At 40.1% G+C, this 144179-nt stretch overlaps 1 protein-coding gene across 2 annotated transcripts; it reads right to left on the bottom strand.

Annotated features, from left to right (window-relative positions):
* Nucleotides 1-40534: 40534 nt before the first annotated feature.
* On the bottom strand, nucleotides 40535-111023 carry LOC126281554 (integrator complex subunit 3). 2 transcript variants are annotated; one of them, XM_049980622.1, is made up of 16 exons: nucleotides 110479-111023; nucleotides 108979-109409; nucleotides 106115-106386; nucleotides 104322-104467; nucleotides 96557-96788; nucleotides 95582-95661; nucleotides 88456-88648; nucleotides 84573-84845; nucleotides 83607-83733; nucleotides 81736-81882; nucleotides 81369-81533; nucleotides 72348-72438; nucleotides 59945-60312; nucleotides 54926-55262; nucleotides 49812-49991; nucleotides 40535-43923 (listed from the first exon to the last, which is right to left on the bottom strand). In XM_049980622.1, the coding sequence occupies exons 1-16, from the start codon at nucleotides 110551-110553 to the stop codon at nucleotides 43849-43851; spliced, it is 3192 nt and encodes a 1063-aa protein (XP_049836579.1). In that variant the 5' UTR covers nucleotides 110554-111023; the 3' UTR covers nucleotides 40535-43848. The 2 variants fall into 2 exon arrangements, with proteins under 2 accessions (XP_049836579.1, XP_049836578.1); XM_049980621.1 differs by having other exon boundaries at nucleotides 88399-88648; nucleotides 110479-110675.
* Nucleotides 111024-144179: the final 33156 nt, after the last annotated feature.

Below are 144179 nucleotides of genomic sequence, written 5' to 3'. Positions count from 1 at the left end.
TTGGATCTAATAGCTTTAAAAGACGACCATACGTTTCTGGTGTTTGTTCCGCAGCAAAAGTGTAGACAGCTGGAATAGTTTTGTTTTGGGAGGGAGTCCAGCTCAAGAAAAAAACAGTTTTATATTTTCTTATATTTGCCAGATATGCTACGCTGAAGTTTCAGTATTGTCAGTGGGCTTTTATTTTCTTTCTGTCAAATAAGAAAAATGTTCTTTACTTCTTGTACACATACAAATTTCAATTTTTAAGACAGCGTATGCACTTTTTAACAACAGTCAAAGTTTTGTATATCTACCTTTTTAATACATGCTGTGGTTTTCCTGGGTTTCCATGTTTTTTATTGCACTTGTTTTCTTTCACAGTTTGTCATCTCCAACCACAAAGAACTTAATGTAAAGAAGTTATTTATTTCGAAATAACTGGGATTCATGTCAGGCGCTATGGGTGGCCAGATCACTCATTCAAATTTTCCAGAATTTTCTTCAAACCAATCGCAATTAATTGTAGCCCTGTGGCCAGGGGACATGGCCATTGTCATCCATGAAAGTTCCTCTTTGTTTCGGAACGTGAAGTCCATCAATGGCTGCAAATGGTTTCCACACAGTCAAAAATAACAATTTACAGTCAATGATCGGTTCTGTTGGACAGAGAGCCCAGTCCATTTCATGTAAGAAGAGCTCACACCATTATGGAGCCAAGACCAGCCTGTACAGTGCGTTTTTGAAAACTTGGGTGCATGGCTTTGTGGGTCTGCGCCACGTTCGGACCCTACCATTAGTCTTTATCGACTGAAATCTGGACTCATCCGGCCAGGCAACAGTTGTTCATAAAGATGTCGGGCTTGCATCCAGTCGTCGTAAACTTCATTGCATGATATTTCGGCCAGCTTCAGGTGAGAGGAACGAGGACTGACTTAGACGTTCTGCGCTCCATCTTATATAGTGCGCTGATGGTACTGCCGCGCATGCGTTGCAGTCGCGGAGACACAAGGACCACACCGCCCAGCAACAGCGCCCTCGCTGGTGGAACTGAAGATTCAGCTGTCGTCGGTATTGTCGCTGGCCGCAGCCATCGAAGTCTTATGGCGTCTTCGTCTCGAGCAAATTTCGGAGATGACGGGATTCTAGCGTTATTCAATTGGTAACCTCTGTCACGGTTCATCAGATTTCCCGAGATGCCTGTTTCAACGAAATCTTTAATAATGGCGTCCCAAAAAGTTGTTGCTGTGGCCAAAATGGAAGTTTTGTATTTTGTAAATACCTGCCTTCCGCAGTAACAAATCAGCCGTCACCGATCCCAACAAATCCGAAATCTTAGAAGATGACCGAAATCTTTTTGAACAGTTGATTTGCCGGGAAAATTTCAGATTTTACAGTCAATCGTTTTCCAGTTTGTAGGGTCCAAACGATATGGTCACAAGCCCAGGATAGCCGCTCCATGCGATGTCGTGCTGTAAAGGCACTCACGTCGGTCGGCTGCTGCCGTAGCCCATTAACGCCAAATTTCGCCGTACTGTCCTAACGGATACGTTCGTCGTACGTCCCACATTGATTTCTGCGATTATTTGACTCAATGTTGCCTCACTCGTAGCTCTGAGAACTCACTAAATTGTAGTTATTATCATTTCCATAAAAAGCATGAGAAGAAAAGAGAAAGTAAAATTCCAAATGGCAAATAAATTTCCAGGAAGAGATGTACAGCATACAGCAGAACTTCGGATATAAAATTAAATACTTCTATTATTTTACAGTTGCTGATTTATGTGGTATAAATGGAAATGTCGTGTGACGAAGGCCTCCCGTCGGGTAGACGGTTCGCCTGGTGCAAGTCTTTCGATTTGACGCCACTTCGGCGACTTGCGCGGCGATGGGGATGAAATGATGATGATTAGGACAACACAACATCCAGTCCCTGAGCGGAGAAAACCTCCGACCCAGCCGGGAATCGAACCGGGGCCCTTTGGATTGACAGTCTGTCGCGCTGACCACTTTTTTTTTTTTTTCGTGCTCGTGTTCGTTGTTGATCGATTACCTCAGTTTTTTTATTACAGAGGGCTGCTAACCCTCTGACCGAACACGCTGAGCTACCGTGCCGGCTTATCACTCAGCTACCGGGGGCGGACATGTGGTGTCACCGCCAGACACCACACTTGCTAGGAGGCAGCCTTTAAATCGGCCGCGGTCCGGTAGTATACGTCGGACCCACGTGTCGCCACACGGCAGGTCTAGTCTAGAGAGACACCCTAGCACTCGCCCGGTTGTACAGCCGACTTTGCTAGCGATGGTTCACTCTCTACATACGCTCTCAATTGCAGAGACGATAGTTTAGCATAGCCTTCAGCTACGTCATTTGCTACGACCTAGCAAGGCGCCATGTTCAGTAATTAGAATGAATTTTGAACAGACTATATTGTGAATCATGTACCATCAAGAGCGACGCTCATCATTAATGGATTAAAGTTAAGTATGAAACTAAATCCGTCCGCTTTCTGAATTCTAATTTCTTGTCATGTTCCAGACCTCACCTCAGTACAGTTCTTCCCTCCTCACGCCAGCCTGCGTGAGCTAAAACACGTGCATTTCGGCCTCCATTAGTTACACGGTGTTGGCTCTTCAGCCAACACAACAATTTACACGCGCTGTGGCGATATTTATCGCAAAAGCAGGAAAAAGCAGTAACTGTCTTGGCACTTTGCAACAGAGCAGTTTGCGCAATAACATCGTTGTTTTTAATTTCCTATAGAAAAGTAAACTCGGTCTATGCTCATAGAAGGTTCTCTCTCATCGTAATGTTGGTAGCAAACCACGAGTCACGCATTACTTCCTTAAATGTTGGCGAGGACAGCTGGTGGTGTACAACGGAATATATACACTCCTGGAAATTGAAATAAGAACACCGTGAATTCATTGTCCCAGGAAGGGGAAACTTTATTGACACATTCCTGGGGTCAGATACATCACATGATCACACTGACAGAACCACAGGCACATAGACACAGGCAACAGAGCATGCACAATGTCGGCACTAGTACAGTGTATATCCACCTTTCGCAGCAATGCAGGCTGCTATTCTCCCATGGAGACGATCGTAGAGATGCTGGATGTAGTCCTGTGGAACGGCTTGCCATGCCATTTCCACCTGGCGCCTCAGTTGGACCAGCGTTCGTGCTGGACGTGCAGACCGCGTGAGACGACGCTTCATCCAGTCCCAAACATGCTCAATGGGGGACAGATCCGGAGATCTTGCTGGCCAGGGTAGTTGACTTACACCTTCTAGAGCACGTTGGGTGGCACGGGATACATGCGGACATGCATTGTCCTGTTGGAACAGCAAGTTCCCTTGCCGGTCTAGGAATGCTAGAACGATGGGTTCGATGACGGTTTGGATGTACCGTGCACTATTCAGTGTCCCCTCGACGATCACCAGAGGTGTACGGCCAGTGTAGGAGATCGCTCCCCACACCATGATGCCGGGTGTTGGCCCTGTGTGCTTCGGTCGTATGCAGTCCTGATTGTGGCGCTCACCTGCACGGCGCCAAACACGCATACGACCATCATTGGCACCAAGGTAGAAGCGACTCTGATCGCTGAAGACGACACGTCTCCATTCGTCCCTCCATTCACGCCTGTCGCGACACCACTGGAGGCGGGCTGCACGATGTTGGGGCGTGAGCGGAAGACGGCCTAACGGTGTGCGGGACCGTAGCCCAGCTTCATGGAGACGGTTGCGAATGGTCCTCGCCGATACCCCAGGAGCAACAGTGTCCCTAATTTGCTGGGAAGTGGCGGTGCGGTCCCCTACGGCACTGCGTAGGATCCCACGGTCTTGGCGTGCATCCGTGCGTCGCTGCGGTCCGGTCCCAGGTCGACGGGCACGTGCACCTTCCGTCGACCACTGGCGACAACATCGATGTACTGTGGAGACCTCACGCCCCACGTGTTGAGCAATTCGGCGGTACGTCCACCCGGCCTCCCGCATGCCCAGTATACGCCCTCGCTCAAAGTCCGTCAACTGCACATACGGTTCACGTCCACGCTGTCGCGGCATGCTACCAGTGTTAAAAACTGCGATGGAGCTCCGTATGCCACGGCAAACTGGCTGACACTGACGGTGGCGGTGCACAAATGCTGCGCAGCTAGCGCCATTCGACGGCCAACACCGCGGTTCTTGGTGTGTCCGCTGTGCCGTGCGTGTGATCATTGCTTGTGCAGCCCTCTCGCAGTGTCCGGAGCAAGTATGGTGGGTCTGACACACCGGTGTCAATGTGTTCTTTTTTCCATTTCCAGGAGTGTATTTTGATGCAGTCTCATCGGGATGTGGCTGAATTTTCTCTCTCGATGGGCCGTATTCAGCCACTCCATGAACCGATGGTTCGCGTACATGTGCCGTGCGCTGACGGATTACGAAGCCCTGTAAGCTTCAATTACAACCCTTTCGTGGGAAGTTATTTGTAGATTCCTCGTGATGCGGCAACCACAATTTATTTTCTGGAAAATTTATTTGCAATCTAAGATGCAGCATTCAGTAAGTTACTTGGTCTGACATAATAATGTGTAACTTACAGGAGCGGTCAAAAAACATAAAACATTACCATGCATAATACTGTGCAAAAAAACAGTTACATTCAAAACGGCTCCCAGTTGTCTCGGGATGGCCCCTGTATGGTTTTCAAGGGAATCTTACAATAATCTCCCTGTAAAATAGGGTAAAGTTCTGGTAAGATGATGGAGGTGGACAGCAATCTCACACCATTATCTGTAAAGAAGACCGCAAAAGTTCAGTAACGTTAAGATCTGGTGACTGTGGTGATCACGATACTTCATACTCGCAAACCAGTGCTGGACTATGCGAGCCGTGTGAACAGAGGAGCCTGTCGTCTCGGAACACAGCATCATTTCATTGGAAAACAAACACTGTACCATGAGAGGCACCTAATCAGTAAAAATGGTCACATAACCCTTGGCAGTAATGCGAACTTGCAGTGTAACCACGGAGCCAATGGAGTACCACGATAGACTGCCCAAATCATCATCAAGTCCCCGCCATGTATCACTCTTGGGACATAAAAAACCGGTGGGGAAGTTGGAAACCATGTAAAACAAGAAGGGTCGTAGCACAGGTGCACATAATTGTAGGCCTATATTATCGCCGTCAATCTGTCGTAAAATTATGTAGCATGTTTTATGCTCAAGAATTATGACGCGCCGGCCAGAGTGCCGAGCGGTTCTAGGCGCTACAGTCTGGAACCGCGCGACCGCTACGGTCGCAGGTTCGAATCCTGCCTCGGGCATGGATGTGTGTGATGTCCTTAGGTTAGTTAGGTTTAAGTCGTTCTAAGTTCTAGGGGTCTGACGACCTCAGAAGTTAAGTCCCATAGTGCTCAGAGTCATTTGAACCATTTTTGAATTATGACGCTTTTGGGGGACGAAAATTTCCTCTATGAACATCAACATAGATTCCGCAAACAGAAATATTCCGAAACTCAACTTGTCCTGCTCCCCCATGAGATCCACAGGACGGTAGCCAATGGCGCTTAGGTTGATGTCGAGTTCCTTGACTTCAGGAAGGAATTTGAAACGTCCTGCTCTGCCATTTAGTGAAAATAATACTAGCTTACAGAGCATCGGACTAGATTCACGACTGGAATCAAGACTCCCACGTAGATAAAACACAACACTCATTCTTAACGGAACAAAGTCGAGGGGTGTATAGATAATTTCCGGAGTACCAAAACAAAGTGTGACAGAACCGTTTCTGTTTAGATGGTACATAAATGATCTTGTAGAAAGCATCGGAAGCTCTTTGAGGTTGTCCGCAAGATGGTGCGGTTATCTATAAGAAAGTAGCAACGCCTCAGGACAATATCGATTTGCAGAATGACCTGCAGAGAGTTGACGAATGGTACAGGCTCTGGCAGTTGACTCAGAAAGTAAATAAATGCAACATACTGCGCATACATAGGAAAAGAAATCCACCGCCGTAAAACTACACTACTGATGAGAAAGTGCTGGGAACAGTATCCACCGTAACATATCTAGCAATAAATATCCAGAGCGGGCTTAAGTGGAATGAGCACATCGAACAAATAATAGAAAAAGCAGATGCCAGATAAATTCATAGAAAGAATGTTAAGGAAATGTAGCTCATCTAGGAAAGAAATGGCTGACGAGGTACTTGTTCGATGGATTCTAGAGTATTGGCCATCAGTTTGCGATCCTTACCTGTTAGGAGTGACAGAAGAAACAGAGAAGATCAAACGAAGATCGTTCAGCCCGCGCGAGAGCGCTGCAGAGATGTTCAACAAACCCCAGTGGCAGACACTACAGGACAGGCGTTGTGCATCGCGGAGAGGTTTACTATTGAAATTTCTAGAGTTCTTTCCAGGAAGAGTGGACAACAATACTGTTTCCTTCCAGATACATCTCGCGAAATGGCCACTAGAGAAAATTAGAGAAATTAGAGCTAATACAGAGGATTACCATCTGATGATCAAGATGTATGAGACAGAAGAAATACCCTCAGACTTCAAGAAGAATATAATAATTCCAATCCCAAAGAAAGCAGGTGCTGACAGATGTGAAAACTATCGAACTATCACTTTAATAAGTCACGGCTGCAAAATACTAACGCAAATTCTTTTCAGACTAATGGAAAAACTGGTACATGAAGACCTCGGGGAACATCAATTTGGATTCCGTAGAAATGCTGGAACATGTGAGGCAGTACTGACCCTACGACTTGTCTTATAAGATAGATTAAGGAATGGCAAACCAACGTTTCTACCATTTGTAGACGTAGAGAAAGCTTTTGTCAATGTTGACTGGAATACTCTCTTTCAAATTTTGAAGGTGTCAGGTGTCAAATACAGGGAGCGAAGGGATATTTACAATTTTTACAGAAACCAGACGGCAGTTATAAGAGTCGAGGGGCATGAAACAGAAGCAGTGTTTGGGAAGGGAGTGAGACAGGATTGTAGCCTGTCTCTCATGTTATACAATCTGTATATTGAGCAAGCATTAAAGGAAACAGAAGAAAAATTTGGAGTAGGAATTAAAATCCATGGATAAGAAATAATAAGTTTTAGGTTCGCCGATGACATTGTAATTCTGTCAGAGACAGCAAAGAACTTGGAAGAGCAGTTGAGCTGAATGGATAGATTTAAATGTCAGGAAGTCATTTCTGAAAGTATTTGTGTGGAGTGTAGCCATGTATGGAAGTGAATCATGGACGATAAATAGTTTGGACAAGAAGAGAATAGAAGCTTTCGAAATGTGGTGCTACAGAAGAATGCTGAAGATTAAAGCGCAGCGTGGATGGTAAAAATTGTAGAGGGAGACCAAGAGATGACTACAATAAGCAGATCCAGAAAGATGTAGGTTACAGTAGATACTGGGAGGTGAAGAAGCTTGCAAAGGATGGAGTAGCATGGAGAGCTGCATCAAACCAGTCTCAGGACTGAAGACCACAACAACAACAACAACAACAACATTTTAAAGTAAATTCTCAGTTATTTTTCTACATAACCGCCATCCAAATTGAGGCACTTATCATACCGCGGAACAAGTTTTTCAGTACACTCCGTAGAAAACTGCCCCCTTCGATTGCAACCACGGGTTTAGACCGCTGTTCAGTGGCAGTAGCAAAGCTCGTGTAGCGAGCCATGTCTTCAATTCTGCGAAGGGATGGTAGTTACGAAAGTTCCATAATCGTCATTTTCACGAATTTTGTCGCTGATTTTCATCATCATTTCGTCAGTTACAAGCCTTGGCCTACCACTGCGGTCTTCATTATGAATATTGGTGGGGCCATTTTTAAAATCAATGCCCCGTTCCCAACCTCTGTTTTCATTCATTATTCCTTTTCCGTACACATCACAAAGGTCGCGATAAATTTCAATTGGGTTGCAGTTTTTTGCCAACAAAAACCTAAATGGCTTTGAGCACTATCAGTCTTAACATCTGTGGTCATCAGTCCCATAGAACTTAGAACTACTTAAATCTAACTAACCTAAGGACATCACACACATCCATGCCCGAGGCAGGATTCGAACCTGCGACCGTTGCGGTCACGCGGTTCCAGACTGAAGCGCCACACCGGCCGGCACCTAAACACAGAACTTACCTCAAAAGTGATGGGATTTCCTATTGCAGCGCACATTTTAACACGTTAGTGGAAGGAAAGTTCCTGATCCACGGACCACATGCAGCCACTGAGTGTTGGAACGTTACAGCACAGAGATGGTGGCCGCCAGATAGACGAAAACTTCTGTTACTTTCTGAATAGCCCTCGTAAGCTGGTAACACTTTGCTATCGCCTTGGACTTTGACCCCTTGCATTTCATTTTCTGTAAAAAAATAAAATAAAGGGTGTCCCATTTATCTTCATCACTACAATAATTTTTGTCCGGAAACAAAATAAAAAATGCCTCAAGTAAATTTTGTTTAGCTACCAGTGGAACGTTACACCAGTGTCGCGTGTTTCTTCACTCATAATGTATAAAATATTCTGCGACGAACCAGTGGAATTCCCAGTTAACGCCACGAGGGCATTAAGCAGCAAGACGCCCTTTCTTTTATCTTTGCTCACTATGAAGATATGAAAAGCAGTACATTTTTAAGAGCATTCTGTATCTTTTTATTCGGTAACCCACATCCTCCTCTCAAGGCATGTTCAACACGTATCATATACTTATATAAACACAACATTCAACGTAAAGAGAAGCACAAACAGGAACATAATTTTGTAGTACTGTAATCAATCATGGGCATAAAATGGGGTAAAACATAAAAAGGTATTCAAAGGGGTGCCAATGGGCAGTGATACACTAGCTTACGCTTTGGGTGACAGAATTCATCGTTGCTTCCATTGTTGCCTCTTGAAACGGATTACAAGCAGGCAAGATACGTTTCTGCATATTATCTGGGTATATTGAAATAACTAGACAGAAAACGTTTTTTTAGAAATCCCCAAAGAAAGAAGTCCACAGGAGTTAAGTCAGGAGACTGGGCAGATCAAGTCACTGTTCCTCCATGTTCAATCCATCCGGCGGGATATGTTCGGTTGACACAACATTCACGCAAGACATTATGAGCTGGATATTCATCGTGTTGGTATCACAAAAGCATTGTGGTTCAGTGGTGCTTCATTCAGAAGATGAGGATGAATTGGTCTGAGTTAGTTGGCATATGACCTGCCGTTTAGGTTACCATTAATGTAATAAGGACCAATAACCGTTCATACCACACCAGACTGACACTGGCCTGTCAAAGCCATTGTTGGTTTTTGCTTGATCAATGAAGCATGTTATTTGTATTTATTTATTTAGTTTACGTATTTATTTACCTAACTAATCTGATCTCTTACATCGGAGCAGCGTTTCACACATACGAGGGTTGCCCAGAGAGTAATGCACCGCATTTTTTTCTTCAACGATTCTTTATTGAAAATAATAAGAATTACACACGAAAGAATGGTGTTCCTATACACACGCTGTTTTTCCACGTAATCTCCATCCCATTCGTTGGCCTTTCTCCAGCGCGAAACAACGGTGTGTATGCCCTGTCGGTACCAATCCTTGTCCTGGTGGCGGAGTCAGTGCTTCATCGTCCTCAAAATATCTCCCACTAATGGCTTCCTTAATGGCCCAAACATCAGCTCGCTGCATGTCAAGTGTGACAGCCGTGGATGGTCTCCCCGACCTCTGCAAATCGTGGAGCTCTCCTGAACCGCCTTCTGATGACCTCACTCTACGTGCCCAGCGACCAACTGTACTTCTGTCGACAGCAAATGCTCCATAGGCTTTGCACAAGCGTTTGTCAATATTCCCCACAGTCTCTTTCTCTGCAGTGAGAAATACAATGACGCCATGTTGCTTGTAACGTACGTCACATACAAATGCCATTTTGAAACTGTCCTGCAGCTACGCTCTCTGTCGGAAGTGACGGAAACTTGGCGCGCTCACTCAAGTAATACATACATACGTAACGTTTCGCATTCGTAGCATTGTTTTCGGCTAAAATATGCGGTGCATTACTTTCAGGGCAACGCTCGTACAATACCTGTTTTACATCATAGTTACCTAAGACACAACAATTTTAATACGAGGAATTGTATTAAAATGATACGAGTGTCTGAAGTGGCAGAGTGAGTAAATGGTACTTACTATGAACTAATAAAGTTTATATTGGCAATTGTACTACTGCAGCTGTCACCAATACTGATAATAATCTACATCTACATTCATATTCCGCAAGTCACCTGACGGTGTGTGGCGGAGGGTATTTTGAGTACCTTTATCGGTTCCCCCTTCAATAATAATAATAACAGTAATAATTGGCAGATATGACACCTCTAATTAGTGGTAAAAGTAATTACAGATATATATGCTTAATTAGTGCATTGAAACTTTAGATCTCTCGGTGACATAAAGATTCCATGGACTAATATGTAAAAGTAAGACGCTATGGTGTCTCTCTCTGATCGCTTGTCTCTTTGATCTTGTTGCTTAGCTCCTGTCTTGGACTCATGCCTCTGCAGGCAAATCGATGTATAGACGCTTGCTGCCTATTCATGTAAGTTGGATTACCGTTAAGTAATACTTATCAGTGATGAATTTTAAAAATTTGTTCTTGGTCTGAAACGGAATCCTTTTCCTGTACTTAAAATTTACGCTTTCATCTCGCGCTCTACGTTCTGAACAACCTATATTTTAAAGTTATTTACGAAGTCCGGTTGTCAGGTAACACAACTTCGATTGTTGAAAATTTATCTTTACGTAAAACCACACTAGCTGAACGTAGCATTAACTGTGACTTACTCCTGATAAAGTAATTAAAAGAATTTTCAATTTATTTTGACTCAGAAATAAAAATATGTAAGAGCCATATCAGAGATAATTTTTCATAGCAGTAAAATATATCTATGATCTCAGATTAATAATTTCTAACATCACGATATTTTCACTTTATGTAAAGGATATATTTTAAGTGCAGTTTCCATTATTAAAGGTAGGGTGAGAAGTTCAGAAAAATAAAAGTTATTTATTTTCGCTTTTCCAAAAATTGTTTGGGGGATGCTTTCTCAATTTCTCGCAATAGAATCAGGTGGGGCCTAGATTACAGATATCAAAAGAATTTATGTGTGAATAAAATAGACGTTTTCTTATATAACGAGTGCTGAGGAAAGGAAATTCGAGGGACAGCGGCTTCTACGGTGACTGCGTTGGCTTGGGCTACAACTTCCCGTTTCCTGAAGCGTCACAAGACAAGGAAATAGGTGTCGGTAAGATGTGTTCTCGTCAGGGTATCGCCCATTGTGTAGATCGCCTGCCTCAGTAGCATTACGCTCACCTTCCATCACAATAAAAGAAAAGTAACGACGATATAGTTTTTAATTAAGGATGACCTTTACTGTACATAACAAATAGTTTAAAACTATTACCTTACTTGTACTCAGATGGTAAATAGGAATACATTATTGCAATTGATTTTCTGCTAACCCTCATTCTTCATATATGAGTAGCATTCCTACCTTCCATTCGTTTGTACTCATTGTACTCACAGACCATACAACTGCGTCATCCTACCCAGCGTACAACTTTGTTGACACAGGACTTCAAATTCACAGCACCCAATGAAAAAAAAAAATTATCTGCTCCCTAAAAAGCACCAACTCTTTTGGGTGCAACAAAATATCAGCCAGGACGCTAAAAATATGTGGTTACTTTATCAGCAACATATTTTGCTATTTAAGTAAGCAGTCTACGAAAACTGGAGTGCTTCTTTTATAGATTAAAATATTCTACAGTGATTTCAATACACAAAGGAGGTGAAAAACATGTAATATCTATCAGCCTATTTTCAACTGCCAAACCTTTCAAGCTGTATTAACACTAACACTAAAAGGCTTTCTGATACCATCACGGTTTGGCTTCTGCAAAAGCTATCCTGAGCAGTCTCACAAAAGAAAGCCGAGGTTAACTGAACTGTTGAAGGTCTCCTGTGGCTGATATTCTTAGTGTACAGTAACGACCTACCAGCATCAGTAAACAACAATGCAAATGCAGTAAGATTTGTTGATGATAGAAGCATCTTGATCAAGGGAGTGAAATCCTCAATGCACATTACAACTGAATCAGTATTGCAACAAGTATATAAGTGGTTCACAGCAATTAGTCTATCATTAAATCTTTCAAAAACAAATTTAATGCCGTTTCAAACAGCAAATAACAAGCTCCAAGCTTTTGAAATATAGACATCAATGGTCAGATAATAAATTGAACTTCACATATAAGATTTCTAAGTGTGTGAATGGATAATAAATTGTTATGGAATGAATTTATTTATCACCTGCTAAAGGAATTAACTTCAGCATGCTCTGGACTAAGAGCTATTTCGCCCTATGTTGACTGATCGCATATGGTGTAATATTCTGAGGCAATGGTGCAAAAGGGGAAAAGTTTTTTAAGTACAAAAACTGTGAAGTCGATCTGTGTTATTACATATTCGACATCCTGTAGGCACCTGCTCAAGCTCTTTGGAACAGTGAGATGCGAAAGTGAGTACATCAGTTCACCGATGATATTTTTAAACAACAACAAAAACTTTTCCAAACTAGCCACGACACAAGACGTAAGCAAAGCCTTCACAAAGACTCAGTAACTTTCTGTATAATACAAACAAGAGTTATCCAGTAGAAAATAAAAATTTACAATAATGCCCCAGTGAATGTAAAAAAAATATTGACAGCTCTCGTGTATTTAGGAAAACCATACTGTGTATATCTTAAATGACTTTCTAGAGCTATAAGTTTTTTAAAATATATATAATATCATAAACGATGCTATAATATTGTTGCTAATGTATGTAATAATGTGTACCTTGTATGTATATTGTCTATAATATTGTTGTTTTTCATGAAACTTTGAATGTAATATTGTATACTTGATACATATATTGTTTACAATATTGTTTGTTTTTATACATGTAATAAAATTCTTTGACTTGTCTTACATAACATTACAACCTCTGCACAGAATGTAATTTAAAAGGACCAAATAAAAATCAAATCAGATCAACTCAAGACGGTTGACTGAATGACAACTGTTCATTTCCATTGTTTCCATTTGTTTACAGTCAACTCCAGCAAGTGGACGAGTTGAAGTACCCTGAGTAGTTACGCTGTGTGCTAGTATGGGAGAGCAAAGTCAGTTTTGTGTTACTTCTTAATAACATTATCAGAAGTACACTGTGATACGTTTTTAGAAGAGGAACTGAATCGCTGAAAAATACATATATATTCACAAAATACGTGCTACTGTCCATATCTTCATAGTTAACAAATGAAGAAACGCAATGTAGCTGACTAATGTCCTCCTGCTAGCTAAACAGCATTCGGCAGATACACCTTAAGGGAAAAAAAACCGACGCCCAAGGAAGGAATTATCCGAGTATAATGGAAATCTGTTGATGTGATGTACATGTACAAACAAAGGATTTGGCCTACAATTTCAGAAAAATTGAATGATGTATTCAAGATAAAGAGCTTCATAATTTGAGCAGGTCAATAAAGAGTTGTCCACCAAAGCGGTCCTGCTACGAAAAGAAATGACACCCCAGACCATCACTCCTGGTAATAATAATGCCGTGTGGCTAGGACCTCCGGTCGGGTAGACCGTTCGCCTTATGCAAGTCTTTCGCGTTGACGCCACTTCGGCGACTTGCGTGTCGACGGGGATGAAATGATGACGTAAGGACAACACAACACCCAGTCCCTGAGCGGAGAAAATCTCCGACCCAGCCGGGAATCGAAACTGGGCCGTTAGGTATGACATGTCGTCGCTCTGACCGCCAGTTACCAGGGGCGGACAGCACTCCTGGTTGCCGGGCCATATAGCGGGTGACAGTTTGGTATCGCACCACTTCTACAGCCAAACCTTCGGCCTGGAATCTCATTGACTGTAGTAGAACTGTCTTAATTGATGAGTCCCGCTTCAAATTTAGACCTGATGGCCAGCGGTACCTTTATCACAAAGCAGTTCCTACGCCCCATTTTATTGCCCTTCATAGCAAGCCATCCTGGCTTACGTTTCAGCAAAATAATGCCCTCCCACACATAACGAGTTTCTACGGATTGTCTTCGTGCTTGCCAAACCCTTCCTTGGCCAAATCTCTCCCCAACCGAGAACGTCTGGAGCAATATGGGCAGGTCCCTCCAACAAAGCTCAGTATTTTGACGATGTAACACATCAGATGGTCAAAATGTGTCACGATGTCCCTCAGGAGGACGTCCAACAACTCTGTCAATCAACGCCAATTCAAAAACTCCTTCGATTAGGACCTGAAGTGGACAATGCGTTGTTGAGTTGCTCAGTTTGTTAAGCTCTTTCTCTTGAATAAATCATCCAATTTTTTCTGAAACTGTAATAATTTGTTTGTTTGTACATGTACATCATATCTGCCAATTTCGTCCTATTCGGATGATTCCTTCGGGGTGAATCGTTTTTTGTCTCAGACCACTACGGTAGCAGGTTCGAATCCTGCCTCGGGCATGGATGTGTGTGATGTTCTTAGGTTAGTTAGGTTTAAGTAGTTCTAAGTTCTAGGGGACTGATGACCTCAGATGTTAAGTCCTATAGTGCTCAGAGCCATTTGAGCCAGCCAGTGTTTAATTTTTTTTTATTTTGCTTCTGAACAAAAAGGTATTTTGATTGGTGATGAAACACTGGACACCTTGTAGCCTATATCATTGTTGCGTCTATGTCAGTGGTTCCCAACCTGGGGGTATTTACCCCTTAGGAGTAAACTGAAATTTTCTAAAGGGTAAAAAACTGAAGAATTCGATTCTGTTTCAGTCGCGAAATTAAATTATTTTAAAAAGATCATTACTATTATCACACTTTGTAGGACTCTAATAGCCTGCAGGTGTGGCCGAGCGGTTCTAGGCGCTACAGTCCGGAGCCGCGGGACCGCTGCAGTCGCAGGTTGAATCCTGCCTCGGTCATGGATGTGTGTGATGTCTTTAGGTTAGTTAGGTTTAAGTAGTTCTAAGTTCTAGGGGTCTGATGACCTCAGAAGTTAAGTCCCATGGTACTCAGAGCCATCTGAACCATTTTTTAAGACTCTAATATTAATTATATAAGTTATCAGTCATTACTTTTTCCAGTTAGTTGCATTAATGCGGCGGATATTACGTGTTCCCCATATAGTCCACCCACTACAAACATACGTTGCGCTTTGTAGTGGACATCGCCGATGATAAAAGTGAGACATATGCGGAACAAATGCGTAATATCTCAAGAAAATATCCTCGCCAAGTTGTACAAATGTATCTGCAGTGTCGAGAAATTGCTTTATTATTCACTTCGAAACAGATAAATTAATTAATTGACAGCACGGCACAGCAGTAGCTACATAAGGCGTACTACAGCGCAGGACACAGTTTTATTATTATTAGAGTGGTTAGTCACAAAGCATTAACAGTCTGAAGTCGTCCAATTTCTGCCAGTTCAGAACTAACGAGTGCAGCAATGAAGCGATTTACAAACACACCTGCACTTGTTTGATTTTAGATCGGGTTGCCGCATGCAGATCAAGCAAGTGCAGCAATGGAGAGGAATAATGCAGAGCAAGCATATTTTGTAACGACTGTGTACCTTCACTGTAGGTAGTTAGCTTTCTTTTCCGGGAAGGATTGGTGGGTAGCACCTGAGATGTACTCCAAATTCCTTCGTAATTCATTCAAAGTATCTTTCGTCATTCTAAAAATAAAAGTGTTCGAAGAAAAGTCTTTCATTCTACATTTTAGTTAGGTGCTAATGTTGGAGAGTGCAGGCAACAGATGGCCGGGGGGGGGGGGGGATGGGGGCGTGAGGGTAGGGATAATAGCTAATGTCTGATTGCACTCAGGAGTAGAGGCCTAAGAAAGATTGGGAAATACTGGTCTATACAGTACTTCCACCAGCTCCGCTCTTGGAACCGGAGTTCCACGTTGGCAGTATTAAATCTATTGTCATTGCTTCAGGTGCATTAGCCAAGTTGCGGCTATTGACCTATGACTCTGGCTGGTCTAGCCTGTGTCTTGTCGCTCAGGTAGATGTCGAAGTGGCATCCACTTGGCTGCAGGCGCAGAGCACGTAAGTAAATACAGTGGCCTTCATGCCACGGAAGGTGTGTCAAGCTTACTGCTCCCTTCAAGTGGTTCAAATGGCTTTGATCACTATGGGACTTAACATCTATGGTCATCAGTCCCCTAGAACTTAGAACTACTTAAACCTAACTAACCTAAGGACAACACACAACACCCAGCCATCACGAAGCAGAGAAAATCCCTGAGCCCGCCGGGAATCGAACCGGGGAACCCGGGCGCGGGAAGCGAGAACGCTACCGCACGACCACGAGATGCGGGCTACTGCTCCCTCTGGGTACCCAGAACCACAGAGATGGTCGTTGCTCCAACTCGTATCGCATGACAAACGGGGAGTGAAATTTCAATTCATTCGATTTTCCTTAAAAAAATTGTATTATGTAGATGAAGCGAAGCTACGTCCATCTCTGTGGTTGGTTTCACAGTAAAACTTTTCATGTAAAAAAATAAAAGCCACTGTTTTGCTGTTCACGCATGTTCTCCACTATACAGTCTTTCTGAACCGATTTTGAGGAAATTATTCGGTAAGAAAACGTTTCTGCGCTCCTTATACCAACATTGCCGCTTCAAAATGAACTTTTTTCTTTTAGTTATGGTCCATAGTTATTGTTATATTTCAAAGTAAAGTACAAAACGGTGCATAATTTGATAAGTTTGCAGTGAAAAATGTAGTTGCACCTCAGTTTACATTTCATGCATTTTAACGGGTTCGAAAAATTGTTTTTTTTTTTAATTGCATTTCTGGATCCATAAAAGTGTTTAGAATCCACCCCTGAAACGGTTTTTCCGACTACGGAACGGAAATGTTTGTTATTCGCGCTTGAACAAAAAAATGCACCTTCCTGAAATCGGTCTTTTTCACGTACCAGTTTTTTTCTTTCGGGGGACGAGTTATACCTATAGTACCGGTGCTTGGGGCGAAACACACAAAATTCAAATAAAAGTTTGAACGCGTGTGTTTGGAAGATAGCCCTCAAGCATTTGCACTCTGGTGCGAAGAGTGTGGAGATTGCTACTTTCCTGGCAGTGATCAGCTTCAACGAAGGGTATTCAGCAATTTTGAAGACCGTTCCAGCGATGGACGTCACCCTGGGACTCTATTCGACGCGGTTCGCCAAGCATTCGGACGAGCACCGGATTCAAGCGGCCGAAAACCGCTTTTCACCGGCCGTACGAGCGGCTCTGGAGCAGCGCAGGATGGCCCAGATCGAGCACAACGCTCTCTATGAGGAAGACGAAGGACTACTTTATAGTCCCGGAATAGCAGACTGAACGTACGTTGCATAATATTGCATTTATATGTAGTCAAAACTTCAGACGCGTTTTTCTCGAAATGACTTTTTTTTATCGCGCGGTATGGTTAACTTCAAATCTACTAAACCGATTGGTATGATTATTTGTTTCCGACGAAGCTAACTAAATTGTCAGGTGTTGTACCACTATTATTCCGATCCATCAATTATAAATATTTTTACTTGGCCGACGAAGTCGAAAAATCGATGAAAAAGACCTTTTTTTTCAAATGGCCCCCATTTTGTTTTCTATGGTCCAAATAGTAAGCGAGGTACAACTCCTAAAGAATCTTATATACTTCACTAACGTCAACTCAATTTTGATTTTTGACGAGCCGGCTGACCTGTGACATACCGCGTTTGGAGGTCTACATGGATATTTTGTTTCGTTCCGACGGCACTTCCGCCTTTACTCTTCGACATTTGCGGTCGAAAAAAATCCAGTTTGTAGAGGAAATATCAATAAATATTTTGACCAAATTTGACATTGACATCTATAACAAATCCCGGGAAAAAAACTGTCAAAGAACATGCTTTTTTCGGGCCAAAGATAGTGAACCTCCCCTTAAGGGTCATAGTTACTGTGAGATTTACGTGAAAGTAGGACACTGCGTGAAATTCGGAAAAGTGTACAATGGAAAGCAGAGGTAACTATGATTTTGCGTTTGGTGCATATTACATATGTTGTTGCATATGAAATTTAGCTAACATATTGAAGTTTTCTTTAGACTTGGGTAGAGGTATGTATCTGTCACCAATCTCGAGAAAACTGATCTGATGTAGTACATTCATTTGCGTTCGTGCCGCGCCAGCCACAAAGTCAGAGTCAAATATCCACAACATTCCTCACATTTCATAAAAGATTTCAGATATCGAAATGAGGTTTTGGCAAATGCAAAGAGGAGAGAATTTTTCCATATAATTATTGTGTAAAACTTCAATGCTTACCATGTTATTCCAATAACTACAGGCGTTTTCGGTGAAAGAATGTAATTTTTAAGGGCCATCGATAGCTGGCGAAACGAGAAATGCTATGGGTTTTGGAACCGTGAAGACATTACGCGTGGTTCTTTTTTTTTTTTTTTTTTTTTTTTTGTACCGAGGATGTTCTTTTTCGTAAGTTACTGACTTTACTTTTCATCAGTTCCTCACTTAATAAACTTCATAAACAACTATTCCAGAATTCTCTCACAGCTGTGTCTGCACATGTTAGTGGAGCAAGACAGTGTAATCTCCGCTGTGTTTTGGCAAAAGAAGCAAATTTTGACATGGCAACCAGAGAAATGCGTAGGTTTTATTCAAAATTCGCCACCCATGATGTTTCTCTGGAAGTTCGAAACGATTAACAAGCCGGAACATAATAGATCGCTGCATTTTCGGCGGAATTGTTTTAAGATACTAACGAAAGTAGAGGTGACCGTAGATATTCTTGAATGCTCAGCATGTAAGTGTAGGCGTGAAGGGGCACCACTTAATATTTTACAAAAAAATGTGAACATAGACTTCAGTTTAGAACGGCACTTTCCCCTCCAGCGCTCAGCATTTTCCCTATAGCGCTCCTTGCGAATCCGCACTACTGCCACTCTCCTCATGCTCGCCCCATGCTTCCCCAGCTGACTTCGCATTTTGTGCGTTATATTGTAAAATAAATCTCGTCTGACTAGAGCCTCCCGTCGGCTAGACCATTCGCCAGGTGCAAGTCTTTCGATTTGACGCCACTTCGGCGGATTGCGCGTCGATGGGGACGAGATGATGATGATTAGGACATCACAACACCCAGTCCTTGAGCAGAGAAAATCTCCGACCCAGCCGGGAATCGAGCCCGGGCCTTTCGGATTGACATTATGTCACGCTGACCACTTTTTTTTTTTTTTTTTCGTTTGGTCTGCCCGGACGTCACAAGACATCCATTCACATTGATCGTTGATTCCTTTCCTCAGTTTTTTACTACAGAGAGCGAGCAGCCCTCTGACTGAACACGCTGAGCTACTGTGCTGGCATTCAGCTACCGGGGGTGGACCGCACAATACTGACGAGCTATGACTGTATCATGGTTGTACAGTGCCGACCCACGTACGTCAGTCGTGAACTGTCGAGTATTATCGTACGCCTTCGGTTCCCTCTATACCATAAACAAAGTTGTGTCTCGTGTGCTGCCATCAGCGATTGTAAAATGAAGATGCTATTGTTAATTTGAAATCTAACAAATCTGAAGCAAGCCCGATAGACAGGTGAGGTGAGGCAGTGAATAAACAAAAAGACAGGGATAAAAGCAGCAGTGAGACTGGTGCTGAGCTAAGTGCGGTCGGTACCAATGGGGAGAAGGGGAGTGGGGGAAGTCCGTGCACAAACTACGCCCTACGGCCCTTCGTCACACAAATTTCATGACTTTTGGAGCTTCCACCCCCTCCTTGTCACAAGTGGTTTCATTTGTGTGACTATCCCCCCTGGTGCGTGTAATATGCTTCGCAGTTTTAAGTGTAGAAATTATTAAATTACATCAGCACTCGATACATTATTTATATATTTCTATATAAGTCTTTTTTTCATAAAATCAAGAACAAGTCAAATGCTTTAAAAAATTTACAAAAAGTAATAAATCAAATGAATGATCAAAAATTTAATCTTCTTGTGTCCATGGACTTTGAACCCATTCCTCTATATTATTTATGATTGGTTTTGGATAATGTTAGGAACATCCTTTGTATCCACATCATCTTCCCTGACACGTCTAGCAGCTATTCATTGAAGATGAATCTTCATGCTGGGCTTATGTGATTAGATGTGTTGGTTAGTGGTTTTGTATGGTGAAAAATATAGGGCACAGATGCTAAAAAATGCCCGAGCGAGGACTCGAACCTCCGCCGGGACCAGCCGCACAATCCAAGACTGCAGCGCCTTAGACAGCTTTTTTCCCCCTTTATTAAAACAATCAGATAAGCACATAAGCACAAAAATAAAATAATGAAGTACTGGAGCAGTTTCAACACGAATTGTATCCTACTATAGACTGAAGAACACATTTAAATATAGTGCTATATAGTGCCATTCGTAAGCTTACGAAACAGAACAAAACGACAATTACATCTTCACTCCAGACAAACACATAGAACCAAAACGCAAACATATTGACCGCTCGGCTAATCCCGCGTGGTCACAGATGCCACAAGGTCTTTTAACTAAGTATGCTTTGCCAGTGGGGCAACAGCCATCGTACGGATCTTGCTCCAAACGGGATGACGCGTGTGGATCCAAAGATGTTCATTTTATGATTGCCAACGGCAGAATGTGGAACTAAGCTTTGTTTACATACAGACGGAACCGAAGTTGTCCGACAAAACTCGACAGTAGACGAATGACGCACGTGGCTCGGCATTGTACACTCACGTTATTGTCACTGTGTTACTACTGATGTGTATTTTTAGCATTTGCTCAAACGGACAGTGATCGCGCACATATGCTTTACCGATGAGTACGCTCAGACGGAAAAGTCTACGATAATTCAGTTCTGTCGAGCAGAAAAACGAAAAGGTTTGCTACAACCGTTAGAAAGAGCTCTGGAAAGAGCAGCTGCTGCATTAGGAAAGAGTGTAAGGACAGTGCGTAATGTTGTGCACGAAACTGAGGAAGCCAGACGGAGTGGTCAGAACATTGTGACACCAAGGAAGAAGATACTGAGGAAGAAAACGAAGTGTCTCGATGAGTGTTTGCTGAAGAGAAAGCTCTTGGAATATTATGACGTTAAAAATCATATCGAAAGCTTTACAGGTGGATGAAGGAGGATGCAGTCATTAACTTCACGGTGAAATGAACCACTTTGTAAAAACAGACTAACATTTTTGGTTGAGAGAGTGTACATTGTAACATGGCGTGCATGCTTCCTTAGAACTTTGAGAGAAAACGAGAAAGTTGCGAAGAAGCCCGTCGTGTATACCGATGAAACATGGGCACATACACACTATACTGTCAATACATGTTGGCAGAATAGCGACGCACCGCAGGCCGATGTTGCCGAGCGGTTCTAGGCGCTTCCGTCCGGAACCGCCGGTTCGAATCCTGCCTCGGGCGTGCAGTTGGAATGATATGGGACTCCCAGCCATGAACATTATTGAACATACCTGGGATGCCTTGCAACGTGCTGTTCAGAAGATATCTCCACCCCGTCTTACTCTTACGGATTCATGGACAGCCCTGCAGGATTCATGATGTCAGTTCCCTCCAGCACTACTTCAGACATTAGTCGAATCGATGCCACGTCGTGTTGCGACACTTCAGCGAGCTCGCAGGGATCCTGCACGATATTAGGCAGGTGTGCCAGTCTCTTTGCCTCTTCAGTGTATAATAACTGCATAAACGTAGCGAGTAAGCTTATGTTTTTCAGCGACCACGAAATCTTGATCCATTAATTTTACACGGTAATCAAAGCGCATTAAACTCTTCAGGCTTTCCCGGCGAGATCTTGAAATGTGGAATAATCGGGTCTACTGCCGAATGTTTGTGTCGCTCTGGCACCGCAGGTAGCACCTGAAGAAGGCAACGAGTTACGTGGCCGAAATATTGTGCCAAAGCGACACTAACATCCGGCAGTAGACCCGATTATTGCACATGCATTAATATTGTTGTTTAAGCATTTGCAACTGTAATGCCTAATGGCATGTTTTGTCATACATATATAAAAAAATAGTTGACCAGAGCCCAAAATTGAAAGGGTCAAGGTTTCTTATAGTAGCTGAACAGAATTTGCCATTTTGATGCTTTACATGAAGCATAGAGTCTGGTTTCCACAATTTAACAGGAACAGTTGCCACACGTTTTTTTCCTTCCCCTGTATTGATTCGTCCGGGAGGTGTCTTCAGTCTAACGCTGTTCGACTGATAGTACAGCCTAGTTTACGTACTTCGGCTTGTTAGTCGTCGTCCAATGCTTGGCAACGCCTTATAATTTCACTGCGACCTCGATCATCAGGTGCACCACCAAAAACTGCAATCTCCTTTATGACTTCAAGTAAACCCAGCTTACTTTCTTCTTCTCTAGGCCGACCAACAGTATTTCGAATTTTAAGAGCTGCTGCCAAGTTGAAATTACTTCCACAAATTTCTAGACTTTTTGTTTTTTAGGATCAGGGCTTTTTCCTGTTGCTGATATTTCTTTTCATTGTGTTTCTTTCCCGTTAAATGTCTTTCCTTGATGCTGTTACTCTTCTTGTTGCTTCATCTGTCGCCATTCCAGCATCGCGTGCTAACATCATCAAGCTGTTGAACTGATTCGAGTACTAAAATTTTATTCCTATAAGTATCCTGACTAGTCGTTGATTTAGATACTGTTTGAGGTAACGCTTCCACTTGTTGCATACCATCTTACTTGTTGCATCTTAGCGTTTTCCGGTATGTGTCGTTTCTTCCTACAATTACATGCAAGCATGTAACACGTTGAATTTGGGCATTTCACACAACATGTAGCGACTAAACCAGCCATGTGTCTTTTTAATTAAAAACTCCAAATTTCTCGGTAAAAATTCTTTTGCAGCAGCTGAAACAGCCAGTTGCAAGGAATGGCACAAGCAACATACTAAAATCAGGTGCGGTACACCTTCTTACAATTTCGTAAATACTCCATTAATTACTCCAACCATGACAGAGGCATTGTCTCTAGCAATGCCCAATAAATTTTCAAGTCGCAAATCGAATCGCTGAAGTGTCCTCTTTACAGCAGAGACAATAGAGCTTCAGCATTACATTCGTGCAGTTCAGCAAGGTCGAGGTATGTATACACTATTTTAGGTGAAATTTACTGTAATAAATTATAATCAATCCCAAGTATTTGTGTATTAAACGGGCAAAACAAAGTGGCTGATCGGAGCGGCTTCAAAGGCATTTCCAATTTACAGCCGCTCCCATCAGCCAGCGCGCCGAGTGTCAACTTTAGGTTCATCAATTAATAAGCTAAATGGTTGATCTTTGCAGTCTTGTTTTAGAACGTCAGTGAAACGCGGTGCTAATACATTTTTTTATAACTGAGGTGCACTTACAGGGTGTTTCAAAAATGACCGGTATATTTGAAACGGCAATACAAACTAAACGAGCAGCGATAGAAATTACAGTAGTTACAATTGTCAACAACAGATGGCGCTGCGCTCTGCGAAACTCTATAGTACGATATTTTCCACATATCCACCATGCGTAGCAATAATATGGCGTAGTCTCTGAATGAAATTACCCGAAACCTTTGACAACGTGTCTGGCGGAATGGCTTCACATGCAGATGAGATGTACTGCTTCAGCTGTTCAATTGTTTCTGGATTCTGGCGGTACACCTGGTCTTCCAAGTGTCCCCACAGAAAGAAGTCACAGGGGTTCATGTCTGGCGAATAGGGAGGCCAATCCACGCCGCCTCCTGTATGTTTCGGATAGCCCAAAGCAATCACACGATCATCGAAATATTCATTCAGGAAATTAAAGACGTCGGCCGTGCGATGTGGCCGGGCACCATCTTGCATAAACCACGAGATGTTCGCAGTGTTGTCTAAGGCAGTTTGTACCGACACAAATTCACGAAGAATGTCCAGATAGCGTGATGCAGTAATCGTTTCGGATCTGAAAAACGGGCCAATGATTCCTTTGGAAGAAATGGCGGCCCAGACCAGTACTTTTTGAGGATGCAGGGACGATGGGACTGCAACATGGGGCTTTTCGGTTCCCCATATGCGCCAGTTCTGTTTATTGACGAAGCCGTCCAGGTAAAAATAAGCTTCGTCAGTAAACCAAATGCTGCCCATATGCATATCGCCGTCATCAATCCTGTGCACTATATCGTTAGCGAATGTCTCTCGTGCAGCAATGGTAGCGGCGATGAGGGGTTGCCGCGTTTGAATTTTGTATGGATAGAGGTGTAAACTCTGGCGTATGAGACGATACGTGGACGTTGGCGTCATTTGGACCGCAGCTGCAACACGGCGAACGAAAACCCGAGGCCGCTGTTGGATCACCTGCTGCACTAGCTGCGCTTTGCCCTCTGTGGTTGCCGTACGCGGTCGCCCTACCTTTCCAGCACGTTCATCCGTCACGTTCCCAGTCCGTTGAAATTTTTCAAACAGATCCTTTATTGTATTGCTTTTCGGTCCTTTGGTTACATTAAACCTCCGTTGAAAATTTCGTCTTGTTGCAACAACACTGTGTTTTAGGCGGTGGAATTCCAACACCAGAAAAATCCTCTGTTCTAAGGAATAAACCATGTTGTCCACAGCACACTTGCACGTTGTGAACAGCACACGCTTACAGCAGAAAGACGACGTTCAGAATGGCGCACCCACAGACTGCGTTGTCTTCTATAACTTTCACATCACTTGCAGCGCCATCTGTTGTTGAAAATTGTAACTACTGTAATTTCGAAAGTTTGTCCTCCTGAAAATGTACTGTTGTCCCAAGCATATTGCAACAAACGGTGTATTTCTATCGCTGCTCGTTTAGTTTTTATTGCCGTTTCAAATATACCGGTCATTTTTGAAACACCCTGTAGTTCGGTGTAGCTGAACTTTTTCGATATCTTTTTCATGACTGTGATTAATTACCTCTCCCAAGTGACCAACTGCACGCTTACTAGAATGCATGGCTGTGGATAATGCAAGTCTTGCTTCTTCCGTTTTTTAATTCGCAATGGGCTCTGACTTAAAAATGTAGATGAAGATGAAATGGGAGATACGATACTGCATGAAGAGTTTGACAGAGCACTGAAAGACCTGAGTCGAAACAAGGTTGCAGTAGGTACTGGGAGATGAAGAAGCTTGCACGGGTACAGTAGCATGGAGAGCTGCATCAAACCAGTCTCAGGACTGAAGACAACAACAACAACAGTTGCAACCTGCAACAATTTACTTAGTCAAAGAGTGGTCAAAGATGTAAAAAAACTGATTAATGAATGACTAATAGATTTTTGAAAAAGCTTTCCTTTTTATTTTGTAGATGCTTCTTTGACATCCCATGACACTTCAAATCTCCACAGTGACACCTTAAAACTGTACCACAAAATTTGCACTTCTCTACTTGACCCGTAGTACTTTCGATAACTTGAAGCCAACCTTTTAAATGTGGGTCTTGAAGTCAAGAATCACGAAACTTTGGCGTATATTGTGGTTTCGGCATAGTTATACGCGTATGAAGTCGTGAAATAATACCATACAGTGAGCGACACTATTGTCAAATGCACAAGACGAACGACAACAGTCGAGTTATTTTTTCTGCGCATCTGATGTGACGCACCCTGCGTGAGCCAACAAGTGGTCAGTTGTTATTCTAAGCGACAATGAAATAAGTGAGCACTCATTGTTTGAAACCGGTTGCTGCAGTCCCTGCATCTGCGCAAGCCGCCTTCGCTCGTGAAATGAACTATACAAGGTGCTACTAAATACTGTTCATTCTGCAGGGAGTCCCCGCATGTAGTCTACCGAGTGTGAGGGTTCGTTTGATGTCAGATGGTAATGCATCAGTGTTGTCTCCGCAGTAAAAGTTAAATGCTCCTGACATCAAGTAAAGTAGAAATAACTTATTTCGAAACATATAAATAGCTAGTGGTTGAGAGATCGCGTTTTTAGTAACTGAAACTAAATTCTACTCAGTCATTATAAAATCCACCAGCCACTAGAAGCAACATTTCGCCACTAAAAAGAGGGTAAGAAACCACTAGTTTTAGTGGGAAATCCACTCAGTTGACAACACTACTTTCGGCGCATGTCAGAGACGGCCGAAGCGCGAGCATGAACAACGATCACATCGCGCGGCTGCCACGTACCGAAATGTCATAGAAACAAATTTAAACCTTGTTGTTGTTGTCTTCAGTCCTGAGACTGGTTTAATGCAGCTCTCCATGCTACTCTATCCTGTGCAAGCTTCTTCATCTCCCAGTACCTACTGCAACCTACATCCTTCCGAATCTCCTTAGTGTATTCGTCTCTTGGTCTCCCTCTACGATTTTTACCTTCCACGCTGCCCTCCAATACTAAATTGGTGATCCCTTGAAGCCTCAGAACATGTCCTACCAACCGGACCCTTCTTCTAGTCAAGTTGTGCCACAAACTCATCTTCTCCCCAATCCTATTCAATACCTCCTCATTAGTTACGTGATCTGTCCACCTTATCTTCAGTATTCTTCTGTAGCACCACATTTCGAAAGCTTCTATTCTCTTCTTGTCCAAACTAGTTATCGTCCATGCTTCACTTCCATACATGGCTACACTCCATACAAATACTTTCAAAAATGACTTCCTGATACATAAATCTATATTCGATGTTAACAAATTTCTGTTCTTCAGAAACGCTTTCCTTGCCATTGCCAGTCTGCATTTTGTATCCCCTCGACTTCGACCATCATCAGTTATTTTGCTCCCCAAATAGCAAAACTCTTTTACTACTTTAAGTGTCTCATTTCCTAATCTAATTCCCTCAGCACCTTAGTAAATAATAATGATATAATTGGTAATGATGACTCCGCCACACCTTGTCACACTTTACTGACTCCCTCCCTCCCCTTAACGTAATTTACTGACACGTTCCACATCACTGCAATGTCGTATTCATGATCTATGGAACAACTATTAATGCAATGTAAAGTAACAGATGGTCCCAAAGGCCCCTTGCTTACTTCCACGTTCTGTAGCTGCAGCCGCCAATATTTCCTAAGGCCCGTTCCCAGCCACAACCGCAGCGTACAGTCACCCAGCACGGAAAGGCGCATGAGCGAATCGTGTAAACGGTAAAAGTACCGGTGACACAATCTTTGTGCACGAGAATACTTTTGAAGTGCGTCCAACTATAGACTGTTATATCTCAATGAGCTGCGTCGAACCACGTGGAAAGATAAAAGGACATCAGAAACAAAGAACGACAGAGTCGCTTTCAACAACAGGAAAAAAAACGATTCACCCGGGCGTGTAGTCGCCTACAGTGAATTAAAATCAAGTGTTCCTCAAGTTGGATTATCGACTAATATGGGCAAAAAATACAAAACAAACTGCCACCACGCAACATCCCAGTACCCGCAGGTCTAAAAACAGCTATCATCAACCATCAAAAACGTGTAACACAAACCTATTTGCAGATAGTCAAGGACGGAACATAGCAGCCGAGTAACAGTCTAGAGGCAGTCACAATATAACTTGCATAGTGAAACCAGGCGTAAAATTTCAGGCAGTGACATCCATGAACAATGACATAAAAACAGCAACAACAAATAACGAATTTTTTGTGTTCTTAGCGGGAACGAATGATGTAGCAAAGTGATCGCACTTAAAAGAAGGCTACATGATCTGAGTTCAGACGTGATCGTTTTTTCTGTTCCACATAGGCATTGCTTGTCAATTTGGCCGTATGTTAATAAAGAAGTGCGAAGCGCAAATAAAAAAAGTTACATTTTTGGGCATAAGCTGCGTAGGAAGAAGATTTTACACATCCCATGCTTACATCACAACAGACGTGTGAAGGACTTAATTATAAAATGGATCCTAGATATAGTGACCAAAAATTGAGTGTGCAGCGTTGTGCTACCGAGGCCATCCCTCTCAGGGACAAAAATGACGAATACTTGGGAGAATCAACCACTAAATGTCAGGTCAGCAAAACAATACATCGGCAGTACTGGAGCCATGTTGTTTAAGACAATGAAACCTTCCACCAGCGCAACACCAGATGCAAGTGGCTGTGTTTCATAGTGCCTCAAGCAGTCAAAGTGAGAATAATTTATCACTTTTGCATTATAATGTACAGGGTTTAGGAAACAAAATATTTGCTTTTCAATCATTTATCACAGGACTATCTCCACATGTAGTAATAGTTACAGAACACCAGAAAACAGTGAAAACATTCAATATTGCAAATTAGACAGCTGCACCCTAGCTATGATCCACTGCAGACCACACAATAAAGGTGGTGGTGTTGCTGTCTACTCAAGAAAATGTAAGTTCATAACCACCACAGAAAGAGTGCTATGGGGGAACAATTTCTGTTTTGACAAAGATTTCTTAACTGCAATTCTTAAAATCACATTTTGCACTGTTCCTTTCTATGTCATAGATGTATATAGATCCCCCTGCAGAAACTTTGATGCTTTTCTGAAATAACTTGATGGAGTTTTAAGTAAATTAATGACAGGTTGTAGAATTGTAAATCTTGTCATACTGGGAGATCTGACCACAACACTTTACATTATGGTCAGGAAAGCAAAGGATTTACAGCCTGTGTCCTGTATTATGGGGCTAAAGATCTTCGTGGACTGGTACCCACCAGAATAGCTAACACATGTAGTAGTTCAATTGAAAATGTTATTACAGATTATGACCACATCATCTCAATAGACATAATAAATGGCCACCTCTCTAATTATTTAGGCCAGACACTAGTGTTAAAATGTAATACCAAATTTGAACCTAGAAAAATGTGCGAGCACAGGTGAATGTTATCAGCAAACAACATTACTATACTAAGACACAGTTTAAGCAAGGAATCATGGGAATCAGTTACGACTACCATTGGGATCAACAATAAATGGAACATGTTCACAGAATTATGATGGAGCACTTAAATACAGCCATGCCATTTTAAAAAAAGTGAGTATCCAGAAAAAAAACCAAAACCTGTGCCATTACATTTTAAAACAAAAGATCTTGAAGAAAAAATGTAAAACATGTGTAGCTTACACAGACTGACTAACTCAGAGTTACATAAAGAACTCTACAAGAAGTACAGATATAAGTGCTGCAAAGAAGTCAGGAGATTAAAATCAAAAAGAATCAGCCAACAGATACGAGATTCACATGTTTCGAAGACTTGCTGGTCAAATGCAAATAAAATCAGAAAAATGAAACAGAAACTAAAGTTAATAATGTAAAATTAACAGTGAATAATGAAGTTATCTCTCATCCTCTTCTAGTCAGAAATATTTTTAATAATTACTTCATAGATAGTGTCAAAAATGATGTCTCTATGAAACAGGATATACAGCCATCATTTGAGTGACGTAACAAATAGAACTGCAGTACACTACCTGCAGTAAGCACATATGACATTCTGCAGCTTATTGATAACGTCAGAACAAAAATCATCAGGATTAAATGAAATTTCTCCATATCTGTTGAAGAAATGTAAACATGAACTAATGAAACTACTAGTTCATCTAATACACTGTGTTCCCTGACAAGTTCAAAATCAATACACAAAAAGGGAGAAATAAAGCATGTACAGAACTACAGACCTATTGCCCTAATCTCAACTTTCAGCAAACTTTAAATTTTAAAAATTCTTGTAACATTACAACACTGCTGACATATTAAGTGATTTCCAGCTCGGTTTCAGAAGAGGTTGAAGTACCACATCAGCAGCAGTACAATTTGCCCATAATGTACTTGGGTATTCCTGGACCTCTCAAGGGCTTTTGGTAGAGTACATCATGACGTGCTCTTATCAAAAATTGCGAAGAGTGGTGTCACTGGAAAACTCATGCAATTGCTAGAAAGATATTTAAAGGGTAGACAACAGTGCACGGAGATTATGTACTCTAATGGAGAAATACTGGAGAGCAGAAGGTCAAGTATAAGGAATATATTTTCTGGTGTTACTCAGGGCTCCATTTTAGGTCCAGTCCTATTTATAATTATGTAAATGGTTTCCCAAGTTCTCGTGACAATAAGCAATTGACCACTATGTATGCAGATGATACATCTGGTGTCTGCTATGCAGACAATGAGCCCAGCCTAATTGAAGAGGTACATAACTTTATTGAAAAGGCAAGAGCTCACTTCGAGAGAGAGAACCTAAAAGTAAACATAGAAAAAACTCATATTATTCATTTTACACCAAGTGGTCTAAACAGACAAAATACTCTGATTAAATTCTTCCAAAAACCTGTACAGATTGTAAATTTTTGGGTTTATGCATAGATGATCAACTTTCATGGAAGCAGCAAGTTGATTATGTCTGTAAGAAAATAACACCCAGTCTATATGTATTAAGAAGATTATTACCATATCTTAATTCTGAAACCCTAAGGACTTTATATTTGGATTAGTGTATCTTTTCTTGTCTTATGAAATAGTACTGTGGGGTGGGGCATGCCAAACTAATATGAAAGAGTTTTCATACTACAGAAGCGAGCTTTGAGGATCAGAGCAAAAGCAAAACCAGGAACTTTTTGCAAATCCTTATTCATTGGACATAATATTCTCACAGTTTATGTCATGTATATACTAGATACTATAAGACTAGTGGAAGAAGACACCAAGATCACAAAAAGAAACATGGATATTGACAACTAGGGAACATGGCATAGAAAAGATTTTTATATGTTTAACAGAAGATTAACTTTTTCAGCGTAAAGCCCCTATGTCAAAGGAGCTGTTTTTAATCATTTATTGCCAAATTAAGTTAAGATATTAACAGGGGATACTTTTAAAAGGTGAATCAAGCAGCAGCTTATCCAAAAATGTTCTTACAGCTTGAATTTGTCATGAATTAAAATGTAATCAGACGTAATGTAAACTAAAAAAAAATTGTAACTGTAGGAACTTTACACTTAGTTGAAAACGAACATGCATGTAAAACTACATGTTATGAGCAATAAATGGAATCGAATAGAATTGAGAAAGAATGACCAGGAAGGTTTCAGTATTCAAACCCACAGCAGTGGAAGTTCAAGAACATCACAAAATAATTTTTTTTACATGTGAAATTTCATCACTTTTCACTTACTATTGTCTGCATTTTTTACTATAGGTACACTTCTCTTCACAAGTAAGAGAGATTCTTCGATGAATTTTGCACAGCGTACAAACTATACTTACAGGTGTATGAAACTCTAGAATTTATTTTATTTATGAAAAAAACGAGTGAGCTGTTACATTTTAAACTTTGTGTTTAGAAAAAAACTCAACTTTTATAGTTAATTGTCTCAATGTTTACCACAGTTCTCAATAGATTTGGAACATTCTTGAGTTTCATACACCTGTAAGTATGGTTTGTATGCTGTGCAAAATTCATCAAAGAATCTCTCTTACTTATGAAGGAAAGTGTTCCTATAGCAACAAATGCAGCCAATAGTAAGTGAAAAAATGATGAAATTTCACATGTAAAAAATTTATTTTTTATGTTTTTGTACTTCCACTGCTATGAGTGTGAATCTTGAATCCTTCCTGGTCATGCTGACAAAGTTTTACAAATTTTTGTACAAGTATAGACAGTGGACATTAAAATGTTCTGTGGTGCCTCTCCTGCTCCAAGTCGTTCCATTTTCTGTCCTACCCCCTTAAATTTCTTATATATTTTACAATAAAAAGGATGACTCAGTTTGGTTATATGGCTCCTGAACAAGGGGAAGAAGAAAAAAATTTATAATGGTTTCGCTGTACATGGTGGTGAAGGGTGGTGTTATAGCATTTTGATTAACATAAATCTTCTAAATGACATAAAGTCAGGCTTCATTTTTGATTAAACATTAGTTAGTTTAAGTTTTTTTTTTTTGCAATTTATACAAAGTGATACACAAAAAATATCAGACAACATGTTAAAGAAACTTCTGTATTGTCTCTAGAATCAGGCACAGTGTTTGAAGCAGTGCTGTCAGTCATTTCTTCCAACAAGAGAGTGAAATGTTGCAAGGAAATATTTTTTGTTGTAGCTCATTAAATGTTTCAACATTGGCCATATTTATTATTTCCGAAGCAAAGGTACAGAAACTAGTGCCAGATGAAAGAAGTGTGCATAATATCAACAAATTTACTTGCTGTCTTTTGCATTGAACTATCACGCAGAAATGATTTCTTTGGTTTAAGCACAACAAAAAGACAACTTACTTTTTAGCTTTTGGCCAAATAGCCTTCTTCTAAAGCACACACACATTCACACAAGCACAACTCATGCACCCACGACTACTGTGCCTGGTTTCTGTGGAGAGACTGAGTCATATCTGGACCTGATGGGACAGGAATCTGGTGGTGGGGGTAAGGTGGCCACATGAGGTGTAGATGGTAAGGATAACACATTGGAATGGGCGAACATATAGTGCTGCTTGTCGGGTGTGCAAGGACATTGTGGGGCCACACTAGGTACAGCTGGATGGGAGGATAAGTGGTGGTGGGGGCAGGGGGGGTGGGTTGTGGAAGGGGAGAGAGAAGAAAAACAATAAGTTGGTGCATTGGTGTAACAGAAAGCTATGTTGTTCTGGAATGGGAGCAGGGAAGGGGGATAGTTAAGTGGAGGATGAGGCCAGGGGAACATAAGCTATGTTTCAAAGAGAGTTTCCCCATGCACAATTCAGAAAAGCTAGTGATGGCAGGAAGGATCTAGACAGCACAGGCTGTGAAGCACTCATTGAAGTGACACACATTATGTTGGGCAGCAGGTTCAGCAACAGAGGGGTCCCAAACTTGTGTTGTCCTTAGTCACCACTTTTGCCAACCTCAGGATCATCAGCTGCCAATGAGGTGTTTAAGGGAAGTCTTAGGTTGTTTCAGAAGTTTAAGAGAAGAACCAGCACCCACAGCATTGAGAGGCATGGCGAAGAAGCCAGCTCTGACACAAAGGCAGAGGAGAACTTCATCAGCAACTTCACAATGCTCATAGGTTCTGAGGGTTATCTGCCACAATAGGTTTTTAATTACGACGGGATGGGTCTATTCTCAAACAAGATGCTGAAGTGTACCTTCATAACAGCAGAGGAGAATGCATTGCCTGACCACAAGCCAATGGAAGACCATCTCACACTGCTATGCTGTGCCAATGCAAGTAGTGATTAGAAAATTAAATAGCTGCTTTACCCTTCAGGAACTCCACAAGTACTCAAGAAGTGCAAAGTCCAGAAGAATAGAATTAATGTAATGTGGAGGTCCGACAACACGGCTTGGGTGGCACATGATCTTTTTTGTGATTGGATCAATGAAGCGTTTAACCCATCAGCGAAAAAATATTGCTCGAGATGACTCTGCCACTCCATGTCTTGCTTGTTATAGACAACACTCCTGCCCATTCTCCAGGCCTACAAGACCACCTTCTTGAAGAATTTAAATTCAAGATCCAATTTCTGGCTCCCAACACTGCCCCGTTACTCCAACTTACTGTCCAGCAGATTATTTCTAAATTTAAGCAGCTCCACACTGAAGCACTCTTCAAGCATTGCTTTGTGTTGACTGAAGCTACCAGTCTCTCTCTCTCTGAGAGTTTTGGAAATATCACACTGGTGCCTGCACCAAGATGACTAAAAAGACCTGGGAAGGAGTTACCAAGAGAACTCTCATTTCTGCTTGGAAGAAGCTTCGTCTAGAGGGAGTTGTCAAATGCGACTCTGAGGCATTTCAGTCAGAACCTGTCATCAATGAGATTACTGTGTCTTTGGCCAAGAGCAAGGGACTAGAAGTGGATAAAAATGATATTGATGAGCTTGTGGAAGATCGCAGCCAAGAAATGGCCACCAAAGAGCTCATGGAGTTGCAGTGTGTTTGACAGCAGAAGTTGGGGAGAAGAGTTCTTCAGAGGAGGAAGAACAGGAAGAGGAGGAGGCAGCAACAGCAATCTTCTGGTGCAATAAGAGAAATGCTGAAAGCACAGGAATCAGTTGCATCATACATTGAAAAATCACCCCTCCCCCTCCCCCCAATGAAGTGATGGTTACATGTGCTACAAATTTATTTGACAATAATGTTGTGTCGCATTTTCGCCAGATGTTGAAGCATTCGCAGAAAGAAGTAGGTAGCAGTCTAGTAAAACAGAATTAGTTATGTATTGTAAATAAGTACATAATACTGGATGTATAATTTTCTTTGAATAAATGGTGTGAATATGATAAAATTTTAGTACTTTTTCTGCATGGAACACATTATCATATTTTACATTAATTTATATGGGATAAATTGTTTCACTTAGCGAGTGTTTCACATCATGAGTAAGATTCTGGAGTGAATTATGCTTGCTACGCGAGGTTCCACTGTATTGCACTTGGCCTCCCATGACCGTTATTGGGAACACATGGTGACATTACAATAAAGTTGCTGATGAATTTCACCTCTGCCTTTGTGTCAGAGCTGGCTGCTTCGCCATGCCTCTCAATGCTGTGGATGCTGGTTCTTCTCTTAAACTTCTGAAACAACCTTCCCTTAAACACCTCTTTGGCAGCTGATGATCCTGAGGTTGGCAAAAGTGGTGACTAAGGACAACACATCGTACGGTGAATGATTTTAAGACAGCTGTGCATATACTACCAAGTGGTTCAGCATAACCTCATGAAATAGCACAATAAGCTGGTCCAACCTCACTTCCAGGTGCAATAATATTGTGGCCGACTAATGTAGTCATATGACATAATAATTTAGGACCATATAAATAAATCAAACAAGTATTTATTCTGTAGAAGTGTGCAGTAAGAACATTGTGTTCAATCGAAATCTGAACACATTCTCTTCATGGACCTTAATATTCTTGCACTTGTGTGCCAATACATTTTTTGGTATACATATGTTAGGATTTTTATCTGTCAGTTTCCAGTTCTTTATCTTATGGCAATGTTATTATTGCCAAAAAAAGCTGTAGCGCTCCCTGTAACTGGCTTGATCAGTCAGTTCAAACGTTGGAGTAAGGCACACCACAGTTTATCACCTCCAAGAGGGTCACGCCAAGTACAGCACTATTATGTTTGAACCAATATTCAAGTTGATGACAGTTTTACTTTCTTTATTTGTGGTGAAATCAGTATTTGTGAGTGAATTTAATATGATGAAATTTGCAACCACAATTCTAAAAGTAAAGTAATTTCACAATTTTTTTCATAATTTGGGGCCACAGTCATAATATATTTCTTTAAAGTCAGTACTGCCATTAGATTGTTGTTTATTTACAGTGGAAGTATAACATAGTAAATAAACAACAGTCTAATTGCGGTACTGACTTTAAAGTAAACTACTTTCCTTATAGGCTATGTATGTCAGGACAGAATTTTATATTTTGACACAGAAGTCTTTTAACAGGTTGCTGGCAGACAACAGACTGGAAAACCTCAGATCTGGAGTAAACAATCAGCTTATTAATATCTCTATTATTTATAGCACTTTAACTTCACCAGTATACAGGAAGATGGCACTTCTACGTAACGTTATGTAAGTGTTTAATCTGGAGTAACAGATAAAAACAGTGACATAGTAGTGTAAGAGCAGCAGTTTTCTCAAAGTATGTCCTTTTCTGCTTTTAAAGTAATTCCCATAAATATTTCGCTTCCAATGTTTGAGTCTATCTGTCCCATTCACAGACAAAAAGGGGAACATGGTACATATTGATTGTTGTCCTATAAGCATACCCAGCACTTTAAAATCACCACACACCATACAATTGTCATCCTCATAACGAATGGTAGTAAGGAATACCTTCATGATGTCATGTTTCCTTGATGTGCACTGATGGCCGGCCTCATACGCATTACCATTGTGCAGCATACCTGCCTTCTTTAGGTGAGTCAATAAAGAGTCTGCAGTCACCTGGCACATACACAATGTTGAACTGATCCATCAAACCTTGTACAACAATGAAGTATACTAACAAGGCGTTTTGAGCAAAATACTGAGTGAATATCAAGTCCCTTTCTCGGTAAAATGTAACAGATGTACCAGCTGCTAACGAACGTCTTCCATACAGTCTTGATCCTAGGATCTCTGCTGTATCCTCTATCAATACCAGATCAGGAGCTAAATCATTTAAATCTGGCCGAGTGAACAGAAGAGTCTCATCTATGCCTACTTCAAAGTCAGTATCATCTGTCTCCTACACAATATCTCTGTCATCCGTATTTGATGCTGTGGAATCCATGGTACACGTATATCCAGGCCCGAGGAACAAGACGAAGAGCTGAGCGAATGTTGTTTGGATACTCACTCAATAGTCTCCTTGTTAAAACGAGTGATCTTACATGAGCAAACGTAGGAGTTGTCGGTAGGATTCTGTTGCTCCTGCTAGATCATAATAATGCCAAATTGCAATGACTTTTTTCCTGCCATCAGTATCATAAATCTTCTACACACATGCCCTGTGGAGCCCATGCTTTATTGCTGTCGCCTAGTTTCACTCTGAAATAGGCATGGTAGACCACAAATATAACAAATTTACACAGCATCGGCTAGACATTGTACACTAACACTTCCTTCCTTCCATAAACACAGTGATGGACAGGCAGTGCCATTTGCAATATGACAGTTTGCTATGTGTCGCTAGAGGAGAAAGTGTAGAACAGTTGAAAGCTACACACCGCTTTTGAACTTCATTATTGAAAATGTACGTGACTTGTTGGAAAACGATGGGAGATCTGATATTCTGAGTATCATTTTAGAATTCAGGACGTCAAAATGTGCAAAGAAAGCCTACATTTTTAAAAACTTTTTTTGTGGTCTTGCAGTTTGTTGCATTGTGTTATCACAGCGAAGGTGAACATGAAGTCAACACCCTCCACACAAGAAAACCTCTGCAGATGGAGAAACTGAAATCATGTGTGATGAGAGAAACAAAACTGCTCCGACAATTAAGGGAGATGAGAAGTTAATTGTTATGCGTGAATGGAATTTGATAGCAGGAAAAGAAAGAGTAGGAAGAAATGTAGAACATGGACTGGGGGAAAGGAATGAAAAATCGCACTGCCAGAACATTTGGTTTAGGAATCATGAGAGAAGATTGTGTATGTGGAAGAAACTTGGATGTATTAGAAGGTTTCAGATTCATTATATAATGGCAAGACACAAATTTTGAGACTGGGTTTTAAACTGTAAAACATTTCCAGACGCAGATGGGGACTCTGAATGCAATGTATTAGTTATGAACTATAGATTACAACTAAATATATTGCAAAAATATATCAATTTACAGAGATGGGAGCTGAATGAACTGAAAGAACCAGAGCTTCTCAAGAGCTGATGAGGGAACAGTAGGCAATGTTGGACTGTAAGAGGGGAATGAAATTCAATAGAAGATGAATGTATAGCTTTGAGAGATCAAATAATAAAGGCAGTCAGGAGCATGTAGAAAATGGCTACACAGAAATGGCTGGTGAACAAATGCAAGGCTGTAGAAATGCACATGGCTAGGGGAAAGATAGATGGTGCCAATAAGAAAATTAAGAGAGCTTTGGAGAAAAGAAAATGTTATGCAAAAAAAGAAAAGAAGACAGAAATACATATAAAGGTTATATAAGGGAAACAAATTTGATGGCAATCTTATGGCAAGAGAAAAGGAAGTAGGTGAAGATTAGATGGGAGATATGATACTGTAAGAAAATTGTGACAGAGCATTGAAACACCTAAGAGGAAAGGAGGTCCTCAGAATTGTTGAGATCTTTGGGAGAGCCAGTACTGAAAAAACCTATTTCACCTGGTATGTAAGGGATATGAGATAGGCAAAATAGCCTCAGACTTCACGAAGAGTGTAATACTACGAGTTCCAAAGAAGACAAATGATAATAGATGTGACTGCTACTGAACCACCAGTTTGACAAGTCCTGGTTCCAAAATACTAATGTAATTTATTTACATAAGAACTGGTAGAAGCCAAACTCAGGGAAGATAATTTTGTATTCAGGAGAAATGTACATATATATGAGGCAGTACTGATCCTACATCTCAGAAGACAGGTTGAAGAAATGTAAGCCTCCATTATACTATTTGTAGATTTAGAGAAAGCTTTTGAGAATGATGTCTGGACTACACTCTTTGAAATTCTGAAGGTAGCATGGACAAAATGAAAGAAGCAGAAAGTTATTTACAACTTGTACAGAAACCACAGTGCAGCTATTTGAGACAAAGGGAGCAGTTACCAAGAAGGTGGTGGGTCAGGGTTGTAGCCTATTTTCCACATTAGTCAATCTGCAATCAGTAAAGGAGCCCAAGGAGAAATTTGGAATGTCAATTATATCAGATGAAAGATTTAAATTCATATTAAAATTGTTATCTCCTATATCTGACAACAGATTGTAGCTACATAATATTCTGTATTTGAATTGATAGTTTTTAGCATGGCTGGATTCTGATCGAGTTGTGAGACACATCCAGTTGCAGTTTGGAACTGGAGAGGGCAACTATTGTTTTTTTTTTCTTTTTTATTTTCATTTCCAGCTATGGAGCTGAATTGGGAGCAGCCATTTTTGTTATTCCTTGGTGTGTTCAAGAAGAAAATATGTTTCATGGGTGAGTCTTCTCCTTCCTGGGGCAATGTCATTTCTTAGTGCAACGAATTTAGAAATGAAATAAATGTTCTTGGGTGTCCAGTATAGCTACTAGCAAGGTTAATGCATTTTGTGTCCAGAGACTTACTCCATCTGAAAGCATATTGAGTGTATCCTTAGAAGTGTATCTCTCAATTTCTTTGAGCCAAGTCCTCATTATCGTATGATGCTCATGCTGTACAACTGATAATCAAAATACTGCGTATTTTGAGTTCTCTCAGCAGATGCTTCATAGATTGCCATTTCAACAATTACAATCAAAATCTAATTCTCTGGTATTTCACTCTTTGCACAAAAGTGAAGGGACACAATTCACAGAAATTACTTTGTGTTCTCAGGTGTGGCTGCCACTATCTTTTCTGGGAGAAGTATCATAGAGATAACGGTACTAAAATCTTTGAAATGTTGCAACAAGATGACACTTTAAATCTTCTGAACAGTCATTGTACAAAAGCTTAACAATAGACTGCCTGTTTTGACTTTCTGTTGCTGTCACGAGTAAAAGAAGATTTACTTGAGTAGCATAGAAAAAATTGTCAAATTTAGTACTAAGAATGTCAGCAACAGTGTTGCCTCAAAAGTCGCTGCATTCTGTCATGATGTAACTGAACAAATGGTATCATCGCAAACAATCAATGTGGGAACTACGGAACATTGCATGCTACTGAATGACTAAGTTACTGCAGCAATGCTTATACATCAGGCTGACCTCAAGTGCTCAAATTTGTGCAACAAGATTGAATGAAGTCATTTGTAATTGGTAGATGATAGTGTAATCCAAGAAGCTCAACTTCTTGTTCTGCAAATAAGCAAGTCTTATCATACTTGGCAAGAAACAGTGGAGAATGAATGCATCAGAATTGCTGGTAGCAGGACCAGTATGTGATTGAAATACTATAACACAGAGGCAATCTTATACCATTCTTTGTTCCCTTAGTCTGTGATAAAGTCAATTTTGCACTGTGTACAATCTCGGTGGCTCATCTGCAATGGATAGTATAAAGGGCAGTGAAAGATGTCTAAAAGAAAATGTCCAATTCTTGTAAGGACACAAATTATTTATTGTAATTGAACTTATTGACAAAGCCCATTGTATAAGAAAATACTGAATGGCTAATAAAGATTCTTATTTTTTCAGAACTGTCATTCCATTGAAAGCAACCAAGCAACTATATGTCAAACTTCACTGTGGCCGTTCTGTGAATTACTGTGAGACAGCTTGCCCCCTCCGTCAGCTACAGAGTGTAATTCCAACAGCTTCATTCCACATTTATTACTATTTGCCAGCAAAAAGTGCTCATCTACCTGTTGTTCATGCTGAAAACTAGGGCTACACTGTAAATTAAATAGCAGTGTAAATAATGTACTTTGACTGTGCAGAGCAATGCATTAGTAGATCATGTTTGCTGTTTCTACCAGATCATGGGCTTCAGATAATGCACATGTAGCACAGTGTATTCTGTTCATTCTGACACACAACTAATCAGTACTATATGCCGACCATCCAGTTCCGATTTTGCTCTCGCAAAAATGAATAATAATTGTTGAAGAGCAATGTATGGAACCTGTTATAAAATACTGATTGTCTGTTAGAAGGATGGACTAAAAATCAGTGATAAGTGATGCACAATGTAGTTTCCCTAGTAACAATAATGAAGAACTGATTATCTTACAACAAAAAATGTATGAGTGTTGCTTTAAATTAATTTTAAGACCACAATTCTTGTTGGGTGTGATCTCTTGAAAGATTTGTGTGTTTCTCGGCTTTAAGTAAGAATGTTATTGCTGGCATAAGTAATGGCTCCATTGATTTGTAAATCTTCTGGGAGTTTTTTTAGAAGGTGGCAAGGACTGAAAAAAATAAAGAACAAAAAACTGAAGTTCATTAATCCTATTTCACAGCCATCAGTTCATAAAATACAAAGAAATAATATAAATTTTTTATCCATATTCTGATGAACCTTTTCATCCTATAATTAACATTTATCTACATTTTGTACTATCTCACTGTCATTAAGGCAATCAATCAATAACCAAAAAACATAGTAATAAGATATAACATTTTCCTGGTAATATATGATTGCACACATATTAATTACAGAATACCATGCATTATTAATGTGGAAAAGGGTCAAAAGGCTAACCTTAAGACTATGCCACAATCAAAATAAACCAAGGGGCTAAGCTGTAATTATAACAACAAAAGCTTCTTGCCATAAAAGTCTTCAATTTACACAACAGGGCAGACATTCAAGGTGGATGTGGAATTTCAGAATTCAAAAATCATTAGTCCAGTCATATACGTGTTACACAGTTTTTTTCATTCTCTTCAATTTTTTATACGCAATAAAGGAGTTCAGAATCTTCCTGACTCAAACCCAGGTCTTTGTTTATTATGGGCAAAGTAAGCAGAACTTCTTCGAAGCTTGGAAAATATACAAGAGGTGCTGACTAAATTGAGCCTAAATAAAAAGGCAGTGAGTTCTGCCTGAATAAAATGATTGGTAACAGCATTATCCACAAAAGCCAGGGGTCTGCGTTCTAGTTTCTGTTTGACATGCAGTATGTAACAGGAAGTTTCACAAATCTCACCCTCTGGTGCAGACTGAAAGATTAATTTTGGAAACACAGGAGATGTTTACTGAATATTTTACAGGAATTATAAATCACACCAGACCACCGCAAAACAAATGCATTTCATATTATTGTGCACAGTGAAAAGCAAGTGCTATTACATAATTTTATAGTTGTAAAAGAAATCCTACTCACAAGTGACAATTCTACAGAAAATTATCAGTGTCCACAGTTTTTAGAATCTTTTACCACATTTTATGAGTTATTTTAACCCTGTCATCAATCTGAAAAATAATAAATAAACTATTAGGTACAAAACTAAAATATGTGAAATGTAATCCAAACAGTTATCCTATTGTAATTATTTTCCATTCAAAATTAATTGCAATACTGTCATGCTGCACTATGAAATTAATTTTGTTTATCATTCAGTCCTAATAACGTGAATGTATATCTCTTACCTGTAATGTCAGTAATATGTTCATCATAAAAAGGAGGGAGATAGGTTGACTGTAATGGAGGGCAGGGAGAACAAAAGCAAACAGTTTGCGCAGATTAACATATGGAGGCAATGTAAATCAACCGAGGCAGCTACATACCAAAAAATTATTCTTCCACTTGTCATTTTTTCTGATGCCTGGCAAAAGTTTCATATATTACTCTGAAAACAAAGAGTAAGATACCAAGTTTTTTTTCATTTAGGTAATAAACTACAACTGTGTTTAAAAAATATTTTATCTTCTAACACCTGTATCACAGGTGCAGAATGCCGAAATGGAGTTTTTCACAACATTTCAAATGTATTCACAATATATTTACACAAAAGTAATGAAAATAAGGAGGTAATTAAAACTCTCTAGTTTTCGGCTGCCAAATGCAGCCATATTAAAAATGATAAAATTCGTGATCTGTCCGTGTATGACAAAATTACTATACATTTCAACAGTTGTCCGATACGAAACATTAATACAAAGATAATTTTTGATTCATCACAAATATCACAAATACAAAAATTTCACAATAATGACAAGGTGGAAAATGTACTGTACAATTTGAACAAGAAAAATTTCACTGTAATTTTTCCTCTTACTAAGTTAATATTTACAATAATTACACTGTAATAAATAGAGCTACAAGTTTCACACGGCAAAGAAGTTAACAAAGTAGTAAGATCATATAAATGCAAGGTATGATCTGAATAACTTCATTTTATACAATTCTCTTATCTCACTTGGTATGAGTTCATAAGGAAATATCCAACAACTAACACAGTGCAGATAAGTGACAGTTTTAACAGGGAAGGCACACAAGTTGCACTGATTTTTTTTATGATGCCCTCTCATTTTTATTCACATCTCAGTGGAATGCACGATTCTCTTGTGTAACTCCTCTGTCTTAATGTTACATGCATCTTTATCACAATTTAAGTTTCTCTTACAACATTTACTTCTATTTATTCCGAATAAAGATAGAATTCTGCACATATACATGTACATATGTATCCTTGGAACCAGTCACAGTTTGTGAGGTTTTATCTGGAAACATACTGACAAGATAACACTTACTGACAGCATGTTTAATTTTTCTTCATAAAATGCTAGACAGTATAGTCTTGAATCATCTCATTTCCATAAGATTATTAGCTCTTACTTGTCAGCAATGTTTAATAAATATAAACTACGTCGTGGAGAAATTCTTTATAGCAGCAGCAAAAATCAGGATCTAGCACGCCACTAAAAACTACCGCATTCTTATTTACTGCTTTGCAGTCCATGTGAACTGCACCCGTATAATAACATTGTTAAAAAAAATATTTGCAATTTCTTCAGAAGCTCAAGTTCTGAATTTAAAATGGTGCTACTTTTATTAAAGCTTGCCAAATGCTATTCCACATTCTGTCAATCAAGGCACTTGTAATGATTATTTATCTAAAGGGAATAGCTGCATGCAAATTGTGACTGTTCACATACATGTTTCAAACTTACAGCTTATATTGTTCCGTGATGAAATGTTTTCAGTCAAAATTAACAGCACACTGAACAGCATCGTACTCCAGACAATGAAATGAGCCACTCTAAGAAGAGTGCTTGACAATGTAAATATATACAATAAACCACTCTTCATAAAATATAGTCTATGTTCACCTAGTAGAACAACACTACAAGGTGCAGGAATGAATGTGTCCTCTGGAGTGGCAATATTTTCATGCCAACGTTCTGCCGTCATTAAATTGTAACTATAAAATCTGTTAACACTCTGAACACCAAATCCAGTTTTTCATTCGCACGTTACACATGAACAAGGGTCAATGTTGTTGCCGTCTGGGTCCAAAACAACACTAAGACATGAGGGTTTTCACTGACACACGAAATGGTCAGTTCATTTATTTACAAAAGTATGTTACTGTACACACGATCAAGTTTACCCTGCAAAACAACTCGGAGAGGAAGAGCACCATAAATCTATGCCCATCAAGAGAATATGAAGTCATAATAATACGCCCTTCTTTGACAACACCAACTTTATGGTTTGACCACCAATTTGTCAGTCATATAGAAGGGCACCATTGAGGTTCTGTCACCAGCTCCACACACTTTGTTCACCATAACTGTGCGGTCAGTCACTGTCCGAACCTACTGGGTTAGTCTTTTTCCTCTTTTTCGCTTGCTTTGGCTTCACCACCTCCTCTTCCTTTATAAATAAAACAAAACAAAAATTAATGCATACATTAAACACATTTAGTGAAGAAATTATGTTATATTCTACAAAGCTTATTTACACTACCAGCAAATTGTTAATAAATGTGCTATTGCAAAAATTGTTTCATTCATTACTTGATACACAATTAACTAGATCATATGTCAGTCTACAGCAAATGAATCTGTCTTCTATACCTGGCAGGTCATCATTTATGTCATATTTTCTTGTTGCTTCTATTTTCTCAGTCTTAATCAAGAACACTGAAATACAAAAATTTTCCTTCCCATTCTATCCAACATTTCCTGTACCTCTTCCATGTTCAGTTAAAAACAATGACTTTTCGATGATCCTAGTTAGGCAGTCATAGTTTTTATATTATGAACCTTTACCGTATTTACTCGAATCTAAGCCGCACTTTTTTTCCGGTTTTTGTAATCCAAAAAACCGCCTGCGGCTTAGAAGCGAGTGCAAAGCAAGCATAAGTTCTGAAAAATTTTGGAAGGTGCCACCACAACTAACTTCTGCCGTCGAATATATTATGTAGTGCTACACAGGCATGCTTTGTAGGCACAAAGATAAATACTGGCGCCAAAACCTCTGCGTCAGTAAATAAATTTTTTTAAAAAAGGTGGAAGACGAGCTTTTTTTCTCCGCCCCGAGTTTCGACCACTGCATTTTCATACATTATCCAACGAAGTAAATAAAATTCCGTATTGTTCATCTTCGAATGTAGCAAAATTTCAATGTACTACTAAAATCCGACTGGCAAGACTGTTTGGGATGTTTGTCAATATGGCCAACTCTCTGAATTTTTTCCTACCTGTGAGAAGAGATGGTTACTAATAGGAACCTGATGAAATGTGAATCACATGCAATATTCTTTTCACCATAAGAATAGCAGGAATATAAACATTTTGCCATGTATTCTTTTGTGTTTGCTGCTATCTTATTTAAATCCTGTCTGCCTAATAAACTACGAAACTAGAGTGAGACAACAGCAAACGTGGAAGAATATACGTATTGTGACATGTTTATATTCATATTATTCTTATGCCTAACAGTGATACAGTCAGAAATGAAGCACGGCAATTGACTAGATTTTTAAATCTAAGATGACTAATTTCTGTGCAGAATCTGGTGTACTAAAGAGGCGGCCACAAAGATTTTCAAACGGAGAAAAATTTTTGCCTAACTCTCGTTCAGAACATGTTCTATCATACGCAGTCTATTATTTGGTTCTTGTTGATCATTATCATGAAAGCAGCAGTGTAAGTAACAACAAATAGCAGTCTCTTGCCATTGTTTCGATAGTGAGATGATTCCTCTCTTCCTCTTTTTTTTAAGAATTGTAGGCGGCAGTAGCGCGCACGAAAGCAAGCCGTGCCGCGAGCGGCGACAGGCCATAAACACGCACTATCAGAATGCGACAAACAATGCATGACACAGCACAGTAATGCATTTTCAGCTTAGAGTGACGTAAACACCTATAACAAAGAAAACGGCACTTATCAGATCAAAGCAAAATAAGCAATCGATTCAAACCAGACGAAGCACGTGAAAAAGGAGGGGTACCCGTATAAATAAGGACGGAGCGCCTGACGCATAGCAATGGCTACCTGGTAATGCTTAACTGCTAAGCTTACGACTAGAACCAAACTACTGTAGCTGTATTGTCATTCATTCGACCTAAATTGTGTCTCATATTACAATGGACCAACTTTGTTTCGATTTGGAGATGCAGCCTAAAACTTTTCTCTCCTCTTGAATTTCGAGTCTCAAATTTCAAGTGCGTCTTGGGTTCGGGAATTTTTTTTTCTTTATTTCAAGTCTCATTTTTCAGGTGCGGCTTAGATTCGAGTGAGGCTTCGATTTGAGTAAATACGGTATATGTTTGCAGGCCTTATGCTCTATACTCTACTGGTCCTAATTATATCTGTTAATTTGCTATACAGAAACACAAGTAGTATGAAGCTATATTACGATTATTCCCCCCCCCCCCCCCCCCCCGAACTTCTTATTTGCCTAAGCTTCTACTCTCAACTTTTCTCCCTTTTCCTGTGTAGTCTCATAGAAGATTTTCAGTTTTATTGCACCATTGTGCTCCTAAATTGCTACACTCTTTTTTACAATGAAATCTTTTAGTCAATGAATATCATAAACTATTCTGGAATGAATATTACAGTTTTTGCACCATTAACTGACCTATATATACCAACAGTCCACACTTTCTTGGTATATTTCAACCCAAAGTGCATCTAGTTTAAAGTTGTGTGTTAACAAAGACATTATGAAACACGGAATACCAACATGGAATACCAATACCTATCTGACTGACAAAGGCTGATTTCTAACCAAGAGAATTTTGTATGAAAGCAATTAAATAATTTAATCTGCAGGTGTGCTTAGAATATTCCCTGCAGAGGTTTCAGTATTCTCCTTTTGTATTTTGTCGGCATGTTACGTAATGCCTGTCCTCCTCCAGCTGAGATTAAAATAGTTACTGCACATTAGTTCAGGACAGATAATAGCACAAGTGGCTTCAGTTCTCAGTAAAATTTTGGTTGCAGTAGTAGCAGTACTACCTGTGGCTCTGCAAGAGTGACAGGCAATCACAAAAAAAGAGGAGACACTTTACAAATGAGTAAACAAGTGTGTTACATAACTTGGCAAAGCAAGCTTTACTCCTGGCCATGTCAGGAACTAACTTGGTCACATTACTAGGCACAGCCACAGTCTGGTTCAAAGTAGTACCTCACAGCCCAAGTACAGACTGCGAGCTCTGGAAATGCTTTCACGAGCAGCTACAACGCCCTTGCTGTTAGTATCATAAATTCACTGATAATGCGATGGAAGCAAGAGTGACAGCATAGAAGGAAAAAGTGACAGAATGTGTACTCAAATGGAGTAAGTCAATGGTGTGGAAATTACAGTAGGAAGAGCATGACAATGAGCATAGTGGAATTCAGGTATCTAGAAACAAAGTCCACATAATAAATATTCCATTGACAATATGGTTAACTGTGTTATTAGACAGTAGTTTCTGTATATTATCAACAGTGCAAGAAGAAAAGCCACCTTTGAGAATAATTCATGGCCAACAATTCGAAGTCAACAAGGAAACTCGGAAAAACAAAATTTTTGAATCTACGGGACAATAAACAAGTCTTCATGGGTGAGCAAGATGACACGGTTTCATAAAAGCATATAACATTAGATTTTTATACAAAATGAACCATCATAGTTGAAGAGGTCAGAGGTGTATATGTGTAGCGACAGTTCTACACTAGTACAAAGCATTACGGAGATGATAGATAAACTCCAGTAGAAGGCTCTGCAGGAGAGACACTCAGTAGCTCAGTAAGTGCTTTGTTGAAGTTTCGAGAACGTACCTTTACTGAGGAGTCAAGCAGTATATTGCTCCCTCCTACGTATATCTCGCGAAGAGACCATGAGGATAAAATCAGAGAGATTAGAGCCCACATAGAGGCACACCGACAATCCTTTAATTCCACGAACAATATGAGACTGGAATGAAGGGAGAACTGATAGAGGTACGCAAGGTACCCTCCGCCACACACCGTCAGGTGGCTTATGGAGTATGGATGTAGATGTACACTATTACTATATTCCATCCCTAAACATGTAGGAAAAGGGTTAGCAAAACTTCCTAGATGAAAACAAACAAGAAAAAATGATGTGGGTATTATCCAGATTGTAGGATAAAGTACTTCTAATTAGTGAAAGCAGATCTAAAAATTGTCTTCCACCATAATATATAAAATATATTTCAGAAAACATACATTTTCTAATTACTTACCTAAATAAAGTAGCTAATAGATATTTTTAGTATCTCAATAGAAATAAAGGCCATTATACTATGAGGGCACCCAGAAAATAATGCCACACATTTTTTCCTCAGCACACAACAATTTTGTTAAAGTGAGACAATACGTATGAATTCTTTGAAGCTTCCTAAGTGTGAAAACAAAATTTCCAGTTCCTCTGACAAACACTGTAGCTGCAGCAATGACACTGGTTCAAGATGTACGAGCAGTATGTCATCATTGGATTTCTCACTGCACACAAATAAACTGTTGCAAATATTCAGGAACATTTGTTGTAAGTCTGAGGAGCATCTGCAGTCGATAGGAGTACAGTGAGTCATTCGATACAGGGGGTGAGACCATCAGAAGGCAGTTTGCCAGAGTCCCCTGATTCACAGCAACCAGGGGGACCGTCCACAGCTGTCATGCTGAACACGTAACAGACCAACATGCTGATGATCTCATTCTCAAGGATCAATGCATCACGTCTTGGCATTGGGTGATGCTGCTGCTGTTGATCAGCAAGGGAAGAATGGGTGCAATTATCCACATTCTTGGATACTCAAAGGTGTGTGCATGATGAGTCTTGTGCAACTCAAAACTTGGAGAAAAACAATTGCTCCAAGTTGTTGCAACATTTGGAAGCTGAGGGGAGGCTTTCTTGTTCCAGACTGTGATGGGTGATGAAACCTGGGTTTACCATTTTCAGTGCAAAAGAAAACTCAAAGCTTCTGCCAGTAAGACTGTGTTTTGGGACTGTGTGGATGTGATTCTCATTGATATGATGCCACAAAGAGAGTACCAACAGTGCATAAGTATATGTGAACACATTAATCACACTAAATGTTTATACTGACTTCAGTGCCATAACCACCCTGGGAATGTTTCAATTCAACACAATTATGCTTGGCCTCACACAAGTTTGAGGACTTCTGAACATATCGCGAAATACTTTTGGACTGTGTTATACAGCCCACCCTACAGCTCTGACCTAACTGCCTCACATTTCCACTTTTCATACCATTAAAAGATAGCATTTGCACAAGACTTTTTGAGGGTGACAAGGACATAATTCGTGCAGTGAAGAAGTGGCTTCGTGTCCAGAACAATGACTGGTATCGACGGGATGTACGTGTCCTTTTGTCTTTCTGGAAGAAAGTCATAGATCTGGAAGGAGATTACAAGGAAAAATAGGGTGGGTAGATAAAACAACATTATTTCAAATGTGTAATATATAACTGTAGAACAAAAAAATGTCCGGCATTATTTCCTGGGTGACACTAATATAATGAAGACAGAAAAATGTACTACACTTTCAGGTCGTTAGTAAGTTAAAAAAATTCATATGGAAGTTCAAACAATGGAAACTGCAGGTTGGAATACCAACAACATAAGGAAAAAAACAGATTTCTACTCACTGTAATGATGACACATTGAGTTGCAGTCAAGGCACAACAAAAAGACAGTTACACATCATGTTTCAGACATCTCTGCCTGAACTCTTTGCCTATACAAATGTCTGCTTGTGTCTGTGTATTTGCGGATGTGTGTGTGTGTGTGTGTGTGTGTGTGTGTGTGTGTGTGCGCGCGAGTGTACACCTGTCCTTTTTTTCCCCCTAAGGGAAGTCTTTCTGCTCCCGGGATTGGAATGACTCCTTACCCTCTCCCTTAAAACCCTTATCCTTTAGTCTTTCCCTCTTTCCTGAAGAAGCAACCGCCGGTTACGAAAGCTAGAAATTCTGTGTGTGTGTTTGTGTGTTTTATTTATTGTGCTTATCTACCGGCGCTTTCCCGCTTGGTAAGTCTTGGAATCTTTGTTTTTAATATATTTTTCCCATGTGGAAGTTTCGACTATTTTTTCCTTATACTGTCATATGGACGTTCATCTCCCACCATCATGTAAAGAACTTTAAGAGTAGTGTACCGGGACAATTACATTAACCACAATATTCTATGAAAAGCAAGATCAGTTGCAACTCTAATTATGTGATCACAGTTGTCTAGATTCAGACATTAAAAAACTTTACAATGTACAATGTGTGACCACTTTCTTACCTCACTAGAATCTTCTGAAGAATCAGATGGTCGAGTTGCTTGCCTCCCTTTCCCTCTTGGTTTACGACCACCCCCTCCCCCACCTCCTCTCCGACCCCGCGGTTCCAGTTCCTCTACTTCAGCAAGGGCAAAGAGGTCAGAGAAACGTTTCCTCTGTGGATCACTGCACTGGGACTGTGCCTGCAATTAGAATACAGCACTGTAGTGATAAAACTTCAACTGCATAAATAACTAATACAACTACTGGGTTATATCCTGCTCTAAATTTCTGAATACTAATTACACTACAGAAAATTTGTATTTCCTTTTGTTAAATGTGCTAATTATTTGGTACGACTGAATGCAACACAAACAATAAACACAGTTTATTTGGTATCATCCATGACAGATATGAGATGGTGGTTGTTAAAATCAATCTTAAAATGTGTGTTCAACAACCTTTCACAAAGCAAAAGCACCAAAATTGACGCATTTCAAAAGAGCAAGCCTCTATCATCAGAATTATTTTGCAAGAATCCTATGAAAGCAATAAGAATAAGGATTTATCACTTTTACTGGATACCAGTTGAATAATTCTGACAATGATGGCTAGCACCTTTGAAATACATCAATTTTGGTGCTTTTACATTGAAGAAGCTGGTTGAGCCTACATTTTAACATGAACACAGTTTATTCTTAATCATAACAACAGGAAAAAAAATATTAACTACACACCACCGGAAAATGTTCATTTCATTGTATTTTAAGTAGAGCTGATGAAGTTGATGATGAAACCAAACCCAGAACTTCATACATGATGGTGAAAAAATTATCTGAAATAGTTATACAATGGTCATGGACACAGATAACATCGCAGTTAATAAGTGTCTTCCCACAATCTTCAATGTTGTAGTAATGTTTGTCTCCCTATCTTGAGAAACAGCAGTGCCTTATAACTGAGCCCTGTTCACTCCCCAAGCTGTATATGAAGTGTTACTTTTGAGCAAAAATGTTTAGAAAGCAGAATTTCAGTAATGCTGAACTGCTAAGTGGTTTCATGTCTATCGGTTGAGTAACCAATCTATAAGGGGCAGTCAAATGAAAACTGAACACCCATCACAATGGGCCACGGAATGGTTCCATTCACATGTAATCACCACACGTGTTACGACATCCACAACCTCACCCACTCTTGCACTTTGTTGTCCAAGTGAAACTGACGTCCACTCATGTCTTTCTTCAGCTTGCCAAAAGTATGTAAAACATATAATGGAAAACACAGAATATATGCAGGATGTTGCTGTTTTTTCCAATCAAATCTCTAAATTATAGCCTTCATCTGATTGGCAGTGTGGGAGGACGGGCATTATTCTGCAAACATAAATGGTTCCATCTGACACCATTCCTCGGTGTTTTGACAGTGCACTGACAATGGTTTGACGCTCAAGGAAATCAACAGCTGAGGACCCCTGCAGTCAAAGAAGAAAGTTATCAGGGCCTAACTGGAACTTGTAAGAACAGCTTTGGGTTTATTTGGTGGGTGAGATGTTTCCACTGCTGGCTTTGCTGTTTGCCCTTAGGTTGTTGGAATGCTGTTGGGTGGCATCATCCTGTTGCATGATAATGCCCACTCCCACATTGCCCATTAGGCAAAGGCTACACAGGAGGGATTTGGTTGGGGATCACTTCAACATCTTCCATACAGCCCGGATCTTTCACTGTGTGTTTTTCACTTCTTTGGCAAGTTGACAGACATGCATGGATGTCAGTTTCAGTCTGGCGAGAAATAACAGGAGTTAGTGCAATTGTGGATCTGTCAGCAGCAAACCGTGTTCTACGAAACAGGAATTGACTGTCTTTTCTCCCTTTGTGATAAATGTCTTAATGCATGTGGTGATTATTTTTGAATGGCAGGTGTTTGGTTTTCATTTGACTGCCTTTCACAACTGTGACAGTGACATGCACAGGTGAATGTGTCCACAATTAAAAAAATGAGAGAGAGAGAGAGAGAGAGAGAGAGAGAGAGAGAGAGAGAGAGAGAGAGAGAGGAACAGTGCATATAAGATAAGCAGAATTTAAATACATTACACAATTTAAGTGAAATCAAATATTTGCCATATATGAGCCTGGTATGCAGCAAACACAATCCTTTCTACATATACATTTCATGCAGACTAGAACTAGTTCACTGTGGCCAACAGGAGATTCTGATTCCAGTCAGGTGATTTCCATTTCAGTCACAGTCAACATTCCCACACAGAGGAGCAGTTAGAATCAGTTTATGCTTCTTTGATCCCTCATAATAATACTACATAGTACAAATGCTATTATGAGGACATAGTTATTACCTCCTGACTGCATTTTTGATAGAGTAATGAAGAGTACTGAAACTTCTATAAAAAGGACAATTTTTGTAACATAAGAGGAATGTAATGAGCTCTACCAGTCAGTGGGTGAAGTAAGAAATCTTGTTAAAGAATGGAGAGCAATAGACATTAAATTCCTATCAGAGGGCCTATGAAATTTAGATCACAGAAGTGAAAGGAAATGAATTTTCATATACCAGTATGATGCTACGTGTAACACTCATATTGATATGGAAGTGATTGCATCCTAGAGGTCTCAGCATTATGTACAAGGGCAAAAGTCTCTTTAGAAATGCAGATGGACAATTACAAATTTCTTCTCTTAACCACGAGCTGCAGTACTTCTCAGCCACACAATCTCAGATGACAAGAAGAAATATGTTGCTAGCTTACTGTAAACTATTTTTGGAGATAACTGGCAAAAACGACAGGACATAAGTTGGTATACATCTATCATTTACAATAGTCCCATGTTGTTCAATACAGATATAGAGAAAATTGTTTGTGAATATGTATATGCTTTTGGTTTATATGATTAAGTATAACAGTTACCTCAAAGAATTATTCTAATAACAGGTAATGCCACTGTTACATCATTGTATTCTGTTATAGGTGATTTGTAACATTTTAAATAATTGTGAAGGAACAATAAAATCAGAACTTTTAGTAAAACACTGAATATCAATGTTACAGTTGGCAGTTTATAATTTTTCCCATGATATCACATACTAAATTGTTGCAAATATGATGTAGTGTAAGAAGCATTATACAATATGATTTAAGTTGTTTTCAGAAAACAACACATTCACTTTTGGAAATCATTCAGTGTTGAACATGTCCAAAATGTTCTGGCAAATGAAAATATGTCCATATTTAAATGCACTTGTTAAAGTAATATTTTCGGTGTAGACTTGATTTACAGATACGAACTGCCTTTTAACACAAAAGTAAAGGCATTTGCATTGCAATATGTTGCTATTTTCATTCTTACATGTGCCTCAAATAAGATTTATGTTGATTGTGTAAAACTGCAGTTAGTGGGCATGTTCGTCTTTGCATGTCACTTCCTCAGTTACAAATAGATTTCCCATATTACCTGGATTCTAACAATGGAGATCCATAAAAACAACAGTAGAGGGACGTTTATTACACTATATATTGTCCTACGTGGATGCATCAACAAAATTGTCACCTTGGCTATGACTTTCTGAAGTCCCATTACCAAACTAGGTCCTTGCTGCACATTATTTTCCTCCGATCAACTCTTATAGCTTTTCCTCACTCCCTAAATTCATGAAACCTTAAATTTCTTCTCAGTCATTCCTATATTTCTATGACTGTGATCAAAGCGCAACATCTCCTAGGCTACCTGCTATCAATGTCGACTCCAAATTGACTCTAAACGGCCTTTAAATGGAAACTAACAAAAAGAGCATATTTTGAAACAAAACAGCAGAAGCTGTAACTACTTCAAAATGTAGCTAGTTTTTTTCCTGCATAGAAAGTACTCCAGAATAATAAAGGAAAGAATAACCTTAGCATGTGCCTGTAACTGTCCGTCATTCAGCCCTAATTTGTGCCTGTTCCTCCTGCTGCTGTCAACTTCTTTCTACCTTTTCAGTCCCATCTACCCTTTTCTAATTTATTTCCTTTGCAATCTTCCCTCTTCTCTGTTATCTACATCTCAGATTTTCCAATCTTATTTTTGTGACACTTTATTTTTTATGTTTGCTTTTGGTTAAGTGACATCCAACAATAAAAAAGGGACCTGATAACCCTGGAGTTAATTGGTACCCCATTCCATTATCCTGTGTCTCCATGTTTCAAAACATACTTGACATCACTGTAAAATTATTGTAAGTGCCATTTTTCTCATAATATCAGAAAGAACCCTAATTTCATAAATAACTTTCAAGCTGTTACTACATGATTAAGTAGGTCTTAGCTATTAACAGTAGATCTTACTTATACAGAGAATTCATTGAATAGTCGACAGTACATAAAAATAAGTGATTATTATTGCTAAGCTATCATACTTAGTTTTCCAGCAGCTAAGTAATTATCCAGTAACACTTCTGTAGAATGAGTGTGCGCTAGTCTGCATACATGTTTTTAATTCTTCAAATATTTATGAAACAAGACATACTGTTCATAGTGTCGGGGATTATACACTGACTTATACCTGTTTCTTTTCACAACTAATAATTTTGCAGGATTTACAGCCTAAATTTACTGCAACCATCATCAGGTCTGTACAAACAGGGAAAAATACATTACTGACTAGCCCATACTCAGACAAATGAAGCTGTCATATAGCACAATCTATAGGTAATGTTATGTCATGTTGTGCTACATGACAGCTTCATTTTTCCTTCTCTGATGCCAGTAACACTGCAAAATTAAAATTATATCACAAGGAAAATTCATTTGAGAAAACTATTAAATGACACAGAGTTTATGGCCAGCACTTAGCTTCAGAAGGACAGCTACAGTTGGATCCTCCTCTTCCTGGAGCCTGAGTAGCTTGTCCTTTCACAACCTATTCTCTCCTACCCAAGGAAGAAACTAATGGTTCTGAGAGCTCAGAGCAGCATCATGTACTTTTATTTTTATACATATCTATATCAGCAGTACTAAATATTTTGCCCCCTGAAGGTACATACTGGTCAGCATTCTGTCTCTTACATTACTAATTGCAGTTGAGACTGTGAAAAATAAAAAGTTGTTATTTGCAAAACTTGAATTGGTTGAACACCAAAAGTCTCTCACCTGCAACAGGGCTCTTTGTACCACCTCTGACCCATACAGTCGGCAACCATTTTGTTTGCAGGATTGCCGCAAATGGTCGAGATGCCCGAGTACCTGCTCTACAGGAGGGGTACCACTACTCGGTGATGGTTTTCCTCCTGGTTGCTGATTCCCACCACCACGTTTTCGTTTCCCAGGTGATGAATTTGTTCCTCCAACAGGTGTCAGTAGTTGAGCAACGAGGCGACATAACAATTCCTCGTGCTCACGGCACCAACATCGTAATGCTGACACAACAAACATATCCCCACCTCGTACTTCTCTTGACAGAATTACCCGAAGGAGCTCTTCTGTTGGCCTAGAACAATGTGAGTACAGATTGTTTTCAGAAAAAGAAAACAACAGAATAAATATAACACTCAAATTTTATTACATAACTCATTTATACAACACACAGTGTGCAAACAGAAGAAATAAATTCTAATTGTTTTCTTCTGTAAACTTAAAAAATAGTTACAGAAAAATAGGGAACTGAAAAGAAAAAAAAGAAAACATTTTTTTGAAACTCTTGTTAAAAGCAAGACAATATAATTAAACATGTGAACCATGGCAACACTTTAACAACATACTTGTTGCCTTTTAAAGAGATTTTTGGAGAAGAGAGAAGCAGAAAACTTCAGATACGAAGTGGCAGAAAAAAGAAGGCTGAAAGGTGGAAGGAATGTATGGGAGGGTTACATAAAAGAAAGTAACTTGAAGACAATATTATGAAAAAGGAAGAAAAAATAGATGACGATGTGGTGGGTGGTGCAAAACTGTGAGGAGAATTTTTGGGTAACTGATACATCCAACTGAATCATGGTCCTTAAGAAGGGGTGCAATACAGTTCCCTGGGACATGCCTGCAGTTACTTCTACACCTGTCAACAATTCTCCATCCAAATAACAAGTTATGCCCTCACTAGTAACAATCTAACCTGTTTTTAAAATAAACAATGGTACAGTTCTGAATCAGATGCTTTTTGGAAATCAAGAAATACTGCATCCGCTTTACTGCCTTGAGTCCATAATCCATCCAACCTATGAAATGTCCTTATCGCTCTTTGCGCTACACCTACTCCCAACCTTTTGCCACATGGGTTATATCCCTGTGGAAGGCCCAAGTGCAAGATCTGTCCTATGTACCTACCCAGCAGATCCTATTTAAGTCTTGCCACATGTATTCTTATCCCATCAGTAGTAGGGAGAGACCTGCGAAAGCAGTCATTTCATATTTGCAAGGCCTCTAATGTGGGCATGAATACGATATGTCCACCAGAACAAATGTCCACTGCCAAACTAGCTGACACCCAGCAGTAACACACAATGCTGAGCACAACATGGTCAACTTCAATGGGCACAACCTGTGCCATATGAAACACCCTCTCCCACAAAATACCAGCTTCTATGAATTACATAGATGGTAATTCACTCTCAAAATCTTCCTAATCACTATCTCCACAAGACTCTACCCCTCTCACCTACCTCCACGTCTGTGTCCCCAACTCTGCCCCATTTCATTCAGTCTACTTACACTCACATACCACTCTCCACATTCTCCCTCTTCTTCTGTTCCATCCCCCTTCCAATCCATTGTGTGCCACACCTGACTCCCTGTTCCAGCTCGTGAGTGATCTGACATGTGACACATTCCTATCCCATTCCTTTGATGACTCTACCTCCCAGCACTCAGTCACCCTGTTCTCATGTGCTGTGGCTGAATAGTCACCTTTACTTTTTTATCATCATTTAAATCATTAGTATACTGAGCCAATACATGGCTGACGTTTCAATGGATCTCTTTTCACCTGTGGAGCTGTGTGTTTTTCTTCTTGCTCTTGAGAGGCTTTCCACTTTTATACTCAGAATGATTGTCTTATAATTCTGTTCTGCTGGTGTTTTGGTTAAGATGTCTTACTCAGAACTATCAGAACACTGGTCATTTATTGCCCTTCAAGAATGAATAATAAAAAACCTGCTAAAACTTGAAAAGTATCTTGAGGAAAAGAAGCATTGATCCCTGTCTCTTTGAATCTTCAGGGGATGCATGGGAATGATAAGTCAGAATGTGATACTGGGACAGAAAAGTTTTCATTACTTCAGCATTGCTTTAAGTCATTTTGATTACCAGCAGCCCTTTTTACTTCAACACATAATTAAATTCAGTAGAATTCAAATACCATATTTCACTGTTTTCAAACTCTACTTTGTGAGGACCTACTGCTTCTAGAGTAGTTTCGTCTCCCATCCATCTTTCTAGATTCTCTCTCTCACTTCTTTCCTTTGTAGAGAGAGATGTAATGCTGTTTAGAAAGGTTAAATGTCAATAAATAGTATTGGATTTTGATCTACTTACTTTCAATATAAGGAGAAAATACAAATCCAAGGATCTCAGTTACAGCAAAAATTTTGACTGTTTTTATTTTGATGAATTATAGTGCAAATTATCAACTCTCAAATTTTAAGTTGTGTTTTTGCTCTATGCCCAAGTCATTTTATGTCTAATACCAATAATAAAATAAGCCTACACATAACAACAACAAAATATTACTGCAACCGTGTTTTGAAATGAAAGTCGCTTCCACCATAAAGGAAAACTAAGGTAGTAAAAGCTAGGGATAAGAAGCTGCTCTATCCTGCTACTAGTGTGTGTGCATGTGAGTATGCCGAATGTAGTGTCACTGTGTGTGTGTGTGTGTGTGTGTGTGTGTGTGTGTGTGTGTGTGTGTGTGTGTGTGTGTGTGTGTGCTTAAATCAACTGCCAAATGTATTAGCTTAGGCTGGCCACTACAGGCTGCCTGTAGGAAGCGTGCACACTGTCTCCATCACACCGTCTACCTGTGACTCGGACCTATATAGGTGTGGAGCAATGCTGACTTACCATCACTATGTTTTTTTAGTTTGTACCACTCACATCAGCTGTTCTGTGTATCAGTTATGTTGCACCTTCTGTACAATTCTTTTGTCTTGTTACATATGGAGTCACAAGAGTCTTATTTCCATTATTGACTAAAAGTTTATGAGTAAAGCAATATTTGTGTTACTTAGATTAGTTTCGTGTACTTCTTGATTACTACAGATGTGTTGATGGGTTAAGTCACATATGACCAAGTATTGAGCTGCTTCAGGTTTATGGGACAATTTAAATTAAAAATTAGATGGGGCCAAAACTACTTACCTCCTCCTTTCTATTTTTTCAGAGTTGTTCAGTTAACCATAAACTTTTCACATTGCATGTTGGAACTCATCTTATTAATTTAATTATGAAGATTCCTTTTAAAATGAAATCACTATATGTTGGTAAGTATTGTATACATAAGTTCAACACTATTTGCCTTCATTTGGAGCAGCTGAAGTTATTTCTCAAATTGCTCTTTTGCAGACATGTTTATGATGCTGTACAGATGACAATGAAGCACAAAAGTTTGTTACTCTTTCCACTTCCTTATTCCTTCTCCTTATTTTCTAACATTTAATACAGAGTGTTTTACATACAGCATGAGCACTGCGTCCAAAAGCTTTGCTCACTACCTATGCTCCAGCCCACTCCTCGAAGTTTGGCAGGTGCCATATTACTTTTAGCTGAACTAGACAAATTAGGAGCAGCCTTGGAAATAAGTTTGAGAAAAACATTGTGGCATTTAATACTTCAGACTAGTGTGTAAGTAGCATCTGCACACACAGATGAGACAAAATCGAACAGAAATGTAATAAAAAAATGGTAGTGCATCGACTGACTAATTGAGATTCTGTTGGTCATTGCCAGCACTGCAACTGGCTATTGCAGTCCATTTGTGACAGAGAGGTTGAAACAGAAAGGCTTCTTTCTCCTGATGAAGCATTGCTTTATTTCGGATCGAGACTCGGAACTCGGGACATTTGCCTTTCATGGGCAAGTGATCTACTGCCTGAGCTATCCAAGTACGACTCGCAACCCGTCCTCACGGCTTTAATTCCACCAAGCAGTAATTCAGCTCCTGCCTTCCAAACTTCACAAAAGCTGTCCTGCAAAACTTGCAGAACTAGCACTCCAGTAAGAAAGGATACTGAGGAGACATGGCTTAGCCACAGCCTGGGGGATGTCTCCAGAGTGAAATTTTCACTCTGCTGCAGTGTGTGTGCTGATACAAAACTTCCTGGCAGGTTAAAACAGTGTGCCAGACTGAGACTCGAATTCACAACCTCTGCCTTTCATGAGCAAATGCTCTACCGACTGAACTACCCATGCATGACTCACGACCCATCCTCACAGCTTTAATTCCTTTAATTCTGGCATTACCTTGTCACCAAACTTCAGAGAAGCCTTCCTGTGACACTTGCAGAACTAGCACTCCTGGAAAAAGGATACTGTGAAGACATGGCTTAGCAACATCCCTCAGGCACCTCTTGTGATACTGCCAAAGTCCAAGAAATTAAGTAGAGTGTACGTGACAATCAGTCTGCCTCCTCGGTATTGGTTCCCAAGCAATAGTGGGCACCAGCACTTGCATCATACATTAAACATCTGGCTTTCATCTTTTCTATCATATTATTTTTGTGACATAGTTATCTTTTGGTCAAATCTGAATTCCAGTTCTTAACTAGTAATAATCTGTAATGTCTCAGTCCCAATTATTAATCTTTTTTTTCTCTACTGCTCCCACTTCTCATTGCATTTTACCACAATCACGTCAGCAAGGTTTTGACAAAATCTAGACTACTTTTATGTTTTTGCAGCTACTGCAAATGGTTTGTCTCAAAAGTCTAAGATATCTTTCCCTCTTCATTGTTACATTACATAAGGTTTCAATACATTTTTCATAGCTACAGTACAACGGAAGGACCAGTCATATGGGTTGATAAGAGCATCCACTTTGTACTAATGCCGAGAGCCACATAACAACTGATGTTTCTGGATGTGTGTAAATAATATATAAACCAAGTTTTGATGTACAATATGCAAAAAAATACAGAAACAAATAAAAAAAGTGGCTGTGAATTTACAGAAAATGTGAGAGATTACCTTTCCTGCTTCAGCATTAAAAGAATAGAAGTCAAAGCCTCAGCATGTCTTGTGAATTCCAGGCGTGGCAGAATGGGTAGTATGTAATCAACTGGAATGCCATGTGCAGCTACAAGCTGCCACAAACAGTACTGCTCGAAAGTCTCCCACGAAAGTGATGCAGAAAGAAGAGCACGAAATCCATCATGTCGAAACATTACGAGGCGTCCTTGGAGAATATGACAGACAAGTTCCTGTAACTGCAAGGCATCTACTGCAGATACAACTAGTTGCAGCAGTTGAGCATTGCCCACGGCGACTGCAGGAAACTGTGCATATACCTCAGGCAGCAACCACACAAGTAATCTCACATCTTCTTCCTGGCATAACTGTAAGACACCAAGAAATCAAAATTAATTGCATGCAACAAATATCAGAAATAACATTTAGAGTAATGTGAGTTACTGATGTAACTCTGAAATCCGTCATTTACATGACAGTTATCTACAGTAAACTACAAACATGGGTACATTTCTATACAAAGTATCGATTAGGTTTCAAAAAGTATTTTAAGAAATACAAAATTCTATATGAGAATCAAAATAAGTTACTCGATATTTATGTTTTATTTACAGACTTATATTGATAGTGAAATTGTTAAATAAGTAGTAGTAATAATCAATACTGTTTATCAGAGGTTGCCCGAAAAGGTTACTATTGGTAAAGTGTAAGAAGGAAGGACTGTGGTGAGTGAAAAGACATGTGCAGGGCACTAGGAGGTGGTGGGAAGCATTGGGAAGAGAGGGAGATAGATGGCTCACAGCAACCAAATTAGGATAAATTCAGTAAATACTTGATAAAATCAATTATAGCATAAAATTCATTAAGCAAAAGCCAACTCACGCCTCTAAACCAGTGGCACCAGAAAGAGGTCCCATTTGTAGGGTCCTAAGAATGTGATGAAGCATACAAGGAGATTAAACGAAAGGCCTGATGATCTCACTCAAAAGAAGGCTACATGAGCTGAGAAGCTCAAACGTAATCATCATCTCTGTTTCACACTGACATGACTTGCCAATCTCATCGTATATAAATAAAAATCCTAAATACAGGCTAAGATCCAAAAATGTTACATTGTGGACATAAGCTGTGTAGGAAGAAGACTTGACACATTCCATGGCTTACATCTCAACAGACAAGGGAAAGATTTAGTTACAACATGGATCCAAGAAGTAATTAACAGCAAACTGAATGTGCAGTGTTGTTCTACAGAGCCCATCCCTTTCAAGAACAAAAATAATGAATACTTGGGAGAATCAACCATGAAATGCCAGGTCAGTAAAACAATACATCAGCAGGACAAGAGCAATATTTTTTAATACAATAAAACCTTCCACCAGTGCGACAGCAGGTGCAAGTGTAAGTGTTTCACATGTGTCTCAATAAGAATAATTGATCACTTTTACATTATAATGTACAGGGTTTTGGGAAGCTTTTGAATCATTTATCACAGTACTATCTCCACATGTAATAGTTACAGAACACCAGAAAACAATGGACAACATTCAATATTAAAAATTTAAAGGCTGCAACCTAGCTACTTTCTACTGTAGGACAGACAATAAAGGTAGTGGTGCCATCTACACAAGAAATTGTAAATTCACAAGCACAACATAAAAAGTGCTATGGGGGAACAATTTCTGTGTTGACAAAGATTTCGAAATTACAATTCTTAAACTCACATTTTGCAATGTTCCTTTCTATGTCATAGGTGTATATAGATCCCCCCGTGGAAAGCTCGATGCTTTTCTGAAATCACTTGATGGAGTTTTAAGTAAATTAATGTTACACTGTAGAAGTGTAAATCTTGTCAAGTACCCACAAGAATAGCTAACACACATAGCAGTTCAATTGATCATGTTATTAGACATTACGACCACATCATTTCCACAGACATCATAAATGGTCACCTCTCAGATCATTTACGCCAAACCCTAGTGCTAAAATGTAAAACCAAATTCAAACCAAGAAAAACGTACGAGCACAGGTGAATACTATCTGCAAACAACATTTCTACAGTAAGACACTGTTTAAGCCAGGAAACATGGGAATCAGTCATGACTGCTATTAAGGTCTACAATAAATGGAACATGTTCACAGAAATTCTGACTGAGATTTATGCAGAGCCATGCCATATTAAAAGAGAGAGAGAGAGAGAGAGAGAGAGAGAGAGAGAGAGAGAGAGGTGAGTATCCGGTAAAATCAGCCTTCAAAATCAAAACCTGTGCCATTAGATTTTAAAACAAAAGATCTGAAAGAAAAAATGGAAAACATGTATAGCTTACACAGACTGACTAACTCAGAGTTACATAAAGAACTCTACAAGAAGTACAAATATAAGTACCGCAAAGAAGTCAGGAGATTATAATCACATAGGATCAGCCAACAAATACAAGGTCCACATACAATTTCAAAGACTTGCTGGTCAATTGTAAATAAAATAAGAAACAATGAAACAGAAAGTAATGTTAATAATGTAAAATTAACAGTGAATAATGAAGACATCTCTGATCCTCTTCTAGTCAGCAATATTTTTAATAATTACTTCATAGATACTGTCAAAAATAATATATTTATGAAACAGGATGTACAGCACACATTTAAGTCCAGTAACAATCAGAACTGCAGTGCACTACCCGCAGTAAGCACATATGACATTTTGCAGCTTATTGATAGCCTCAGAAACAAAAAATCAGCAGGATTAGATGAAATTTCTCCATCTCTATTGAAGAAATGCAAATATGAACTAATGAAACCATTCGTTCATCTAATAAACTGTGTTCTCGAAGACGGTGTACTCATTGACAAATTGAAACTAGCTAGAGTTAAACCAATACACAAAATGGGGAAAATAAAGCAGGTACAGAACTACAGACCCATTGCTCTAATCTCATCTTTCAGCTAACTGATACAGAAAATGAAATTTAAAAAAATCCTCCTTCATGTACTTGAAAAAATAAATGAAAAATCCCAAGCAACAGGAGTATTCCTGGATCTTTCAAGGGCTTTTGGCTGAGTACATCATGAGGTGTTCTTATCAAAAATTGTGAAGAGTGGTGTGACTGGAAAACTCATGCAATTTTTAGAAACACATTTAAAGGGTAGACAGCAGTGCACGGAGACTATAAACACTAATGGAGAAATACTGGAGAGAAGAAGGTCAAGTATAATAAATATACATTTTGGTATTTGTCAGGGCTCCATTTCCGGTCCAGTCCTATTCATGTGCTATGTAAATGATTTACCAAGTTCTCTTGACAATAAGCAATGTATGCAGATGATACATCTGGTGTCTGCTACGTGAACCCAGCCTGAGACAACCCAAACATAAAAAAAGGCTAATATTATTCATTTCAAACCAAGTGGTCCACACAGACAAAATACTGTGATTGTTGCAATTCTACAAAAACCTGTACAGATCTATTAAAAACCTTTACATATTGTAAAATCTTAGGTTTATGCATAGATGATTGACTTTCATGGAAGCAGCAAGCTGAGTACTTCTGGTAAAAAATAACACCCAGACTATCTGTATTAAGAGGATTATCACTATATCTTAAGTCTGAAACACTAAGGGCTGTATATTGTGGATTAGTGTACACTTTCTTGCTTACGGAATAGTATTGTGGGATGGGAATCTAATATCAAAAGAGTTTTCATACTGCAGAAGTGAGCCTTGAGAACCATAGCAAAAGTAAAACAGGGAACTTCTTGCAAACCCCTATTCATCAGACACAATATTCTCACAGTTTATGCCATGTATATACTATAAACTGTAATGCTAGTGGAAGAAGACACTAAGATCACAAAAAGATAAAACTTCAGATATAGTGGGCTGTTTTTAAATTTACAATGGTTCCCTCATTGTGAATGCATATTCCAACATTCTGTACGTAGTAAACCTGTCCCTGTATTTTGGTTAAAGCAAAGTTACGAGATATAGCCAAAATATCACTACTGAAGTCCTACTGCAAATGTTGGTAACAGATAATAGACCGCAGTTTGTGGCAAGAGTTTAAAGAATTTTCTACAAACAACAAGATTACACAATGTCTAATGGATTACTTCCACCCCAAATCAAACTGTTAAGCAGAGAGGGCGATTACAAATGTTGAGCAGCAGATGCAAAATGCTGTCTCACCATGCATGCTACAAATTCTGCACAACATATTATTCAGCTCATATCCTGGAGCATCAAAGAAGCCGAGCATACTGCTATAGTTGACAATACCACTAGACTCAAAAAAGTATTGCCCACTTAAAATTAGATAAACATTGAATCAAGTTGTATCTGGTAGGCTGAATGGAGAATGCTGAATATGAGTGAATTCTTATCCACAGTACCATACAATAAACACCACCACTGTGCGATGTGTCATAATGAAATCTAGCTACCTATACACCTATTGATACCACCGGACATAAACAACTACAGCAGAAAAATAACAATTGTATATAAATTAATTTGCAACTGTGAGCAATGTAAATTTGAATATTTTAGTCATTTGTTATGAACTAAACAATTCTTCAAACTAGTCACTTGAATATGAAATTATATAAAAATTACTTATAACAATTTTTGATCTTTATATTGTTTATGTGCAATTTATAGAAAGTAAATAAAACAACTTGTTTATTAATAATTTGAATGTTAGTACTCTCTGTTCTGCTTATAATGATAATTCTACAATAAATTATACTGTGACAATTATTGCAAAAGAAAGCATTGTTTGGTTGATATTTATATTCACATTGTGCTTGGTGTAAGTAGTTAGCGGTTCTAGTTAGTAGCAGGCCAGAGGGTGTAACTTATGTGAAAAGAAGCTGTACGTTAGTTGTTGTGAAGACAAAATGTATTGTTCTTTATAACATCTTTTTGAAGGCAATATATAAAACAGAGACCTCGAAACAATATTGTGTTAGATGATTAAATAACCCGGGCAAACTACACAGTCCACTTCGGTTTCTGAAGATAACTGCAACTTCTTGCTCTTGGACCTTCCAAAGTCAATTACTGTATTCAACCAATTACAAGATGAGGTTTTATTTCTCAAATCTCTAATTCAAAAAAAATTGGGATCAACTTACATTTACTGATTAACTACTGCCACTAAGGTCAATGTTCTTACATTTTGTGATTTATCCTGCTATAAAGAGACAAGACATTGTCAGCAAAAATATCGAAAAGTTTTTGATGGATTTAGTTCATATTTTTAACGATACTCTAATAAACATTCAGATGGACAAAGGCTATATAATTTTCTAAACAACAATGTACAATGGACAGAGCGGGGACAAAGAGGGCAGTATGGCCATGCAGAGCTGGAGTTTACAATGTCTGTCCAATTCCAGTACATATTTACCAATTTCAAAGCATTGCTAGGTTTGCAAGTAGATTAATATGTTTACAGGTGAAGCACTGACAACTGACGTCACATAAAGGCCTATTTTTAGGGCTGGGCAAACGATACCTGCATTCAAATGGGATTGAGATTTTCCAATAAGCCACAGTGCTCTATATGGTATTGAGTATTCTCATACAATCACTTGACATTTGATGTGGTGTCAGTGAAAAGGACATGGAGGGAAATTACAAACAAGCCAGAACAAGCTATACCTCTGCTTAAAAATGGACAGTTTCACAAAACACAGTTGGAAACAGCACTAAATCCTATCACCTGCATTCCCTTGTACTTGAAGGAATTTCTAACAGGAGTCCCCAAACAGTGTTGCCACGTATGCACATATAAATAATTACGCTGACTTTTAATTAAAGCTACCAGTCAAAGGTAAAGATGCTGTTCTTCGAAAAATATTACTTGACTATGAACCTGGTGCTACATTTTATTTAGTTATGAGAGACTGTAATGATTTACCACATGGACTGAAAATGAATATTTCAATCCTTTTCCACATTTTATGTTAATGATTAACAATGTTACCACTTTTAATCAACTTAGAAACAAAATTGTAAAATTTACGTGAAATAAGAAAGAAATTTAATCAAACACGAAATCCCTAATAAACAAAATGAATCATGTTAAACTGACAGTAATTGCTTATCATGAGGATAAATTACAGCAGCTAGACCCATGCTAAAGATAGAGATTGCCAGATGTGCAAAAGACTGGAAAGTTGCACAGGTCACACCAATACTCAATCAAGGAAGTACAAGTAATCCAATGAACTACACATCCATATCACTGACGTCAATTTGCAGCATGATGCTGGAACATATACTGGGTTCGGACATTACGAATTCCCTCGAGGAAAATGATCTGGTGACACATAGTCAGCACAGATTAAGAAAATATCATTCTGGTGATATACAAGTAGCTCTTTATTCTCACGAAGTAATGAGTGCTATTGAGAGTGGGTCTCAAATTGATTTGATATTTCTAAATTTCCAAAAGGCTTTTGATACCATCCTTTGCAAGCAGCTTCTAATCAAACTGCATGACTGTAGTGAATAATCTCAGCTGTGCAACTGGAAAGTCATTGAATAAAACAGAAGTGATATCTGGCACTTCCCACAGATATGTTATAGGTCCTCTGCTGTGTCTAATGTATATAAATGATTTAGGAGAGAGCAGCCATCTTACACTGTTTGGACATTATGCTGTCATCTACCATCTAGTACAAGCATCAGAAGACCAAAACCAATTGCAACATGATTTAGACAACAATAAATCTGTATTGTGCAAAACGTGGCAATGGGCCATAAACAATGAACAGTGCAAGGTGACCTACATGAATACTAAAGGAAATCCTATACATTTCGCTTACATTATAACACATACAAATTTAAAGGCTGTCATTTCAGATAAATACCTGGGAATTACGTTTGCAAACAACTTAAATTGGAATGATCACATAGATAATGTTGTTGGCAATGCAAACGAAAGAGGTTTTATTAGCAGAATACTTAGAAAATGTCTACTAAAGAGACTGCTTATACTACTCTTGTCCTGTTATTTCTAGAGCAATGCTGTGTAGTATGGGATCCTTATCAGATAGGATTGATGGAGACATCGAAGAAGTCCAAAGAAGAAGGGCAGCTCACTTTGTATTATCACGAAATAGGGAAGAGAATGTCACAGATACGATAGGCAAGTTGGGGTGGCAGCTATTAAATCAAAGACATCCTCTGTTGCGACAGGAATTTTTCAGGAAATTTAAGTCTGTAACAATCCCCACCAAATGTGAAAATATTTTGTTGACAATCACCTACACAGGGAGCAATTATCACTGTAACAAAATATGAGAAATCAGAGCTCGCACGAAAGATTTAAGGGTTTGTTTTTCCTGCACGCTGTTTGAGAGTGGAATGGTAAAGAAATAGTGTGACAGTGGTTGGGTGAACCCTCTGCCAGGCACTTAAGTGTAAACTGTACAGTAGCCGTGTACATGTAGTTATTATTGTTACATATGACCTGCATTCGAGACACTGCAATTTGTGTTTAATACAGTTATTTTTGTTAATAAAATCCACAGCATGTTAAAACAATAAGACATGTCTTGATAGAGATAATACCAACAGAAGTCACTAGATCACAAAGTGATCAAAAGATTTGAGCAGAAAACAAGACTTGTTGAAATGTGAAGAAAATTACTCAAGCAGCCAAATGAAGCTAAAAGACACCACTATTTATTTAAAAAAAATTGTAGGGGAATGAAGGGGGAACATTGATACCAACTTGCCTTAGAACTTGGAAGAATGTGGGGAGGGGAGTGGTGAAGCGGCACTAAATGTCATCAAACTCCCAACCAAGGGAATTCGTACCATGTGCCTCAGCTTTTTATGAATACCTACCAAGTTAAAACTGTAGTTTGCCTGACCCCATTTGTAGTCTGAATTGAACTAACCTTAAAATTGGACGAATAATCAACTATAGTATGCATTTATTTCTACAGGAGACTGTGGTGTATTGCAGCAACTAGAGTACTTCAGAAGGAGGTCAAACAGACACAACACACTAACACAGTAAATACTTAAATTTGGAAACAATTAGTGGTCATACAGATGACATGTATTTTATTCTACCACTGACACTTATAACATTACCATGGCATTCACGGCAGAATCAGAGAATCACACCAGAGTACAGCTGTCTGTAACATGATATGAAATTCAGAATAACTGTTCTATCTGCAAACAGCTGGATCTGTGCTATGAAGATACTGTCATCATTAGTGATGATTACTAGTATGTGCTGATTACATAGACACAGGGTAAGCAGCACTGCACTCGGACATAAATACTTTCCAGCTGTGGCAGCGTAAGGAAGCGCATAGGGGTGTGTCTACGGTGACATCTCCGATTGATTGATGCATCGGCAATGACTAACTTCACTTGTGGTGCCATTGTGAGGTACCAATTTTCGCGAGAGACGTTGTTCTGTGGGTGACACCACAGAGATGGTAAAAGTCTAGATAAGGGCCAATTGCATACTTATGTATTTTGTGCAGTAATGTTGTTGAGGTATGAAAGGAACAAAAGGAGTTGTATCACCTGCTGGTTCTACATAGCCAATGAGACAGCAGCTGGCAGATGACATGTTTGGGAGCAACAGACGAAGGAATATTGTCACACTCTCATATCAGTATACATACAAAATACCCTATGTATTCAGTGAATACAGCTGTTTTTTTCACAATCTTAAGCATAATGTCAGAAATTGAAACATATTCAGATGTAACAGCTGAATAATTGTGACAACAGCGAAGAAAGGAAGGGTTTGATTTTCACCATTGAAAATTCACTGCCTCTTTTCTTACCTCTTATCAGTTAAATCAACAAATGGCATAAATTTGGAATAGATACATTGTTAAATTTTAGGCAGGTATATTGCATCAATAAAACACTTTGTAGCTTTGACAATATCATAAAAAGGATAGATTGCTACTCACAGAAGATGGCATGCTGAGTTTCAAACAGGCACAATGAGATGGGAAGAGGGAGGAATATCAAGGTACAGGTGGGTGAGAGTCGTCAGCATCATCACTGGCCGGTGGAGCATGCAGAAACTGGGTGACAGGACAAGGCTACCAGGTGCAGAGTCTGATGTATGTAGGAGAAGGAGGGATGAGGTGGGGGGGGGGGGGGGGGTCAGAAAAAGAGAGGAGCAGAGAAGGGAAAAGACCGTTTGGTGGAATGGCAGAGAGCAGTGTGTAGTGAGCATGAGGGGTGTGGATTGGGAGGAGGCAGTAGGACAGAGGAGATGGAAACTTTTGGGAGTAGTGTGCAGGAACAGGAGGTTACCATAGGCTGAGGCCAGGGTAATTTTGTGAGAAGAGAACATGTTGTAAGGATGACTCCCATCTGCACAGCATGCTACAGTCATCGCACAGATTTTTTATATTGATATGACTACCAAATTGCTGTCCACCAGGACAATGGCCACTACCAATTTCTAGCCAAGAACAAAGTGGACAACCCTGGGGCACAACAGGCAGCTGAACATAACATGCTTAATTTAAATGGCTGCTTCATGACCCGGGCCATCTGAATCCTCACCTCCATTACAGCTTTTCTGAACTGCACAGATGAGAGTTAGCCTTACAACATATTCTCCACTCCCCAAATCATACCGACCTCAACTTACAGCAACCTACTGTCCCCATGCCCTTCACAGAACAGTTTCCGCCCCTCTGTCCTATCAACTTCTCCCATTTCAAGTCCCCAACCTCTCACTCTGTGCTGCTCTCTGACAGTGCATTCACTGGTCTTTTCCCTTTTTGTTCTTTCATTTTCCGCTCCCTGTTCCTTCCACCTCCCTTCCCCACAGCCTGCTAATCCCACACCTGGCTGCCTTATCTTGCCACCTAATCCCTGCACACACTGCCAGGCAGTGCTCACTCCTCTGCCCCCACCTGTACAATGCTATTCCTCCCCCTTCCCCATTCCACTCCGGATTGTTGCTTCTGCTTGACATGACACAAATGCGTTGTGGTCAGAGCGGCTGGAGATAGTGATTAAATGTACTTGCTTGTGTGAATGAAAGTGCATTTTTCTTTCCGAAGAAGGCTTTGGCTGAATGTGTAAAAGTCTTTTCGTTGTGCCTGACTGCAACTCAACGTGTCATTTTTACAGTGTTCCATAATACTGTTGATATTCCGACATGGACTTCCCATGCTTTAAGACTGTCATTTTTATTAGTCAGAATATGCTAGAAAATAAATTTTCTCAAGCAGCCTCTTATGCTCAGGTAAATATGGTATTTAGTTACTCTATGCTGTGTCTTCCAGATGTTACAGGATATAGCTTACATACAAGACTGCCAAGCTGCCTATGACTCAGGTGCAGCATAGTTATAGTTGGACTCCAGAGAGGGTGCACATGGCAGGGACTATGATACACATCTGCCTTACATCACACAAATAGTTTCCAACTGGACATCCACCTGTCCAACATGTGCATACATTTAAATAACATCTCTGCAATTCACATTTAAGTGCCTGGTAGGGGCTTCTTCGAGTCATCTTCAGTCTGCTTCTCTACCATTCTACTCTCGAATAGCACATGGGGAAAATGAACACTTAAATCTTTCTGTACAAGCTCTGATTTCTCTTATTTTACTACAATTTCTTCATATGTAGGTTGGCAACAATAAAATATTTTCACATTCAGAGGAGAAAGTTGGTGACTGAAATATTATGAAGTGACCTTGCCGTAGAAAAAAATGTCATTGTTTTAATGACTGCCACTCCAACTCGCTTATCATAGCCATGACCCCCCTCCAATTTCACGAAAATATAAAATGAGCAGCTCTTGTTCTTTGGACATTTTCGATGTCCTCCATCAATCCTACCTGGTAAGAACCTCATACCGCACAGCAATAGTCTAGCAGAGGATGAACAAGTTACTGTAAGCAAGCTCTTTAGCAGACCTGTTGCATCTTCTAAGTGTTCTGTCAATAAAATGCAATATTTGGTCTGCCTTCCCCAAAACATTATCTACTTGATTGTTCCCATATAAGTTGTTCGTAATTGTAATTCCTAGGTATTTTGTTGAATTCGCAACAGATGCAAAGCTCCACTAAGTAGCATGTACCGCAAGACAGTGTCAGGACAGAGTCCCTGCGAGTGTCTCAGCTGTCGCAAAGGAAGATCAAAATTGAACATTATGGAAGTGATGTTTGTCAATGTGCATTGGATCTAGGACTTTATCGGTAGTTAAAGACAGTTCAGTGCAAGTGAAAATTGAATCTTATTGTCATTTGAAATATTCATACAATAAGTCACTGCAAATTGTTGATAATTTGGATTACAATCTATGTTTTGCTGTAGCTGTTGCATAACCCTGTTTGGTTCTGTTTTGCTGTTCAGTTGCTGTGTGCAAGCAAGCCATCTCATATAACAGCAACTACTTTGATGGTAAGGGGTTCTCCTCCTGCCTCATTTATATGTTGATGTCAAGTGAATTTGGAGAAAACAAAGCTTTATCTATCTGTTTACTCTTCAGCTGTCTTCTGTAACACCATATTTTCAAACTTATATTCACCTCTATCTGTACAACTTATCGCCCACATTTTACTTTCACATAATGCTGTGCTCTGGACAAATACTTCCAGAAAACACTTGCTAGGACTTAAATTTACAGTTGATCTCAATCTCTCTTGTTGCTACTGTCAGTCTGCCACCATATCCTATTCACTATGACCATCATCAGTTATTTTGCTGTTTAAGTACCAAAAGTCATCAAATACATTTAGTGTTTTATTTCCTAATCTAATTCCCTTGGCATCACCCCAGTTAATTTAGCTATGTTCAATTAACCTTGTTTTACTTTCAAGACCCTATTCATTCCATTCCGTTGATAATATAAATCCTTTGCACACCGAATTACAATGTCATCAGCAAACCAATAAGTTTTTATTTCTTCCTCCTTCACCTTTCATTCCTCTTCCAAAATTTCTCCCTGGTTTCTTTTATTGCTTGCTCAGTATATATACTGAATAAAATGGGAGATAGCCTGCTACCCTGTTTCACCTCCATTCTGATTACTGCCTCTCCTCCTTGTCCTTTGACTATACAGGCTGCACCACAGTTTCTGCAAAAGTTGCAGATAACCTTTGGCTCCTTGTATTTTATTATTGATATCTTCAAAACTCCAAAGTAAACATTGTGAAAACATTAGAAATATGTACATATAATGATAAATGCGATTAAAAATTGAATAGCAACATTAAAAAGATTATATAGTTTTGTCCTCTGTCCATACTTCAGATAGGCTCCTTCCACAATTGTGTGTCTGCAGAACAGATATTTCCATCAGTCAACCACATGAGTTCATGACAATAATGAGAAACACTAAAATCTAAAAAATGTAAAAATTGGTTGTTTTATTAAACTGTTGTATTACCCTAAGATCTTCCAGGAGGCAATCTTCAAGCTTTTTGTCCATTGTCTGGCAGAAGTCCTTGTAGACTGATGCCTTTCCGTCATTCAGTTTGCTAGTAACATATAAGAATAAAATATGTTATACATTCCATGCTTCATTTCATAAAAACATTACAGTAAAACAATTAAATACTTCATAACAATCAACAGAGACTAGCAGCTTTAGATACTAAAGAGAAGTATTAAATACAATGTTTTGGCATTTTATGGGGCGTATATAAAAGTAATCATCTATTTTATATTCTGTTTCACTACACAGTCACACTTTTTTAAACTACATTTATTTTGCTGAAGACTGTATTTAATGCTGAATTAATTTTCTTCATCAATGAAATGTGAAAATTCCAAACAATACAATTTTGCTACTAAAAAGAGATCACAAAATAACATTATGCAAACCAAGCAGATGTATGTCGTCAGGAAAAAAAGGCCAGACCTGCAACTTAATACTTGCTACTTCAATAATTACTCTTCGGTGGACAAATGAAACAGAAATTGCACTAATATGTAAAGAGTTAACTCAATTATAAATCAGATCATGTTTTGTGCTTTCTGCGCTCAGTCCAAAAAGAGCATCTGAACACTGACTATCCAGAGCTATTTAATCACGATCTATCTCATGCCATTATATGAATTCTAAGCAAAAACCACACTTGGTAGAGCATGTTTAACAGGATGGAAATATTTGGTATTTTCAGTGGAAATGTTGGCTTGTGCAGACTGCTTATATAATTAAACTGAAATTACACTTTAGTGATACTAAATGTGCATCTGTGGTTAATATACAGCGTTATTAACAAATGATTGAAGTGGTTTCACCAATGTACCATAGCTATTTTTTTTATTTCTTGGGCTTTATACTGCAAAACTTTGCAGTCACAGTGAGAAACTGAAAAAAGTGTGTCGGAGAGCAATTACGTGTAAAGTCTGTTGGAAGTCACAAAGTGTGCTCATCCTCAAATATTGGGTGCATAAAGTCCAGTAATTTCTGCACCATCAGTTACTCTGCTTCAAAAAAAAAAAAAAAAAAAAAACCACACACACACACACACACACACACACACTGTCTAACAGCAATATTTATCTAATTGTGTTTAACTTTCAACACAAGCTCATACCTCTTAATGAATAGATTATGATAGCATTTTAAATTTTTAAATTTGATCACCAATCACGCAAAATACTGAAATCCAAATTTCTGTTGCCCCTGGAAGCTGTTAGGCAGGCAACCTACAAATGGTACTGGGTTCTGGGGTAGTCACTTAGTAACATGGTTATGTACTTATAAAAAGAAACAGAGAGATAATTTACTAACAGTTCACTAAAGAAATGGTCAAGAGACTTGCCCAAGCAAGTAATACAAAACATTGAGAAGTACGATTATATACAGTTTCCATATGGCAATGTTCATCCTACAGCTGGTGAGAAAACAAGGAATTGGAGAGCTGTACTATGACCATAGATGGAGGAGCAGAAGTACTGCATTATATGCCAGCAAAATTTTAAAAGTTGTGAATGGTCAAGGGAATAGGCCATGCAATCTATCTATTCTGGGAAAGAAATCCTAAAGGGCTGCTCAAACTATTGGAAAATTTGGAGCTTTCTGGTAGATTAAGGCTGTGTGTTGGACTTGAGACTTGAAGCTGTGACTTTTGCTCTTTTTGGCCAAACACTCTACCAACTGAATTATCTAGGCATGACTTATGACTCGCCCTCACAAGAATACTAGTCCCACAAGGTGAGCAGGTGAACTTCTGTGAAATTTAAAATGTAGGATAGCAGAGAATTTGCACCTGAAAAGCAAGTTCTGCTCTGACGCACAGTTTGAATCTGAAAGGAAGTTTTAAATCAGTGCATATTCTGATACAGAGTGAAAATTCATTCTGTTTCAAGGTTGTTCATATTTTACATGTTCAACATCATGTGCCGACTACTGAAAGGTAAGTGTTAAGGTACAAGCATTGGAAATGAAAATCCATAATACCAATATTCACTGAATAACTCAGAAATCCTAAGAAAATTAAACAAGTCTCTACAAATATTATAGGTGATTTTCATCATTTATATACATGACATGTACAGAAAGGCTGGTTTGACTAGTCTCATCCAGATATGAATAATGATTATGAGAGACATGAAGGACATTTAATACGTTTAGGCAAATTTCCTTAGAGAAACTAAAAGAGATGAAGTGTCTCATCACAGTTACAAAGGCAAAAGTAAACAGAACGCAGCCATAAAAATTCAAATTCACAATGAATTAATCGAAATGGTTCAGGACTTCTCATTCCTTGGCTGTAAAAGTTACTACAATGGGAATGTAAAATTAGAGAATCTTTTCATCTGCTTAGCTGTAATCAATTTAGAATACACAATAAAAAGTAAGGAGATCAATAACTGACCCATATACTTATTAATCAGTTCTATCATTTGCAGAATATGAAGCTAGAAGAATGAAAATAGATAAAATATTAATGCATGAAACTTTGTTCTTCGTGATTTTGACTGGAAGCGATATGGATATCCAAAACTTTTAACAAGCACATTTAAGAATAGATCACACAAAATACTATTCTTGAAGGTAGGATAGTGAGACTGAAGTCCTGCTTTTGCCTGCTTCATAAAAAAGTTTTTCACTGTAAGGATTTCATGTTAGACATAGGAGTGGAAGAAAAAAGATGTGGTAGACAAGTGTAATATAATAGAAATTCTTGTCTAATTACAATTCAGGGGATGCCTAACTGGTGTTGGACACCTGGGTGGAACTTAAAAAGCTGACTCCAATAGTAATAAATTCAGGAGGGTCAATGGGCAACAGTAGAAATTTTAGGGAAGTGAGGTTCAAGGTGCATTATCCCCACGATTCTCAGCTGAACAACCACGAGGATGGCAGACATAGAGTTTCGTGTATCTGGGATTGTAAAACAGTTACGATCCTTAGACGCCAGAAAGGATTCTGGCCCCATAAGATTATATGTTGACTTTGCTACCAATATAGCACCATTCTTATCCATCATCTATCAGAGATCGGAAAGTTCCATGGGACTGCAAGAAGGCCCAGGTCATAGCAGTCTATAAAAAGGGTAGAAAATCAGATGCACACAATTATCAGCCCATTTTAACAGACATTGATTTGTTGCAGAATCATGGAACACATTTTGTGTTAAGACAAAATGACCTTTCTAGACTCTGAGAAGCTCATCTACAGAAACCAGCACAGTTTTAGGAAACAGTGGTGATGCAAGACACAGCTGGCTCTCTTTGTGCAAGATATACAACAGGCTCGAGATACCGGCTCCCAGGTTTATGCCATATTCCTTGACATTCGAAAGGCGTTCGACTTAGTTCCGCACTCTCGCTTGCTCCAAAAGGTGCATGCTTATGGTCTATCCGATGACATATGCAGTTTGATACAAAGTTTTTAACAGAGAGAGCAGTATGTCATCCTGAATTGGGAGACTTCAGCAGAAACGAGCATAATATCAGGTGTGTCCCAGGGTAGCATAATAGGTCCGCTGCTTTATATGATTTACGTAGAAAAATCTGGTTGTAGGTATTGACAGCGGCATTAGACTGCCAATGATGCTGTAGTCTACAGGAAAGTACAAGGTGTACAACTTTGCTTCCACTGTTTGCCGATAACTGGCGACAACGGTAAGTAGCGGTTGAAAGAAACAGATTGCAGACGTCACGCAGTTTGCTTGGACTTCGGTCAACATAACCTCATTCAAACATTGTGTTTGCATCATAAAGTTGTTCTTGATTGCAGTTTATGAGCCTAATTCTCCTCATTTGCAGAAGGTATTCCTGTTTTGTTTCAATATGAAGAAAACAGCAGCTGAGTCTCATCAAATGCTTTCAAGTATGTATGGTAAGGAAGCTATTAGTGAAAGAACACATTGTGACTGTTTTCAACGATTCAAGAACGGTGATTTTAACATTGTAGACTGGCACAGTGGTGGAAGAGAGAATGTTTTTGAAGATGCAGAATTGGAGACATTGCTGAGTGAAGATTCGTGTCAAACTCAAAAAGAACTGGCATAATTAGTGGAACTGACACAGCAAACCATTTAAAAAGTCTCAAGGCTATGGGCATGACTGAGAAAGAAGGAACATGGGTCCCGTACGAGCTGAAACCCAGAGACATTGGACGGCGTTGTGCGTCTGTGAACAGTTTCTTCGGAGACAAAAACAGAAGGGATTTCTGCAAGGTGACTGGGGACGAAAAATGGGTTCACTGCGATAACCCTAAACACAAAAAATCGTGGCGATATCCCGGTCATGCTTCCACATCGACGGCCAAACCGAATATTCACGGCTCCAAGATCATGCTTTGCATTTGGTGGGACCAGCTCGGTGTTGTGTACTATGAGGTTTGACCCCATGTTCCAAAAGATGTCAAACTGTCCTTGGAAACGATAAATTCGAAGTCCTACCCCATCCATTGTATTCTCCAGACATTGCTCCCACTGACTATTACCTGGTTAGATCAATGGTGCATGGCCTGCCTGACTAACACTTCTGATCTCATGAAGAAGTCACACATTGGATTGATTCGTGGATCGCTTCAAAAGATGAACAACTTTTTTGATGTGGGATTCGTACACTGGCTGGAAGGTGGGAGAAAGTAGTGGCCAGTGAATGAAAATACTTTGAATGATACACGAGTAACCAATTTGTTTCATTCAAGTCTTAAATGTTGGGGAAAAAATGGAGGAAGCAAAGTTGTACACCTTGTAGTATCACACAAAAGTTGTGAACAAATCAATGAGGATTTTCACAAAAATAAATGCGTGATGTAATGACTGGCAGTTATCTCTCAACATTAGCAAGTGCAGCCTAAAGCGTATAACAAAGCGAAAATCTCCATTAATGAACAAGTACAAAATAAATGCCCAGTCTTTGGAAGCGGTAACGTCAGTCAAGTATCTGGATGTGACTATTCGAAATGATATCAAATGGAATGATCAGATTACACAAGTAAGGGTTAAGGCGAACTCTTCAACAAAGTAAATTGCTTGCAATATTTTGGTTTGTCCAATCTTAGAACACTGCTCATCTGAATGGGACCCTTACCAATTGGGTCTGATTCAAGAGATGGAGAAGGTCCAACGAAGAGCGGCAAGAATTCGTGACTGGAACATTTAGCCATCGTGAGAGCATTACAAATCTCATAAAAAGTTTGAAGTGGGACACACTTGCAGATAGATGACGTGCTAAACGGAAGGGGCTGCTCACTAAATTCCAAAATCCGATCTTCGCTGAGGATGTAGAGCATATATTATTACCACCAACTTTGAAATCGTGCAACGATCACCATTCAAAGATAAGGGAAATTAGAGCTCGTACTGAGGCGTTCAAACAGATGTTTTTTCCACACGCGATCAGTGAGTGGAACGGGGGGGGGGGGGGGGGGGGGGGGAATTGTGCCCTCTGTAGCACACTGCTTAGTGGCTAACGAAGTATATATGGAGATGTAGAATGGATGAGATAATGACATATCTTTCACACTGCAATTACAAGATCACAACTATCCTCATCACCTACTGGAAAGAAAGAATGCAAATTTATTCGAATTAAAAATGAACAGGTTTGTACTACAAATCTTTCCCCCTTTGATGTCCTCTTACTTTTAAATTCTTGAATTCAGGAGAACACAGAACAATAACTGAAAATGAAAAGGCATTAATCAAAACTGTCACAGTTGTTGACTGTTAAAACCATAGCTCCTCTGAGCCTATAAGATTTTAATAAAAGACAAAACTCATTAATTATGATGTAACAAAATATTTTTAGTTTTGAATATATAACACAAAATTTCTAGCTTTCGCAACCAATGGTTGCTTCTTCAGGAAAGAGGGAAGGAGAGGGAAAGACGAAAGGATGTGAGTTTTAAGGGAAAGGGTAAGGAGTCATTCCAATCCCGGGAGTGGAAAGACTTTCCTTAGGGGAAAAAAGGACAGGTGTACACACACACACACACACGCGCGCACACGCACACACACACACACACACACACACACACACACACACACACACACACACACACACACACACACACACACAAGCCTGTCTAAAGGTCCTTTCCCGCTTGGTAAGTCTTGGAATCTTTGTTTTTAATATATTTTTCCCATTTGGAAGTTTCTTTCTATTTTATATATATATATATATATATATATATATATATATATATATATATATATATATATATATATATGCTATGAACTTGTTGAATTTTATAATATACATTATTATAAAGGAGAACTTTTAGTTAATTACAAGGTGTCCCAAACCTTAATGATCAACTTTATATAGATAATAGAGGATACAAAGATGAGTACTTTGGAATAACATGTCAACACTTGGAAATAAATAAGACAGAACTGCTGGCCAGTACTTATCTTTACGAGGCAAAATGTGGAGTATTGTGGACAGACACACAGAAAAATAAAAGTGACACACTGTCTAGCTTTCAACAACTAACATTTTCTTCTTCGAAGAGAAGAGGGAGAGAGTGGGAGAAGGTTAAATAGGGCAGGTCACTCAGACCTGAGTACGAGAGGTACCCACCTGAAATGAAGAAGAAGGCAGACAAACATTAAGGAAGAAGTGTCAGAGAAAGGTCAGAGATGCTACACTGTTAAGCAATGTGCCAGCTTCTGTCTAGAAACAATAAGGACAGAGTGAGAAGTAAAGACAGATTCAGGAGAAGAGAAATGAATGGTGGAATTAAGAACTGGGGAAAATTTCTCAATAAATAAAAAATATATAATAAAAAAGTGTAAAGAGGGGGGTTATGTAACCAGGAGGGTGTTGGGCTGCAAGGATGTGTTGGAGGGAAAGTTCTCATCTTTGGAATTCACGGAAACCAGAATTAGGTGGGAGGGTGCAGATAGTGTGCATTGTGTAGAAAATATTCAGGGCTTGAGTCATGCTGCAGAGCACGTTCAACAAGCAACTGGGTGCTGACGCTACTTCTATGCCTATTCATGCAATCAGTCTGTTTAGTGGTGGTCATGCCTAGATAAACTGAGCAATCGGCTCAAGTTAGTTCGTAAAAACATGGATGTGTGGGATTTATCCACTAGTAGGCAGGAGCAGATGGCAATGGGTGGTGCATGGTGCAGATTTTACAGCAGTGTCAATTGCATGGACAGGAGCCTTAGGGTATGGTTGATTAGGATGTTACAAAGGTTAGGAGGACAATGGAAGGATACAGTGGTTGACGTGGAGAGGATATCAGGGAAAGAGGATCTCATATTTGGACTTGAAATAAGGAAGTAACCTTTGCAAAGTAACGTTTCAAATGAATAGGCCTATTGTACTGGGTGACAAGAGGGTGTTTCCGATATTTTTGGATGTGGAAACTATTAGTTGGAGGGTGAGAGGAAGCTACTGCCAGGGAGATTTGGTAGTTATAGGAGAGGAAAGCCTGAGGGATGTTGTTGATTCTTGTGGTGAAACTTTTCTCTCTCAATGTGTTTTATCTTGTTGAGGGAATCAGTGTCACAGCAGGTATATTTGCTGTGCATGTCTAAGCTGTTTGGAAGAGATTGTTGGGATGGCAGCTGTCAAAGTGTAGGTATTGTTGCTTATTGGTTGGTTTTATATGGACTGAGGTCTGGATGTGGGTTTCAGTGTGGTGGAGGGCAACATCAATAAGATTAGGTCTGAGCAACCTGCCCTTCCTTTTTGACCTTCCCCATTCTGTCAATCACTCCTTTGCTGGGAATGAACTACTAGTTCTAAAAGTCAGGTAGCATGTCACTTTTTATATTTATGTATTTGCAGAATTAAACATTTTGTCTCCTGAAAGTACACAATCACCAGAAATTCTGCCTCAATAAATCAGTTTTTATGATTGAATTTTCCTGTCATACAAATAAATATGAAGTTTTTATAAGAATGAATAACACACCTTCCAACAAACTTAAGCTAATAGCAATGGCTCAAAGAGGCAAATGCCAGTCTCAATACACACCTGACAAAAACCCCTAAAAATTTCCTATAGTCTCTCAGAGTTTCCTGTTGTATAATGATACAGACAGCTAGGACTCTTAATAACTAGTTCTTCTTCAATTTTTGCTGGTTTGTCACACACCAACCCTGCTAAAAATAACCTCACAGCAAAACATCCATTGCACAGCAATTCAGTGAGCACACTAGATGTAGGACAGGACCCCGCCCTCCAAACCAACAGTGAGAGTGTATGTCCTTCAAATGTTACCAGGTATTAATATCACAATGAGATAGTGAACTAGCACATTGAAACCACATCTCCTGGACAAAAAGAGGTCCAGACTTCAATGACTGTGGCAAACATATCTAATGAGCACCTGGTAATGTGCTCCACTGCAACGGAATGGCGACAGGTAACTTTCTATAATTTTCTATTCACTGTAAAAATGTTTCTTACAGTAAGGATGATGCATGTTGTGAAACTTTTCCCTCTGCATTTGCTTGATTTTTTTGAGCACTTCATGCTGCTGCACAATACATTAAATACAAATCATCAAGTTCCAGTAAGGAGTACTGAACTATCATCGACAGCCAGTCATGAATTATAAACAATGGTACACTTTATTGGACACATCACAGAAGACTGTGTACTGTTTTTCAAGTATTGCTACCAATGTTGATGCAGCAGTAAGAAAACATAAGCAAGTTCCACATACTGGCTTCAAACACATTGCTCAGTCATTATCTTGCACCATACTTCCCCCCCCCCCCCCCCATATCATCTCAAAATACTCAGTTTAGGAGCTTCTGTTGCATGTACCATTTTCACTCTATAGTTTTGACATAGTACAATATAACTACAATCTTCTATTAAAAGCCAGAGCACTATCATCAGCACAATTTGATTACTGGAAGTGGATATATATGAAAAAAACACAACTTTTTCAAAGGTCACTGCACTCACAATCAATCTTTGTCACATTACCGTCTCACAATTAATATAACCACAGATGGTTGCACTCACCAGGCCTTCAGGAAGTACAGGAGTAAGTAGCCAACACGTTGTGCTTGGGGCGCCAGTTCTGCAAGGACTGCTAGCAATGGTAGCCGCCTGCTATCATCTTCAGGCAACTGAATAAGATTCCGTAATAGTACAAATAGTGGCTTCCCAATACTGTCCTCTATGTTCCTGTAATGTCAGAATTACAACAGTCAATTTAATGTAAATAAATAAAAACAAACATGCTACCACAAAATTATTGGACAAATTTATTATTTGTTCATGGCTGTAATTTTCAGCAACTGTAGTATTATTTTAATTTTATCCTAAAAAAAACCCACCAACAACAATTGCAATTATTATGAGCATTCATTACACACTGAATACTTACTCATCATTGACTTCCTCAGGGAAAACTGTTCCTTCAAATTGCTCTTTTAATACAACAGCAAGACACTGCCCCAGAACAGCCGTGGTTTCAGAATCAATGTCATCTTCCTGAACTATCAGCTGCACCAACCGTTCCATTGCCTGGCATCTGCAAATATATATATTTTACACTTTTGGATTCAGGAAGACAAGAGAAATAGCAAAAATTGGGAAAAAAATGGAAAAGTACACCAACCTAATAAAAATCCCAGTACTTCTGTCTAAACCTACAAACCAAAAAGAAACCGAACATAAGCTGCAACATCCCGATCTCATACAGTATTGCCTGTGTTAACAGTTAAAAAATTGCCCGTCTGACCCTTTCTTCTACCAACTGTAACGTTAGGTCAGTGCTAAATTTTTTGATTTCGATGTGTTATTGTGGTGTGGTGGGTGTGCGGACTGTTAGGTGATGTAACAATTCAGGAGCCAATAACAGCTTCTAACCAGAAATAGCTGTTTCTTTGAGCGTATGCTTTGAGACTCAGTGGTTGAATTTAAAAGGTCGACGATCGATCTTGTTGCTGAATGCAGTATATCAGAAGTACACGCAAAAAGACGAGACTGGGTTATAAGATGGCAGCTAGTCTCCTTCATCACGTACTGGCTCATTTTGGAGCACTTCGTGTCAACTGTCGTGTTTTTCCAGTGCTGTCATAATCTAGCAGTAGTTGTATCACAATTGTGTGGTGAAGCTAAACACTGGAAGTTGCTCTGGCAACGCTAATTGTGGATTACGTCAGTATTTCCTCTGTCACAGCTTCCCTCTCCGCAACAGCTTAAGATATTTTCTTAACTCCACCACCAGACATCGTGCAAACAGTCTGTCTTTTGAGCCACTTTTATCTTGTTCAGTTACATGAAACTATATTAGTTGGATGGAGTCAAGTGATATGTCAAGTAAGAATGTAGACTGAGGTAAACCTTACTCTAAAGAAACGTAAACTCAGGGAATTTTTACCATGGGTTTTCCGTGAAGGCTATTACTTTATGGTTTAGAACCATGAAAAATGTAAAATCTGTGAATGTAACATCAAAGTTCCACTGTACAGACAAACAATAAATGTCCTAAGTTCAGAATAAGTATAACACTGATGTTTTAGGCAGCTACTTTGTCAATAAAACAGTTTGTGACTCTGATAAGTCACAATATGTTAAAAAAATCTCTCAAGAAGCCTTTTCAAAAATGGAGGGTCATCTTGTACTCTGGTAAATCTTGCTCCCATTAATTTTCACATTTTCCAACACCCTACGAAATTACTGTCTACCCCCAACACACACACACACACACACACACACACACACAGGTGCATTTTATCAACAGTATTGGCCAAGGACTATAATTATTTCCATCTGAGTGGATGGAAATAGGTGAACCATTAATTACATTTTAGTTCAACAATCCTTTACCTCTTATTCTCAACTGCCCAACATTCAATCAAACAGCATAGCAGGGGACATTACAGCATCTTACAGTGTGTTTACTTATGTTTCTTTGGCTACTGTGACGACTTCTATGCATTACTGGACTCTCCAATGCTAGAAGGGCACTCTTGCTATGTATTTGCAAGAGAAGAAGACATTTTTAATGCTTTAAAGTATACTGTCAGTGTATTATGAGTGACTGAAGGGTAATTTTGCCTCAGTTGGATCTTTGTCTGCTCTATTGACTGCTCACAAGCTGTATGTATTAAATTACCAGAAAATTATGACTTGTGGATACATTTGTCTCATATTTAGACAGTTTACTACTACATCACAGTAAAATCATACATTCACCAACATGTATTAATGAAAGTATAGCACATTTACTATATTCAAAAATTTGTTTACCTGGCTTCGTTGTCTGTCTCGGTATGTAGAGACTCTACAGCTAACCGGAAATCTCCATCCAACTGCTGAATGATATCTGCATCTGCATCAGAATCTGCAGTTGGCTTCTCTTTGAGACGAACTTTTGCTGTGAAAAAAGTATTCTGAAATTTAATATCCAGTGTGATAATTCTAAGTGCCTTGTATAATGAAGAAAATTAAAGTTAATACACTACTGATTCTTCAATAGTATTTTAGTGTCTGAAATTAATATATCAATGTATATAACATAAAATAGAAAATCCAGGATGGAATGATGACAATATTATGAAAAGGATAGATTGCCACTCACCATATATAGTGCAGATATTGAGTTACAGAGAGGCACAACAAAAAGATTGCTAAAAAAGTAAGCTTTCTGGCAAATGGCCTTCTTCTGAATTAGACAAAACACACACACACACACACACACACACACACACACACACACACACACACACAGAGAGAGAGAGAGAGAGAGAGAGAGAGAGAGAGAGAGAGAGAGAGAGTGGGCATTTGGCTGAAAGTTTGCTTGTTTAGAAGTCGTTTTGTTGTGGGTGTCCGCGACTCATCTCCACTATTTGGTAAGTGGCAATCTACCCTTTTCATAATATTGTCATTTTATAACATAAAAGTAAGGGAATCGTACAAGCAAAGTAAAGTGGAACAGCAAGCAGCAGACTTAACGCTAACCCACTGAAAAGATTTTCGATATGCCTATGCTTAATCAAAGCTATAGACAATATTTTATTACTTTCAGTGTTTCTTGTTGGTAGCTCAGTTGTGATTTTCAAGTAGAAATCAGAAATTCCAGCAGGTAGAATATGAGACAAACATTTTGCTTTTGAACTAACTGAGAAACAAAACCAAACATCAACAGCTCTTCTAAATTTATAGTAGCAATAACTGGTCTTAAGTTTACAGATATGTTTAAAGTTTCATTTTTACCAAGGGGAATGTCATCGTCGTCTTCTTCGTCCAGAGAGTGCAGACGTGGTGCATGTGTACGACTGAGAACTGTGGCAGGTGTAAGTACCGGAGCAGAACTAGAGCCCTGTGGATCCTCATCGTCATCACTAAAGGTTGGTTCAGAGCTGTGCTGGACGCTACCTGGAGCAGTTGGCCCATCACCATCCACTGCATCATCGTGATTAGTATCCTGGTCTGTCACGGTAGCTGGCTCATCCTTCACAATGACTCCAGGATCTTCTAACTTGACTCCTGTTGTTAACATACAATTTTTAAAAAAAATTGTGATATTTTCTATTGACTGAATGCATAAATCTAATGTTAAAAACAGTGTGTGAACCGTGCCATAAACAAGGTTCTGAATTAAGTGGAAAATGAATGTAACAAGGAGCCAGCATAAAATTTGAGGTATATCAATGTTATTTTTGATGATGTCAAATTTAAGCTATTACAAAAAGCTGTTCTGAACACTATAAATGGTTATTCGTCTGAACGGCATTATTCTACGTTACAAGAAAAGCTTTTGTCATCCATATACACCGATTGACGAAACACGCGAAGAACTCAGAAGGCATGGTCAAATATGAATGTAACTTCATACACAACAGCACAGGGTAAGTAAATGATCACAGTTGCAATTCCGTGTAACACGTACAATGGTCACCAGAATGCATTATTGTTGCTTGTGTTTAGTGTTGTTACCAGACCAGGTATGATGTATAAGGGCCATGAACAGTATCAGACGTAAAGCGATTGCGGGGAAGGACACGGAGATGCCGCCTACTCAAATACAAGAGCGTCATCAACATCTGACATAGTTTCGAAAGAAATTCATCATTGTGGGTCTTCATTCGGCTTCCTGGTCGATTTGTAAAATACCAAGATCTATGGGGCACTCAGATGTGGCTGTGACCCAGTGTTTACCTGCATGGGAATTTGAGGGCAGGCATACTCGTCACCAAGGTGCTGGTCGAACATGTCTGACCACCAAAAGAGAGGTCATACCCCACATCAAGTACAATGTAACCTGCCACCCAACGTCAATTAACAGACTCCCTGCAACATTTTGTGCCATCCAATATCACTGGTCACAGACCTTCCCACACATAGGCAGCTGTTAACACCACAACAAAAACAGCTGCATTTGCACTAGTGCCACGACTGGAAAGTACAGATTCCTGATGCATGGCTTCACATTGTGTTCAACAATGAATCACAGTTCTGAACTTCCTTGGATGATCACTGACAGCACATATGGCAACAACCTGGGAAGAAGTTCCATGCTTCCAATGTCTTGGAGTTTTTGACTTCATGTCATGACTGGTAGTAATTGAGGTAACTCCGGAAACTCAACAGTATGTCATAGATATCCTACATCCTCATGTGTTACCTCTCATTTGACAGTATCATGTCATAACTCAACAGGACAGTGCTTGTCCACACATGACTAGTCTCTATGAACAGTCTGCATGATGTTGAGGTACTCCCATGGTCAGTAAGAATACCAAAACTGTTCCCAATAGAACATGTACAGGGTTAGCTTGGTTGTCAACTCTGCCGCAATGCCATTATCCAGGATGTCAAGGGTCAGTTACAACAATTGTGGGTCACCTTGTCTTAGTATAGGATGCAGCAGCTTTGTGACACCCTTCCCAACACAATCAGTACATGCATCCAGGACAGAGGTGGTCATACTGCAAAGTTCTTTGTAAATTTGATTCAGTTTTGTATTTGCTAAAATAACATCACACCCCTCCTCAAATTGTTAAGTTTAAATTTGTTTCTTCCTCTCCTTCTGGGTGTTTCACTTTATTTGTCAGGCAATGATATTTCAAGAACTGTGTAAGGTAGCATGCAGGAATACCTGACGTGTATTAAAAATGAATGCAAACATCCACATGCCAACCTGTGCATGATTAGAGAATGGGTAAACTTAAGTATAGCAAAGAGGAAAAAATCAAATGTGTGAGGCCTCTGAAAGGTAAACTGCAATAATATATACATTGTTTGTATGGTGGCAACTGGAAATTTTTTCAGTTCACACTTGGTAACTATGGAGTATTTAAAAAAGTGTTTATTTAATAATTAATAGACATCTCATCAAGACAGGCTTAAGTGAACTGGAAGGAAGAGAGGTTTAACGCCCCATCACCAATGGGGCCATTAGACATGGAACCCAAGTTCGGATTAAGAAGGCAATTGCCTATGCCCCTTCAAAGAAACCATCCTGGTATTTGCCTTAAGCAGTTTATGGAGATCTCTGTTGACAAGAGAAGTAAGGGCCAAGAAAGATTGGAGCCAGGTATAGAAAAGATTTGTAATGTGTCTGTGTCTTGTAGTATTTGAAAAATGTGAATTTAAAAACTACTGTATCAAGATGAAAGAAGTATTGTTTTATGTCTCTAAACAAATAACAGAAATACTGATGGATTTGGAGAAAAGAAAATGTGCGAGATAAACTGCTGGTTAAGAGATGGAAAAGTATGGCACTGCAAGTACAGAAGGTGAAGAAAACTATCTTTAATAACTATACCAGAAGAAACGGAGTCTGAATAACATAGGACTTGTGCTGAGGAGCAGTCAAGGGCAGATCCTAGCTGCAGTTGCACCACTGGAAAGAAACAGAAGTGTGTGGGATGGAACTTAATGGAAAAAATGTGGATATCTCAAAATAATAAAATCAGAGGAAAAATTAGTACATGATCAATACTCAGAAAAGAACAGTGAAATAAACTAGACAGCGCACATAGGTATGAAACAGGTGTGGGAAACTGGATAGGATAACAAATATAAAAGTGTTACCAACTCACCACTCTCTTGAAACATACCACTAAAAGCACTTTTTTCTTCTCAGTGTTCTCCCTAACGTCAAAAACAGCAATTATAGAACTATTTACTGTAGCACTAGCACAGAGACAGCCACATTAAACAATGATACACAAGCTTCCTCCACACAGTTAACATACCAGTTAGAACTTCCTGGCAGACTGAAAGTCTGTGCCAGAGCAGTACTCAAACCCAGATCCTTGCTTTTACTAACTGCTCTCTCCAGACATGAGTCACGAATTATCCTCACAACTTTACTTCTGCTAACAGAGCTTTCCTACTTTCCAAACTTCACAAAAGCTCTCCTGCATATCTTGTAGGAGAGCTGGGGCAAAAGCTACAAATCCAACTGCTTGCTTGTGTGCCTGTTTGTTGCTTGGCACCTCTTCAATACAGTGAGTGGTTATTGTCAGTCACTGCACTGTTTATATTGGACCCAGAATTTCCATTGTAATGTATTAAAAATGTTCACATTTAATTTTTCTAGTACAGTTTGAAATATTACTGGGGCTAAAAACAATAACAAATTTTAAAACTGCAGCACAGGTCAAAATGATGTATTTTACAATATACACAACACCATTATATATACATAGTTAATATTCTTCCCAATAAGACCAGTGTTTCTCAAAATGAATTGCATACGAACAAAAAAGTTTCCCCACACCCACCCTCTACACTTTCATTGTGTATTCCATTGAAGAAGAGAAGGAACACATGTCCAAACACCACTAATAACATTTCCTAATTCAACATGGCTAACACAACACTGGCATAGCATTTTCAAAATTCACATACTTTCATCTTCTGAAAATGACCCAACAAAACACACATAATAAAACACAAAACCTGCAGCAGACTGTAGGCATCATTTGACAGCAGTCTGGATTGTAATAAATAAATTAAAAGCATAATTCTGAAGCCTGAAGCCTTCTTGGTTGTCAACGCGAGCATCTCACACAGCAGATATACCACTTGCCTGGCTGTATCCATGCACGCCTAGAGACAGAGTACAAGGAACGTTCTGAGCCAATACCTTCTGAAGAAGGTGGCAGGCAGAACTCCCTGAAGACATCGTGGACCATAGCACGCAGCTCTCCATCCAGTTTGGGGTTATCAAACAAGGGAAACAATGATGGCAGTACTCGTTTATCTAGGATCTGACGGAGGGATGCATAGATGCCAGCACGCACTTTCTCTGCCAGTGCAGGATAAAAGTTGGGCACAATCTGTAAGTAATCACAGAATATTTAGTAAAATTATATTTCACAAACAAAGAAAATTAACTTCAAAATAAAGGGAAAGAGGTAGATGATGAGACAAGAACAGATGACAAAAATGCTAGCCTTCAGAACTTATGATTCAGTCATCTGACAGCTATAAAAGGTTTAAGTAGAAAACCCTACCTAAAAGGTGGTCACCTACAATTCATCTGAATGCTTCTTGTCAAGTGGTAAGTATAAGGAGCAGTCAAATGAAAATGAGAGAGATTGAAAAACAAAGTGAGTAAACTATTTATTATTTCTGAAGTAATAACGACAATTGTTAACACATTTAGCTGTGAGACAAGACGGTGAATGGTTCATGAAATAATATTTGCAGTTGCCTACGGAACCACAACACTACCCAGGTTTGCACCTCTTCATCCAAAGCAAGCTGATGGCCATGAATGTCTTTCTTCAGTGCTCCAAAAATATGGAAATTGCATGGGGAGAGATTGGGGCTGATAGGAGAATGTGTAAGAACTTCCCAACAAAACATGTTGCTGAGCCTACATGTTGCCAATATTGTTTCGAGTACACTACAGAGGTTTCGCTGGAAAGCCACTACACATTCTTCATACAGTCCCAATCTCTCCCCATGTGATTTCCACATACTTTGAAGCCCTGAAGATAAACATTGCCGTCAATTTGTTCACAATGAGGAGATGCAAGTCTGGGTGAAACTGTGATTGTGTATGCAACCATAAACATTTTTCCATGAAGGCACTGTCTTGTAACACAGTGGGTTAATATATTAACAGTTATGGTTATTACTTTATAAAAATAATGAAGTTTACTTACTTTTTTTCCATCTGTGTTGTTTTAATTTGACTGTCCCGTATAGATGCCTTTTCTATATTTATCTGACTATGAATGTATTGCTTTAATATTTTCCAGGATTGAAATGAAAAACAAAGCTCTAAAAAATACTTTTTTGTAACGAAGTAATTTTTTTCAGCATTTTACATTAGGACAACATTTCTTTATTTTCATCTTTTTTTAAATTTTTGTCACACACACACTATTCTTCAAACACAGCACCCTTTAACAATAATATGTATTTGCATTCTGTTCACTGAATAAGTTGTCTGTTATATACTAGAAGAGAAAAATGTGCTTGAAAATCTAGCACATGGAAGAAATTCAATTAATTATTATATTAATAAATTAACCCTGTATCAGGTATGGACATAGAATGTACAACCAAACACATTGTAAAAATAACACAAGTAACAAGCCAAATGTGGATGGATATCAACTAAAGAGACACAAAATGCAGACATTTTCTTTCAGAGTTGTTACGTAGGTGGCAGTGACCTGCAGCATTTCAGTAACATTTACAACATAGCTATGTCAAAAGACAAACATATCAAATATTCAAATATAAACCAAACTAGTTTGTTCTAAAGTGTAAGGCTTCCTACCTTTAAATGGACCATCACATGAAAAATATATAAATTTACTCAAAACAAAGGGTCCTAGTAGGAGGAGATGGGAGAGGAATGGTATGCAAGACTGATGGAGAGACGGTTTGGTATAAAAATGATGAAAGACAGTAAGAGAGGCAAGAAGAGAGACTGAAGGAGAAAGTAGTGTTGAAGGAAGTGACAAGGAAATCAAGTACAAACAAAATATGCAGAGAGAGAGATGCCTAGGAAGACTGGCAAGCGATGGACAAAAGATAAGTGGTTAGTGTCTGCATAGGAAGGGGAAGAGACGTGGGAGAGTGTTGTTAAGGTCTTCCACCTGGAACCGATTGATATGGGGTGAAGGGTGGTGAGAGTTGTGCAGCAACCAAAATGTACATCTGAGATATTATACTCCGATTATTAACTTTTTGAGTGGCAGATAGAAGTGGCATGGTAAAGGTTGGGGGGAGGGGGTCTATGTTGACGGCCTGCTCCATCCACACCCATGCTAGACAAGGCTCTATGTGTGGCATTTGAGAAAGAATTATGACTACTTTGCAAAATGACGGTGGAGGTCAGTTTCTGGCAACACTCACTATTACAGACTGACAGATTTGAGTAATTATTCAAGGAAGCAGTTGAACATTTCACACCAATAGTACATGTTGTGGATGTTATTGCCAAACAGTACCTGCAAGAATAGTTCACATACACTTTCATTAAGTTGGTTTTGCATGTCAGGTCAGCATAAGCCTAACACTTACAAACTAGAGATGAAAATATTTTCAGTAATCATGGGTAAATGAGAATTTGACTTATTAGATGTGTAAATCCATCTTGTCTGTGTGATATCGACCACCGTCGGTTGACTGAATTTTGAAATATGCGCGATGCTGTTCGCCATTGTGCTTCCTAAAAGCACCACTGTGGCCAAGGGGTGCTACGTCAACACTGTTACACTGTCGCCAATAATCTGCAAGAGAACTACCATTCTGAGGCCCAGTGGCAGATATAGTTAAGTAATAAAAATGGCTTCTCCTGTGGTCACTTGTGACTTCTTATACGTGCTATTCATTGTCCTCATGTCCTTGTTGACCAGGGCTTACAGACTTCTGAAATTATCATTTATAACATGAAGTCTGACTGATAATTCAAAACCTGTGCATGAGTCTTCACAAGGAATGTTTACAGTCAACTGCTACCAGAAAGATACATATTCATTCTTTTCTTAATTTTACAAGTACTTAGAATAAAAGATAACTGTGTGTTTATGTTAGCAATGCATTACAATCTATGCTCTCATCAACCAATTGAGGACCCACATGTGCATAATACATGTGGTGTCCCTACCCATATAATATCACTGAAATGGCATGGTACCCAAGTGGACACGTGTTTGTATAATGTGATATCACTCTTGTAGAAGGTGTAGATGTACTTTCACTTCTTCATGGGACTGTGACTGACTAAGGCCAGAGAAATAAGGATGACATCAAAGATGACTATATTATACAATTTACACAAGAATGAATACATCAATTTGACTTACAACATGACAATTATGATACACAAAGAGAAGATCTTGTCAGTCAATGTTTGGAGGTGCACCATAAGTAAAAAGTGGTGTGCTGGCAAATTCTCCCAAGCTTAATCTTACACGACATGAGAGATATTCCTAATCTATCTCCTGCTAGATTTGTTCTTACTTCTCGAATCCTGTAATATCTCCAGAAAGCTTTTCAGAGACAACGGTTTTCAACACAAAATAAGTTGCATCACACCGATTCATAACATGCAGACACTGAGAGGCCAGATTGCAAGACACTGTATTCTTTGGTAAATTCTATATGATTATGTTGTTTGGACTGATGCACTGATTATCCATCTCTTTTGTCTAGCTATAAGAAAAACCAGCTGAACTAACCTTTGTCAATTTTCAGTGCATACTCTTATTAATAATTATTTGTTCTTTAAATCTTGAGAGTTTTATTGGATTTCTGATGACAAAAATTTGGTGGCAATTGTATTGGGTACTTATTAAGAAATATGCTTCACTGATCCACAAGCAGCAAGATCAGATTAATTTTGAAAAAGAAAAGACAGGAGTTACCATTGTTATAAGGCCTCTGAGTTACATAACATATTGAGAAATGAAGTTATGGGGAAAAAATAAAACTGGACAAAAATGTGGCCCATAATTACTAAGTCAACATTCTACTATTGTACCACTCACACAGTGAATTAAGCTTTCATCAAAAGAATAACTGAAAATAAAGATTCCAAGACTTACCAAGCGGGAAAGCGCTGGTAGATAGGCACAATAAATAAAACGCACAAACACACACACACACACACACACACACACACACACACACACACACACACAGAATTTCGAGCTTTCGCAACCGGCGGCTGCTTCGAGAAAGGATGTGGGTTTTAAGGACTGGAGTAGGTGGTGGTGGGAGGGTGCATAGGACAGGTTTTACACAGGGGGCGGTTGCAAGGGTAAGAGCCAGAGGGCTCCTGTCCTGTAACCCGGAAGGTGTGCACGATCAAAGGCAGAGCCACGTGTGAAAGCACCCACGTGATTTACCAACTGACCTGCCTACACTGTGACGCTTTCTATGTGGGAATGACCAGCAACAAACTGTCCATTTGCATGAATGGACACAGGCAGACAGTGTTTGTTGGTAATGAGGATCGCCCTGTGGCTAAACATGCCTTGGTGCACGGCCAGCACATCTTGGCACAGTGTTACACCATCTGAGTTATCTGGATACTTCCCACCAACACCAACCTATCCGAACTCCGGAGATGGGAACTTGCCCTTCAATATATCCTCTCTTCTCGTTACCCACCAGGCCTCAATCTCCGCTAATTTCAAGTTGCCGCCACTCATACCTTACCTGTCATTCAACATCATCTTTGCCTCCACACTTCCGCCTCGGCTTACATCTCTGCCCATACTCTTTGCCTTTAAATATGTCTGCTTGTGTCATATATATATATATATATATATATATATATATATATATATATATATGTGTGTGTGTGTGTGTGTGTGTGTGTGTGTGTGTGTGTGTGTGTGTGTGTGTGTGTGTGTGGGCGCGCGCGCGCGCGCGAGTATATACCTATCCTTTTTTTCCCCCTAAGGCAAGTCTTTCCGCTCCCGGGATTGGAATGACTCCTTACCGTCTCTCTTAAAACCCACATCCTTTCGTCTTTCCCTCTCCTTCCCTCTTTCCTGAAGAAGCAGCCGTTGGTTGCGAAAGCTAGAAATTTTGTGTGTGTGTTATTTTATTGTGCCTGTCTACCGGCGCTTTCCCGCTTGGCAAGTCTTGGATTCGTAACTGCACAAACACAGGATAAAATCTTCTTGGTTTTCAAACCACATCAATTTGAATAAAATTATCGAGTTTTCAAAAGGAAGCAACAGTGGATGCTTACGCTTGCAGGGAGGCAGGAGCGGCAGTTTCAAATGTAGCGCTGGCCCTTGCACCACCTGACATCACTCAGTCCCGTGGCGGGCTGGAGCTGCTATGAGCTGCTCAACTTCCCTTCCATACACTTGTAGTTTCAGCCCCCTCCGATTGGTGCCAGCAGCCATAATCACAGGTATATAAGTGGGAAATAGAGCCAGCCCTGGCAGTCAGTAGTTTCACTCATATTGACGCAGATGGAGCTAGCCATTGAAAGCTTGAGAATTTTATGGGAATTGACGCAGCTTGAAAACCGAGAAGATTTTATCCAGTTATGCTGCCATGAAAGACTCTGAGGACGCATTAAACAAATCAAGCTGGTAGTGTATATAACCATTTTTTGTCCTGATTACAGCAACAACAAATGGTGTCTCACAAACTTCACAAGACAGTGAAATGATACACAGACATCCTGATATGTGAATATGTAATCACCACCCACAACTCATGAAGACTGCCCTGAGCTGGGTAATAGCTGTGCATGTATGCCTCAGTGGCATCTTAGATATGCTCAGAGGTAACGTGTGGTGGAGAGTAATACAACACACTCATACCACTATAAAACAACTTGGATGCAATAGGATAATGCATTTCTTGCAGAAAGTAATGTCAGCTGTAGAATGCTGTAGGTGAACAAGCAAATGCTGATGATCAGGTAGTAGAGTCTTCTATCATTTGCTGGTGCAAGACTATGGCAGACATATGAGTAGCCCATTTTAGTCACTGTAAATGTCCAAGATAATACTAGCACCATTTGCTCAACAATATTCTCTTGGCAAGCAGAATACACTGCCTTGGGTATTTTTCAATGTGTACCCCACCACTGATACACAACAATGTGTAACATAACTCATCAGTTCATGTGACGGTTCTTCATGTTTCGAGTATCCAATTGGAGTGTTCCTGCACCACACTAATCTCTGTGCCTGGAAAGGTGGGTAGAGTGGAGATAAACAGATGGTATCATGACTTATATACCCTAAAGTGAGGTGGTGGTTCTGGTTGATGGTTCAACTCCTCACCAGTTTTTCTCTAGCACTAAATTGGCAAGTGACGGAGTTCTGTGGTCTTCCCTCAATAGTTGAAAAATGTAATAGTAAATGGTGACTATCGAACAACATTACTTATGGCAGTTAACTTGAGCGGCAGCTGTTATCCACACCCAAAACGATGTATTCGCAATATAACATCAAGGCCGCCAATTTGGCACTCCAAGATCACACCAACAGCCTGCACAAGGCACGCTGACATGTTCCATCTGTTGTGGTGTGAAGAGGGCTCTCTCTCTCTTCCCATCATAAATATAATTAAATTTGTTAACAAATATAAGAGTTCAATAATTTAGTGATCTTCCCTCTTGTGGTATTTTGCTCTGAAAAGGAAAGCAAGATAGAGAATTAAAACACATTATGTTTATTTGTTACAAGTGTTCTTTTCCTCTTAAGTGACCAAACACGTTTCTGTCTTAAGATGATTACAAGTTTCGCTTAACTTTTATCCCCTCCTCAAACGCACCTCACATTTGGAATCCACATTTGTTTCTGGCCTTCCTTTTTTTTTTACAGTTTTGTTAATTTTTTATTTAACTTTGCATGTTGCATTTTTTGCTCTTTTCTACTCCGACTTAAATTACTTTTTTTCTCTCTCTGTCTAATATAATGAGTTATTATTTACTAATCTGGAGCATGAATTTTTAGCTTTTCTTTAAATTATTACTTTCAGCTTCTATTCTGTATTGTGGGAGACCTCCTTAAGTTACTGCAATTAAACACTTATCCTTCTTTTCATTGTCTTCACATTAATATTGACACTTCATCCAGCAGTTCCTTCCCATTCATACCTCAGAGAGATGCACTGTAAATTGTGGTACACTACTATTAATCAAGTCAAGTCTTTTACCCTCTAAACTGTGGATTTATTATCTAGAAGTACATGTCCATCCTTAAAAAAGGAAACTTACAACATGGAATATTATGACTTAATTCCAAGAAGAGAGGTAACAAAGAACTCACCCTACACAGGAAGTCAAGTAGAGTTGCAGTTACAGCTGGATGGGACCGCATTGAGTTGTTCATTACTAAAATTGCTGGTTCTGCAGAGAAAAAACAATAGATTAAAGAACTACAGGTGTAATCAAACAACATAATAAGAATTAAATGATTAGAAATACAACATTAACTGCAAAAATCACCTGTACTTTATGCTCATCAAGTAACTGTTCACAGATGAGCATGAATGTATAGCAAACCAGTAATACATGATGAAATAAATCTAATACAGTAACAGGCTCCAAGCAGCAGTGAATAATGGGTATTGAGACACTGACAAGTAACTTGAACAATTATGTACAGAAACAGAAAATATTCACAATAGCATCAATCATGTCACCTAAACAACAACAAATGCAAACAAATACACCAATATAAAGCACAAAAAATACAAAAGATTAAGAAGGAACACGAACACAAGCACACATCGAAACATGAACACAAAGTGACATGACAAACAGGAAACCCTTTTTAGTGTTCACTATTGCAGTCATGACAATCAACACATTAAAAAATCAACTAACCAACAAAGGTTTGTGTATTAATTGAAAGTCACCCCCCCCCCCCCCTCTGCCTCACTCGTAAGTTGTTGCGACTTGGCTAAAAGAGCCAAGCTCTGGAATGGGTCAGTGGATTGGATTCCAAAACAGATCATCTAGCTCTTGAATAGAACACTAACACATAACTGTGGTGTCTCTATGATCAGTATATCAGTTCTGTAAAATTATTCAAGGAGAAAAAAGTTAAATACTGAACAACTACTACAACAAAAATAAATACAAATTAAAAAATAACCACATTATTTGACAAGTAATATAATTCAGAAATGAATGTCACAAAAAGAAGCACGTGGACAGTGTGAAACATATACGGATGTTCAGGCACACGTCAGTTATTCACAGCTTATCTAATTTTGGTCACACACTGAAACAGACATACCTATATTCATTATATTGTCCTTGTCTGAATCAAAGAACAACCAGTCATAGAATAATGCCAATTTCGTATTAGAAGCAGTCACAACAGATGTGCATGTTGTAAGTAGCCAACCAATGACAGCCCATCGTGGTATGATATCAGAACACAGCAATTCATTTGTCGGATGAATAACACCAACAATAAATCGAATTAGGTCACAGCGTAGAGACTGTGATTCAGGTGTTGCCAGGTACTGAAACAAAAATTTATGAAGATAAGTCCAACGAGCCACAGTATTCTTCTCCTTGCCTTAAAAACAGAACCTGCTAATTTAGGTATCACCAATAAAGAATGGAACGAAAATAATTTGTAGTGTTTACAGTTCTATTAATTTCTATGATTTTTAATCAATAACCTCAATAATAAACCTCATTCATCAGCCTTGCTCTCCTGTTCCTCCATTTTTGTGGCAGACAGGTATAAATGAAATGGAAACCATTTAACGAAAGACAAGAAACTAAAGTGTGTGAATGACGATAACTTTGAAAACAACACCAGAAACAAATATCTAAATACAAAAGAGGAAGCAACTGTTCTCAATAACTACAGCTCAAACTGGTTAAATGTTATTTGTGAATTTTGTCCCTGTGTCTTACTTCGCCTGTCTACTGCCCCATTGAAGATAGAACCCATTATAAAATCATTATCAACATCATTCCTCATATATCAAACATTCAGTTTTAATGTATGCATTATTTGGACTCTGAGCAAGAAACCTCTTTCCCATTTCCTCTTATTTACATATTTTCTTCTTATTTTATTATTCAAGTTTCTTTATTAAACATCTGTCTAAAAAAAAAAGTGGTATTTTTCAGTTGCTAATGGACAAACCCTACAAACAAGTAGGTTGATCAATAAGATTTTTGAGAACTTCCCAGAGCATCTCTATATGTCAGAAACTATTGTATACTACACTAGGAACTGACTCCTGTGGAACTGCTGTATTGTGTCTGCTTACATGTGCTATAAATGAACCTAACTAAACTAGCTGGAGAGCAGTGACCATGAACGGAAAAAAGTGATGTTTCTTCTGTTCTACTAAGTAGCTACTGGTTTACGGTTAGCTTAATGTTTACAGGAGAACACTGATACCAAAGAACATTAATTATCTATATGCTGTGAGAACAGATGTTCACCCATTTTGGAAATTGTTACTTTTCAAGCTACTAACAGATATTTCAGATATTTTTGCTCCTGGGATCTATATAACTAGAGAATTTGTGTGGTTAGTGAATGAGATTTTTTAAAATTGTATTTTGGATTTGCCAGAATTTCCAAATGTTTATTTTGTATAGTCTGTTAAAGATCTTTGCTCAAGAACATATGTCCCTCATTAAACACTACACAAGCAGAGAAAGTGTACTTGTATATTATTTTTGTGCCTTGTATTGTGAAACTGTTAATAATTGTCCATCTGAAGCAGCTTTTTATTATTAGCTACAGTCACCATTTAACAGGGAACACATTGTGTAGCGAGTCTAGGAACTCCAAGTTCCTTGAAGACACCTTTCCAAGATGTCCATTTATCTGCTTTACACAATATCAGGATTACTTCATTTTGCTAAATAAACATTTCATTCATATTAAAAAGGAAAAAACACTACCTAATGCTCGACAATATTATATTTATTTGGCTAAAAACCAGCTTTTGATTTCTTAGGCCAGCTTCAGGTGATGACTGAATGTCGTAAACACTAATAAACATGATGTGCAAGGTACATTTTTGTATCCAACAGAGATTCGGATTTCCCACCTAGCACGGATGTGGACACATCAGAGGTACTAAGGCCACAAGTGATACCTGCGGGCCACTCCTGTAAGCAGAGCAACCACTGATGTATTTGTCTCACTTGGCATTGCGTGGTGGTGACTGATTGCAGCTGAACCTATGGCCTGGGCTTGTGGGTCACTGCTTGTTGCACTTTGTAGTTGTTTGTATCGTGCCACTGCACAGCGAAGTTGACTTAGTTTGTTTCTGATCTACAGTGATTACTGATTTGGAACTGTCATAATGGTATGTCAAGTTGTTAGTGCTTCATTTATTTCATGAACTCAGACTCATGTAGACTTACAGGAATTAGTGTTCATTTCCCTGTGGTTTGTTGTAGCCCCCCCAGCAAGTGACGAATAGTTCCTATCTACACCAAGCAGGATAGAAAACTGATGACCAAGAACTTTCCCACTGTGCTGTTTCGTTTAGTGAACCATGGATGCTAAGCCAACAGCTGCTGTTTTTAAGCCTTCCCCTTCTGCCATTCGCTTCTTTCAATGAGGCAAGCAAGAGTTAGAATGTCTATTTATGACACTTCGAACTAGACAGCAAGGCAAGTCAAACTGATGATCCTGAACACCATTGTGCACTGTTTCTGTCATCTAGTAGTAAACTGTGTGAAGTGGTGCAAAAATTAAGTGCATCCTAGTAGTTTGAAGTTTTCTAAAGTTAGCAGACTGAATATTACAGTCATCAAACACACATCGTTGCAGCTAGCCTCAAGTTCAATCAGCGTGTTAAGCAAAGTAAACAATCCTACGCAGCATTGCCTGTCAAAAATGTATGTTTTATGCAGATTCTTTAATTTGAGACATTAAATCTGCCTGGCTCCAGATCTTGCAGTTAGTACAAAGGCTTTAGAAAATTTGCTAAGGCATAAGAAGTGACTGCCTCGGAACAAGCTCTGTTTGATGATTCATCTGGTTTCAATGTCGGTAGCAGTATTACTTGTCATCATACTCTTCGATCAAGTGATGGCTCCCAATCACAGTCATCATCTGATTTAACGAGTTCTTGTGCGTCTGATAACACAGGATTCAGTAGTTAGTTGCCGTTGTGCTCACTGTTCGTCTGTTGGCTCTCAGTCAACGTCATCATCTGATTCATCAAGCTCTCATGTGTCTGGCAGTCTGGCGCCATGGGATTTAGTAGTTACTGCTTCCTCACCCTCCACATTGATGATATGCAAAGACAGGAGTGCTTCATCCACTGTTGGCATGTCACAAAGTGAGCTGTGGCTCCTGAAAAATTTTTCTCCAGTCGTTGAATGAGAACCCTAGCACAAGTTGTGATGGCAAATCATGTCCCGAGTGCGGCTCTCATCATCACTAGCATCACTGCCCGGGTTGGTGAGTGTCGATTTCAGCTGCTAGCATGCTATCCTGCCACTGCCAGGGACAACAGCAGATCAAACGACAGGGTAATGGTACACTTCCAGCTGGACACCAGCACAACCACCTCCATAATTAATGGGGATATTTACTGGTGCATTGGCTCCGTGACACTGCATGCAACGTAGTGCAAAGTGCAGATGTACAACGGCCGTTCAGTTCCACTATGGGGTGCAGGCTAAATACAGAAACATAGTTCAGAACTAACCTTGCCTGCACTTAATTCTTGGACAAGTACTAACTTTTTGGTCTCAATACTTTCCCGCTTTTCGGGTTCCAAATTCAAGATCAGGCGAATCTAATTGTTAATGCAATTCAATTTGGAACTGGATGTGTTGTGTGGACATCTCAAACAGTTGTTTGAACCTACCTTAGGTTGTGCTACGAATTTTTAGGCACACATGTTGTTGTAGCATTTGGCTGTGACTAAATTCTCTAAAGCTCATCTGATACAGTTTATCATGAGCAAACAAGTTAAGGCATGACTAGACAGAATATGCGTGTTCTCTTTCCAGTGTCATCTAATCAATGGGCAATGCCTATGGTTATTGTACAAAAGCTTCATGGGTTACTTCGTATCTGTGGTGTTTTTAAGCTTAACTTTAACGCACAAGCAAACGTTCATTTGTACCCATTATTTTCCAGAAGTTAAGCTCACTGACACACATTTTCAGTTACCTATTGATTAGCCTACAAAACAGATTCTGGTGATTAATAAGCCATTTAGCACATATAACAGATTGTCTTTTGGGATCACTAGCACTCCAGCAATTTTTTAGAAGTATCTAGAACAACTCATCCAGGGTATCCCTAACTGTGTCAACTATTTGGAGATTTGTTAAATATGGGGGCCATAAGGGAGCAGCACTTGCAAAATTTATGACTGCAAGCCAATGACCGATGTTGTTGTCTCACCAAGAGTAGTTTCTTCCAGCTGACACTAAAGTATTTGGGCCACATTTTAAGAAAGACAGGCTTACATTCACACAAGACTGCCTTTATTAATTTATTGGTGCCTTAGAATTTTTAAGAACTGCAATCCTTTCTGGGTAAAATCAATTATTATGCTAAACTCATTCCAAGTGCTGCTCATATTTCTCACCCACTTACTCCAGTTACGTAAAAAAAGGTAGTTTGTTTATATGGTCAGAGGCGTGTCAACGGGCGTTCGTGCGAGTCGGAAAGTGCCTCAGGTTGGTCCCTTGATTGGTGATGTTCCAACTGGGTGAATGGTTAACACTGGCCAAGGATGCGTTTGATTGTGGTGCTGGAGCTGTCCTGTCACATAAATTTGCCTGCAGCACAGAACAGCCTTTCCAATTTGCTTCTGAGACATTGAACTCATTAAAGTGAAATTATTCGCAGTTGAAAAAGAGGTGTGGTCATCATCTATGGTGTCCAGAAATTCCCTGTCTACCTCTATGTTACGAAGTTGCAATGATTATGAACCACAAGCCTCTCCTGTCATCATTTGGGCCCCAAGCTAAACTCCAAACAAAATGGTTGCAGCAGTGGGTGTTGTTTCTTAGTAACTACACTTATGACACCTAGCCCTCTAACGCTGATGTTTTGTCTCGTTTGCCATGTGGTTCTTACACCAATTTTGACAGACATGAAATGCTGTGTTTTGCATTGGACACAAAGCAACAGCACAACCTTGATGACTTCCTTATTAAGGTGGGCAACGGGCGGCAGAGACAAGCTGGGACGTGCTCCTTCACAGGGTATGATCCACAGAGCAGCAGGGCTGGTCTGAACATTTGCTTAAAGACACGGACCCAGAATGGTGCAGTTACTTTTCCCTCAGAGACAGACTTAATGTTACAGACAGGTTCATTCTGTTAGCCACAGACAATACAGAATCTTGGGCTGTTGTCCCTCCTGTACTCCACCCCTGCGTATTGAAACTCCACCACACTGTACACTGAAGAATGTGCCAAATGAAAGCAATAGTGCAGCATCACATGTACCGGCCAGGAATTGGTGCTGCCACTGAACATTCCATCTGAAACTGCTACACCTCTGTGTACAGCCAATTGGCCGCAGCACAGCAGTTTAACTCATGGTGCCACCCTGACCACATATAGCAAAGAGAACATGTAGATATTGCCATTTACCATCCCTCTCCAGGAAGCAGAATTGGTGTTGTTCACTGACGCATTTTAAAATATTGCATATATAGTGTGGCAGTCTACAGCTTCCTCCAGGACTGTGGCCTGGCCTTTATCTACCATATATAGAAGGAGCCCTAGCTACATTGGTTTCTGACAGCCCACAATCACAGTTTCAGCAGTCGGGGATTTTTGTAGATATAATGGTACTGAACGTACTACCACTGCCCTTGTTTCACCCAGCATCCAGTTTGGAATCCAAGCTGCTGGTCATGACACAAGTCACAGAGGTGTAAACATTTTGAAATCAGTGAACTCACGGAATGCAGTCAGCAGCTTCCTGGCCACGTACAGGCCATGCCTGTCAATGGACATAGTCCAGCCAAGATTTTGCACAAGCACCTACCACTTTCATCTGGCAGTGCAGCAACAGTTGTTCAAGGTGGGGTCAGCCAGTGGCAGCTAGTCTGTCACCACAATCAACTCCGCCTACAGTGTTATGTGCCAATCCCAAATCGTCCTCAGGCACTGATGTGGCAGCACCACTGGACTCAACCTAAAACCGCACCAGCCTCTGGGTCTGCATCTTTCCCCTCTACCCTCTGACCCAGTGCAAGGCATCAATGAGAAATAGATACTGACAAGTGATGGGAGTGAATTGATATGGATCACCTCCCTCCCACCCTATCGGGTGTGTGGTTCCTGTCCCTACAGCGGGCAGGTGCCGCCCACTCCAAATGATCACAGGATAGTGCGTGTTCTAGGGACGAGGTGCTGATGAGACCGACCCATTGGCACCACCCTGTCAAACAAGCAACTTCCACTTCCCTATGGGCCAACATGAGCTGCACTGGCCTCAATCCATGCAGTTGGTGTCACGTCTCACTCTGTCTGTGGGGGTCATGCCACTCAAACCATTGGGGGAGATTCCAGCATTGCCCCACTGTATCTGACACTGTTCAGAATTCCCTTCCAAGAAGAGATGCAGACATGTTGTCAGAGCCTGTGGCCTGCACTCGTGGCATGCGTCATTTCTTGTTGTACTTTGTAGCTGTTTGCATTGCACCACTGCACAGTCAAGATGACTTTGTTTCCAGTCTCAAGTGGTTACTGATTTGGAACTGTTGCATTGCTATGCTGACTTTGCTATTTTCTTCACAAATGATACCTTTGTCCATTGCATATCTTGTTTATCTGTGTTTGTGAGATGTACCTGTCACCTGAACATGGCCTGAGAAGCTGAAAGCCGGTTTGTGACTAAATAAATAAAATTTTGCAGAACATTAGGAAGTTTTTTCCCCTTTTGATATCATCATCATGTTCTGCCACGCACCAACAGAAAATTCAGTTAAATATTTCATTGCTTTTAGCCACACTTTCCAGAAGATAAATCCATGTGACAATAAGGAGTGAAAACACGTCAACTACTTGTTTGCCAGTCAACACAATAGAAGACATTTCAAAATGCAAAATAAGCTGAACTGAATATATTCATCCACTCATCAATGAGCTGAATCCATTTTTGTTTATTATATACCTGGAGAACATGAAATTTCATACAAAGTTTTTCATTTAGTAAGTAACAGTTAATAATATCTATTTACAGAAGGATGGTTCTGAGCGAGTAAGACTTAAAACTGCTATTGTGACCCATTGTAGGTGATATGGCTTTGCCTACCTCAGAAGGAAGCCATTAATTCCTCAATACATAAGTTTTCAGAGTAAATTTTATGATCCACACAAGGTCTTTAACTAGCTCACTGAAAACAATGGCAGTACATTAGTTCTTGTTAAGCTCAGATACAACTTCATTCGAGAGGCATCACAATCCAGTTTACTATTACAACTCCAAGAGCATAACTTCTTAAAAGTGTTGACCAATAATTGCTTCTTCCAATGTATATCTAAAAATAATAATAAAAATAAAAACCACGAAGGTAAAATTGGAGGGATTCCAGCCCACTTGGAGGTTTGCAAACAATAATTCTTCCCATGGAACATTCACAACTAGAACAGGAAAGAGGGAGGGGCAGTTCTACACAAATTACCTTCGCTACTAACATCAGAAGATGGCTTGTGGAGTATAAAAACATGTGAGAGTTTTTACATGGATTTCTCTTCTTTCGCTGTAGACAGTTCTTTATGGGAGCTGAAGAACAACTAACAATGAAACTTGCAGGATAAGTAATGTTATCCCCCCCCCCCCCCCCCGACACACACACACACACACACACACACACACACACACACAATATTTTATCTCTGATTCTGGAGACAATAAATAGTCTATCTGATCACAATAGTCAAAAATTAAAGACAAAACTTGTCAAGAAAAATACTGTGTAAAAGGATAGACATTAACAAATTAGACACAATGTATAGAGAACTTATAAACTGTGTCAGGAAGAAAGACATCTACCTAATTCAGAAAACTGTCTATAAACAAGACTCACCTGCCTTTGAAACCATTCTTGATACCGTTTGTGATAACCAAATCTAACTTGTGAAGTGAGGAAGACCAGCTTTCTCTCCATATCAGGTGTAAGACGAGACTGTAAAAACCTCCTTGAAGTCCTGGACTGTAGCAGCTGAAGGACACCTGCCCAAAAAATCCAATAATTACTCACAAATTTGTGTATAAGCAACACACATATGAAAACTGAATATTAACTGTCTTTTACTCTGGCACAACAAAGCAACACACAAAACATATCTCTTTCGTGAGATCACATATCATGACAAATATAATTAATTTTAAAATGGAAGTTTCATTAGTCTAAAATGTTGTAAAAGCAAACTGTTAAATATGACTGTTAATGAATCCCACTAAACATTTTTCTGAAATTTGTGCGATTAATTGGGGATTCCTTTTTATCAGATCATATAGGTACTATATCCACATCAGAGCTGACATCATCATCACATTACCTGAGAACTCATTTGGTCTTTCACAAATGATTGTGACAAACTGATACATATTTGTCTTCTATAGGTAACTTTATAAAGGGAGATAAACGCCATATGGCAAATGAACCGAATGTATCATTATACCACAATGTACTGCTTAGTAACTACAAAATTTGTTCTAATTTTCTTTTCTTTTTATCCAACTTCATACTGAAGATCCTTTTCAAACACAATCACCATAACTGTGATACCTATAGAACAAAAATAAATTCAGTAGACTCCCATCTCATGTTGTGTTCCCATACCCTTTAGAAAGGCATGTTTAGTACAGATATATAATTGAAAAGTGTTTTTCCATAACAAAAAGGTGAATGAGTTTATGGAGTTCAGTGAATCATTTTTTCCTCCAGTTTTGTTTACACATTTGAAAATATCTTTCCAACCACGACCCAAATATTTTATTACTGCAACACTGCCAATTTCACATTTGTGTTGTGTGCAGAGTTTTCCACATTTTCACCAAAATGTTATGAGACATACTGGTGAATAATTGTGTCTCAGTTGAAGTTTTTTTGTGTAACGAATAGGTGACCATATTAGCAAGACGAGACCAAGTACATGTTAACTCTTTGATTCTCTGACGCTGGGCTCAACAAAAGTATGTATAAGCCCCTTTTTATTATTCTTATATTAAGAAACTAGCACTGAACTTACTAATTTCTAGATGTAATCTAATACATCTTCTTGAGTAGTATTTACACATTTTTCTGTCCTTTAGAAAAGATTACACTGCAGATAAAAGCATGCTTTATATCTGGCTAACACTTTATAATTTCAGCTGTTAAATCATATACGAGTGTGTGTGTGAGGGGGGGGGGGCTGGTAAAATACATTTAATTGAACAGGACAAACATCTACATGGTTGCTTCTGGTTCTGAACATTACCAACACATTAAAATATTTTTAAGCAAACAGCCTCTGCTGTTAAACCATTGGTCGGTTGATTTGGGGGGGAGGGACCAAACAGCAAGGTTATTAGTACAACAGGAGTAAGGAAGAATTAGGAAGGAAGTCGGCCTTGCTGTTTCAAAGGAACCATCCAGGCATTTACTTGAAGCGATTTAGGGAAATCATGGAGAACCTAAATCAGGATGGCCAGACATGGGTTTGAACAGTCGTCCTCCCAAATGCAGGTCCAGTGTGCTAACCACTGCACCACCTGACTGTGTGTTAAACTATTAAACAGGAATTTATTGAAGAGAGGAATTAAAGTGGCTGTGGGAATATTTAATTTTTATCTTATTTCGGACAAGAAGAAAGGAAAAGCTGTTCTACAGACCTGTGAATGTTGGGCACAAAGAGCGTGGGTTCAGCAAAATATCCTTCCACAATTGCTCAACTTCTGGAATTCGTGCAACGTTTTGAAGCAATCGTACAAGATCACGGCCAATGGCCAGGCAATCCGAGAAACGCTCTCGTAACAATGTCACAACGAAAGTAACTTCACGCTGCCGCAGGGCAGCCAGTGATGGTGAGAAATGGTCCTCTATAAGGCGCAAAAATGTGTAAGCAGCAGCAGCAGTGAGCAGCGGAAACTTATCCAGCCATGCCCTAGGGAATGAAAATATAGAATATTAATTAACCGGACAGAGACACAAAAATTTATTTTAAGAATTACCAACAGAATAAGACTGCAAAGTGTTGCCTTAATGAGAATTGAATACGAATTTCTCAGTATATTTCAACTGACCACAATGTTTTTAAGTTACTGCAAAGCATACGATTTATTATTATTACAATATTTTTTCCCCTTTTGATTATTAAACAAGAGAATGTATCTCTTGCAATGAACACAGCTGAAAGAAAATGAACTACAGATTTAAGGCAACATGCATAAAGGACATTATTCAGACATCATCTTTACAATCTTAGGATGAAAATCATTACCTCCCATACTGTGGTGCCAATGATGTCTAAACTAGATGTAAATGACAAGGGTAATGGTTAAACATTCCTTAGTGGTTTGACATTACTATCTTTGGTATTCATTTTTACAACAAGGAAAAAATCTTTTTGCTTTTCAGGTGCAACATGAAATCAAAATGGTTTACATAATAAGCTGCAGCTGATAAATAACATACAAGAAAATAAGCAACGAGGTACAAAGCCAACACAATCTTTTAGCCTAATAAATTGTGTATATACTCTAACTTACAATTTATTCATAGCTGCATTTGCTTACGATAGTATATGCCCTACAAAACACAATAACTGTTGCAGAGTGTACAGTATAAGTTATATGACAATGAATAATGAATAAATAAACAAAAAACCAAAGTATACAACTGGTTAAAATTTATGCGCAGGTACAAGGTGGTAATTTACACTTTACAGTGAGCTATTATCTCCTACTGATGAAGCCGACTACACTAAGCTCCTCATCAATGACAAATTATTGTGAATGTGAATTACTAAGTAGTGCAATAAATCACAAAATTTAAAGCATTCTTCATATTACACAATAACCAATACTTCCACATCTGGGGAAAAGTTAACACCTCTAAGAAGCTATCAGATTTCACAGTTTATTGGAATTTTCCAGGAAACAAATAGTACTGAAATATAAATATCAGCAAAGTAATGTGCTAGTCCAACAACAATAAAAATAAACATAACTGCCAGATTCGATGTTCCATCACTGGTGCATCAATTTCCTGAATTATTATATTTTGACTAAAGTTCAGTCTTGATCACACCATTTATGTCTTAATGACATAGGTAACCGGTGCTCTCCTCAGCTGCTACAAAGTCAACTGATCAGTTGACTTCATAGCAGCTGAGGAGATGTCATTGAGACATAAATGGTGTGATCAAGACTGAACTTAAATCAAAATATAATAATCTATTGATCACTGTATTCCAAAAATGTTTACCAAAATTCCTGAATTATGTTTTAAAAATTTTAACAACCACAATCTATTATTTCTCTTTGATTTTTCCCATGATAATGTACTTCAGAGCTGCTATTCTCAAGTATGGAACGCAACCAAAGAATAGTTCTCAATTCTTTCATACCAGATGCTCATCAGTCAACTAAAGCACACTGCCAACATGTATTTGTTTGTGTTTGCTAACATCTTGATTAATTATAGCACCCTGAAGGCTTGCCTTAATGCTTGGAAAGTGCAAGTAAATAAAGGGAATGCACATGTGTGACAGAGTTGCATTCACAGGCAAGTAGAAAACTTGTTTTAGTACACACACACTGTCAGTTCAATAGATTTGTATATGCCTAATGCAAAATGATACGTATTGTGGAAGCAGTCAGCATTGCAGACTGGGTTCTACAGCCTCACAAAGTACATGGCTTTTGCATGCTACAAGCAAAATATATTTCTTACAAAATAGACAACTTTTCCTCTCACATATCCTAGGCCTAATCTATAAATTTCAGATCCAGAATCAAGACTCTTCTAAATGAGTTTCATTTCTACTTCTGAATAATTACTTCAGATCCTACTCATATCACAACCTGCAATCGTAAATATTCACAAAAGCCATAAGGTATTTGGAACTAACATACTGGCAACAGAACATTTATAACTTCAGAAGAAACAGAAAATATATGATATGTAGGAGTTCCCATATAAAAAAATGCAAGAGGCAAAAATGATACTGGTATCTCATAAGCAGATTTTATGACATGGGGTACATAAACGAGGAAAACTCTATTGCAGGCATATAGTCACAAAGTGATACTAGACAAAATGGTAATAATCATCTAAAGAGCAAAAATATTTTTTGCCACATCACACCAGACAACAAATAAAAAAATCTGACAGGTTCTACTTACAATTTGAAAACAGTGACAAATAATTACTTGTGATATAAACAAAATAAAGTGCACTATACTAACACACAATGCTGAAATAAAAGCTCAAAATCTACACTGGTTCAATATGGAGACCAAACATCTGATAAAAATGCTCTTTAAACAAAACCACTCTTCTGCTGTTACTTCACCATATTTTAAAACAAAAGTTATATAAGTACTAAAAGAGGTTGTGTTTAGAACTAACTTTACTGTAATCATTGTGATATGCCTCTTATTTGGTTATGAATTTTAATTTTATCATTATATTTTTAACTTTTCTATAATACAATAGTAATCAATATGGTCATTAAAATAGTAGCTCGCAGTACCTGTTTTCAGTGTAGAGATCAAGCAGAGCTTCAACAAGAACAAGGTTACGAGGCGAGACATCTCCTCCTGCAGCATGCCTCTGCAAGCTCCAACAAAGTGAGTCCACATTAGCAACAGAAGCACGGATCATTTCTCGAACAAGCCACAAAAGTTGGGAACGTGCTCTATCAGTAAGTCTGAGGTATCGTTCCATAACAAGATGAGTGAGACTAGCAAGCACATGTGCCAGTCCATCGCGGCTAACTAAAGTAAGATCACGATACCACCGAGGTGCCCGTTCAGGTTCTGTTAGTATTGCATACAGCAGGCCCAAAGAAAGCTCTTCATGTACTTTATCCTTGCAAACAGCTGCATTAAGTGCATTTTGTGCCTCCTTCTCAGAAAGACCAGACACCAGTGACTGCAGTGATGTATAGCACTTCTCATATTTCTGGAAATAAAAGGAACATACTGAGAATGTGCACATAACTACTTTAATAGAGGGGCATGAAATCTACTGACAACTCAAAATCAAACTCAAAGTACTGGTAACAATGTTTGTTGCATCAATTATGCTGCATAACATAACAGGTGGATATAAAGTTAACTCTCATTTATGTAAAAACATAAAATGTCATCACATATTATCAACCATTTCTATTATTGTACTAGAATATAGTTTTGCATCACTAACAAGAAAGAAAAGCAATTTCTTTTATTCTAATAGCAGTAAAGCAATGGGATTTGCAATTGGAAATGACGACTTCAACATAATACACATCTTGGAAAACTTTGTTTACGTAGCTTTACATTGAAACCTATCCACTACTAAATTGATGTGGTCTATATCCTGCACTATTTTGAGTCTTACATGGATGTGTCTGATACTGGTTAATTCAATGAAGCTTACTCCATTTAGTGGCAGCTAAAATTCTCAGCTTCTTAAGCTCAGAACAAGAAGAAAATCAATATTATAGAGGCAAACACTAAAAAGCATTTACCGTTCAAGTTTCAGAGTGTTCACTGGAGTGTGTACACTTTAAAGCTACATATCAATGAAGGTGTCACACGCATTCCATCACTTCTACTATCCACAATAACAACACTTATTAAAACAGCCATATGACACAAGTTTTATAAATTGATTTCACGTACTCTGTGGTTATTGGCTGTTTATTTTTCTCATTCAGTCGCCACACATAAATGTAAATTTTCAGAAGGCCTTCCAAAGTGAGTATTATACTAACACACATACAGAAGAATTTCAAATCTATAAGTTATATTGTTTCAACTCAAAATTTATATTCTTATCAATAAGCACAACATTTCACCATGTAGCAGTAACACACCAGATGCACAAACACTTATTTTCATTTATGGGATTTCATTCACAGGTATTCAAATAGCCCTCGCAAAGCAATACTAGCGCCATCAAACGACAGTTGAAGGAAGTAAAACCAGCAATCCATTATGGCCGCCTTGTACATTCTAACATGAATAAAACATGCAATTATTTTTACCTCCTCTAATTCATCCTTATTTTCCAAAACAGTAGAAATGAATAGCTTCTGCGGCAGCGGTTTAGTTTGCTCCATGCTTTTAAAAACGAATCACTGGGTCTACACAGCTACGAGCAATTAAGGTACGGTCTCTGCATTCTACATCATTTGCCTGCCCTCGAAACGCGTTCTGAGGTTAGCGGATGAATACATTCAGCTTGTCAGCTTGTAAACTTATACTTGAGCCAAGAGAAGTAGTGCGACGTATAGTCGTGGAATTATCAGTGTATCACCATCACACAACAGACGTGTTGGAATTGTGAATATGTTGCCGCTTATGGTCTCAGTAAAAATAATGATATTATTCACTGCGACAAAAGCAGCTCTGCGGCAGACTATGTACCCACGACTGTCAGATATATTTACGTATGCTCGACACAAATGTAATAGACTCGCTCGTCTCTTGTGAACACTGCAACGACATCGATTTGAAAGAGAATGTACGAACAATTACGAGTGGCGTGTAAAATAACAGCGGTAAGCTCAGTGTGAGCTAGGCGATTGCTGGAGGTGGGACGACAAGGAAAGGTTAAACTAAAGAGATCAGTGTTCCAGTGAGGTGTGGTACGAGTCTGTAGACGTTGAGCAACGCATTTTAGCAGACATTGCGCTGATAAGTGTATCAAATGAGAAAGCTGTAAAGTCATGTGTAACCAGTTTCCGTCCCCTGCGTTAGATATAACAATATTTCTTGTGGAGAATAGGTTTGTTACGGGCATAACATTGCACATAATTTCTTAAGCTGTGTTAGAGAAGTAAGTTTTTAATTTTCGTTGGCACGAGTTGACTATAACCTACATAACTTTGTTTATATGTGAGAAGAAAGAAATGATTGGAGGCGTAGGTTTTCGTGCGTGCTGTAGAAGAGGTGACGTATTAAACGTGGCATTGAAATTGTTTGTACATTTACGGGAGACAATGTTCCGTACGGCACAGAAAACGAGTGCTATTGAAACTTTTTTTCGCGCAAAATCATCAGATTATCCGTATATAATTTGGATCGTGAATTCGATTAGGTAATATCAAACGTGTTTAGTGTGTGATAACACGTAGTTCCGAACGAACACAATTTTAGATTGCATAAAATTTTACTCCGTATCTTCCGTACTCATTCTGGCCTTTTGTGGGTGGGAGTTTTCGTGCTCTGTGCGTTTTAGCAAAATTAACGAAGCTGATACTAAGAAGATAGATCCACCTCAAAAATTACAACAACGATTTTGAGTTGAATCCATCATTTTATGATGCGAGTTTTCGGATGAAAACAAGTTTAGGCGGTATGAAAATGTATTAACTTAGAGGCAACATATTAAGAAAGTAAGGGCGTACATTTCAGTATTATGTCGTTGTTGAAGTCTTCTCCAAATTAAATCTTGTGACTGGATGGAGTCAGTTGCTGGCAAATCGGTGGCAACTATTATTAGGATAACTATTAGTAATGTAGAATTTCATTTGACATCTTACCATTTAACCATTGTGCAGTCAAAAAGGCCTCTATTTCAGAAAGTGTGTGTGTGTGTGGGGGGGGGGGGAGATTGAAATTAAGTGTGCATATGCTAAGTATACATTGTAGGATGTTTTTTCCAAAAAACTTGCATTTTTGTTAACCCGTATGAGCATTGCTAGGAAGCTGCAACCAGCTGTATTAATATGTTCAAAATATATAAAAACTTTCCTCATGGGTAAGGGTATCGAAATAGAAGTCTTGAGAGATAACTCACTTTTAAGTTTTGTCGCGCTTCGTTTCAAAGTTTTCTGAGTCTTTTGGCACAATTTGGACGGAAATATGAACATTACTAAGAAAAGTATTGCCGTCTATCGACAGATACGTTTTATGGTTAATATTTTTCAAAGTAATGACCTCGTGATATGTATCTGCAACTAGACAAAGCCACGTTGCTACATGTTGCAATGTGCATGTAATGTGAGAGTGAAGAGTTAAAAAGTGAACAATGGTGGTATTGTTTCTTGCGGTTTGTTGTCCTACAAGTCACGTCTGCGCTTTCTTTCATTTCATCTTCTGAGATTGATCTCTTGTATAGATTCATGTCAGTCAGGGTTAATTTCATTTACAGAAAACTAGGGGTGGGAGAGAGAAGATAATACAGATGTGAACTTTAATGTTATAATCATTTCAATCAGTTTTACGGTATTTCAATTTAGTAATTCCAATTTATAGGTCTTGACGTTTTTACTAACTACAATTAACTACTGCTGCCACTGAATATGAGTACCTTTGTGAAATGTAGGCAACAGGATATTACGAATACATACGTACCATTTATGCTCTACATCCTTTTATTTCGTTTACCTTCCCCTAAATTGGTAGCGTTCAAATCGTGCAGATAAACATTTATTGAAGGAAATTTTTGAAGAGCTGATTTGTGACGCGTTCCTGTGTAGGGTCGCCTTCATAAAGCAGTTTGGTTAATAAATTCCTAATTTACGGAAATTATACAGAGGACACGTTGCAACGGGAATGAATATTCGCATTCGTACCGGTGATTGCCACTTTTCCCGTTTACATGCTCAATTTTTTCACGAGCCGCCCGTTGTATTGTTGTCACCAGTTTGCTCATTAATATGTGCTCCAAAACTAAATACCAAGTTTTCTCGTGGGAATATATTTCTTGCAGATTTGTTTTCAGGCGACTGAGCTTTCAGCATACATTTGAGAATGCGTTAGACGTGAGGCTGTTACTAAGAGATGAGCGATAAATAACATTCCGCATACCGAAAACTGAGTCTAGTTTTAGTGTCTTAAGCATGTTACAGCGGTCTGTTTGCACATATGATGGCAAAGTTAAAAAGCACCGGGTGTTTGATTGAAAGTACTTTAGTCTTAAAAAGGGCACACATCACGTCTTGGAAGGGACGTTTTACTCAAAGAAAAAGTAAAAATGGAACGTAACCGAGGAGGCAGTTTTCGATTGCAGAAAGAAATGGTGAGGATACAGAAAATTTATGGAGGGGCTGTTAAATGGGAAATCAAAAAGCTCAGGCTGAAACATTCGACTAAATAGTTAAGGAGCGCATGCTTGTGCGTAGCGTACGATCAGTACAAAATGTGGCAAGAGAAAAAAAGCATTTGTGTTTCTTGCAAAGTTCGTCAGTTTGATGAAGGATAACAAAGCTGTTAAGTCTGCAAATTATTTGGTCCGAAATTTCTGACAAAAACGCTACGGGACCGAGACTAAAAACTTGTTGTCTTTGTCTGACGCGATGAGCGTACTCACCTTTCACGACTCTACTAAACTCGTTAGGGATAAACTGCTGTATCGACACATTGAATCCGTGACTCGGGACATGGAGATCACTAGAGCTTACTTGAATGGCATAATTTGTAGAATTAAAAATGCCTGGATTTACGGACATTAAAACTGTCAACATGGTTCATTACAGTACACACACACACACACGGCTGCACGATGACTTACAATCTACATCCACCGTATTTGTAAAGAAGTCGCAGATCGGTAACCAGTATTATACCATTTTTGCAGTGGTCGACGAGAAAAGTTTGAAACAATAGCGCTTATTATCACAGCAACTAGAGGGTATGTCAGAGATTGCATTGTATTCTGTCTCGGTATTTGTTTTGCAGCGATAAAATTGAGTCAAATCAATTTCGCGAAGTGCACACTCGCGCTTAATGTGTTGCCATTAAGCAACCAATTAGATAAACGGGAACAGTGTTGTAACTCAGTCGTCTTTCGCTGTTATGGATAATAGTGATTAAATGCTGATCATACACTATCTGATCAAAAGTATCTGGACACCCAGTGGACATCAGTATGGCGCGTATCCACCCTTCGCTTTTGACAGCTTGAGCTCTGCTGGCATCACTATCAATAACGTGGCTGAATGGTAGCAAGTTCTTCCCCAAGAACCGAAACCAGAGAACATAGGCTTCATTGTTGGCCGCTGGGGTGTGGAGCGACGTTCTAATTCAGTTGTCGTCAAACCTTTTTGCTTAAGAGCCAATACTGGCGTTTTAGGGCGACACGTCAGGCCGCATAAGAAAGGGGGAGGGGGAGTGTGAAGTGGTCACTCAAAGAGATATTCAGTTTTCACCAAACCATGGTTACTGAATGAAGCTTACCACTCTCACATTTTCAATCTACATATTGTAAGGCATCGCACCAAATATAAAAAAGAAAATATTTTTGAATTATATGCGTTTTTCTCAAGGTTTACGTAGTGACCAATTTCCTTACCTAAGCGGGTACTGTGGCCAGTGCCATCGCAATAGGATCTCATGTTTTTTTTTTCTCATTCCGGGTACATTCTCTAAGCATCTTCACACCCTAGTGTCTGCACGAATACCGAGCGTCTGTTTGCAGCAGACAGTTTACAATCGGCGTATTGTATTGGACCGAAAATAATAGAACAGAGACGATTTTAAGTAATATAACATAATTAATTCAAAATTGGCAAAAATGGGTAAGAAGGCAGAAGATATCTTTGTATATGAAATGGTTTTAGAAGTCAGTTTTATCCACGCTATTGTTTCCTTTTTTTTTGAAAGTAACCAACTTTTATTGGGGTGAACGCCTTGGCCTCTTCTCGATGTGTACTGTGCCTCCTTTTCCCAATAGGACGCCATGTCCCAAGAGTGATCCACAGAAGGCCCTGTCAAATTGAAATAAATGGCAAAGAACTACATGTGCAAGCGAAAAGGCGTCATTTAATTATTGATATGTTGACAAATTATACTCGCCATAAAAGTGAGGTAGCGAGAATAATATAAATGACTTATATCAGGCAACTAAAAAATAAAATCGTTTTTACTAAAAAGTAACTGAACAAGCTTCGTCTGTCTGTGTCACTGACAACAATGGCGATGTTTATTAGAATTAGTTTGAACACTTCCTGGCAGGCAGCAACGCTGTGGGCAAAAAATATGTATTCCTGGCCTGGTCACTTTATCACCTTCCCCTACCATTCTTACTATTAACCGGTAACCTCCACAAAGTAACTACTAATAGTAACTGCAGTATGAGACACAATCACAAATCCTTACTAAATGCTTTGACTGAATTTTTCTTTTACTCATTGAAGTGTATTACAGGATCCCTAAGTTGATTGCATATTATTTGCTACAAATAGGTACCACATTTGAAGATGATCGTCTGTATAATGCATATTCACGAATCCATGTGATTTCCGCTCGACATTTATACCATAGCAGTTGATCGGTGACAGTTGCACACGCTCGTGAATCGTCAGCACTGGAAGACAAACAATAAAATATTCCCCCTCTCACTTCTATTAACCTTGCAACGGCCGCGCTTCATATCACTCTGCCCCTGACGCGCCAACTTACTTAGCTCACGGCCGAATTCACCGACGTCAATGAAGACTGAAGCTCATCTTTAAAATATCATTCTAAGTATTTTGTTCGTTGCTGGGCAAGAAAGGTACAAGCTTAAGAAGCTCTGAATGTTAGTTAACGTTTTTGGACTCGGCTGTTAGTTGCTAGACTGATGTTACAAAATAGGGCTGAGAACCGCTGAGAATAAGATTCGGGCCGCATGCAGCCCGCGATTTGACGACCACTGTTCTGACTCATCCCAAAGGTGTTCCATTGGACTGAGGTCGGACAGTCTATTTCAGAAATGTTGCTGTCCACAAGCCATCGCCTCACAGATACTGCTTTATAAAAGAGTGTATTGTCACGCTGATACAGTCATCGACTCCAAACTGTTGCTCTACTGCACGCAGTTCACAGTGCCGTAAAAAAGTGTTCACACCCTTTCGTATTTAGCGTTTTACTAAGCACAACGAGTGAACCACACACTAAACACGAAAAACGCCTTCATACCATAACACCACCTCGTCCGTACTTCCACGTGGCACTACAAATGTCAGATGGCATTCTCCAGGCTTGCATCAAACCCTTCCATCGGACTGCCGTAGGACAAGGGTTGCCAAACTTTTCCTCTGACGGAATGCTGGTACTTCGCCAGAACACTGTTGTTTTATGCAGAGATTTTGAATCGTAACTAATAACACAGAAACCGCAATGATATTTTAAAACATAATTAGTATCGTCAAATTGTGGAAAAGAAACGCAATGGCTAGTAGAGCACTTGCCCTCGAAAGGCAAAGGTCCCGAGTTCAAGTCTCGGTCCAGCACACAGTTTTAATCTGCCAGGAAGTTTCAAGAAACGCAATGTTATTAACAGCACTTACTCACTTCCCGCGAAACACACTGCTGCAGAGTAGAGGGGTAATTCAACACTCCAGATCACTCGTATCCAGTCATCAACTGCACAGCGGCGTCGTTCTTAACGAGGGTGGCCGAAAAGTTTCTAGCCTAACAAATGAAGAATGACAGAAATTTCATAATACCAATTTATTTTTAAATATAATACTCGTGTACACTAATACACTTGCGGGCAGACTCAGATAAGTTCTGCGAACCATTCAAATAAAAGGTCTTCGATTTCGAGTCCAACCAAGCGTTGAAAGCACAATCACTGCATCATCAATGTCAAATCGTCCAGTGAGTTTTTTTTTTTAGGAAAATAAAATAGTGTGATGGAGCCAAATCTGAAGAATATGGAGGATGACGTAAGAATTCGAACCCGCAGTCACGCAGAGTTTTCAATGTAGCGAGGGATTTGTGCGCCAGTGCGTTGTCCTGATGCAAAAGAACTCCACGCGCCAATTTTCCGCGCCTTTTCTTCTTCATCTATCAAACGGCGCAGGAAGGTGCAATAGTATGATGCATTGATATTAACGACATTTTGCAAGTAATCAACCACAATTACCCCTTCTGCTTCCCAGAAGACCGATGCCGTCACCTTATCGGCTGATTTTAGCACCCGGAAATTTTTTGGAGTAGGAGATGAAGGATGTTTCCATTGCTGCGAGGCCGGCCAGTGTGCCCGGGCGGTTCTAGGCGCTTCAGTCTGGAACCGCGCGACTGCTTCAGTCGCAGGTTCGAATCCTGCCTCGGGCGTGCATGTGTGTAATGTCCTTAGGTTAGTTAGGTTTAAGTAGTTCTAAGTTCTAGGGGACTGATGACCTCAGATGTTAAGTCCCATAGTGTTCAGAGCCATTTGAACCATTGTTGTGGTTGTTGTTTTGTTTCAGGAACAAAGTGGTGATCCCACGTCTCGTCCATTGCCACATACCTTTAAAGAAAACCGTCTTCATCTGTTTCAAATTGGCGGATGATTTCTTCACCACAGTCCGCCCCGATAGCTGAGTGGTCAGCGCGGTGGTCTGTCACGCCAAGGGGCCCGGGTTCGATTCCCGGCTGGATGGGAGATTTTCTCCACTCAGGGACTGGGTGTTGTGTTGTCCTCATTATCATTTCATTATCTTCAGTGGGAGGCAACGGAAAACCACCACTGGAATCATTTCCCTAGAGGCTCAAGCGGTGGACATCTCTGACGAGGCCTCCACCCATGACAAGATCTGCCGTAAGGCAGAACCCAAAGTTTTTTTTCTTCACAACATTGCACACGGTCCTGTCTCTGACCTGCATTAAAGTCTTCCGGCACCCACCGAGACGAAACTTTCCACATTCCCAAAATATACACAATTATGTCATGAGCACGACTATGGGAGATTCCAAATGCGGTTTCAATGTGTTGAAACGTTGTTTTCACGATGCTGCAATATCGTATCGTGTATTGTAGTCACTGTTTGATCGTTGTCAGATCTTCCGCTCCTTGGCGCATCTTCCACATTCGTTCTTCCACGTTTGAAGTGACACCCATTTTTTAACTGTTGTACGAGAGGGGACCGGATTGTTGTCACAAAAAATTTATTGATAAACCTTTTTACAAAATTACTTTAGTCACCTTCAAAATACTCTCCGTTATATGTGATGCACTTGTCAGTCTCTTTTCCCACTGTTGGAAGCATGTTTGGAACTCTTCAAGTTTTATATTGTCCAGTGCCCTTGGCGAAGATGTTTTTACCGCCGCCACATTTTCATAACGCTCCCCTTCTAGGGTTTTTTTCATTCGTAGAAATAGGAAAAAGTCGCACGGGGCTAGGTCCGGCGAATACAGAGCGCGGAGAACGATAGATCACCTCTGAGATGCCAAATAGTGGGTCACTCGTAAGGCCGTGAGTGCTGGAGCGTTGGCGTGATGCAGAAACCAGTCACCTGTTCGCCAAATTTCCAGGCGTTTCCTCCTCACATCCTCTCGCAGACTGCTTATAATATCCAAGTAAAAGTGCTGGTTAACAGTCTGGCCAGAGGGTACGAATTCCCGATGCACAATTCCACGAACATAAAAAAAGACAGTGATCATCGTCTTCACATTTGTCTTCACTTGCCTTGTTTTTATTTTGGTCTGGGAGAGTTGGGAGTCCTCCACTGGCTTGACACTTGCTTGGTTTCTGGGTCATACCCGTAACACCAACTCTCATCCCCTGTAATGACTTTGTTCAAGAAGTTTGGATCACGTGCAATCTCTGTTTTCAAGTCCTGACACACATTTATGCCGATAGTTTTTTGCTCCTGTGTGAGAAGGCGCAGAACAAATTTAGCAGCAACACGTCTCATGTGCAAATCCTCACTCAAAATCCGCTGGCACGAGTTCCAACTGATTCCTGTCTCTGCTGAAATTTAGTCGATCGTTTGGCGACGATCCTCGTTGATCTTTTGGCGGACCTTTTCTATGTTCTCCTCATTTCGCGATGTTGAAGAACGAGCTTGCTCTTCAACACACATCTCACCACGTTTAAAGCGCCGAAACCACTCGTAAACCTGTGTGCGGCTCATAGCGTCCTCCTGGAAAGCTTCCTGAAGCATTTGGTGTGTCTCCATTGCAGTTTTTTAAAGCAGGAAACAAAATTTCACACACACTCTTTGTTCTTTTAAAGTTGCCATAACGACTTAGCAGAAATAACCCGCCAACAATCAGAGAAAAACAATACCACACTTGCACGATCAGCTCTACACTGACGCCGTCTGCACAGCTGTTTCATGAAGGTCTCTACTAACACCAGCTAGCCCGAGAACCCTGCACTATGTCTACGAGTGGCAGCACCCTCGTAGTCTTGTTTCTTTTGGGTCCCCCCTCGTGTAAGACGGAGCACTGCCCTTAAGTGTATTCCGCATGCCCTCCGCAATTTCCTTGGGCCTCATTCCCTTCAAATAAAGATATTCAATCATAGCACAGTTCTTGATTCTCTCGTTATTCGCCATTTTTCTTGCACATTGGTATACAACGCATCCTAGCGGCAAGACTAACGAAGCTGGACCCGCGAAATTTAACTTGCTTACTCACAAACCCATACAAGTAGGTGATGATGTTTGTGCGAGACATTACGGTAGCTATGGCGGGCTAGAAACTTTCCGACCACCCTTCGTACACCTCCTGAAGTCTCGCTTCGAACTGACTGCAGAAATGTGTGGCTTATGAGGCGCTGCTTGAGCATTGCATCCCATTCTTTTAACTCCCTAGGTACAGTCAATGTACTAGTTGAGCTGCATTTTGGCACTCACTTATTTGTTGAAAGTCTTGTTCTTCCACCCTTTCTAATGATCGAAGGTCTCTGTCCATCAGTATATGATGTCTGTCTGGTGTTGGTTTAATTTCGGTTGTTCCTTCACATTTCCACTTCACAGTCACAGCACCAACAGTCGATTTGGAGTGTAGTGGCCAGGGGCACCACAAATGTAATGTGTGGACAGCAAGTTCGAAATGTGGGTCTCATGGGGAGCGTGCCACAGTCGCACTATCCTCTGTGCCCTCGGTGGCTCAGTCAGACAGGGCGTCTGCCATGTAAGCAGGAGATCCTGGGTTCGAGTCCCGGTCGGAGCACACAGTTTCAACTGTTTGCGTTGATATGTATCAATGCCTTTAAGCAATTAATTGTCTGAATTTCACTGTAATCTCATTCTTCGAGAGCTGCAAGGTCACCAATAGTATGTCCGAAAGAACAGATACCATCTTCATGTACACTACTAGCCATTAAAATTGCTACACCGAGAAAAAAAAAGCAGATGATAAACGGGTATTGATTGGACAGATACACTACTGGCCAAGAAAAATTGCTACACCACGAAGATGACGTGCCACTGACGCGAAATTTAACCGACAAGTAGAAGATGTTGTAATATGCAAATGATTAGGTCTTCAGAGCATTCACACAAGGTTGGCGCCGGTGGCGACATCTACAACGTGCTGACATGAACGTTTCCAACCGATTTCTCATACACAAACAGCAGTTGACCGGCGTTGCCTGGTGAAACGTTGTTTTGATGCCTCGTGTAAGGAGGAGAAATGCGTACCATCACGTTTCCGACTTTGATAAAGGTCGGATTTTAGCCTATCGGCATTACGGTTTATCGTATCGCGACATTGCTGCTCGCGTTGGTCGAGATGCAATGACTGTTAGCAGAATACCGAATCGGTGGGTTCAGGCGGGTAATACGGAACGCCGTGCTGGATCCCAACGGCCTCGTATCACTAGCAGTCGAGATGACAGGCATGCCGGCCGATGTGGCCGACCGGTTCTAAGCGCTTCAGTCTGGAGCCGCACGACCGCTACGGTCGCAGGTTCGAATCCTGCCTCGGGCATGGATGTGTGTGATGTCCTTTGGTTAGTCAGGTTTAAGTGGTTCTAAGTTCTAGGGGACTGATGACCTCAGATGTTAAGTCCCATAGTGCTCAGAGTCATTTGAACCATGAGAGGCATCTTATCCGCATGGCTATAACGGATCGTACAGCCACGTCTCGATCCCTGAGTCAACAGATGGGGTCGTTTGCAGCAGCATGGACCATCAGCTCGGAGACCATGGCTGCGGTTACCCTTGACGCTGCGTAACAGACAGGAGCGCCTGCGTTAGTGCACTGAACGACGAACCTGGGTGCACGAATGGCAAAACGTCATTTTTTCGGATGAATCCAGGTTCTGTTTACAGCATCATGACGGTCGTATCCGTGTTTGACGACATCGCGGTGAACGCACATTGGGAGCGTGTATTCGTCATCGCCATACTGGCGTATCACCCGGCGTGTGTCATTGGTTATACGTCTCGGTCACCTCTTGTTAGCATTGACGGCACTTTGAACAGTGGGCGCTATATTTCAGATGTGTTACGACTCGTGGCTCTACCCTTCATTCGATCCCTGCGAAACCCTACATTTCAGCAGGATAATGCACGACCGCATGTCGCAGGTCCTGTACAGGCCTTTCTGGATACAGAAAATGTTCGGTTGCTGCCTTGGCCAGCACCTTCTCCAGATCTCTAACCAAATGGTTCAAATGGCTCTGAGCACTATGGGACTCAACATCTTAGGTCATAAGTCCCCTAGAACTTAGAACTACTTAAACCTAACTAACCTAAGGACATCACATACACCCATGCCCGAGGCAGGATTCGAACCTGCGACCGTAGCAGTCCCGCGGTTCCGGACTGCAGCGCCAGAACCGCACGGCTACCGCGGCCGGCATCTCTAACCAACTGAAAAAGTCTGGTCATTGGTGGCCGATCAACTGGCTCGTCACAATACGCCAGTCACTACTCTTGATAATCTGTGGTATCATGTTGAAGCTGCATGGGCAGCTGCGTCTGTACACGCAATCCAAGCTCTGTTTGACTCAATGCCCAGGCGTATCAAGGCCGTTATTATGGCCGGAGGTGGTTGTTCTTGGTACTGATTTCTCAGGATCTGTGCACGCAAATTGCGTGAAAATGTAATCACATGTCAGTTCTAGTATAATATATTTGTCCAATGAATACCCGTTTATCATCTGCATTTTTTCTTTGTGTAGCAATTTTAGTGGCCGGGTGATACGCCAGTATGGCGATGGCGAATACACGCTTCCAATGTGCGTTCACCGCGATGTCGCCGAACACGGATACGACCGTCATGATGCTGTAAACAGAATCTGGATTTATCCGAAAAAAATGACGTTTTGCCATTCGTGCACCCAGGTTCGTCGTTGGGTACACTAACGCACCCGCTCCTGTCTGTTATGCAGCGTCAAGGGTAACCGCAGCCATGGTCTCCGAGCTGATAGTCCATGCTGCTGCAGACGTCGTCGAACTGTTCGTGCAGGTGGTTGTTGTCTTGCAAACGTCCCCTTCGGTTGACTCAGGGATCGAGAAGTGGCTGCACGATCCGTTACAGCCATGCGGATAAGATGCCTGTCACCACGACTGCTAGTGATACGAGGCCGTTGGGATCCAGCACGGCGTTCCGTATTACCCTCCTCAACCCAACGATTCCATATTCTGCTAACAGTCACTGGATCTCGACCAACACGAGCAGCAATGTCGCGATACGATAAACCGCAATCGCGATAGGCTACAATCCGACCTTTATCGAAGTCGGAAACATGATGGTACGCATTTCTCCTCCTTACACGAGGCATCACAACAACGTTTCACCAGGCAACGCCGGTCAACAGCTGTTTCTGTGAATGCTCTTAAAAGCGGATAGCAGGGGCTGTGTGGCGTGGACTGGGCGAGGTTAGATGGCCTCGGGCATGTACAGAAAGGGCAACAGCCTCAAAGGGTCCGGGGAAAAGTCAGGACATGCGGAGACCAAGCAGCAATCGGTATTGTAATTGCAAACTGTCGAAGCTGCATTGGTAAAGTACCGGAACTTCAAGCGCTGATAGAAAGCACCGAAGCTGAAATCGTTATAGGTACAGAAAGCTGGCTGAAGCCAGAGATAAATTCAGACGAAATTTTTACAAAGGCACAGGGAGTGTTTAGAAAGGATATATTGCATGTAACCGGTGGTGGCGTGTTAGGTCGCTGTTAGTAGTAGATTATCCTGTAGTGAAGTAGAAGTGGATAGTTCCTGTGAAATATTATGGGTGGAGGTTACACTCAGCAACCGAGCTAGGTTAATAATTGGCTCCTTTTACTGACCTCCCGACTCAGCAGCATTAGTGGCAGAACAGCTGCGAGAAAATTTGAAATACATTGCACATAAATTTTCTCAGCATATTATAGTCTTAGGTGGAGATTTAAATTTACCAGATATAGACTGGGACATTCAGATGTTTAGGACGGGTGGTAGGGAGAGAGCATCGAGTGACATTATACTGAGTGTACTACCCGAAAATTACCTCGAGCAATTAAACAGAGAACCGACTCGTGGAGATAACATCTTGGACCTACTAATAACAAGCAGACCCGAACTTTTCGACTCTGTAAGTGCAGAACAGGGAATCAGTGATCATAAGGCCGTTGCAGCATCCCTGAATATGGAAGTTAATAGGAATTTAAAAATAAGGGAGATAGGTTTATCTGTTTAGCAAGAGTAATAGAAGGCAGATTTCAGACTATCTAACAGATCAAAACGAAAATTTCTGTTCCGACACTGACAATGTTCAGTGTCTATGGAAAAAGTTTAAGGCAATTGTAAAATGCGTTTTAGACAGGTACGTGCCGAGTAAAACTGTGAGGGACGGGAAAATCCCACCGTGGGTTCAACGACAAAGTTTAAACGCAGCCAAAACCTCTCAGACAAACAGAATCCAAACGATGTCAAAGTTAGCTTAAGGAGGGCTATGTGTGAAGCGTTCAGTGAATTCGAAAGTAAAATTCTATGTACCGATTTGACAGAAAATCCTAGGAAGTTCTGGTCTTACGTTCAATCAGTAAGTGGCTCGAAACAGCATATGCAGACACTCCGGGATGATGATGGCATTGAAACAGAGGATGACAGGCGTAAAGCTGAAATACTAAACACCTTTTTCCAAAGTTGTTTCACAGAGGAAGACCGCACTGCAGTTCCTTCTCTAAATACTCGCACAAATGAAAAAATGGCTGACATCGAAATAAGTGTCCAAGGAATAGAACAGCAACTGAAATCACTCAACAGAGGAAAGTCCGCTGGACCTGACGGAATACCAATTTGATTCTACACAGAGTACGCGAAAGAACTTGCCCCCCTTCTAACAGCCGTGTACCGCAAGTCTCTAGAGGAACGAAAGGTTCCAAATGATTGGAAAAGAGCACAGGTAGTCCCAGTCTTCAAGAAAGGTCGTCGAGCAGATGCGCAAAACTATAGACCTATATCTCTGACGTCGATAAGTTGTAGAATTTTAGAACATGTTTTTTGCTCGAGTATCATGTCGTTTTTGGAAACCCAGAATCTACTCTGTAGGAATCAACGTGGATTCCGGAAACAGCGATCGTGTGAGACCCAACTCGCTTTATTTGTTCATGAGACCCAGAAAATATTAGATACAGGCTCCCACGTAGATGCTATTTTCCTAGACTTCCGGAAGGCGTTCGATACAGTTCCGCACTGTCGCCTGATAAACAAAGTAAGAGCCTACGGAATACCAGACCAGCTGTGTGGCTGGATTGAAGAGATTTTAGCAAACAGAACACAGCATGTTGTTCTCAATGGAGAGACGTCTACAGCCGTTAAAGTAAACTCTGGCGTGCCACAAGGCAGTGTTATGGGACCATTGCTTTTCACAATATATATGAATGACGTAACAGATAGTGTCGGAAGTTCCATGCGGCTTTTCGCGGATGATGCTGTAGTACACAGAGAAGTTGCAGCATTCGCAAAATTGCAGCGAAATGCAGGAAGATCTGCAGCGGATAGGCACTTGGTGCAGGGAGTGGCAACTGACCCTTAACATAGACAAATGTAATGTATTGCGAATACATAGAAAGAAGGATCCTTTACTGTATGATTATATGATAGCGGAACAAACACTGGTAGCAGTTACTTCTGTAAAATATTTGGGAGTATGCGTACGGAACGATTTGAAGTGGAATGATCATATAAAATTAATTGTTGGTAAGGCGGGTGCCAGGTTGGGATTCACTGGGAGAGTCCTTAGAAAAAGTAGTCGATCAACAAAGGAGGTGGCTTACAAAACACTCGTTCGACCTATACTTGAGTATTGCTCATCAGTGTGGGATCCGTACCAGATCGGGTTGACGGAGGAGATAGAGAAGATCGAAAGAAGAGCGGCGCGTTTCGTCACAGGGTTATTTGGTAACCGTGATAGCGTGATGGAGATGTTTAGCAAACTCAAGTGGCAGACTCTGCAAGAGAGGCGCTCTGCGTCGCGGTGTAGCTTGCTCGCCAGGTTTCTAGAGGGTGTGTTTCTGGATGAGGTATCGAATATACCGCTTCCCCCTACGTATACCTCCCGAGGAGATCACGAATGTAAAATTAGAGAGATTCGAGCGCGCACGGAGGCTTTCAGACAGTCGTTCTTCCCGCGAACCATACGCGACTGGAACAGGAAAGTGAGGTAATGACAGTGGCACGTAAAGTGCCCTCCGCCACACACCGTTGGGTTGCTTGTGGTGTGTAAATGTAGAAGTAGATGTAGAAGCTAATCATTTGCATATCACAGCATCTTCTTCATCTCGGTTAAATTTCGCGTCTGTAGCACGTCATCTTCGTGGTGTGGCAATTTTAATGGCCAGTAGTGTATTACTTCAAGTGCAGCTCCGCGCCAGTCCTGAGGCGTGCATTCCATTGACCCGAAACCACCTCCATTTGCGACTTCAGTGGCGTCAAGCGAGAGCTCATTGCAGGGCAGGATAGAGGTGTGTTGCCTTTTCTGATGCAAGCTGTTTCTGCCTCGGTGCCAGTGATGGCCGCGTGTTGGTTAGCAGGAGGCCACTTTAGGGCCTGAAACTAACCTGTCTGCATGCTAGACACACTGGACCAACACCTGGAGTTATGGTCTGGAGTGCGATTCCGTATGTCTGCAGGGGCATTCTGACTGCAAATTTGTATGCCAGTGTGGTTAGTCGACCTGTTGTGCTTCCGTTCGTGAACAGCAACCCACGGGGTGTTTTCCAACAGGGTAATGTTCTAACCCAACACGCTCTACAGAGTGTCGACATGTCGCCTTGGCCTGATCGATCACTGGATCTGTCTCCAGTCGAGCTCGTATCTGACATCCTTGGACAACTCCAGTCTTATCCACAGCCAGCCCTAACCGACCCTGTATTGACCGACCAAATGCGACAGGCTACGGCAAGAAAAAAGGAATAAAAGTGAGACAGTGTTAATACTTTCATCCTCCTCTGCATTACTGCAGATGACGTGTCTCTGAGCACATTTGTACTGTGCATGCAGTACACGTGAGGTGCCTAGTTGCTTCCACTGCCCTGTATGGAATACATAAGTTCTTGTGCACTTCACTAACCTGCTGTCTTCATGATGATGGTGTCCCCAGCGCAGAAAACAGCACGCAGGTCGTGGATTCTTTTTCTTGAGGCTGAAATTAACTTCGCAAGGAACTGTTGCTACGAATAAACTATAACTCATTTGGGATGCCATTCGCGTTTTTATTGATATAGACACGGGAAACTATTCTTGATCACAACGTATTGAACATATCTTTCCACAGTCATTATATCTGGCTAAAATAACATGAAATACATAGTGCCATAGACAACATGTCTGTCTACTGGAACGGTCAGAACTGGAGAGCCGGACTGCCCGAGACACTTCGCGCGCCAAGCCAGCAAGGCGTGACCCGAACGCCACCGAAGTGCATCGGCAGTAATATCGTCAGTCTTTTGTTTTAGTAATACTTTGATTTTAATAATTTTGAAATGACTGATTGATAGCTGGCTGTTGAGAGATGTTTTTTTTTTAAATGAAGTAAATTGGATGACAGGTTTAATTAATAATAGCAACAAAAGTTTAACGTTTTGGCGCCCTACCGCCAACACAGCAGCCAATCACAGAGCAGCAGCATCATGCAGGCGGTCTTAATCACAGGAATGGTACCGAATCTAACATCTGTAACCAGTACCTCATCAAACGTTGCGTCATCTCTACGCTTCTTGCATCTCCACTGCCCTGGGAATAGCTTCCTGAAGCCCAATATGATGGCTGAATAAGCCAGAAATATTACAAGGCATGGAACTCCATCCCACAAACTGACACACTGCACATGTACAGCACAATACATTCTGGCGGTTATATCGGCTGTTAATGTACCAGCATTTCGCAATTGCAGTGGCTTATCTCGCGCTTACATTAACCTGTTATCGTGCAGTGTTAATCATTTAAATATGTTACCGAGAGAAATGTATTCCCAAAGTTTCATTACTCTATATTAATTATTCGATTTTTTTACCCCGTCAGTGTATTTTAAAGTTTTAAGAATTTTCACGTAAAAAATTCGGAGGCATTATTTTTCAGCACGCCCTCACATAATTTTCCTTGAGGTTGTAACTTTTTTATGAGACTGATTGGCGTCAGTGTGAGTAGGGCAGATATGTTGTTGGTGATTGATAACACTGGGACTTTAGAAATCTAATCCCTTAGCTTTGACACAAGGATGTGGCGGTTATTTAGAAATATCACAGAAAAAAAGAAAATCAACTATTGCTATTGATATGGCACAGTAAAGAGTCAGTTTTTAGTTGTTGGTGAGGAAGGCCACAATAAAATTTACGAGGGGCGTTTGACAAGTTCGTGCAAAAATAAAAAGTACTTACGTGTTTGGGGTAAACCTTTTTTATTTTTCGACATAGTCTCCTTTTAGACTTATACACTTTGTCCAACGCTGTTCTAATTTTTTGATCCCTTCTGAATAATAGGAATTGTCAAAGTCTGCCAAATAGCTATTAGTTCCTGCAATCACCTCCTCATTTGAATAAAATCTTTGTCCCGCCAGCCATTTCTTCAATTTTGGGAACAAATAGTAGTCCGAGGGAGCCAAGTCTGGAGAATAGGGGGGATATGAAACGAGTTGGAATCCTATTTCCAATAGTTTTGCGACCACAACTGCTGAGGTGTGTGCTGGTGTATTGTTGTGATGGAAAATGACTTTTTTTTGCTGTCCAATCGCCGGCGTTAATCTTGCAGCTCGGTTTTCAAACGTTCCAATAATGATGCATAATATGCACCTGTAATAGTTTTACCCTATTCCATAAAGTCGATGAGGATTATCCATTGCAGATCCCAAAAGAGAGTCGCCATAACCTTTCCGACTGAAGGAATGATCTTCGACTTTTTTGGTGCAGATTCTCCCTTGGTAACCCTTTGTTTAGATTGGTGTTTGGTGTCAGTAGTAGTGTATCCATGTTTCATCCACAGTGAGGAAACGATGCTTAAAGTCCTGCGGATTCTTCCTGAACAGTTGCAACCCATCCTTGCAAACACTTCACACGATTCCGTTTTTGATCAAGCGTGAGCAATCATGGAACCCATCCTGCGGATAGCTTTCTCATGTCCAAATGTTTATGCAAAATATTAGCACCATCAATATCACACACTTTAACTCTCCTGTCATCCATCACCATAGTATGGATTTTATCAATGATTTCTGGAGTCATAACCTCCACAGGGCGTCCAGAACGTTCAGCATCACTTGTGCCAATATGGCCACTCCTAAAATTTTGAAACCTCTTACAAGCTGTTCTAATTGAAGGTGCAGATTCACCGTAATGTTTATCAAGCTTCTCTTTAGTCTCGTGAGGCGTTTTGCCATTCATAAAGTAATGTTTAAACACCACACGAAATTCTTCTTCGTCCATTTTTTGACAATCACTCGACTTCCTTGATTCACACGAATGCCAAACACAAAGTAATACACCAATAGGGGTGAAACTTGGTGTGGGTTCTTTACAAAGATGGTACTATCTAAACATGCCATCAATACGCGCTGGTGGTGCCATTTCTCGGACTTTGCACGGACTTTTCAAACGCCTCTCGTATTCTTGTGCTGAAAGACATGTTCTTATTGAGAATAAGGCATCTCACAGCTATAACAAACCCTTTTATACAGAAGAGACGACTGTTACCAAACTACCTGGTTTACACAAGTGTTAGAATCTAAAACCTAGTAATGCCTCAGGGTAATACGTGTAGAAATAGTTTAAAAATTGCAATATACTGTTGAAGTTACTAATCCTGAATTGAAAAAAAAGCTATTCAGAAAGGCACTCTCATTTGGATTGTCCTACGGGTTGCTATCAAATCCATGGCTGCCCTCTCTTCCCACTCCTCACCGCGTAAACGACGAGCTCATATAGTCCTTCTACGCTTAAGTCGCAAACTCTCTGGACCAGTGGTCGTCAAACATTTTAGCCCAAGAGCCAATACTGGCTTTGTGGGGCGGCACATTGGGCTCCATGTGTATACAGATATTATAATTAATAGGTAACCTAAATAAATTAGTATGTTTTGAGCCTCGAATATACTAGACATAGCAAGGACGCGATAAGTTGGCTGCTGACCCCTTAGTACTGATCGTTAAAAGTCGTCGCTATTCGGAACACCTTGTCTCGACTGTGCCCTGCCACTCTTAATGACCCCAAAGTTGTGACGCCGTTAAGTGCCTTGGTCTGCCATCACTTAAATTGCCGACCGCACACAAAGACTTCGAAAACCTAGACTTTTAGGTCAGATCGGATTTTTTCCCGGACACATACAGTCTGTCGACGACAAGTTCGCAGATTTCCACTGGATCCCGCGCTACCCTTATTTTCAATGGAAATGGTTGTTGAACAAATTGTGCAGACCACTTCCCTGTCATGACACCCCCTTTTTAACACTGAATATTTATTTTGAAAATCGCAATTAAACAAGCAATTGCATTTTGACTTTTCGGCTGGCAGTTGTGGCCGAGCTGTTGTAGGCGCTACAGTCTGGAACCGCGCCACCGCTACGGTCACAGGTTCGAATCCTGCTTCGGGCATGGGTGTGTGTGATGTCCTTAGGTTAGTAAGGTTTAAGTAGTTCTAAGTTCTAGGGGGAACTGATGACCTCAGAAGTTAAGTCCCATAGTACTCAGAGCCATTTGGCTTCTCGCATCTGGAAAGAAGAGTATAACGTTGTTATGAATGTTTTAGGGCGCTTAACAACGTGATTATTAACACGCGTTCAATTAAAAGAAATAGGCAAATGAAACCATGACGAGTAAGAAATCTTAACGAACATAAATGATACAAACTTAGGTAAGTGGGTGTACTGTACGACCTCGGTTGAGGCACTGTGTGTTGCACTTCGAGCTTTCCCAATGGACACTATAATTCGCCACAAAGCAGCGGCCTAATGGCTGAAGAGGGGAAGACACGACAAAATAAGGGAAATATCTGGACAAGACAAATCGAAAAACGGAAATAAAACAAATGAAGGATTGACATATGGCAGGCAGAGTGGGACACAGCTACTGTCTTTCCCAGTATTCGAAAGCGGATGAATTTGAAGTACACAAACCTAACACGTGGCATGGTGCACTTCCTCAAGGGCCATGGCCCGTATCCTGTATCTCTCCACAGGTATGCCCTAAAGTGGACTCATACTTGTGCCTGTGGTGAGTATGTCTCACCTGAAAAGACAGTGCTCATCTGCGATACTGTAGGAGACGTAACACTGAGGTTAGGGAACCAAAGACGTAGGACAGTTGTAACCTCCCCACAAAATAATTTCCGTAACCTCCCAACAGTAAGAACAATAATATAAATAATATTCACATTTAGTGTAACCTCCCAACAGTAAATTGCGAAACCTATCACTAATAAAAAAAGTGACTAATCTCTCAATAAAATTGCGACTGACTTATAACCTTTCAATAATTGACTGTAAGTTTAAACTGGTAAATTTTGGACGTCAGCAGTGCTGCGTCATGGCCCTGAAAATTCATTATGAATAAACTGAAAAATCTTACGTCAATTAGGTCGCCGGATAACGCGTATATGTCTGCTCCTATAAGAAATTTTTCTGGCGCAGCTCAGTGCAATGCTGGCAGATAGATTTGTCATGTATAAAAATAAACAACTGATTTTTCTTTCAATAATGGGATGACCATGGATTGGGGAAATTGGTAAATTCTTTAAATTGAGATGAGTGATTGTCAAAAGTTACTTTTTATAAGAAAGATTATTATTAAGAGATTTTTTAGAAACATTTACATGGGACTTGATGTAACAATACTACATATGCGCGAGGCTGCTTTTACCTTATACTACAACGCTCAGGCTCCGCCATCGCTCCACCACGACCGGCCCAGCCAACACGATACACACGACTGCTAGCTACTACTACTACAACTTACTACCACACAGTTCCTACTGCAGTCAACACTGCTCTTTGGTCTCAGATTCTCTTACAGCTTACAAGTCGCAGGCAACGCGTGAGCAATCCATCGAAATTACATCTGCTCGAGTGCGCTAACAACAAATTCCTTAATCATGGACTTCTTACACAGGTAATAAAAGTGGTTCAAATGGCTCTGAGCACTATGGGAATTAACATCTGAGGTCAACAGTCCCCTAGAACTTAGAACTACTTAAACCTAACTATCCTAAGGACATCACACACATCCATGCCCGAGGCAGGATTCGAACCTGCGACTGTAGCGGTCGCGCAGTTCCAGACTGAAGCGCCTAGGACCGCTCGGCCACAACGGCCGGCGACAGTTAATTTGCAGCCAGGAAGACTGGAATTCTATAAACAACATCGCAGATGAAGTGCCGCGAGCACTACATGCGGCGTGCAAACAGGAGAGGACATACGTTAGACTAAGACAGGCTCCACATCTGACAGATCTCCAGTACGTAGTAAACGACTCAGATCCAGACACAGACCCTTACTCAGATGCTATATCACACACAGGATGTGAAGACGAGACACACATACAAATCTAGTAAAAGTAAGTTAAGATATTCCAACATTAAGCCGAATCTGTCCGAAAGTGTAACTGTATTTGTAGTTGTTTGTTATACCATTTCATAACATGTAACACTGTCTGAAGATATAACATATCTTCTTCTTTTGCTACCTGAGGTGTGACTGGCTCGAAGTTTTACCGAGCACTTGCGCCTGACGCAGCTGAGTATGACATATTAAATCAATGACAAGTCTCCGCTGTTACCTGAAGTTCGGAAACAGATCGTAACCTAATTAATCAATACATTATTAATAAAGTATTACCACTCTCAAGACAACGTATGTAACAAATGTATACCAAACACATAGAAGGTATAAAAGGAAGAACTGTCACATGATATCTAAGTAAAATTTATTGCCATCTCTCATATTTTGCGTTACATACAATTTTAACTTAAAATACATTTACAACTCATCATGCATCTTATTTATTATTGTTATCTATGTTAGCAACAAATTCAGACAAAATGTATATAGGGCGGTCCATTGATAGTGACCGATCCAAATATCTCGTGAAATAAACATCAAACGAAAAAAAACACCAAGAACGAAACTGGTCTAGCTTGCAAGGGGTAAACGAGATGGCGCTATGGTTGGCCCGCTAGATGGCGCTGCCATAGGTGAAACGGATATCAACTGCGTTTTTAAAAATAGGAACCCCCATTTTGTGATAGATGGCGTTGTAATAGTCATAAACGTATAAGTACGTGGTATCACGTAACATTCCGCCAGTGTGGCGGTATTGCTTCGTGATACGTTAGCCGTGTTAAAATGGACCGTTTATCAATTGCGGAAAAGGTCGATATCGTGTTGATGTATAGCTATTGTGATCACTGTGCCCAACGGGCGCGTGCTGTGTATGCTGCTCAGTACCCTGGAAGACATCATCCAAGTGTCCGGACCATTCGCCGGATAGTTACGTTATTTAAGGAAACAGGAAGTGTTCAGCCACATGTGAAACGTCACCCACGACCTGCAACAAATGATGATGCCCAAGTAGGTGTTTTAGCAGCTGTCGCAGTTAATCCACTCATCAGTACGAGACAAATTGCGCGAAAATCGGGAATCTCGAAAACATCGGTGTTGAAAATGCTACATCAATTTCGATTACACCCGTACCATATTTCTATGCACCAGGAATTGCATGGCGACGATTTTCAGCGTCGTGTACAGTTCTGCCACTGGGCACAAGAGAAATTACGGGACGATGACAGATTTTTTGCACGCGCTCTATTTAGCGACGAAGCGCCATTCACCAACAGCGGTTACGTAAATCGGCATAATATGCACTATTGGACAACGGAAAATCCACGAAGACTGCGACAAGTGGAACATCAGCGACCTTGGAGGGATAATGTACGGTGCGGTATTATGGGAGGAAGGATAATTGGCGCCCATTTTATCAATGGCAATCTAAATGGTGCAATGTATGCTGATTTCCGACGTAATGTTCTACTGATGTTACTACAAGATGTTTCACTGCATGACAGAATGGCGATGTACTTCCAGCATGATGGATGTTCGGCACATAGCTCGCGCGCGGTTGAAGCGGTATTGAATAGCATATTTCATGACAGGTGGATTGGTCGTTGAAGCACCATACCATGACCCGCACGTTCACCGGATCTGACGTCCCCGGATTTCTTTCTGTGGGGAAAGTTGAAGGATATTTGCTATCGTGATCCACCGACAACGTCTGAGAACATGCGTCAGCGCATCGTCAGTGCATGTGCGAACGTTACGGAAGGCGAACTACCGCCTGTTGAGAGGAATGTCGTTACACGTATTGCCAAATGCATTGATGTTGACGGACATCATTTAGAGCATTTATTGCATTAATGTGGTATTTACAGGTAATCACGCTGTAACAGCATGCGTTCTCAGAAATGATAAGTTCACGAAGGTACATGTATCACATTGGAACAACCGAAATAAAATGTTCAAACGTACCTACGTTCTGTATTTTAATTTCGAAAACCTACCTGTTACCAACTGTTCGTCTAAAATTGTAAGTCTTATGTTTGTGACTATTACAGCGCGATCTATCACAAACCGAAAAAAGTGGTCCAACTAAAACATTCATATTTCTTTACTTTCTACACGAATACGTAATAAAAATGGGGGTTCCTATTTAAAAAAAACGCAGTTGATATCCTTTTGCCTTATGGCAGCGCCATCTAGCGGGCCAACCGTAGCGCCATCTGGTTTACCCCTTCAAGCTAGACAAGTTTAGTTCTTTGTAGTTTTTTTGTTTGTCGCTTATTTCGTGAGATATTTGGCCCGGTCACGATCAATCTGTACGATATAGCACGTAAAATTACAACATGTACGACCTGCTATATAACAACAGGTAGCAGGTCTTTGCCCGAAAAATAAATAAATATACTGCAGTATCGAGACATTACGTCTGCGGCCCAGACATGTGGAATGGAAGGTACACTTGCAGAGTGCCCAACTGGCTGGTCTGCGCACAACTTTCTAATGGCCGAGGCGCCGACGCAGCGCATGCGGTCGTCGGTGTATCGAAAGTACTCGTAAGTATGTAGGAGGGCGACTAAGCGTGCTTGCTGAGACTGTAAGCGGAACTACTCAAGCGCCAGTTCTCAGTGAATGAATTTAAACAAAGATTTATTGAAATTTATTTGTTTCGAATCAGTCGAATTTTCCCTGACAGAAAAAGGTCCAGATCTACCTTGGACAATCGTATAACTCCTGCCTCCCCCCCCCCCCCCTCCCGCCTCCCCTCCTCACCCCAGGGCACCCCTGGACGCCCACGTACCAACTTACGTAAATCTTGGTAACCTGCCATTGTAGCAGCAGTATCAGATCTAACATCTGCACCAGACATGTTCTAATATAGGTGTTGCCGATCGCAGCGCCGTATTCTGGCTTTTTGCATATCTCTGTATTTGAATACGCATACCTATATCAGTTTCTTTGGCGCTTCCAGTGTATATGAATGCGTGGAGACTGTTCTTCGAGACATGTTCGAAGGAGTAGACTCCACACATCCATATAATTGATTGGCCTCGGTGGGGAGTGAATGCACATCCTTCACTGCGGGTGCAGAATATCGTTCGACTTCTGGCGAAAATCTAAAAAGAGAGTATGGAGAACGTGTTCGGGGACTCTGGACAGGTGATGCTACGTGGGAAAGTGAGTCGGCCGGAGAGCGTGCCGAGGTATTCTGTGAATTTGCGATGAACACTGTGCCTACATGGTGCAGTGGTTAACGCAACTGTCTAGTGAACAGGAGATCCCGGGTTCGAGTTATGGTCCAGTACAGAGTTTCATCGTCGTCGCCGATTCCGCATAAATGTCCCGATGCAGCTGATATCGTGAGTTCCTCCCCTCTCGTCCTGATCCACCTTCAATTTACACAATTTTTCAAAGGATCGAATTCCCATGCACTAAACAGTTCCAAACATATAATGACTTTCCAAGTGAACTAATGTGTTAAAAATTTGACGTGAAGCATGTAAACGAGCAAAAGTTTACAAAAGGGTTGAAGATATGTTTAAAGTTCCTCGGCTGTCGCTAAGTACTCTCAGTGTCAATCACTGGGTGAGTATAATAGGGGCAATTTGATCTTCTTTTCAAGTAAAAAATGGTTTTTGCACCCATCTTAATATTTATGACGTCATATCTCCTGAACTATTTGTCGCACAATGATATAGTTTTGCAGGTACAGTTGACGGTGTATGTGGGTATTCTCTGCAAAATATATTGTGAATAGAGTTAGTGGTTCAGTAGTAATAAATTATAGCGTCATACCTGGTGATGTTTTCGTTTGCTGACGTGTTAGTGTGTAGTTATTTTGCTGCTATAATCTGCGCTTTATTCGCATTTAAGTGTTGAGTGCTATTGACAAGGGATTTCTGATCTTTTTCGTATATCTGGATTTCCGGGAGGATTTTGACACTGTACCACACAAGCGGCTCTTAGTGAAATTGCGTGCTTATGGAGTACCGTCTCTGTTATGTGACTGGATTTGTGATTTCCTGTCAGAGAGGTCACAGTTCGTAGTAATATGCGGACAGACATAAAATAAAACAGAAGTGATTTCTGGCGTTCCCCAAGAGAGTGCCATGGGCCCTTTGATGTTCCTTATCTATATAAACGATTTGGGAGACAATCTGAGCAGCCGTCTTCGGTTTTTTGCAGATGACGCTGTCGTTTATCGACTAATAAAGTCATCAGAAGATCAAAACAAACTGCAAAACGATTTAGAAGAAATATCGGAATGGGTCGAAAAGTGGCAGTTGACCCTAAATAACGAAAAGTGTGAGGTCATCCACATGAGTGCTAAAAGGAACTCGTTGAACTTCGGTTACACGATAAATCAGTCTAATCTAAAACCTATAAATTCAACTAAATACCTAGGTATTACAGTTACGAACAACTTAAATTGGAAGGAACACACAGAAATGTTGTGGGGAAGACTAACCAAATACTGCGTTTTATTGGCAACACTTAGAAAATGTGACAGATCTACTACACTTGTCCGTCCTTTTTTAGAATACTGCTGCTCGGTATGGGATCCTTACCAGGTAGGACCTACGGAGTACATCGAAAAAATTCAAAGAATGGCAGCACGTTTTGTATTGTCGCGAAATATGGGAGAGAGTGTCACTGAAATAATACAGGATTTGGGCTGGACACCACTGAAAGAAAGGCGTTTTTCGTTGCGACGGAATCTTCTCACGAAATTCCAATCACCAACTTTCTCCTCCGAATGCGAAAATATTTAGTTGACACCGACCTACATAGGGAGAAACGATCATCACGATAAAATAAGGAAAATCAGAGCTTATACGGAGAGATATAGGCGTTCGTTCTTTCCGCGCGCTATACGAGATTGGAATAAAAGAGAATTGTGAAGATGGTTCGATGAACCGTCTGCCAGGCACTTAAATGTGATTTGCAGAGTATCCATGTAGATGTAGATGTAGATGTGCTGCCTTTATTGTAATGTTGATTGACTTCAGGGTCAAGTTATGTAATCAAGTTACGTAAAGGTGTGTCTAATACAAGCAGTGGCGACACTCTCTGATGTGAAAGTTGGTTACCATTCGACAACGGAAGCGACAGTTGCGCTCCAAGCGGTGAGAAAGCAGTTACCGGCTTTGTAAGGACAGTGCTTGTTTTGTCAGGAGACATCAATTACCCTGAAATAAGTGTAAAAACAGCAGAATCTTACTGATTCAATGAATATAAGCTACAACTTTTTCATGACGAAATACTTTGGAATACGTATATAATTGAAGCTTACTCTACTGAAACGAGAGACTGTAAACATATTTCATCCGTGAGAAGTTTTTATTCCTGTTGTTCTCTATTCTTATCACGATAGGAACTTTCTTTGACACGTAAAAAAATTGTACAGAGTCTAATGATTCGGCTATTTTTACACTTCGCTTGACTTTCTAATCCGTGAATATTTTTGTAAATGCAATTAATTTCGTTTCAAAAGCGAATATGTTTAAAATTGCAGTAATTTTCGGGTTTGCAGCCGGATCCCATCAAGAGTCTGCCACGATATGTCGGCCCAGAGGCGTCCGGCCATCCTCAGGTGAGTAGACGAAGTACTGCAGAGACCTGATGCAGTCATGGTATTTATAGCGAATTCCGCGCATGCGAATCGTACTGGCGGTTTATGGCGCATGCAGCACGGTTCGCATGCGCGGAATTCGCTATAAATACCATGACTGCATCAGGTCTCTGCAGTACTTCGTCTACTCACCTGAGGATGGCCACACGTCTCTGGGCCGAAATATCGTGGCAGAATGTTGATGGGATCCGGCTGCAAATCCGAAAATTACTGGAAGGAGAAATACGCCTGGAAAATTTCAGAAGTCACATGTTGGAGATTATTGCCGTTTGTGGGTCAGATGTAGGAACGTGTTACGAAATAGTTTCATTGCTTCCGACGTTTTACTATCATCTCTGTGTGGTTTTTCCTTCAGCTACAGGTGTGTTGGCTTATTTTGTACGTTGAATAATGTAGGTATTGTATTCCGCACAGGTTTCCTACCTTCCTTATTCACTGATTTGGATGAAAGTGTAGCAAACAAAACTTCACGTTACTTGGTAGATACACGATGTCTTTCTGCAAACGATCACTTCGTCCGGTGTTTACCAGTAATTTTTTGTTTTTAAAGCAGAACGACATCTTTCAGTAAATATCTGTACGTTAACAAGAGTATCAGAAATTAACAGTCCTGTACGATGTCATTCCACATCTCCGAGGGCCCTTAGGAAACTAAGAAATGACAAATAGGCTGTCATTTTTTAGTTACTGTCGATTTCTCTGGCACTACATATGCTCCATGTGGTATGAAGTATGTTACAAATCAATATAAACTATGGTATTGCCAGTGATACCGCATTCAGAAGTGTCGCTTCCTGGCCGCTTTTGCGCTGCTGTCGCAGTGGGTAACAAAAAAGAGACTAAGTGTAGTGACTGTTATGTGCATGAAGGAAAAACAAGAAGGGAGTTGTCATTACATCACAAACTTGAAGCCGACGTCCGCCCTCGTTAAGTATCCCAAAACATTAGATTCGGCCGGCCGCGGTGGCCGTGCGGTTCTGGCGCTGCAGTCCGGAACCGCGGTGCTGCTACGGTCGCAGGTTCGAATCCTGCCTCGGGCATGGGTGTGTGTGATGTCCTTAGGTTAGTTAGGTTTAAGTAGTTCTTAGTTCTAGGGGACTTATGACCTAAGATGTTGAGTCCCATAGTGCTCAGAGCCATTTTTGAACATTAGTTTCATCCCGGCTATACTTCCCCGTGACGTCACTCTGGCATACCCATGCCCAGCTTCGGCTGCGTTGGTTGCTTTGAATGTGTGGATACGTAGTTGTTTCATCAAAAATGACAACTTGCGTTGTTTACGGGTATACTAATAGATCCGATCGTAATCTTAGGTTTAAAGGAATAACATTTCATTCGAAAGTGGAGCCATTCTCGCAATATTTTCTTTCGTGTACTAAATTATGGCTGCGCTCTTTACTTTCAGACGGCTGGTGTGACCGAGCGGTTCTAGCCGCTACAATCTGGAACCACGCGACCGCTACGGTCGCAGGTTCGAATCCTGCCTCGGGCATGGATGTGTGTGATGTCCTTAGGTTAATTAGGTTTAAGTAGTTCTAAGTTCTAGGGGACTGATGACCACGTGTTAAGTCCCTTAGTGCTCAGAGGCATTTGAACCAATCTTTACTTTTAATGTAGTAGTTTTACTTCTGTCGTTTGACTTTAGATTTGCCTTGCTTTACTCAGTGTCCATTCTTTCTCTTCTTTCCTGTGTTTTTCATTTCCTTCCAAATCGAAGTGCTCCGACATACGAGCTACACTGTAGCAATGGTCTCGTCCCTACACAACACATGGCTACGTAATAGCGCTGATTGTTGGGGGAGCATCTCATGCCCTAAATTCCTCCCGCCTATAATTATTCATTGTTCACATTTCTTCCCCCTTTAAAAAAGATTATGGCTAGAACAGTCGGAGGCACCGGCCATGTGTGCGAATGTGTATGTGTGCTTTGCTTCCTTTCTGAAGAGGGCTTTGGCTGAAGACTTATGTGAATACTCTTTTCGTCGTGTCTGCCTGCTGCTCAGCATATGAGTAGGGGTCTGTCCGTTTCACAGTACAGTTATCCCGTCATAAAGTATGTTGTAAACAGTTCACTAATTTCAACAGCAACAATGATGCGCATATTTACATTACGCCACATTACGATTGTATTTAGCACGAACAGGGGTTCTCAACGCTGCAGTCAAAAGTTATGATCACTTATCCATTGATATAAAATGCCTGACGGACACTAAAGTAAAGTTTGAAATTAAACTGAAAACGTTTCTCGTAGACAACTCCTTTTATTCCGCAAAAGGTTATTTATTACTGTAATGCGTAAATCATGATGGGTAGGAATTCTTAACATCTGTCTGTCTTTAATTTTTTAAAAAAACTAGTAAGTGATCAACATGGAGACATGTTTACAAAAAAAAAACTGATGTTAGTATATAAAAAGCCGTTCCACACCATTACGATTTATCGTGTAAATGATGCATGGGACATGAAACTAAGTAACTAACTGCTGGTATATCAAAAAGCATGTTATAGGCTTATATACGTACTTTGAAAACCTCAAATTGAAATTCAAAAGCAAAACCAGTCAGATGATCAAAGTAGACGTACAGTCTAATTGTGCTGCGTCTGGTTATACCTGAGAAATAGAATTATGGCGAGAAATACTCCGGGAAAAGAAGCGAAAAGGCTGTTGTTGGAAAGGCAGGCCTACATCCTACACAGATTAGGCTGTCATTACTAAAAAAAAAGTTACCCACGCAGATATTAATGCGAAATATCCAGTTTCCGGAGTCTTGAGCGTTTGAGACCATTCCCTTAATCACATTTATAGCATTCCACAATGCAGAAAGATGTTTAAAAATTGTTTTGTTTTTCTAGCCTGTAAATTTCTGTTACTGGCAACACACTGAATGACTCATTACAGGTAAGATTTCAAACTGAGAAGACACGCAAACTAAAGCGACACTAGTACACTGACAATCTAATAAAATAAGAATATTCTGCATGGTGGAATACCTCTATGCAACTCTCTTTCTTTGACGTTTCAATAATCGTTCACTTTGTACGATAGCAGCCCTTGCTTCTTCCCTTATTCCAAACGTTTATAGTTTAACAAAGCACGCGTAAGCAAGGTTCCTGCAGACGAGAACATTAAAATGTTTAACATACGAGTTGAAAGCTGAAAATGTAACGAACAGGAAGCAGTACCAGTCGGCATAGAACCATTGGTTTCAGAGTTGCAACCTCATTGCGACGAAAACAGAGTAAAAGTGTAATTAAATGGATTGCGAAAGCATGTTATATTCACATCACTCTCTTCTCTTCTTGGTTTCTTGAAATATATCACCAAAAGAGAAGCTACATTAACTTGGCAAAATGTGTCGTGTTACTAGAGCAAACAGGCATTCAAGAACAGAAAAACGTTCGAAATTGCCTTCCTGACGCTTTGTTATTCATGTAAGCACTGTAATTTTCAGTATTTAAAATGGATATTGCACACGACAGAAATAATGAGCAAGAAACAGTAAACAGTTGTCTGCTAATATTTTGGGCTACTTGAAACGGTGGCAGGACCCTCCCACTCTAGCTTCAAAACGATGGACAGCGTTAAGTCTACAGCGCCGTCTCCTGTCTTTTTTTACCCCCATGGTTATGTTCATGGAAGTGACCTCTCGTCATAAAGGGGTACGTCGGGATCACTGCCCATACTGAATCCCCTCTCGTCCAAGAAGAGCACATGGACCCACTCCTCCTTGGTTCAGCTCCTATCCTCTTGGAACCATCGCAAACGGTGCCGATGATGTGCAGGTGTCAAAGCAACGGAGCACAACGTACTGGTCATCGGGCAAAGAGACCACACCCCTGCATCACGGTGCCACTGTAGAGATTGAGATGGTGTGCCTCAGAGTCCTATTAAACGTGGTTGCAACTGCACCTTGTTGTTTGAGGTGGGTCCCCATCTACATCTACACTACTGGCCATTAAAATTGCTACACCACGAAGATGACGTGCAGACGCGAAATTTAACCAACAGGAAGAAGGTACTGTAATACACAAATGATTAGCTTTTCAGAGCGTTCACACAAGGTTGGCGCCGGTGCCGACACCTACAATGTGCTGACATGAGGAAAGTTTCCAACCGGTTTCTCATACACAAACCGCAGTTGACCGGCGTTGCCTGGTGAAACGTTGTTGTTATGCCTCGTGTAAAGAGGAGAAATGCGTACCATGACGTTTCCCACTTTGATAAAGGTCGGATTGTAGCCAATCGCGATTGCGGTTTATCGAATCGCGACATTGCTGCTCGCGTTGGTCGAGATCCAATGAATGTTAGTAGAATATGGAATCAGTGGGTTGAGGAGGGTAATACGCAACGCCGTGCTGGATTCCAACGGCCTCGTATCACTAGCAGTCGAGATGACACGCATCTTATCCGCATGGCTGTAACGGTTCGTGCAGCCACGTCTCAGTCCCTAAATCAACAGATGGGGACGTTTGCAAGTCAACAACCATCTACACGAACAGTTCGAAGGCGTCTGCAGCAGCGTGGACTATCAGCTCGGAGACAATGGCTGCACCACAGACAGGAGCGCCTGCGATGGTGTACTCAACGGAGAACCTGGGTGCACGAATGGAAAAACGTCATTTTTTCGGATGAATCCAGGTTCTGTTTACAGCATCATGATGGTCGCATCCATGTTTGGTGACATCGCGGTGAACGTACATTGGAAGCGTGTATTCGTCATCGCCATACTGGCGTATCACCCGGCGTGATGGTATGGGGTGCCAATAGTTACACATTTCGGTCACCTCTTGTTCACATTGACGGCACTTTGAACAGTGGACGTTACATTTCAGATGTGTTACGGCCCGTGGCTCTACCCTTCATTCGATCCTTGTGAAACTCTACATTTCAGCAGGACCGCATGTAGCAGGTCCTGTACGGGCCTTTCTGGATACAGAAAATGTTCGACTGCTGCCCTGGCCAGTACATTCTCCAGATCACTCATCAACTGAAAGCGTCTGGTCAATGGTGGCCGAGCAACTGTCTCGTCACAATACGCCAGTCACTACTCTTGATGAACTGTGGTATCGTGTTGAAGCTACATGGGCAGCTGTACCTGTACACGCCATCCAAGCTCTATTTGACTCAATGCCCAGGCGTATCTAGGCCGTTATTATGGCCAGAGGTGGTTGTTCTGGGTACTGATTTTTCAGGATCTGTGTACCCAAATTGCGTGAAAATGTAATCACATGTCAGTTGTATAATATATTTGTCCAATGAATACCCGTTTATCATCTGCATTTCTTCTTGGTGAAGCAATTTTAATGGCCAGTAGTGTACATGGTTACTCTGCAATTCACACTTGAGTGCCTGGCAGAGGGTTCATCAAACCATTTTCATACTGCTTCTCTACCATTCCACTCTCGAGTGGCGCGTGGGAAAATGGAACACCTAAATTTTTCCGTTCGAGCTCTTATTTCTCTTATATTATTATGCATAGGTGGGTGTCAACAAAATATTTTCGCATTCGGAAGATAAAATTGGTGATTGAAATTTCGTAAATAGATCTCGCCGCAAAGAAAACTGTCTTTGTTTCAGTGACTGCCACCCCAACTCGCGTATCATATCACTGACACTCTGACCTCTACTGCGCGATAACGCGAAACGGGCTGTCCTTCTTTGCACTTTTTCGATGTCCTCCGTCAATCCTACCTGGTAAGGATCCCACACCGCGCAGCAATGTTGCAGCAGAGGACGGACAACTGTAATGTAGGCTGTCTCTTTAGTGGGTTTGTCGCATCTTCTAAGTGTTTTGCCAACAAAACGCAGTCTTTGTTTCGCCTTCCCCACAATATTCTCTATGTGGTCTTTCCAATTTAAGTTGCTCGTAATTGTAATTCCTAGGCATTTAGTCGAATTGACAGCCTTTAGATTTGTGCGATTTATCATACACCCAAAATTTACCAGATTTCTTTTAGTACCCATGTCGAAGACCTCGGACTTTTCTTTGCCGCACAATATAGCTATTGTAATTGGCAGTGGCTGACCAGTCAGAACGCTCCCCATGAGCGTGAAACAATGCTGTCAGCAATACTAACCTCCTGGGATATACTCGTCACTCTTCGTCCTTCTACTAACTACCCAATCATTGTTCCCTGTGTGAAGATCTCCAGTCATTGTCTCGGGCCGTCTTGTAAATTAGAGCAACACCACACTGCACTGTAACTGCTCGCTGATTGCCTTGACAACACAGTCTTTTCCTGTTCCTCCACCTGCCTCCTGTTGTAGGACCAGGTCTATTGGGCACCAGACTCGCTCCGATCTCTTGCCATGCGACATCCACCTTTCTTTGCACTACTGTTAGATATCTGGCAACATGTTCCCCCACTTTCATGTTATTGTATTTTCCTCAGACTAGTTAATATGTTATATTATTTTTCCATCTCACCCATACGTTTTGCGGAAC

Source organism: Schistocerca gregaria, chromosome 7 (genome assembly GCF_023897955.1).
Source record: "Schistocerca gregaria isolate iqSchGreg1 chromosome 7, iqSchGreg1.2, whole genome shotgun sequence".
Classification (NCBI taxonomy): domain Eukaryota; kingdom Metazoa; phylum Arthropoda; class Insecta; order Orthoptera; family Acrididae; genus Schistocerca; species Schistocerca gregaria.
This window is presented reverse-complemented; position numbering and strand designations above follow the sequence as displayed.

Coding starts and splice junctions, on each gene's coding strand:
- LOC126281554 (XM_049980621.1), bottom strand. CDS start 110,553: ATGGAGCAAACTAAACCGCTGCCGCAGAAGCTATTCATTTCTACTGTT. Junction 81,883..83,606: donor GAGACAGACAACGAAGCCAG/GTAAACAAATTT, acceptor ATATATTTGCAG/ATGCCAGGCAATGGAACGGT. Junction 49,992..54,925: donor TACAAAGAGCCCTGTTGCAG/GTGAGAGACTTT, acceptor TTCTAATTGCAG/GCACAGTCCCAGTGCAGTGA.